The sequence below is a fragment of the Hippocampus guttulatus genome, chromosome 6 (assembly GCF_054856545.1).
Source record: "Hippocampus guttulatus isolate MCC_2025c chromosome 6, RoL_Hgut_1.0, whole genome shotgun sequence".
NCBI classification, from domain to species: domain Eukaryota; kingdom Metazoa; phylum Chordata; class Actinopteri; order Syngnathiformes; family Syngnathidae; genus Hippocampus; species Hippocampus guttulatus.
In genome coordinates, this window is record NC_141266.1 from 11,321,665 (window position 1) to 11,465,843 (window position 144,179).

At 41.1% G+C, this 144,179-nt stretch overlaps 3 protein-coding genes across 3 annotated transcripts; all 3 read right to left on the bottom strand.

Annotated features, from left to right (window-relative positions):
* Positions 1-11,687: 11,687 nt before the first annotated feature.
* LOC147203527 (terminal nucleotidyltransferase 4A-like) lies at positions 11,688-25,906 on the bottom strand. Its single transcript, XM_086114190.1, has 12 exons — positions 24,946-25,906; positions 20,635-20,758; positions 20,015-20,061; positions 19,554-19,674; positions 19,347-19,454; positions 19,151-19,279; positions 17,647-17,857; positions 16,999-17,125; positions 16,063-16,166; positions 15,468-15,667; positions 15,236-15,355; positions 11,688-13,786 (listed from the first exon to the last, which is right to left on the bottom strand). The coding sequence occupies exons 1-12, from the start codon at positions 25,692-25,694 to the stop codon at positions 13,397-13,399; spliced, it is 2,430 nt and encodes an 809-aa protein (XP_085970316.1). The 5' UTR covers positions 25,695-25,906; the 3' UTR covers positions 11,688-13,396.
* A 1,588-nt stretch (positions 25,907-27,494) lies between these two features.
* ice1 (KIAA0947-like (H. sapiens)) lies at positions 27,495-35,895 on the bottom strand. Its single transcript, XM_086114366.1, has 20 exons — positions 35,691-35,895; positions 35,552-35,610; positions 35,233-35,344; positions 34,609-34,685; positions 34,486-34,523; positions 34,314-34,396; positions 34,146-34,222; positions 34,033-34,070; positions 33,838-33,920; positions 33,711-33,747; positions 33,542-33,598; positions 33,365-33,448; positions 32,941-33,260; positions 30,502-32,817; positions 29,947-30,109; positions 29,482-29,642; positions 29,114-29,304; positions 28,676-28,776; positions 28,437-28,535; positions 27,495-28,326 (listed from the first exon to the last, which is right to left on the bottom strand). Exons 1-20 carry the CDS (start codon positions 35,778-35,780, stop codon positions 28,145-28,147), a joined length of 4,368 nt encoding a protein of 1,455 aa, XP_085970492.1. The 5' UTR covers positions 35,781-35,895; the 3' UTR covers positions 27,495-28,144.
* A 2,006-nt stretch (positions 35,896-37,901) lies between these two features.
* Positions 37,902-83,416, bottom strand: adamts16 (ADAM metallopeptidase with thrombospondin type 1 motif, 16). Its single transcript, XM_086114462.1, has 24 exons — positions 83,221-83,416; positions 82,965-83,052; positions 80,070-80,425; positions 72,851-73,253; positions 69,718-69,920; positions 65,283-65,366; positions 64,200-64,359; positions 63,150-63,255; positions 62,929-63,066; positions 59,486-59,639; positions 57,852-57,947; positions 55,495-55,643; positions 54,374-54,546; positions 54,076-54,206; positions 53,757-53,880; positions 52,905-53,149; positions 52,629-52,764; positions 49,975-50,101; positions 43,626-43,827; positions 42,258-42,452; positions 42,094-42,150; positions 41,782-41,979; positions 41,517-41,664; positions 37,902-41,133 (listed from the first exon to the last, which is right to left on the bottom strand). The coding sequence occupies exons 1-24, from the start codon at positions 83,278-83,280 to the stop codon at positions 41,018-41,020; spliced, it is 3,849 nt and encodes a 1,282-aa protein (XP_085970588.1). The 5' UTR covers positions 83,281-83,416; the 3' UTR covers positions 37,902-41,017.
* Positions 83,417-144,179: the final 60,763 nt, after the last annotated feature.

Here is a 144,179-nt window from a genome sequence, read left to right on the forward strand (position 1 = left end):
GCAACCTGCCTTGCCCCCACAATGGTGTATCTGTGTGTCCCCTGAGCTAGGCACCATTCCTTCATGCACCAGCTCTGTCTCATCTCTCCTTGCCTGCATGCCTGCATGGATGTGATTTGGTTCTATTAGTGTGATGTGCAACAGAAAATACATAAACAGCAAAGTGGATATTGAATTCCCCTTTAGGGATTAAAGTCAGTCTAATCATGCAAACGTAGAAGAGGAAACCCCTGCCTGAGCTGTCACCTTGTCAGGGTGGAGAAGCTTGTGTGTCCCAATGAACTGAGCTAAGTTCTCTGCGGCTTTATGCCCCTGGCAGGGTCACCTATGGCAAACAGGTCCTAGGTGAGATACCAGTTCATGCATTCCTCAAAGACTCGTTATGATGATGGCTGAAGACGGGGCAGTCCAATCCCCAGCTTCAGATACTGATTATTAGAACATGGATGGCCACTTCTTTGACAGGGAATGAGCCTGAGCTGGTGTGTGAAGTTGAGCAGCTCCGATTATATATAGTTGGCTCACCTCCATACACAACTTGGTTTCTGGTGCAAATCCTTTTGAGAGGGGTTTGACTCTCTTCCATTCTGGAGTTGCCCATGAAGGGAAGCACCAAGCAGGTGTGAGCATACTCATATCACCCTCAGCTCGGTGGCTGTACTTTGGAAGGATGGAAGGGTAGCCTCACTCTACCCACTCTTCTTGGAGTCGTTGGACTGTGGTGCTGTGGAGTGCTCCTGCGGGGAAACTTCAATGCTCATTTGGGCAATGACAGTGAGACCTGAAAGGGTGAGATTGTGGGGATTGACTACTATCTTAATTGTAAGCGTATACATGTTATCGTGTGTATAAACTAATTAATTAGTTTGCTGTAATTTGCTTAACTGTTAAATGACTATTAGGTATTGATGAGGTTTTCCCTAATTATTTTGGCATTTAATCATCCATCCATCCATTCCCAAATGACTGGTAAGAGGTGGGTGAACCCTGACCTGGCCGCTAGCCAATTGCAGGGCGTATTGAGACAAACAACCTTTCATGGTCACATTCACACCTCTAGACAATTAATTAATTAATGGATTAACTACCATGCATGTTTTTGGAATGTAGGAGGAAACAGGAGTAACCAGAGAAAACCCACACATGCACAGGTGAACATAAGGCTGGGGTGCGAACCAGTGGACCACTATGCCGCTGATTCACACTGGCGTCAGGCACAATAATTGTCCCTTCAAAATAATTACCTTTCAGAAGACAAAGAAAAAGATTAAATTAATCAAATTTTGACATGACATTTGATCTCAAACACTGCACATACTATGAAAACATAAAAGAATCTTCATTTACTGTATGTACTATGTAAGTGTCCAGTCCAGCTAAGATGCTCTTTTGTACAGCAAGTCTGTTACTACCAGAACTGACCACAATTGATTGTAATTGATTAGGGCTCGGGTGAAGGTTGTGCACATCACGGCCCCCCTAATTTCTCGGTTTGCCCACATGATGTTTGCAAGCCAAGCCGTTGGGCAATGTGATGTCATGACAAGGCAAAAGGGCAACCCCCTGAAATGGATTAAATGCCCCCTCACACACACACATACAGGAATTACGTTCTGAACTACAACAGCAATAAGTGAAATCCACGATATAGAAATAATCTGGCGAAATACTCCGGTCTGTGGGCCACTCCAGACCGTGCCGCACAGATATAGGCTACTTTAAAAAAAAAAAGTATTACAATGCGGAAGCAGTGTATATGTGCCCTAAATGTTGGTAATCACCATGGCAGGAATGGAATGGATGGTTTCTTCTCCATGAAATATCAGTCGGACAATGAAGTGGGCCGATGTCATCACATATCATCCTCTCGTGCGCGCGCACACACGCACGCACACACACACACACACACACACACACGCATCATCCCAACCACATTGCAGTCTTACTAATACTATTACTTGAGATCATAGTGGATGTATGAATATAAGATGGCGCCCGAGTAGGCAGCCTTCGGCAAGTGCTCTTCAAAAGCCCTGCTTTTTTGCTCTTTTTTTGTTGTTTTTGTCTTTTGTTTTGTCACATGTTGTTTGTTGTTTCATCGTGTGGACCTGATATGGACTGTTTTCAGCGTTTTTTTGGCCACGACATTCGTCAAAGGAGAAGTATCTGTGCTTGGTGGTTGCGCCTTCTCGGCAGCACGCCTGTACCAGCACAGATTTTGTTTGGGAGGAATCTCGGCGCCATTGACTGTCGGTGCTGGACAGACCTGGGGCGCTTGTGTTTTTTGCGCCTGTAAGGGGCAGCATTTGTCACAATCCCGTTTTGTAAAGTGGAGATGTCGGCACTGTTGGACAGTCGGTGTTGGTGCGGCTGGATGGATGGCTGCTGAAGTTGAGGATGAGGAGAGAGGAGCGTTGGCGCAGAGCGCCGGTGCGTATTTGGAACCGAGAGTCGCCGCTTGGAATTGAAATGGATTTCCATGGGACAGGAGAAGTGAACCAATCTCTTTTTTCGTCAATGGATGCTACAGCTTCTTGTTGACTTTGAAACTTAGCTTGTAGCCGACGTGTGCACATTTTGAGCATGACGTCTCTGATCCACTGGTTAAAGGACACTTTGATTCTCTCCTCTTTCATCTCAAACTGCTTCAAACAACAAAGCGTGTGACGGAAAAGTGGTTAGGACTGCACGACTGTCCGTGTTTTATGTAATGTGTTGTGTTTATTATTTCACTTTATGTTAACTGTTTTGTTAAGCGCTTTGTTACAGCTGCCGCTGTTGTGAAAGCGCTGTATAAATTAGCATGTATTGTATTGTATTGTAATATATATCCATCCATCCATTTTCCGAACCGCTTTATCCTCACAAGGGTAGTGGGGCATGCTGGAGCCTATGCCAGCTGTCCTCAGGCAGGGGACACCCTGAACTGGTTGATGAATATGTATGTATTAATAAATATTTCTTGAAAGAACAATGAACACTTTGAACACTACATCAAAAGCACAGCTCTTTCTGAGTCACGTTAACAGACCTCAAACTGCATTGCGCACTTTGTGTTCCGCACCTCTGGGAATTCTGTGTGCGTGGGTGCAGTGGCGGTACTAGCTTGGATGGATTCTTTTGTTTATAGAAAGTTAACAAAGCCCTACTTTGATATTAAGTGGGTTGCTGTTGTTGTCCAAAAACTTCACAGGGCCTTGAAGTACAGAGTGTGCTTTTTTTTTTGGTCAGCTTGCTTTCGTTTGTCTTGGCAAGTGCACAACCTCATTTTCCAATTAAAACACTGAGATGTTGATAATGAAGCAGTAAGAACTCCATGTTGTTGGCATTTTAGTTAATGTACCATTTAGCCAGAGAAGTCCAGGGAATGTGCTTAGTATCTTTTGTTTCCAAACACAAATTTTTACTTGTTTGGTAAGACGAACATGAAAGAAAAAATAGGGTTGTCATCAATTTTGGTACTTGAAAGCAAATGCATTATTTTGCTGAAAGGAGAAATGATCAGAAAAGGACTCACTTTTTGCAGCATGGTTAAAAACAGAACATAAATGTTTTGTGTAAACACATTAAAACTTTTTAGTGAATATGCTGTTTTGTCTCCTCCTGTGAGTCTGATGTGAAATGTGAGCGAGTAAAGTCTATTTTGTGATACATTGGACAAACTGGCAGCCCTCATTTTCTTAAGTAACATGTTAAACCCTTCCCACCACCTCTTGTTTTTCCCCCTTCTTTTTGTAATGGAGGGGGATTTCCTGTCATAATAATAATAATAACAATGCATTCAATCTATTTCTGTAAAGATTCATATAGACTGATGCCCAATGTTGTCATATTTATGAATGAAATATGATGTCTACCACACATACTGCATTCACGGATGTCCGAGTCTGCCTCCTTTTGATTACATTTAATCCAAATTACCGGTACATGACCTGGAACAATACTTCAAAGTGGTCCAATTCTGTAACGAGCACACAAAGCCTTGTGGATATGTCAGTTATTGCACTCCAGCGCAGGCACACTGTTTACAAATATAGAGCAGCAAGTGCCTGATTGCTTCTTCAAGATACTTCTGCGTTAAACACCCATCCATTATCCGATCTGCTTATCCTTACGAGGGTCACGCGCATGATTTTGTCACCCTTATTTTGTCAGACAAGATTGGTCATTGCCTTTCTGTCAGCGTTTAAGATTGAGTTGCTCAATAACACATCAGAATATCAAGCTTTCTTTCATGCCTTCTGCATCCAGCCCTGCTCACCATTCTGACTATTTTTGTTTTCTGCATCCAGCCTGGCTCCCTGTTGTTACTTTGTATACTTGTATTAGGGTTAACATCTTATAGCTTGATGTATGTATCTTTATGAAGCTATTGTTTTTAATATAGTACATCATGGTACTTTTTTTTTTTTTTTGATTCACCGGAAATATTTAGAGTGTTTGCACAAAGTACCGGAGGCAGATCGATCGCTACGCTTAAAACCAGCATGAATTATACTCTTTTACTGAGTCTCAGATTGGAAAGAAAATCGGTGGTCTCAAACATCTCAACATGGAACATCGCCTGATGCAATTGGAGTGCAAAGTCGCACTGGAACGTGACCAATATCCTATAAAGTCGAGTAAAGAACCTGATTCTTGTTTTGTGGACAAGGACATTGATTTCTCTAACTATGTTTATGCATTAAAGCGTGCTCTCCTAGTTTACTACGCAATAAAACTAATTCAAAAGCTGCACAAAGCGCATTGATTCACTCAGTTTAGCTGTCACGTAAGCGCTCTGTCAGAACTGCAAATAGGGAATTACTGTATTTGTCCAACAAAAGCCTTGGTAAAGTTTCGAAAGCCTTAACTTGGTATTACCCTCTGATGCATTTATTGTACAGTTCCACCTCACGTCATCAATGACAGGACAACGACTGTTTGATGAAACGCAAATATGCAACAATCCATCTACGGGCACTGTTAGGTGGTGCTTCAAGCAAATATTAAATTACCACTCTGTCAGCTGTTCATAATAGAAAAGTCTCATAGGGATATTATTGACTGTCGAGTTGAATTACTTTTTATATTATAATGGGGTTCTTTCCCCTTCAATTCTCAGGTGACAGGAACAGTGACAGAAATAGACTACAAGGATGGCGAAGAGTGCACCTTTATTCACACATGAAGACAAGCGCTAATGACTCGGCTGGAAAATATTGACCTGACCGGGGTTAAGCAAAGGGCAAGAAAACAAAACGCAGCTTCTCTCTTTTGGGCGTTTTAAGCACAAGCACATATGCATGTACACGCATGGTTTTTGAATTGTTCCCTTTGAAAATTATTTCAATTAATGATTCCGTTTTATAACAAGATAAGCGCGAACAAAAACCTTGATGGACAATTTATAAATCATGCTTATCTTTCATGATCCCCAATCATGTAAATTGACATTCGAATTCACTGTTGCATATGGAAAATAGTTCTTTGGTGAAATCCCTCCATACAAAAAAGTGTATTAACATCTCCATAATAATTCAGTAAATATTTTTTTTGTTCTGTTCTTAACTTACAGCGAATAGTTTGAGGCAAAATACTACTGCCCACAACAGTATTTTCCCATCCAAACAGCTTCCAATATTCTGTCTGTATGGTTCCAAAATTCTTGCAGCAATGGCAGTCCGATGATCCTGAAACAAGCCTTCAGTGTTTGTGTGTGTGCGTGGAATTTTTTTTTTTTCTTCTTCTAAGTGCTTTATAAATAAAATTTAGTTGAGGTCAGTAAAGACTGTGGAACCTTTGACGATGAAAACAATCAACTGCTAAGCTTCCAAATTCTCATTCATAGCAGTGAAAGGAACTTGAAATAATCAATTGCCGCATCAAACTGTCACCTTTGTAAAACCTTGTGGCAAGTGTGAAGTAGCTGAATGCAAACCATCACAGATCATTCAAATCCTTCTAGTCCTCCAAAAACTTGCTAATATCAGGTGAGAGATGCAGGAAGAAGAGGAACAAAGTAACCATAAATGCTGCTTCTTTTCCACAGAGGCGCAGCCAGAGAATTTTAAGAGGGGTAGCCAAGAGTGACACTTACAGCTCACTGAGAGGTGGCCATATGTGCTCACACATCACTCACATTCTTGTAACCCCCTCTGTAACCGAGAAGTCATTGTTACCATACCATCCACAGTCAAACTTTCATGAACATTCACCCATATAGAGAACCTTGTGTCACGTTTTGCATGGGTAGTAGTTTTTTGGACCCCAAAAAGCAGGGAGGCAGGGAGGAGTGACCAAGATGTATTTAACAAAAATACAAACAGGAGGACACTGGAAAAACACAAACTCGAAGTACTCAAAAAAGTCCTGGAAATCTCAAGGAAGTTAACTAACAAAAGAAACCTGTGACAGACAACAAAACGTGACGGGAGCGGCGCACACAGACACCCACATATCGCACAAAACTCACCATGACACAACAAAGACTGACAGGACTCAGGGAGATAAATACAAGCAAAATGACGAGACAACGAGGAACACCTGGACAGGACCCAAAGGGTTGTGGGAGCTGATTGGTTAAACACAAGGGCCATTGATGACGAGAACAGGTGGCGACAAAAAAGGGCACATGAGGAAACAAATCCAAACGTAACCAGACAGAAACATAACACCGTGCCCAACACACTCATAATAAAAGCAGAAAAGTCTAATTAAAAACGCTTTGCTGAGCTTCATTTATAAGAAAATACCATTTTCTTTGTCGGTGCTTACCTTTTCTGTCATATCACAGACTCTATCTCATGCACTGATTCGCTCGCTAGCAACCCAGCAGAACGATGAACTGCCTTCCATGGCCGAGTAAAAATCTAAAAATCACAATGATACCAAAATGTCTTCATTCTTCACGATTCTAAATGTTGCTTTTTACTTAGGTTTGTTACTACTTCAACCCCACAACATACAGAGCTTTTAAGAACTCCCTTGAGGATCTCATCCACTTTCTGGGGCTTTGTCACTCGGGAGCTACTTTGGTGACTTCAACCTCAGAGATAGGAGAACCTACCTCACAGTGAGTCAAGTGTAATAATAACATGTTCTTAATCTCCAGCCTGTAGTTAATGAGACAAAATACCTCGTTTTCATGAAACAGAAGACCAATAGTGTTAATTTCCAACCTGCATGTATCTTTATTTACAGGTATTCAAGCTTGAGAACGGTGATGCATCCCAGTTTATCATTCCACCTTAGACTTAAAGTACTATCTTACTATTATTTGTGATTTATTTCATAACCTGTATTTTCTGCATTTGACATATTCTCTCTAGTTTGATTTGATCGACCACACACCTTCTTCGAAGGCCTTATCAAATGATAGTTGTTTTTCATTAACAAAGTCCCACACTTATAACATTAATTCCAAAAGCATCGCAGGTAAAAACAAACGTTTTCTAAAATCAATTATACGCCAAAGGATATGTAGGCAGACGTAATTTAAATTAGTTCTGTGAGAATATTCAGGTCGCTGATGGTGTAGTGGCACACTCGCCTGCCTTGGGTGCTGGCACCGTGGGATCGGTTCTCAATGAATGACGGTGTGAATGGTTGTTTGTCTCTTTATGTGACCTGCGACTCACTGGCGACCAGTTCAAGGTGTCGTCAGCTTTCCGCCTGAAGTCAGCTGCGATAGGATCCAGCACACCCCGCAACTCTGTTCAAGATAAACGGTGTAGAAAATGGATGGATGGATGGAGAATATAAACTCAAATACTGCAATTGGTTTTTCCAATGATACCATGCAATATTATATGTGGGGAATATACAATAGTCTGGGCCTTTGCCAGCATTATCAGCAGTAAACAATGCACAGTCACTGTTGTTTATAACAACGATCCAACCTCACTGGCTTCCACAATGAGATTAAAGGCATGATTGTGTGAAATAAAGGCAGCTTGGGGACTGTATTTCACTCCGACAACTGGGCTAAACACAACCTCCGGCATTGGGACACTGGAGGAGAGAGTGACAGGTAAACTGACGTTGGCCGATTAATTTTCCTGGGCAAAGATTTAGATCCCTACCAAACATCCCTGCAAAGTGTTCATGACAGCGGTGACTTATTTTTAATTGTTTAATTTTCCAGCTGTGCTTTATTCGACCCGGAAACAGATGTGAAGATAAAATGATGTAAAGCGGCATCAAAGGGGCATGGAGAATCGCTGCAGAAGATTCATTCGTGATGTCAACATCTGATGTCACAGTGTATGAGATGTGATGTTGCCACACCGTGTAACTGTGATTCGTATTTTTGAATCATAACCAGTGGCCGAGATTCGGACACTCGTGAAATGTTGTGGAACCCTCGACACTGCAAGTGCATGTAAAGTATGATCATGTGAAGCTTGCACAGTTCAGTTGCTCTCGCCCAAGTCGATTGTTGCCTATTGTAATGGAGAAGCAACGAAGGCCAGGGCAGAGCAGGGGCCAGGACATTCTGTAACCTTTAATGGAAAAATGCCTTTCTAGCATTACGTGCCCCTCCAAAAACAAGGTGTCCATCAGTGCACCTGTTCAATCAATGTTTTTTTTTTTAAGGAAAGAATCATATCGTATATACGATGGAATAGTCAGATGCAATCATCCAACAACAAGCTGTTTTTTCTGTTGCTTGTTAAAGGCCATGCCTCAAAGCTGTGTCTCACCGTGCGATGTTTGTCAACACATGTATTAAAATAACTATCTGTGAGCGGCAGATGTAGTTGCTTGAGCGCTTCCATCCATCAAGCCACCAAATATGGAAGTAATTACAGATGTAACTAGGTTTGCACCACTTAGGTTTAATGGTCTGAAGTTAAATTGTTCACAAAATCCATTGGGCTACCGGGCCGCCAAGGTGGAATAAATGTAGAATCAATAGTAGTCATATAATGGGAACACTGGAGTTTTAATTTATGTGATATTTTTTTTTCTTTTGCATATTAATATACAGTTTTCAGCCAAACTCTGCCTTTAGACAACACATGTAAGCAAAATATTGCCACCCTCCTGAAACAAATACTGAATTCTGGTATATTATATTTATTGAGAATTTCATTTGAGCAACCGTTGCATGATCTGTTCAACTGAAGGAGTCGACCAATATAGCAGAGGTGGTCAAAGTTATGACGAGATATTCAAGAAAAAAAAGCACAATTTTTGTCCAAATAGGAGTTGGGCCATATATATATATATATATATATATAAAATATGCACACACACACACTTACACAACATGGAGAAAAATCACTCAGGAAACTTTCCAGCTGCAGTTGATGACTGACATTGCAAACAATTAGCAATACAATATTTCATTTGGAGCTATGAATCCATGTACTCGATATAAAGTCATTAAAAAAATCTGACTTCTTCCCCCATATTTCAAATAAGTACACTTAAACAATGTTTCGTCCATATGTATCATGTAGATCAGTGTTTCCCAAGCAAGGGCACGCGTACCCTATTGGGGTACATGAGCACAATAAAGGAGATACATGGAATCGTAATAAGTTATTTCCAAGTTCGATAGGTGATACAGTCGTGCCAAAATCAAAGCTGTGTGTCACTTTCAGTGTATCATGAAAGCTCAGATGACAGATGAAAAGAAAGTAAAAATGCTATTAGTGGGTCTGAATATTATTCTTGTTAAGTGTTTCGTTCCTTATGTTTCAAGTTTAAATAATTGTTAAAGGGGATATTCAAACAACTTGGCTCTGAGGATCACTGAGACAAAGTTCACGCGCATTCAGTCTTGGTTTTGGGCCTTGCCGCTCACTTGCGGTTATTTCTCCAGATTCCCTAAACCTTTTGATGATGTCATGGACTGTAGATCATGAAATCCCGAAATGCCTTGCAACTGCACATTGAGGAACATTGTCTTTAAACGCCAGCCCCAACCCCAAGACCAACCGAACCCACAACCCCTAATTTCAAATGAGGGTCTTTCTCCCCTCATTATAAATGTAATCCTGCCAAACAATCCCAACATTTTTAACAAACATCAAATTTGATTTCCACTGTAGGCATGTTAATCCATTTAAGATGTTTTTGTTTGTCTGTTTGTTTGTTTTTCACCTGATTAAGGGCCATATAAATAAATTTAACTTGGTGTGGTGTTTTTTTTCTGCAACTGAAAGTATTTATTTTTTTGTAAACCAGTTACATAAAGCCAGTACATAGATGCTGTTCTCCCCCAAGCATGTCTCATCATGAAAGTCTCCTAGTTGAGTGAAGTGAAGCTTTTTTGGGTTAATCCAGTCAGAAAACTCCTAAACTGCAACATATGTCAGCTAATGTTGGTCAGGGTAGTTAAATGGGCCTAGTGCAGGCATGTCCAGCTCCGGGCCTGGAGGGGCCAACTGTCCTGCCTGTTTTCCAGATCTCTCGGTGGCAACACACCTGATTCAGGTGATCAGCTCATCAGCCAGCTCTGAAGCAGCATTAGAACGACTCTGATTTGAATCAGGTGTGTTGCTCCGAAGAGAGCTGGAAAACAGGCAGGACATCGGCCTTTGAGGACCGACTTTGGACACCCCTGGCCTAGTGTGTATGACATTTTTCATTGAGATCAAAAACAATAAAATAAAGCCTTGGATTCCATTTGAATTGTTTTAAAATGTGATCGTCATGTGTTACATTTTATTGAAGACTTTAAACATTTACCAGTCCCTGTTCAGTGGTGACCGTTTCAAAATTATTCGACACAGCAAAGCAAAATAAAACAGTCTTGCAGCGCTCTCTTCTGTGTGCCACAGGAACTACAAGACATTTTAAATTCAAGTGCTTTTGTATTTATGCAGTACAGTATTCATTGTTTTTCTTCTAATCTCAAAGGTATTTAATGATTGATGGTTCAGGAAGCGTGTGAATTGTATTTCGGGAAACCCTGACTATGGATGGTCTGAGAAAGAATGGTGCATGCACAGCCAGCTCTCAGCGAGGTTTTGTGTCACCCTCTGCACCCCACTGAAATGTTTCTGACAATGCCCCTGCATCCCATCGTCAGATTTCATACTAAAAAGTAAACTGTGATTTACTTTTTTTCCCCCCTTCAAACTCAGCGACCTCCCTGTCTTGTATCTGTTTCGTTCTTGTTGGGGTCATTTGGATATCTTATCTTATCTTATTTACAGCTATTGCTCCTCATCATGCACATTGGCATGCGTGCGCGCGCGTCAAACAGTAATGTGATGTCTCGTGGTTGTATGACAAGACAAATTGTTGAGGTTGTTGACTGCAGGATGGAAAAGTTTTGCAGTCAACACTTGTATTCTGATTAAAAAGACAAGTTTCCATTTTTCTAATATTCCCCTTTTCTGTTAATAAGTAACATTTTCTTCCAATACTATAGGGGTGCTCATCAAAACATTTGAATATCATGAAAAAGTTGATTTATTTCAATATGATTCAAAAAGTAAATTGATTTAAAAAAATCATTTTAAGATATCAGTTAAATTAAAACGAATTAACACTGGAAATGTATCAGTCTGCGTGGAATGAATGTATGCATTACACAAGTTTTACTTTTTTTTTTAATAGTATGACTGAAATAAAACTTTTTCATGATATTCTCATTTTTTGATGAACATCTCTACTATAGAACAGCATACAAATCAGTTAGTTCATTGATTACCAATATGCAAAAGATGTAATACACAATATCACAAAAGTGGCATTTAAAATGTTTATTAAAAAAATAGAAAAACTTAAGACTTAAGGGGGGCATACATCAATAGGTCAGTCATTTACACATCTTTAATTACACAGATATAAGATGGGAATTGGTTTGGTGTATAAAGACGTAACCACTCATTGATTATCTTGGGACAGCTTAATGAAAATCTGTACTCAAAACAAACAAAAAAAATTCAGTACCAGGCTAATGGCATCAGTTTGGAAAGGATGCGGAAACGACATGGCTCAACATTGTTTTGTTCAAGGCTCTGTACCTCATACCCTCACCATCATATGGATTCTTAATAGGTTATGTGGGTTTGGACCTAGTAGTTGAGAGCAAAGAAAGTTAATAGGCCTCATACAATTTGTGATGCTTCTTGATGCCACGTTAATGAATGCATAGCAAACCTAACAGTACATTGAACTAAAGTTTTTGCTATGTATGGGGGAATTTGGTCGTCCAAAAAGGCAGTGGCCCTTTTAGGGTGACATCATTAAAGCACATCAAGGCAGAACAAAAGCACTTTGCTGGTAATAAGTAGCACCAAATATTTTTGAAAAGACAAAAGGAAACGAATGAACAAATGGTTAAAAAAAAAAAAAAAACTTTCCACAGTATCCCCTTTTGTGGAAATACACCTAAACTAACAAAAAAAACGGGGGGGGGGGGCGACATTAAAATAAGTTTTGGAGGTGTTGGGGAGGATATTTGGACAAACTGTTATGATGAAGATTAAACCGTAATTGTTATGAGATTTGTTTTGGCATGTTTCTCATTGTCGCTTTACCACCTCTCCCTTGAGTTGGAAAGCAGAACACATTCAATCAAGGCCCTTAAAAATCCAGATATTGCACAGGTCAATGAGGACTTGAGGGGAGAAAAAAAATGTTGCTGTGGGGGGGACAAAAAACTAAAATGTGAAATAAATTAAATAAAAGCAAACTACTATTGCACACGAATGCAACAAAATTAAAGTGACAATGTGAACAACAACAAAACATCCCTCAGTGACAAACACGAGTGAACTTAAGTTCCAACACACAAATACCACTCAGTACATTCAAACAAGTCATCACAGTTTCAGCACTTGAGAAGGTCAGTTTTTGTGCCATCACATCGAAAACAGAGTCAGCGTTGTGCTGCATAGCTAGAAAGGCCGTGCGCCACTTCGTTCAAAAGGACTGGAGCCCAAGCTGTAAGAGCGTTGCAAAGGGAACGATGCATTCAGAGTAAGAAATTTGTCAGGGGAGGGGGGGTCATCTAAAAGGCCCAATAAGAGGGTAAAACTGAGAGGGACTAAGGGTAAGGCTATATGAACCCGTTCACTACTATGGCACATGACTTCGCTTTCTGAGAGGTTTCATGAAAGTGACACTGGTGAGGACCAAGTCTGAGTTGTCAACTCAGCTCTGGTGCTGGTGCGCTTCCAATGTGGAGGGAGTGTTTCGAAAGGCCAAACCTTTGAGGCTCTCCAGTTCAGACTTAAGACCACTGTCCTTCACCAGCCACCGTCAAGTAATTGCTTCATGTTGGCAGAACAGAAGCAGAAATTGAGTACTGGTCACTTGAAACAATTGGAGACAATCTGAATTGACTTCCAGGACAAGCTTTAAAAAATGTCTTAGCTATGCAAGAGACATCTTGTGATGACCAGAGGGAGGTCTATAAAAGCAGTAGATCATATATCAGTGCTTCAATCCTTCATCTGCTCTGATTCAGCGCTGGGAGACTGTCCCTTTTCCTGTGTCGCCATGTATTGCAGTTATAGTGCTGCTGGTTCCTCAAACCTGGTTCCATATTGTGGCCCTGAGGAACAAACCGACGCTGGGGACTGAAACTACCGTGGGAGTGGATTTGACCACGGAGGCTACTGCTTTGGTTGTGCTTGAAGCCAAATCTGTGTGTCTCAAATGAGCCCTGGGACTCTGGCCGAACGATGAACGTGTGCTGGTGCTGCCCGCCTATCCGGTGGTGGTGGAGTTGGTGGAGGGGGCTGGGTAGAGGGCTTGTGGAGTTAGAGTGCTGGGAGACTGCAGTTTGTACCATATGCCGGTGTACCAGGTGGATGGATGGTAGATTCTCGCGGTAGAACTAGCAATCAGAGAGGGATTGAGAGGACAAGGTTAGGTTTTAAGGAAGAGACGTGTGGACCTGGAAATGTAAACTGATGAAAATTTTGGTTGCAAAACCAAAATGGCATGTGGTGTGAGGAGGTGGCACCAATGCATGGCAATGTGTTACATAACATGTCCACCGTATTTTCACGACCATCGGGCGCACCGTATTAAAAGGTGTAGTGTATTTCTTTTTACACATACACAAGACACATTCTATTATTGGACGCAGGCATGGTAAAAACCTACAGTAACTTAAAAAAAAAAAGGATAAAACCTGGTGCAAGCCTATGTTGCAAAGGCAGCGGGAGCAAAACTGAATTCGGTTGTACTTGGACGTATTTGACAATGTACTCACGCAATTTTTTTGATCAATCCTCATCCACAAATCCAACAAAGTCCTAATCTTCTTTATTTGAAATGAACAGCTGGGCAAGTTCGCAATCAAACATGGCAGGTTCCCTCGCGTCATTGTCAGTCTCGGTGCCGTGCGGCTCCTCGGAAATGATGCAGGCTTTTGCAAAATCCCGAACAACAGTGCAAGCAGACAAGCATTAAGGATCCATTCACAAATTGTGGCGCAACTCACACGGCGCTGCTTCCCAGTCTGAGTAAAGCTGTGTTCACCATCGCTCCCAACTTCACTCTGGACGTTTCTGTCCATTACCATGGCAACCAATCACAACAGTAAAGATTTCATTGGATTTAGTGATTTGGGGTGAAACTGATGGTTTGGTAAACTTGTTAGCATGCTCTTAATGCTAGAGTTATCTGAATAACTTTTAATATGTTACGTCGGTACTGACATTACCAGGCATGTCAGTCATGTAACGTTAGTATACGGTACACTTATTCAGCCTGTTTTTCTCTATTTTATTTTTATTTTAAATTGCCTTTCAAGATGACATGTATGTTTTTGGTGTTGGATTTTATCAAATACATTTCCCCCCAAAATGCGACTTATACTCCAGTGCGACTTATATGTTTTTTCCTTCTTAATTATGCATTTTTTGGCTGGTGCGACTTCTAATTGGGAGCTACGTATAATCCAAAAAATACGGTACATCTACTTAGTGGGGTTATGAGTGAGTGACACTTCCCACTTTAACATATACATGCTGTCCTCAGTTACATCTGCCTTTCCTCTATAAAAGCAATGTGCCGGCACAACATCAGTCAGTCAAGTGGACTCCTCATTGAATTCGCACAACAGCATTCACCGATTTTGGAACTCTGCGCATACACAAGGCGACAGGCATTATTAGGCGCTGCGTCATTTTGGAGAAAAATGAAGAGTTTTAAGTGCGGCTTTTGGTCGTGAAAATACACCAAGTCCCCTCAACTGATGAATAAAGTATACACTGCATCAATTTTTCATTACCGTTTGATACATTTTACAATACGATCATGCTTTGGTAAAACCAACCTGCGGTGTAGTGTGGATAAAGCCTGCTGGATGTGCAGCCATCTGCATTATAAAATGGACTGAGGCAAGGTTGAGGGACTGGGGCTGGACTCCATTCGTGCTGGGAGGAGGATCAGACTCCTGAAACACAGAAATTGCTCTGATCACATCATTCTGACATTTTGAAACTCTGGCACAGTCATGTTTAATTGGTATTGTCAGTGTTTGAGGACAAACTATCCTTTGGCCTTACAATGTCACTCCCGGAAGAGGAGGAGGAGGAGGAGGAGGAGCTTGAGCTGGGGGAGGAGGATGAAGAATGGTGCTGAGGGCTGTTGAGAAAGACTGGAGAGGACGAGGAGGAATCAGCACTGAGGGGGGAGGCCGTGTCTCGCTGATCCTCCACAGAAGCCAGCATCAGTCTGGCAAGGTCCTGCTCACAAGTCTCTACATCTGTAGGCCAACAAAACATCACTACTGTACTCAGATCACGTTTGCAAAATCAGAATCATCTTTATTGGCCAAGTATGTAGAACACACAAGGAATTTGTCTCCGGTATAACACGCTGCATTAGTATCATCGTAAACAAGGACATGACAAATAGGTATGGAAGGACATTTCTTTGTGGTGACCTTCACTGGGACCATACAACTACGAACAGAAGTGTTAGAATAAATGTAATTCTGTTATCCCATATTTCTTCTCTGTGTAACTTTAAAACCAGTTTCAGCCAAATAGAACCAAATATTTTGAGTACATTGTAAGGATAAATGTTTGCATTTCCAAGACTCAAAAGCACATTTTTTGCATATTAGGCAGTAATGAATTATTTGAAATAACACCGTACCATGATTCTCCTGGTTGGCATACTGCTTAGCTCCCCATGTTTTAATAGTCCAGTCCCTGTAGGCCACAACCTCCGGGCAAACTTTGATAATACGACCTAAAGTACTGCAAAAGATATACGGTGGCAATATTAATCTTAAGGGAAAGCATACTCTTTGGCCTTGCACTATATCAAGACACATATAGACATGGGTCGATTACAGGTTTGACGGTTTACCGTGGCTTTAAAAAGTCACGGTTTCAATAACCGCCAAAACTGCCGGTCACTGGCGATGAGCTTTTCTTTTGTTTTTTGCCGCAATATGATAGGCTGCTTGCAGACATCAGTAAACGAGCCACCCCTTTGAAGCTAATGACAAGAGACCAGCAGCGGCTATTCTTTTGTCCCTCTGTCTCGGCTAAGCAGAGAGAGGAAGGGTGAGCAGTTACGGGAACGACAGAGAGAGACAACAAAGGGCACTTGAGCAAACACCAGCATACTTGCTTGCCTTTTTGCTATGTTAATGACTCCTTTAAAAAAATAAAATAAAAAAGGTGCCAGCAGATTGCCACCCGCATGGACAACATGAAAAGTCTGCCGGTCTGTTCTAAAAATGGCTCACCAGTGATAGGACACAGTGACTTTCTTATAAGAATTAAAACGGAAGAAGAATCTTAATCTTAATATATAATACACAGGGTGACAGGCACTATTCATTAATTAATAAAGATTATTTAAATTTAAAATGGGACACATTTCTTAAAGAAATATCCTATAATCTGTTTAACAAATGAAACTGATTGTGTTCAATCAATGGAAAACCAAGCTGTTTATTTCACCCAAATATTTCCAAAAGGAACATTTTAGACACATTATGAACCTTTGCTTTCGGATATCATACCGTCAGACTCTAATATCGGCCCATACCTCAACACACACAGACGAAGGGATGCCTACCTTTCGTACTCTTTGTTGGGGTATGCCCGAGCAAGAGGAGACACACCATGACTCAGTACCATGTAAGCAAAGTCAAACACTTGCTTGACTTGCAAGACTCCATATGAGCTTCGGCCTACATCATTGCCTATCGGCAGGAAATCATCACATTTAGAACAAAATTAAAGTAGTCTCATAAACATACCTGTCAACTCATACGGTTTAGCCATAGTTCATACGGATTTTGTGGTGAATCTTACGTATATGGCCGTATCGCACAAATCATACGGATTCTGAAAATTTCCGGGTTTTTTTTCACCAACTCCAAATGATTTGGAGTTGGTGAAAAAAGTAACGCAGGAATACAACTCTGAACACAGTAATGCCACTAAGTAGAATGATGATTAGACATTAACCAGACATTGTATTATGGAGATCTACAATAAATATAATTGAAAATTTCGTGGGGGTTTTTCTGCCGTTATTTTGACATATAAAATGCTTTGGTAAGTTATAAGGATTTTTTGCTCTTTATAAGGATTTTTTTGGTAGTTTATACAGGTTGGCGCTCCGAAAAGTTGACAGGTATGCATAAAATGTATGAATAATATGGGACCAAAGTACAAAGTCAAATGAGTAGAATTCACAGTAGTTAAAAATAGTTCTGACCTGGCTGTATTGGATCCTCGATACAGAGCATAGATGGCCTGTTCCCATTGCCCATAGCTTTGAGCATCTCCTCTTTGGATAGGTAGGCCCCTCCATTCACCCGGATGCCCATCTTCATATAGTTGAAGTCACGGCCGTACAGCTCAAAGAATTCAATCAGCAGTATGCCCAGGTTGATGTTAGCACGCCGTGTGTCGATGCGGGGGTGCAACTGATCAGCAACATAGAGAAAACTAAATGACAGAGGTTGCTTGAAGAGACCAACATTTTACCACATTAGTCCTCAGGGGTGCACAAGCATTAAAATGTCCAATTGCACAATTTAATCCAATTGTGACGCCCGTCCCTCCATGAATATTTGGATGCCATCTGTCCCCATCATATAGACGCAATTTATTTCAGGCAAGAGTCGGCATACACCTTGGACCCTTTACCGGTTTATCATAAGGCAGATACAGAAAAACACCCATTCAGACATATTGTGGTGCTGTTTTTCTTTGCATTCTGTAAAAGTGTACTGATATTTAGATGACAAATTGCTGTAGCATTCTTTCATGAGGACTCTGACTCTCTATATACCTCATCTGAAAATGTTTGAGCCTAACAGAGACATATGTACAGTGCATCAGTTCTCGTCAATTTAGGAAGAGCAACTTTGGTGAAAGCTAGTCATTCGGAGGGGTTTGGCCTTGAGCAGCACTCCAGTATACCCTCAAAGATAGGACGTGGGTAAACACATGGACACTGTGTGTGTGTTTATATATAATAATACATTATATATATAATAATACATTATATATATATATATATATATATACACACTGTATATCTATATATATATATATATATATAGATATACAGTATATATATAATTTTTAGCGGGGGGGGGGTACATGGCATGTTCACTAGTTGCACATCTGTGAGTAGAAGATCAAAGTTACTCAAACTGTCATTTATGGTTCAGGGCAGTCAGCAGTCCTGTTGTGTATAGCCCCTTAACAAAATAGACAAATCACAGTAGGCAAATGAAAAAGGAGACATTCTCACTGGGGATCTCAACACTGATATTGAGTATCTCCATGACCACACTGAAGAGCACAAAATTGTATCGAGAGAAGTTCTTCTTGCGAGATTAACGCCAGCCTTTGACTTTGCGAATGAATAAAGCGCGTTGAACTCAACTTTGTAATACTCAATGCGCCACCCTCAAAGTTTTGAGATTCCACAGAAAAGACAGAATTTTAACAACAAAAAGCATAAGCTGAATAAGGGGAAATGTACTTGTCTTTGAGACCAAGTGAGAGTCAATAACTTTAAGTAGGCCCTTCAATGGGTATCGCCTGTCTTTTGTTGCATCACTATTCACAATTTGGGAATGCGATCGAAGCAAGAGAAAATCGATGCAAGCACAAAGAGACGAAAACTCCACAGCGATGTTCCAAACATCCTTCTGCATTTTTCGCCACTCAGGAAATGAAATGTTCATATAGGTGTAAAAGTGTACCTGCAGGAAACTAATAGCCATCAGTATGAGGCTGTAAGAGCTGATGCCTCCGGTAAAGACTTCATTTAGATCCCTCTGAAGTAGAAACTGCTTCAGTACGAAGATCAGGGGAGGCAGAACTGTGTATTTCTGCAAGAGCGACACAACAAACAATGACAAATTGGAATGGACACGGTTTGGAGGTATGAAATGTTACCTTTAGGTAGCTCTTAATGAAGTGTGCTGCTTTGACAGCAGTCTCCACATTAAAGCTGATATCAATTTTGACCGCCGTTTCATGGTCAGTGAGCTTGATGATGGGTACCTGGTGAGGGACAAAGAAACAGTTGGAATCAGTGTATCAGTATTCACAGCAATTATCCAAATGAAGCAACAAAATGGCTCAGAGATCGGAGTGACTCACAGAAGCTTTGTCCAGAACTTTAATGGGATACGGGCCCGAGATGTTGTGTCTCTTTAGTGCTTGCTCTAGTTCCTGCAATGGGGGGTGGTCCCACTTTCCAAACACCACCAGGTCAATGTCACTGGCAACCCAAGCAACATGTATAGGGGCTCATTTAACAATAACAACAACAAAAAAAAAAAGTTCCGCCGCCAAGCCAAAATCATTCACTGCATAGTTTTTGATGAGCATATTAGTTGAGGTTTGAATGAACAAGCAAACCTTAATCCAACTATTCTTTAACATACTTTGTAAACCATTGCACAGTCTAAACAGTAACAGATTGGATGGCAAGAAGCCGCTAATCTTGAACTAAAAGATAAAAACTCAATAGAAGCATGTCTTTCAACAATAACACAAAAATAGTGTCCTTTCTTCCAAAACACCAACATCATGGACAGAATTTCTAAAGTGAAAGCTACCTGGTTGGAAGATAGAGACCTGTGCTGAAGCTGCCAAATATCTCCACCTATAGGACACATTGAAAAAAAAATCCGAATTTGAGTTGTACATGATACAACTAGGCAATGTAATTGGGGGGGTTCCAAAGACTTAATATACATATCCTATTCAGCAACCAACACACATTTGAGTGCAGCAAGCCAAAAAGACAGGAGATATGTCCGCATTAATTGAGGAGTGGGAAGAAGCCAACTAAAACAGACGGGCACTGCACCTTTTTGCTCCAATTGACAATCAGAAAATCATTTGTGTTGCATTGAAGCCAGTCGTCATTTTGTATCCCTACTGTAACTTTCGTAAATAGTAATACTACTCTATTAGTAGGAGATTAAATGAATTTCTGTGAAACTGGGAAAAAAATACGAGCATCAATTGTACCAGGATAATTTCTGTCAAGATTTTTTTTAATGGCATCACTGCCTATCCTGCCAGTCGATTCTTAACTTAAATCAAAATTTAAGAAATAATATAGAATCAACATTTGTGTATGTCACAATATGGAAGTGAAGGATCACATCAAGTGTACTCTATAAAAAGAAAAAAGTTATTTGAAAAAAAAAAAAAGGCTCCCAACACTTACCTGAGCCGTGGGCCACAGTTCCTTGATGACGTTCTCAATCCTGTTCACGACATCTCTTCTCATGGCCTCCTCCTCTGGACGCGGTGACATGAAGTTGAAGAAGTCAACTATTTCTTCATGGAGGCTATGAAGGCAGGAAACAAACTGGTTTATTATTCAGTTCATTTAACTAAGCAAAGTTTTATTTTAAAAAAATAAATATATATATATATATATATATATATATATTATCAACATCAAAACTACAATAATACACTTAATTAGCTGTGTCTAAACCAGTGGTTCTTAACCTTGTTCGAGGTACCAAATCCAACCAGTTCAAATGAACTTTCACCAAACCCTTCATTAGTGAAAAATAATAATTAAATACAGAAAAAAAGTCAACAAAATTAGTAGAAGTATAAAGTATACGTTTTTTAATTGTGCACAAAATGAACCAGCCAGTGACGGACAATCAGGCGTGTCATAACTACCGGTAATTGACATGTTAAGTCCGTTGGTCTTAACCTCCACGACAGAGGCTCTGTCGAACCCCCTGAGACTGATTCACCGAACCCCTGGGGTACGATTGAACCCAGGTTAAGAACCACTGGTCTAAACTCTCTCCCCTGGGGGCCCCATACAGGAAATTGGAAGGATGCAAGTCGTTACTATACTGTTACTATTTAATATTTTTTAGAATCGATTAATCAGATAAAATTTTGTGTCTTGCCAAATAATTTCCTTAACCAAGTATTGGTGTTTATTGATTATTTCTTCGCCAGCACGATGTTACAAGATCGAGAGAGACAATTCCAGTGTACGTTAAACTCAACCGCACTGCAATTAAATTATTCCACGACACCATTTCGCAGTCTATTACCACCATCTAATGATGGAAAGTTGATACTTGAGTCAAGCAGTTATATTTTCCCTGGCCAACAGGCGATGATTTGCTTCAGTTTTTACACCAGATGCATTTCGTGAAGCAACCGACTCATTCATATACAGTTTTGGGACCAGAAGAAGTTGAGAACTGACATAAAGTGGCAAGGGTTTTGTCTAGGGACCCAGCCAAGATGTTTTGACAGGGATTTGAACGTCGGTCCCGTGTCCAAAGGCAGCAGTGCTCAGCCATTCATCACATCGCTTGACAAATGTGTGTTACAATATCACCCACCATAACTAGTTTGAACAGATACCGTTACCTTAGCATCACGAGTTAGACCATACTGTATGTTGTTTAAGACTAGATATAATGTTGATATGTGGAAATTTGGAAACGGTAAGTAATATGTGTTTAAAAATAATAATAAATGCAATAAAGTTAATCTTAGCATAGCCTGCTTTCGGCGAACAATGAGACACATCTGTTAACAACACATTACAAAGTTAGATTACGTGTGAGTGTAAGGAATGTGACTATTATGGCAAAATGTGTGCACCAAATAACACCTCCCTGGTTCCAGCAGGCGCTTGTCTCAGTCATGACAAATCCATTAGATTACTCGATCGATTATTTGATGGAAAAACGAACACCGCAAGTCATAAATCACTGAATGTTTTTCGATGTATGCATTAAACTATCACTGCGATTGGCTGGCAACCGTTTCAGGGTGTCCCCGCCTACTGCCTAAAGACGGCTGGGATAGGCTCCAGCCCCCCCCCCCCTCCCCAACCCTTGTGAGGATAAAGCAGTTCGGAAAATGGATGGATGGACGGATGCATCAAACTATCGTAGAACATCCGAGTGTGCACCCTCGGTTGCACGACTGAAACCATGTGCGCCGAGAGGGTGAGAGAATTGCGCAATTGCTCCCACGTGCAGCAAAGAGTAACTGAGCCCTAGTGAAAGGGCAAAAAAAATTGGGGGGGGGGGGGGGGTTGAACCACTCTAGACTGGATCCACCCCTGCACCGAGCAGATGTTAACATTCAGAACCAAAACAAGTGCATTCTATTATAAGGAAAATATTTCCAGCTGTGTTTTGCGTGAAGGTTATCAATATCATCGGTTCACAAATAAGACCTTGACACAGACCAGAAAACGGAGCAAATCATTTTTACTTGTGAAACTCAACCCGAAGATGGGCCAATCTATTTTAAAAATGTGTTTATTTATTTACTGTGCAGTCAACCCCCAGCTATTTGGGGGGTCAACCCATCCCATGAATAGTCAAATTTGCGTGTAATTGATGCCCATTGATTTGTACGCCACAAAATAATAATACAACCTAAAATTCTCCCCAAATCGCTGGTAAATACACAAAAACAGACACACACTTAAAATATTGGGGGGGGGGGGGGGATAATCGACTGCATTTACTGAGAAACCAGAGGATTCACGATGTTAGCATACAATGTCCCTGGAGAGAATGAGATTGTGTTTACTGTAACGTCTTATTTGCTGATCTGATAATCTGTCATTGATTGATCGGAAAATTCTGACATTGTAACAGAGCAATGATTTTGCAAAAAATATCTGCCGTTCCGATCAGACCTGTGTAAAGTAATATAAATCCATATGAAACTTATTGCATAGTGCACGGGCCATTCTCGTGAGGATATTTTTTCGATATATAAGGAAGTCTCAGTGATAATTTTACAGTTTACCACCAACGAGTCCCAGGGACTCGCTAATCAGAAAAGTACGAGTCCCATTATGCATTTCGAGAGTCCCAAATTTCGAATTCTGAAATGGTCTGCTTATTCAATTCATATCATGTGATAATAACACAAACAACAACACAGACATACAATTATAATTAAATGCTGCAAAATTTTAAATAATTCAGTAGCAGGCCTTTTCGGAAATTCACGGTAACCGTTTTTCGGTTCCGTAAACGTTCATCCTGGGAACCCATTTTTCTATTTTAACTGATATTCATAATCAAGAATTCTGAAACTCAAAAGTATAATGTTTCAAGGGTAAATGTTTGAGAACTCTGCATTAACAATGAACATTCCATCAGTAGCTGTGTACTCCAGGTTTATTCAACAAAATAAATGGATCAAAATATCTTGTACTCATATCCATCCATCCATTTTCCGAACCGCTTGATCCTCACTAGGGTCGCGGGGGGTGCTGGAGCCTATCCCAGCCATCTCCGGGCAGTAAGCGGGGGACACCCTGAATCAGTTGCCAGCCAATCGCAGGGCACACAGAGACGAACAACCATCCACGCCCACACTCACACCTAGGGACAATTTAGAGCGTCCAATCAGCCTGACATGCATGTTTTTGGAATGTGGGAGGAAACCGGAGCACCCGGAGAAAACCCACGCAGGCCCGGGGAGAACATGCAAACTCCACACAGGGAGGCCGGAGCTGGAATCGAACCCGGTACCTCTGCACTGTGAATCCGACGTGCTAACCACTGGACTACCGGGCCACCCTTGTACTCATATGTCATCATGAATACAACATACCACAAAATCCGAGTATTTTTTCCAATCTCACACTGCAAAGATTAATTTACTGGTAATCATTATTACAGGTAAGTATTGATGTGGCTTGACATCCTCTTCCCAAAACGATGCATGTGTAATCTACTATCAATTTGACGAAAGAATCTAATACACATCATCATTAGTTCTACCAACAGTTAACATTAGCATTGCTACACGTTGTGACTAATGTTTCATTCCTAAAGTTACCATGCTACAACCAGAAAATTATAGAATAACCAATACTGTTTCATAATATTTTTCATAGCGATTAGCCTATACAGTGATCCCTCGCTATTTCGCAGTTCGCTTACCGCGGCTTCAGTGCATCACGGATTTTTTTTCAAACATTCATAATTTCATCTTAATTGACTAATCATAAACTCGTCTGCTGACGGCAGCGCGATCGCTGGCCTGTGTGTGTGTGCGCGCGCGCGCGCGGTTGAGAGAGAGAGAGAGAGAGAGAGAGAGAGAGAGAGGCTTATTAGAACAAAGGCAAGTCTCTTCCATCCTTAATTGTCTAATCATCCTCAATTGACTAATCATAAACACGTCTGCTGCACGGCCGCGGGATCATTGGCTTGTGTGTGTGTGTGTGTGTGTGTGTGTGTGTCGTAGATTTTTTGACTGAGAAATTTCCTTGCGTCCCAAAAACGCACAATATTTGGAACTGTGCGTCTTGCGGGAAAATTGTGCGTCTAGGACGCGGGACTCAGAGGTAACGAGATGGCTGATGAAGAAAAGTGACAGGTTACGTTTGTAAAACATCACAAAGTTTAACTCCTCTCAGATTTGCTTTAAATAGAATAATCTCAGTAACTAAAAGAGGTCCACATCCACACTTTGAGGGACCTTGTGTTACCGTTGAACTATTTCTACTACCTACCCATTGACCCCGGGACTGTAGCGCCTCGTCTTCCAGAGGCTACAGGAGGCGTCGTGGGCCAGCAGCGGGTTGACGCCGTGGAGCGAGTTGGCTCGGCTCAGATACCTCCTGCGGGCCAACGTCTGATGGAAATGGCGCTGCTTGTTCCAGTGTTGGTTCTTCATCCTGGCGGGGGTGTGGCCGCCAGATTGTTGCGTGCTGCGACAATGTTGGGGAGCAGCATGGAGCGGCAGAGGGGAAGCAGTAGGAGGAGGAGGAGGAGGAGGAGGACGAGGCGGCGGAGGAGGAGGGTGGTGGTAGTGCTGCCGCTTCACGTCGTTCTCGTCCATCTCGTGTTCGCCGTAGTGTAAAAACCTGCTTGCCTCTTCCGCGACGTTTAAATTGTCTATTTGAAGAGAGGAGCCGGAGGGAGATGAGCTCTCGGCCTCCGAGTCCAGAGAGGAAGAAGACGGTGACAGGGAGCCCTTTCTCCGGCCGCTCGCCCTCTCTCCACCGCCGTCTTGCTTCGACAATTTCCCGATTACAGCACCGAGTAGCGGCGGCGGCGGCGGGGCAGTTACACTTTTAGAGTATTCGTTGTTGGAGTCCGGAGAGATTGTGTTGAACGTTACGTTGTCACGATGGTACTGAATGTGGTTGTCGGTGTCGGAATTCGTGCCAAATCCCTGAGACGTTTCCCAAATGTGCATCCATAACGAATTGGCAGGTCCCTTCTGCTCCGGCTGGATCCAAGCGGTCCTGGGATCCATATGGACTCGAGTTTGAGCGACCACCTCTCAATGGGAAAATTTCAAGCAAGTGGGCACATGTAACTCTTCGCACTCAAGCAAACAGATGGTTGCCTACCGCTCTGGTTTACTTGTTATCCTCGAAGTGCTTCATGTCAGGAAACTGGCGTGGTTGTTAAAAATCGGCTTGCCCAACTCCGCTCCCCATGTCAACCAGCAAAAATGGCGCACCCAGCAGCACTCTCCCGCATCTGCGCATGTGTAGGGATTTAAATCTTTGAACACACCTCTCCGCACAGCCACATAAAATCAAGCTAATGGAAAAACCAGCGGAAGTGTACGCAGTAACGGGGAAGTAGTTATCGGAGACTTTACATGGCCGTTGTTAAAACTTTACAAATACTATATTTGTTTTAATACCTAAATCACAATTGAATGTACCGCCGCATCCAAGATTTGTCGTAATATCCCTAAAAGTATTTATATGGCATTAAACAAATCGGCGTAAACATTTGCAATATTGTTAGAGAAAATGTGTTTTGTTTCCTTCAATGATCACCTTAATTGGAAATATTTTTCCATTCTCCACTCCAAACTCAAAGAATATATACATGTGTTGCACTAGACATTCTTAAACATTCATACAGTACATGTGTCTTGAACTCCTCCCATACCATTCTTCTGAAATTTGGGCGACGTTATATAGTCCGACTTTACGCAAAATAATTACAAATAAATTGCTTTGAATTGAATACAACTTTGTCAAATGTGCTGTACATACAACACAGATGGAATTTCTTCCCTCTCAACATAAAAAAATGCAAGCAGAATAATTTCCAATGTACAGAAAAATGAACTTGCAAATCTCCCTTCTTTAAGTCGTTTAAATAAATTGTAATACAGTATTATGATCACCACTATTAATAGTATTTCAATCTTCTTCACCCACCCATCCATTTACTCTAAAGTCTATCCTTATTTCATGGGCGTGGCGACAAATAAATTGCCACTTGTGGGATAAAATTGAATCTGAAAAAAAAGAGGAGTCAAAAATCATTTATAAATAAAATATTCATCTATTATCGGAACCGTTTTATCCTCACAAGGGTTGTGGGCATGCTACAGCCCATCCCAGCTGACTTCAGGCAGCATGCAGGGTACACCTTGAACCGGTTGCCAGCCAGTCACAGGTCACACATAGACGAACTACCATTCACACTCACAATGACACTTCAGGACAATTTAGAGTGAGCAATTAACCTGCTACGCATGTTTTTGGAATATAGGAGGAAATTCGAGTACCTGGAGAAAACGCATACGGGCATGGCGGGAACATGCAAACTCCACACAAGAAGGCCGGGACCCAGAATGGAACCCATGACCTTTGCACTGTGAGGCAGACATGCTAACCAGTCGACACCTTGCTGCCCTATATCAACATTATTTCAGGAAAATAAATTCCAAAGGAAAAATGTAATTGACTTCTGAGACAAATACTTTAATTTGAAATTTTCAATAAGAAATAGGTGCAGTGCAACTAGAGAATGCCTCTTAAGTATTTAGCCCCTCAAAATATTGTCATAACTCCACTTGCATGACTTTTGTGCACATAAGGATGAGGCTACTGTTAAATTTCTCGCAACCAGTGCAGGATAAAATAGTCAAATCATATGGTAAAAGGCTAAAACCCTCAAATGTGGTACTTTTTTTGTAGGCAATTTTTAAATGCATATTAATTCTAGTCCCACTGATACATGTTGAGAAACATAAGACAGTATCTTTACACATGAGTCTTGGGGTGAGGAAAGAATAGAAAATAGATTGTAATACATATGTATAACTTTAATAGCAAAAATAAATTATCTCTGAAACTGTACAGATATTTACTATTGGTGACTTTTCCACAGACATATTTACATGATACTTTTCCAAGCGCACTGCAGTCAGATGTAAACCCACATCAATATTATTACCATTGTCTAATGTTTTACCTCTGCACAACTTCACGAATGTGTGTCTTGTTACACAGGGTGTGAATAATTAAAATATTAAATCAGAAATAATACAGAATACAATGTTTGTTTCGCTTAATTTTCCTCATTCCTATATCAAAAGAAAAGCACAGTAAAAAGATAAAATCAAATTTATACAACGTGCAGATGATTGGAGAAGGGTGTCACAGTAAAGCTAATCAAAACAACTTGATGTTAGTAACTTTGCACAGTGTGGTTCAGGTCACAACATCACCTGAAGTTAGTGCTCTTTTCAAGCTCCTTCAAAAATAGCATTGAATAGTCCGTTGGTATCTGATGTGGCCTGCTTCAACATTACAGTATGAGTTCATGAAAGACTGAAAATTGTAAAGCGTGTCCTGGAGGTGTGCAAGATGACTGCACTCCCTTTATTATTAAAAACAAAATTACGTAGACTTTTGTGAGAACAACCAGAAGTCTTTGTGAAGCATGCATCACTCATTTATTGACCTGTCTGCAGATCGAGGCCAGCTGGAAAATGCAGCTTGTGACAGCAGAGGGAACACTTTGTGATGCTTCTCCTCGCCATCCTGCAAGTGCATCCAGGGCTTCTTTGGGGTTGCATGGTGACAAGTCGAAGATGCAGTACGCCGCTGCTAACTGCACTTCCCATGGTATAGCTGGCCATGAAAAACATTGAAATTACAATCCACATTATGCTTTATTTGGCTGCTGGGCCGCCAGATAATAATCTGGATAATTTTGCTTTTTTTGCTCTCATGATTCATACCTTCACTCTGGCTGTGCCTACCAAAGGTATTGATGATGCTGGCAACAGTTAACACGGAAGAAATGTTCTTCTCCCTGATTCCTAACTGACTTAGGATCCCTGGATATAAAAAAATATATATATATATATATATATATATATATATATATATATAAATAAATAAATCAAAGAAGAAATATCATTTACTTGCATCCTTGTTGATTGTGGAAAAAAAATGGTGAACATCAAACACAACTAACCAATTAGCCGCAGGACGGTTGCCACTGTCACATCAGAGATTGGTGCTTGCTGGTCTCGGGGCTGTGATACCCAGGAGTTCATCAGTGGCCACAACTTTTTACTGTCACAAACACATTATCGTCAACACACTGCTCCAGCATTAAACATTCATGGACTAACTATAAGTATAAATGCACACTGGGAAGCTACAAATAAATTAATTGCAACTTGTGGGATAAAATTGTCACAATCAATCCAAAATATTTTTCAAAATAAAAAAGGGGAGGAGTCAAAAACCACTCTTAAATTACAATATTTAAGGAAAATACATTCCAAAGGAGAAATTAAATGTATTTCTGAAACAAAGGAGTCAATGTGTGCAAATACTTTAGTTTCAAATCTTTAATTAGAAATAGAGGGATTCCAATTACAGAATGGCACATTTAAGCGTTTAGTACCTCAAGATATTGTCATAGTTCCACTTCCATGATTTCTGTGCACACAGGAGATGCAAAGTGAAGACCAGCTCCCAAGCCTCCGTTCCCAGGTCGGAACCATATCGATTGTGTTTCAAGAAAGACATTCTTGAACCTGACCGAATCTCTGACAGCGAGCGAGAGATCAGAAGGTCAATATCACAAGGTGGGCTCTGATGGGGCACAGACAGATTCGGTTTTAACAGGTGTGGTCAATTTGACACAAAAAGGAACTCAACAACAGAACTAGATACTGTAGCACTGTTTTGACAAGCAAAACACAAATTACAGTATTGTCTTTTGTAGTTTTATATATGTTTTCAAAAATTTGCTTCATGCCCCTCTTTTACCTTTTCCCATCCAAGGTATGCTGACAGACACTTAGCGAGATCTTGTGGTGCTTTCAGTTTAGTGACCGTGTGTACAGCCTGGCATAGAAGGCTGCTATGAGACAAAACACTGGGCCATGTTGTCACGATAAACAAAATCAGCTTGGCGACATTGGGAAAATCTGAAACAGGAAAGACAGGATATTTTTTAGGTGGCGCTGAACATGGTCAAATGTTTGGAATTGCCCATTTCAAAGAAACACAGCCTTTCTGTAAAACGCTTTGTTGCAGGTGCAACTGCTGTGAAAGCACGATATAAAGACCTGCCGTATATGTATTGTAATGTATTGATCAAAGCTTGTTATTTTGAAATGTAATTTCAACATATTAAATGACAATTCTGTACATATAGACAATGCATCCAGTCCAACATAGCACAATCACAATTGACTGGCAAGTTGTGTTTCATGAATTGAATCCTCTCACCTTCAATAAGCAAGCTGTAAGCCAAGGTGCGAGCCTTTTCAAAGTCTCCCTCCTGTCGACAGATGGCTGTGTAGACTCTGCAGAGGGCCTGCGCATATTTTTCGCACATGTCCCTCTTTTCTGCTTTGAGTTTGTTCTGGATGGCCAACTTCATGTGATCTGCCTTCAGGTGAAGGGGAAAAACAAACAAAACACTCGTTCAGATCCACACAGAACGGCCGTAGTTTATCATCACATAGAATATAATGTGCTGTACTTCAAATATGCAAAAAAAACTTTCCTTGTAAGAAACTAACCAAGCATAAAATGATCTTGAGATAAGACAGATCGATCGATAGATAGAAGCCCTGTTGAAATACTGATTGAAACATTTTGAGAAAGTTCACGAGTTGCATCACTAAAACAGTTACTCTTTGTATATTTTGTTGTATCAAATAGAATATATAGATCGTGCTAGAAACACAAGCATTGTCATCAAGTTGTAAAAATATGCATATAATGACAAGGATCAAATGGATGACAGTACAGTACCACCTCAATAAATAACATACTAACCAAGCTGCTCTGAGAAATCTCAGAAATGGCTTCTTTTTCCTCATCTCTCAGCACAGGTTTTTTGGCCAGGTTACCAACATGGATGTGGCTCTGGATCACAGGCAACAAATCGAAGGCTTGATGTTCAATACGCTTCAAAAGGCGGACGACAATGCTTTTTTCAACAGGTTCTTCCAACGCCACTGATAGATCAGTTTCCTTAATTGTGATCGGTTTGAGCTTTGGGGTTTGACGCGATGCTGAAACATAGCCACTGTTTGTCAAGGAGGCTGGCACTTGGCTGACACTTGGAGAGCTGCCATCTGTTCTGGGAGATTTGCTGTTTTTAAGCTGAGGCAACTCTGTGGCAGGTCGTTTTTCTCCTCTCATTTCAGTCTTGATGAAAGCAGTCGCGGTGGAAGTGACGGTTGTAAAACTGGACATCTGACTGTCAGTTGATGGTGGTGAGGCTACGCTTTCTGAAGAACTCATGCTAAGGTTGCCTCTGAGAATGCTCAATGTGCGGGCGCGTGCCGACAGTTCTGGGTACATGCTGTCCAGAATCCTCATAGAATTCTCTTGCGGTGGACAAGGGGCTGTGGACGGTGAGGAATTTAGCGCAGCAGGCAGGCGACCTGGGACGGGCACCGCATGCTTTGGGGTAGCAGAGCCAAACTGAAGAGGTGACAAGGGGACTCCGTTTGGAGGAAAGGTATTGCTGAGAGTTGAAGATGAACACACTGCCTGACAGTTTGGAGTCACAGGGGTCCGGACCTGAGCGGAAGGTGAGGCCAAACTATCCATTGGGGAGGGAAAGGAAAGCTTTCCAATGGCATGCCTTGGATTGATTGGTCTGCCTGCCTTTGGAGGTGTCTTCAGAGGAGTGAGGACAGGAGGGAGGGGTGGACCCATTTCAGTGCGAACTTCGCAGATGGACTCCTGCCGACTGGGTTCTGCAGTTGCGCTCATCACCGGAGCAGCTGTGGATGCACTACATATGATCATATTGAGCTTTTCTCCGTCAGGCATTTCAGCAGAGGTCCCTGATTGACCTTGTCCATTCACATGTAGAACAGTATGTTCAATAGCGGTGACTGTTTGACCATCACAAGGTTCGTTGTGAGGCAAACCTTTGACAACAATCCCTTCCACTTGTTTTGCGTGGTTTCCACACTCATTTGTTTTTACATTGGGTGAGAAACGAGACCGACTCAAATGATGGCACAACAAATGCACATTTTCCTTCAAAGGTTTAGTTTCAAGGTTAATAGTTGTGCCTGAAGGAGGTTGTTCTCTTTCGTCATCCTGATGATCGGTCAGTGGAGCAATTGTTACACAAGGTATTTGGTTGGCAATGGATTCATCTGCAGTATTAATCGTTGACACGGGTGGTGTGTTGCTCCTTGGACCTGACAGAGAAGGTGTTCCAACAGCTCTTACAGTTTGCTGAGCTTCCTGCACTTGTTTGTCTGCAAGACAGAATCCTTCATTTTCTACCAGGTCTTTGCTTTCTGCATTGGTGATGCTACAATTAATGTCACAGCGTGATATACATGGGTCACCATCTTGCATTTCAGAGTCCTCTCCGTGATGCTCTGCATTGTTTTGGGGATTTATGTCTCGAATATTTTGAGTTTCATGCAGCAAGTGACTTGTGTCTTGAATGTTTTCCTTTTCAGACACGTGTTCTTTATTGACATCATCTTTGCCCTGTACAGAGTTGATGCAAGTCGGGAAAGTAATTAGCTGCACATCTAATACTTCCATGTTGACTTCAGTGTTGACATTGTGGGATTCCCCACAAAAGGCGGTGTGGATTTTGCCATCAGAGACCCTGTTGACAATTTTCTCTGTAATTGCAGACTCATCTTTGATTGGCTGCCCTTCAGTTTGTTCCTGTGATTCTGTAGTGTTACAGTGATCCGTTTCTTGTACGTTACCGGCAGCACAACTAGTGTGAGGATCTGCACAGCACAGCTCATTATTAATCGTACTTGCTGGAGGATCCTCAACTGAAACGACTTTATCTGATGTAGTAAACGATACTAACTGCTTGACAGAAGCATCCTCAATCTGCATTTCCTCATCATTCGTGCTGGTTCTTTCATCCTTTAGCTCTGTTGTGACACTTGATTCACGTACGTTGGAGGTGCATTCCATTTCGTGTGTTGTTCCATTAAACAAACCTACACTTTCCTCAGTTGTTGTTGAATGCCGTTTTGGAGAAAGGCATGACTTTGCTAGAACGTGCTGGAACTCCTTTTCTTTAAGATAGTGACTGGGTGTGGCATGTTCTGTTTCTCTTTCCCCTTTCTTCATAAACTCTGTTCCGTTATCCTGCAAGGAATGAAAATACATGTTTCAATTCATGTGCGTGCGTGTGTGTGTGTGTGTGTGTGCGTATGTGCGCGCACGCGCGCAAAACTGCAATTGTAAATGAATACTTGTATAACGTCTTACAGGCAGTGGCGATAAGCAGGGAGGAAGAGGCTTGAACCATTCCAATATCTCTTCTGCGCTGGGCGTTTCACAAGCTTCACTCAGTCTGACTTGTTTGGACAGGTGATTGTTGTTTGTTGGAACGGGTTCTTGCTCTAGCTTTGTGCTCTTTGTTAGCGGAGGTGCTTGTTTCTTGGTTTTCTGTACACGTGGAGATGTTTTTGAATGTGTCCCAATGGATTTAGTCTCAGTGGAGGATCTTCGGATTTCACTAGTATTGTGGAAAGGAGTCTGGGATTGATCGCTCTGATGAATACATTTGCTCTGCTGAGAGGTGGGCTCTGAAATTACAAGAAACGTCAGGCTTTATGTGGAAAAAAACAGGAACATAACAACTATTAAACAGTTGGAAGCTCCAGTGGTCAGTGTACTCATGAGAGCTCACCATGGAAATGCAACAAGTTGGCTGATTGGTGATGTTGCGGTTCCACACAAGCCCATAGATGCTCTAGAAGTATTCGAACCTTTTCTGTAAAAATGGAATCCACAAGAAATATTTAAAACCTGTGGCAGGTTAGTGAAGGTTATACAGTTTGTAGAGTAATTGATATCATCAGCGCACCTTTGTCAACTTTATGTTCTGGAGCTGTTCTTGCCTGAGTTGATGTACTTCTGTATTCTGGGTCGAGAAAAATCAGACTAGTTTGCAACAAGTGTGCACTGTTCACTTGGTGTCAGTGCATGTAAATTACAGTGTTAAACATTTCGGAGTAAAATATCCTTATATTTACCTTTGTTTTTTTCTCGCTCCAGTTTTATAAGCCGTCCCTGTAAGTATAATGCGCATTTCAATTAACTAGGTTAAACTCTGCCTTCCTTCCGTTTAAACAGCCATAAACATTACTACTTATACTGCACCTGGAGGTCAAAAATGTCCCTCTCCAGCTGGACCTTCTCCTTATTCAGTAGTGATATCTGATTATTCCTTTGGGAAACTGATTCTGAAAGTGAGGGGGGGGGGGGTGAGAGAACATGTTGATGGACCAAATTCAAGGCATATTTATAATGTTGTTTTTACACAAATAAATTGAGGGTGGAACGCATTTTAGATACCTTCAAGCAGTGCAACGCTTTTTGCAAGTTTTTCTTTTCTGTTGATGGACAAAACAGCACGTTATCAGCAGCTTAAATGCACATAAATGAAAATGTGAAAAAAATGTTCTTACATGCTTGTTATCCTGTCTTGATTCTGTAACAATTGTTCAACTTTATCTGCATTTTCTTCTGTTTTCTTCAAAGATGTCTGCAGAGACAGGCTGATGTTGTATTTCACATGCCACATGCAGACTGACATCAGAAGGTTGTAAACACTTTCAGAGTGCACTTTTACTTACTTGGACATTCAGCAAATCAATTTCTAACATGGCCTTTTCCCGCTTCAGTTGTGCATTCTCAAGCGACTGAGTTTCTGTGAGTTCTAAATGTTTCAAAGAGACACTTGTAAATGACAACAACTGTTTAGAGTGACCTTAATAAATTAATCATAAAGGCAGTGTTTCAAAGTACCTTTAATGGCCTTCAGTTGGTTTTCAAGCTTCCCATTTCTCAGGTGCAGGAAACACAGTGAAAGATATTCATTAAAACCATTATCATATAAATGGTAAGGTTGTTGTTGGAATGACAACTTACTGAGCCAATGTAATACTGTTTTCTTGCTTTAACTTGTCAACCTCTTCAGACATCTGACCACAGTCCTGAAGAATCTTCTACAATAATTCAAGTTGGTAAAATTCACATTTGAAACAACACAGTTTCTAATTAAATTACAATACAAAAGTGAAATGAAATCAAATTCTAATAATTACAATTGAGCTTTTTTATGACACACAGGGATGTTACTGAAACTCACACTACCGCAGTTAGCCAAACAGACCACTGTCTACCAAACTTGAGGGACCACGTGTCAATTTACTTGTGCGGATAACAAGCCTGTTTAACTGAACACAATGATGATTTAGTTGCATTTTCTACTTGTCAGTATGCAACACTCACCTCGAGACTTAAAAAAAATCAGCAGTCACCTAACATTGCACCCAGGTAGCAACTAAGGACATTGTTAGTAGCAAACAGCTGAGGTAGACATGACCAGAAGTAAAAGTTTCCCACACAACCCACAGTCATGGATTCATGAAATAACACACACACACACACCAACAACAACACAGTCAGGACATATCTAAGTTACTCTAAAGGTTCGACACATTTAAGTTAAGCGAATCGTTTTTATGTTGATTGTTATTTTCCAACACATACCTTTTGTTCTTCCAACTCTGCTTGCACAGATTCGTAATCCGCTGTTTTTTTCTCCAAAGTAACCAATTGGCTCTGTAGCTCTTCGTGCTGTTGTTGTAGAGTGATCATGTCACTAAAAAAGACGTACCCAAATTAAAATGATTGTGCAGGGTGTGCAATTTACACCAAGGAGCTTGTTCTGTTGGTCCATGATCAAAATTGGTTTTATCCAATTTTTGTCGAAAAATTGTAATGTGTTCAGCGAATAGACTATCACTACTCTTCGTGTACCGATAGTCCAAGTGTGTGCTCCCGTCCAAGTGCATAAATCAATACTTACGCCGAAACCATAATCTTCTGTTTCAGTGACAAAAATGATGACACGTATTCCGTTAAGCTCTGCATAAAGTGACAAAGATTAATAAACAATGGCTTATATTAAATAAAAAGTGAAACTATATAACTTTGATGTGACAGACCTGGTGCAAAAGGGAGCAATTCTCACAATTCGCTGGCCTCGCGTCCGAGGCTATTGCTACAGTTTTGGGCTGGTTGTCCCCTGGCATCATGGTACTAATGTAACACACAAACAAACAAACAAAAATATTACAAATTGAGGTTAATCGAGTCTACAGCGAGTGGCCACGGGTTCAAAACAAAACACATTTTCACGTCTTCAACGTTGCCAAGGACCCACGGCAGGACCCAGCTGAGGAAACTTCCGGAAATGCCAGACTAATCATTCTTCTGCTTCAAGCATAATCTTCGACTAAATTTATGTCAAACGCACATGTGTTGATATGTTTTGATTTGCTATGAGTTACTTTGCTGGACATTGTTTGTTTTTATGTCTCCCGAACAGAAACAATTTTGTTCTGGCAGTCCGTTATGACCTATTGGGCGTGACAACACGTTCCCATGCCCTGCATGAAACACAGCCACCGATAATGTTATTTGTTTTAATTATGTGAAATTCTGTTGACTGACAGTAAAGATGGTATTAGTGACATAAATGCTAAAACCCTTTTTTGGGAGGAGGCGTCATCAGCACGCCCTACTGGTGATAATTTGGCGTTCAAATAAACTAAAATAAACGTGGGTAATTCATAAAATAAGAGTTTTTAATGATAATCAAGTACATGATATTTCAGATTCAAAATGACGAGTACACAGGACACCATCCACAAACTCAGTTTGTTGGTGTTGGAGCAAAGTAAATTCTTTCAACTCGCTCTGCATTAGAGATATCACCAGTAGATGGTGCTGTTGCACGGATTCTGGATCCCTGTGTCTCTCAAGCGAAACCCTCAGTCAGGTTGCTGTCACAGAGATCCATGACTACGTGCACAAAAATCGATGGGTAGGTGCTCAAGTCAAACCAATATTCACAAAATAGTCTCAAAGGGCTTCACAAGCCCACCGTCGATGAGTAATAACGACACTTCTTTCTTTCTTTCTTTCACTGCGTCAGTGCATAATAATCAACACAAGAGTAAACAGGGTAAATGAGCTGGATTTACCATAATTGCTAGTTTTCAGCCATAGTCCCCCGATTTTACCCGTAGAGGGCGAGGGAAAAACAAACAAACAAAAGAAGGGAAAACAAAGAAAGCGAAGCCAACATCGAAATCACAGTTCATTTTTGGTCAGTTGTCCAGCCCCTACTCTGAATAGCCTCTTCCCAACTTCACCATCTGTTGGGCTGCTTTGAGATTATCATACATGGTCGTCAGGCTGTTGTGTGTATCGGTTAAAATGTATTCTGTGATTCCATGTTGGGATTTTGAATTAAATTTAACCCAACTGCATTGTCTGTTGTCAATGACATGACCAAAGATTATTCATGGTAATAAATTAAACACATTTGAGTCTACCGGTTGCTTGCTATTTGTTTGAAAACAGGAGTTTACTAAGATACCTTCTCCAACTGTTTTTGTGACATGAAATGTGCAGTGCTCCAGTCCTTTCACCAGTGTGGGAAGATATCTTCAGTTGGTGTCATCCAACTAAAGTTGCTGTGATTGATGTGGGTGCATCCTGATGGAAGGATAACTGTGTCTTTCAGTGGACCACCTGCGTGTCTCTGAGGCGAAACGACTAATCTCTCTAAACAGATGTAGTCAGAGATAGCAAAGTTTTGACCAGAGGTAAGTAAGACCTGCTTTAAGTAATGCTTTGCTTTTTACCAGATCTATCTTGATCACAATGGACGTTTTACAGGAAGTTGCTGTCTGAAAGGCTTTGTTGCATCAACAAAAACAACTTATCCTGAGCCCGAGCTCTACTGCTCGTATTCTTAAATTACTTTTCACTACAAACACAAGTTGTTATCTTCTCTTGACATAAACAATTAAATCAAGTTTTGACTTGACTGGGTTGCAGGCAAAAAAATTCCTGAGACTTCAGTTTGACAATGTGTGTGGCTCATTTCTCATAAAATGGAATACATGAATAAAGCCTAACACTTTTTATCAGCATCATAAATTACATTACACAGCACCCACAGATGTTTGACGACAGAGCATTGGGTGAACGACCATGCCCACCAACGTACCGAGGACAAATTGTTTGCCATGTTTGTGAAAAGTCCCTCTAAATAAAACAGACATGCATTTGAATTTCCACAATTTGAGTCAGAATGAATGTGAACTGTAAATAAAATCTGCACTTTAGAAAGAAAAGAAAGTGGATGACACGTTTAATTATTTTATTGAGCTTGTAAACATTGCTGCAACATTGCACAAGCCATTTCCTGTCAGTTCGTCTACAGCCAAAATAAAACACAATAGTGAACATGAATCAATGCATTTACATAATACCCACACTGTCCTCACATTTTGCCATTTACTGTGGGATCAAAAGTAAAAAAAAATAATTAAAAAGGTTATCATCCAACCTAAAACTCCTACTTACCATCTATTATTGATCATTTGTCAAATCATGAATAGTTGTTTATAATCATTATGATCTCAGTTTTTTTATCGGAATCTAATTCATTTTAATATAAATTAGGGATGCATGATAATTAAGGAATCCGATAACATAAAAAAAAAAGCAAACAAGAACAAAGATGAAAATCTAATTGAGGCTGTGCTTTGCATTTGGTACATTTGGGTGAACAAATCATGCACTCCTGTCAAAAACTCACCTCTGAGCTCGCTCACCGTTGAGTAGCCCTGCAGAGTGCAATTTGAGGCAGGGCTCAATGTGGGGTGGACCAAAATGCTTGACTCCGCCCATGCGGACTCGAAGCTCCTCCGTTTTTAAACGTTTAAAACATAAAAAAAAATAAAAATTCTTACCACTCAGTCAGTCGGAGCGGAGCTAATTTAACTGACGGAAGTGGTCATTCAGTGTGTGTTCAGGGTACTGAATGTAAATGTGGCATGTGCAATGAGCGAATTTGACTTCTTCATTTGCAGTTGACTGAATATGGATAAGCATTCTGCAATTGCAGCTAGTGATCCCCTCTCCCTACCTAGTGGTTTCCTTTCTGAACTCTGACTGTAAATGTCCCCATTGCGAGACAAATAAAGGATATCTTAATCTTAATCTTAATCAGAGCTGTTGACATCTATTTTTTTTGTTTATTCTCATTCAACATTTGCTGGATCTGCAATTCATTGATGACATTGTCAAAGAATGAGAATCTGGAGTACCATGAGCAGCATTTTAAAATGGTACACGAGATAGTGATGTTTCTGCACTTAACACGCTATAAAAGTTCATCCCTAGTGCTGTTTGATTTCCTTTTTACAAATGCAGTCTTGTTGTATCTAGTTTATTTTTCTGTTTCGATCAGGTTCGGGTCCATTATGGCTATAGTTTTGGTGCAGTAGCAATAGAGGGCACAATCACTGCATGGTTGAGGTTAGTGTTTGGGTTTCCGTCAGTCAATATTATGTCATAGACGGCAAATCATTAAAGCCGCCATGGTTTAAAAAAAAAGGAGGCGCATAAAGGTTGAGAGTTCACATGGGCGGAGTCAAATATTTAGCCCCCCTCCTCCCTCACGTTGAGCAATTCCTTCAAATGCGCTCTGCAGTCAGTTCTCTCATAAACAAACAGAGCATTGTGTGTGGGACTGAGTGCGTAAATCAAGCTCTCCTTTCTACCGAAAATGCCCCGTCGTAAACAATACAGTGAGCACACATCAAACAAACAAACACGAGATTGATTGTGTGGGATTTCTTCACTGTTTTAGAGGAAGACATTTTGCATGCTCTTTGCACCAAATGTTCTACAAGTATTCCACAAGGAAAGGAAAAAACATTTTTTTGTGTTACTGACCCAAACATCAGAAAATAGAGAAAAGAACACTATGAATGAAATAAATACCACTATTTCCGAATAATAACCAATCAATTGTTCTCTTACATAATCTTGGGTGTGTCCAGGAATTTTTTATTTTATTTTATTTTTTAAGGGAGGGGGTTCAGACTGCAGAAGGGTGGAATAGAATGTTACATTCTATGCATGTATAAGTCTCAATCATGTGGCCAGACTGAAAAAAATGATGATGCATATCTCGTATTGTGTAGGGGGCCGGGCAAAATGTGGAAGTTGGCTATATCCGGCCCACGGGCCGTAGTTTGTGGACTGTTGATCTATGAGGTGATCAATGCTTTTGCACGTTTTCACTCATCTGCATGTTCAGTCGTAGGTCTTTTTCTTTGTGTACTTGTTTGTATGTATACACCATGTTACATGCGTTTACTGTATCTTTTTGGCATGCATTGAACTATGGCTAAAATTTACACGTGAGAAGCCATTAAATACAAAGCATCTGGTTTCAAAAATATAATAAATGTGCAATCCTAGAACAAAATCAGCTTTTGATTTTTGTTGTAATGGTGTTGTAATATTTGGAGACGACAAATCTTTGAGTATTTGATTCATCCATGTTTGTACAAACTATACTTAACTCAAAATGTTAAAAGGTTATCGGTTATCTGTCTTGAGAAATAGGAATTTATAGCTATCAGTATGAAAAAAAAGTGTGCATCCCTATTATAAATGGAGCAATTTTTCAGCCAGCCTCTTATGAAACAGGATACAAAATATTCAAGGACTAAGGGTAGAGTAATAAAAAGGTGAGTCATACTGCTTCCCAATGCAGTTCTCCTGCAACGGTGTATCATAAAGCCAATAAATAACAAACATACTGTACATGGGTCAACAGTTATTTTTGTTCATTCAGGAAACTTGAAGTCACATTGCAGTGGTGACAAACAACACTGTAGCACCGCTGAGTATACAGCTAGTATCACTAGTACCTCAATTATTCAAGGTTTTTTTTCACCTTAAGAATATGGAAAATCATATTTTTATCCAGCTAATCCAAGTTCACTTTGGACTTTTTCTTCAAGTAAAATGATTTTGCTATGTTCCTTTCCATTAGCTGTTATTCAGGAGGCCTTGTAGTGCCAACAAGAATGCATCAGATGTTTGAACTTGCCTTCTCCAGATGAGAGACATGACAAGAACATTTTCTGGGATTCCTTTTTTTTTTCGTCCGGGATACCAGTTTATTTCTCCGAAGACCTCAGTTCTTTTAGCACCGTTCTGATCACATTCCTGTGTAGCACTCTCAGCAAGACGTTTTTGTTTTCAGATGTCCAGCATCGCAAGGAAAAGACTCAGTTGTTGCAGCTCGCCAAAACTTCCATTGAATTGTCTTTAGAGTTTTAGTGCTTTGCACGAGCACACATCAGCACAACCTTTCAAGCATGGACATCAAGAATGGTCTTTTGATGATCTTAACTACCTTCCCGTCTGCATCACAAACAAAGTCACTCTTCCGTGATTACAGGTTTGAATTTGAACAGGAATGACAGCACTGCTTGCCATAAAACTTGTGGTTGCACACGCCGTGCTGTGGCACCAGATAACACCAGTGGAAGTAATCCCGACATGCCAAATCTGTCAAGAAAAAATGGGAAATTCTGTCGCTGAAATGCCTAAACACTATTGGGTTCACCCAATACAACCAATAAAAGAGCAAATTATTTTAATTGTGTGCTATGTCTGTGGTTAAAAATTTCAGTAGTGCACATAAAGGGAGGTGTTTGCAGTGATTTGTTGACATCGTTTACTTGTATGAGGGTGTCAAAATGCTCCACAATGCTTTAGTGTGTTGCAGAGAGCATAGGTCTAAACTTTAAAAATGATACTCCATATTGTGAGATTAATATCTCTCTGACTCTCTAATCCAAACTGAATATTATTAAATGTGCAATCCATCATGCAATTGTTATTATTTAGAAGTAAGTATATACATTGTGGTCATAGAGGAGATTCCATACCCTTTTGGTCAGGTTGTGGGCAGAAGTTGGTGTTACAGGCCTGAGCCATTGGTGGTTTCAGATGGAGGGCACAACCAGAAAAGGTTTTCCTCTGGGCCAGGCATTGGACTATCCTAGCCTGTACTCCACCTCCGCATGTCACTGTACACTGTTAGCACAAAGACAGATGACCACATAAGTGACATTAATCTGGTTTTACTAAATTTTGCATGGTTGATTGTGCAATGTTGGTAAAAGGGGTCAGTTTCCAAATGTTCTTCTATACCTCAGACCAAGGTGATGCATGCCATTCGGGTCTTGGGAGAGGTAAAGGTGGATGAGTATGTGCGTTCCACCACTGTAGTGACGGGGTTGTACGCACTGGACACTCTGCTAAGATGCAACGCCGGTGGAGAGCCACTTTGGGCCTTGGGATGTGGTGGCACTTTTTGGCTGCAAGTTCTCTGTATCTGCCGGCTGCATCCTTAAATCAGGGAACCAGAAATAAGAAAATCAACTAGAAGCTGCAATTGTAATAAGACTGTTTCCAGTAAAATCTATTGTTCAGTTTGTATCATGAACACATATTAAAGTATACCTTTTCAGCACACTTGATGAAACGTGCTTGATACCCGTGGTCACATGTTACTGAACACTGAATATACAAAAGGAACAGGGGGAAAAAACAAGTTTGCAATTACATAAAATAATACAATTCCTGTATATTTTAATATTAGGTCCAACAGCTCCTCCAAAAATCACCTCTTGCCACGTTGAGACAAACCACTGGACTTTGCGTTGTTTCTGGCAGCGTTTGATGAAGCAGGATTCTTGACCAGCAGGTTTCGTCAAGCCAACGCACAAACTATCTTGCAGCGTCTGTGACTGTCTACCTGTGTTGAGTCTTGTACACAACACTGTCCTCTTCCTCAAGCCATTACCGCATTTGTGAGAACACTGAAACAGAAAACAAGATTACCCATCATGTCACACAGACATCTCTTCTTGCATGTGTGTAATTCTCTGCGTGGGGTCCAAAAAATATATATACATCACGGTTGAAAGTTGATATTCCTTTAAGTGATTGAAATTAATGAAACATATTAAAAATACATTCTTTTTTTGTTTTTGTTCTCATATTTGTTGTTGTTGTTGTTGTTTTTTTAATCCTTGAAACCTAACTGTCCGAGACAACGGTATCACAGATGTTGTACTGCGTACATTAAAAGCAACATTCTGGATTGGATAGCTCCCTACAGTTCTTGCTTACTGGGCAACAATATTTCTGAACACTTCAACAATCAGTTGAACATTTACTGCTTTTTGCCTCAGCTATTGGTCATCTTGAATTGACTATCGTTCAAAATGCATAGGTCATTTCTTGAGCTGTATGCAAATAATAGATGCATGAACAGCATAATATGACAAACATAATGCTGGATAGGAGCTTGCCTGGACACAACAAATGTCGTGCGATTACTTTGTGCAGCCAGTGAGATAAATGAAACTTCACAACATTGTGACATCAGACTGTCAACAAGTCAACCAAGAAAAACATCTTGTGCTTCATCAAGATAAAAGGCCTGTAAAGACTTCACTAACACAGCTCTGTGAAGCACAATAAGTTCCACACCACGGGCAAGGTCAAAAAACAATTCACATTTTCCAAAGAGTGACCCATTATTTCCTCAATATATTCTTTGAAATAGAATGGCGCCAAGTACCGTTATCAACATCTTGAAAGAGTTTTGCCATATCCAAGTGAATGAGTCACCGTAGTGGCACAGCGCATCAGGGCGGAAGAACCCCACTTGTGTTAAGTAGTGCAGTTATTTGGGATTCCAAAACTTTGCGTAGGACTTGGACGGAGGCTGAAATAGAGTAGATCTCAATGGACCTGTTGAGAGTCTAAAGCTATTGAGATCATAGTCATAAAACACGGTGACTTCCCAGCCTGTTCGAGCTCTTTTAAGACCTGAATGTGCCGAGCCACTGCAGGGAGAGTTGTGGTGCTACATTGAGAAAAGTGTAGTTTTACTTTTATTTGTTCTTTACTTGTCTCACATCAGTTTGGCACACAGATACTATGGATGTCAAGGTGACTTTCACATATTAATGACACATGCTCACCTGTGACCACGGGCTTGTCGTCCAAGCCGGTGGACAACTGTGGGTGTTGCAGGCCTGCCTCCTGGCTGGGGTCAGTTGAGAACAGTGGGAGTCAGCAAGGATGTCATCTTTGGTTTGACTTCTTCGGACACACCGGACCTGCCGTGTCTGCTCCCCTCCTCCACAGCTATGACTGCATGTTCCCCATACCCCCACAGACCAGCTGGGAAAACACAACATTGCCTGCTGAGTCAACAAGGCCAGCCTCCCAATCCCTTATGCATATGGCCGGAATTCACAAATGACAGCATGATAAGGACAACGATTTTGTTTCAGTGATGACGGTACCCCTGTCAAACGCTGAGCAAAACCAGAACGTACTATTGCTCATGGAGTGATATTTTATGTAATGGTTGACTTTTGTGAAATTTGTTTGATAAGAAAATTATTGTCAACTGGGCGTTACGATTTATCTGAAATTTGGAGTGGGAGGTAGTGAACAATAAACAATTGAAAAAGATCAGCGTTTTAAAAACTGAACACTGTTAAAATGTTTGACACATTTCAAAATGGCAGAAAAATCGACCACAAAGTCAAGCAGGTGGTAAGCGTGCACGTGGTACTCATCTTCCATGCAAATTACACCATAGTTGTTTCTGCAACTCTGTGTGAAAGGAGATTACTTTGTCAGTGTTGTCATTTGCATGTATAACTTTTCAAAAGGAAAAAAAAAGTTGTTTAAAAAAACGTAGTTGCATAAACATGCAAAAGACAAAACTCACACAGCAAAGTTATAAAAAATAAATTCCTACCTCAAGCAATCTACATTGAAAAATGTATGTATTTGGAAAAATGACATTATTTATTATAATTTAATAAACTATTAAATTGTGACTTGTACAAAACAAAAGACCAGTTGAGGATTAGAATTTTTATAACAACTACCTTGGTCATCTCATGTCCATTATGATCCATCCATTCATTTCATTTGTATAATGCTTAACACAACACAGAAATGCCTGAGCCAAAATTCCTACCTGTAACTTGTTACCACAACAGTGAACAATAATCCTGTGAAAGTACAAAGGAAATCGGGAGGGCACTGACAAGAAAGATAATCCATTACTGTAATCATGAGATTTTTGGGGGTTTTTTTATGGTGTCTTTGACACCTGACACATTGCATATAATATGGCCCATAGGCTTAACTCGCCAAGCAGTTAGACATTTGTTCATGGCTGACTGGCTTTAGAGCAAGTCAAAACAATCCATTCTCAAAGCTTTTTGACTGGAACTGAAAGCCATGTGTTTTTAAACCCTGCTTTTCTTATCTCTCCGCTCATCCCTGCGAGAGGTAAACATTACCACATGTGGTTTTTATCAATCATATTTAGCTTAGCCTACTTAACAAAAGTGCTGCAATGCTTACCGTCTTTGACTCACAAATTTTAAAACCCATTGTTTGCCGATTGTGAAACAGCCATGTGCATAATTTTTACTTTTTTACTGCATACCTACTTCATCTTTGTTCCGAGACTAATTAAAAGCGAGCTGGCAATACATCTCGTGACCTCAAACTTAAAGTGCAAGTGTCTGAATCCGTCATCATAGGGGTTTGTCATGTTCTCCCACACCCCACCTTCGATATCCCCTGTCACCCTTGTAAAATCCACCCAACATGTCATCACTCAGTGCTATGATTCGGTATGCTGGTAAAACCTACAAGGTCAAATACAAGATCTTTAAAAAAAAAAAACAAGATCAAATATGGCACATGCAGAGCCTGTTAGAGAGCTCTGAATTCAATAGTATGTCTGCTACTCTATACAGTGACCCCTCGCTATTTCGCAGTTCGTTTATTGCGGCTTCGGTGCATCGCGGATTTTTTCAAACATATTCTTTTTTTTTTTTTTTAAGTCCGCAAAAAGTCCATAAAAGGTCCGCGAGAAGCAGCGAAAGTCAGCAAAACAACAGCGAGTCACATAGAGCAAGATATACAGTACTGTATTACATGTGTATGTTTACTGTATTTTGTTATTCATAAACTAACCTAATTTATACATCCTCTTGTTTTATGTTGAGAGGGAAGAAATTTCATCTGTGCTGTATACATACAGCACATTTGACAATAAAGTTGTCTCCAATCCAAGCTAATCCAATGTTTAAATCTATTAGTATAAAGCATTATGCCATGTTAATTATTTCAAAATTTACTTCTACATGCATGTATACCATAAAATTTGGCCTTATAAATACTATGTACATGTACCTATATGGGGGGAGGGGGGTCGCGGTTTATCGCAGGTGGTTTTGGTCCCCATTAACCGCGATAAACGAGGGATTACTGTATAACTGAACTACTGGTAATATTTCCTGAGGGAGAATGTTCTTGGCCATTTTCGTTTGTAACCTCAAACTGTAGTGCACTTGGATTCTGTAGCTTGGCAGTGATCTAAGACACACCAGCAAGTTAGCTAAAAATAAAAAAACAGGTTATCCCGAATTTTGAAAAAAAAATGCGATGACCTTTGCTTGATATTTTGACACTTCATGCTATAATGAAGTGTATGTTGTTGGACACAGTTCCTGATTAAATAGTTCATTTTCATTAAAATGTCTTATTACGTTCTCATGAGAAAACATAGCTGTATATGTAGCACACTAACTTGCCACATCAGAGGCCCATTGTTTTAATCTTGGTCATGTTCTTGATCAAGACTGTTTTTATGCAATATCTTGGTCACAACATGTCCAAAAACATTCAATATCAATTCATTTCAGACATCCACAGGCAAGATGAGGTCAGTGCCTGAGTTATAGTAAATCCTGTCACTTATAAAAGCACAGATTTTCAGCAACGCCCACTTTATTTTCAACTATTTGGCGAACATTTCAGACCCCAGCTAAGAGACTATGTAGGAGCACTTAGAGAAGCGCCCCAATGGAATTGAAGCTTCAACAGCAGCTGTCAAAGATTGATAAATGTTGTTGTTATTCTTTAGAGATTGGCGTCTAATATATCTGAGTTGAATGCCCCCACTGGAGTGAACAGCGATAGGTTGGCGTGTCTTTAGAGTGTTGTTACACTCTGCACGGTCGTGGTCACAAGTCCACATTTTGAAGGTCTAGTTCTTGTCTCGGACTCAACTCCAAAAAGTCTTGGTATTGTCTCTGACTGGATGAACTGTGAATGTATGCAGTACTCATCTGCTATTCTTTAACTACATTTATGTGAGAATAAGGAGAAACGCTTGGTCAAACAACAAATACCTTCAATTTATGTGTTATGAACTACCCAACAACACATGATGATGGCAAACTTGGCAGTGTTGTGACTGAGGGGTGAATCCAAAAAGAACGAACTACGGTCGCTAATAGCGCCTTGAATTGCATTTCATTTGCACCCGCTGTTTGCCCGTTCTTAACATCTTATTCACAAAGGATATTGATATTCAGAACATGTCTTGTACATGTCAGAGTGTTCCTTCACATTGGAAGAAATAAGATTTGAAATTTTTTGCATGTTGTGCTTCAAAAGAGTTGAAGAGACTGTTTTTGACTGTCAATTGTATGGGTATTTAAAAGACTAAAACATTGAAGCGAGAACACTGTGTTTATCTTTGTCTTGGTTTTTAAACTTTTTATGATCTCGGCCTTGCCATGACTCGGCTTGTTTCCGTCTTGGTCTTGACTCAGTCTCGATCTCCAAAAGTCTATGTCTTGTCTTGGTCTCAATGAGTTCTGGTCCTGGCAAGTCTTAGTTAGTGTAGAATTGAGCACAACACTAGGACTCCATGGAAGTTACACATGCACTACTTTTGCAGCAATAAGTCCACAATACTAACCTAAATTTCAATCAGTACTTTTATTTAAATATTGTGTAATTCCGTCTTAATCTATATCAATGTCTTGTACATCTGGATTTAAAGATATTTTCCAGAACACTTTCATCAATAAAACCACACGAACTAGTCTCATCCCAAGTGTGTCATCCATCAATTTTCTTTCTGCTCTGCACCTAACCTTTCATGACACAGTGCAGACCACAGCTGACAGATGAAAGGACATTTTCCAGTCATGATGCGCTTTTATGTGCAGGTGGGTTGTATGTACCTCAACTCTACTCCCTTGAATAAATGCAACCGCACCAGGAGATTCTACAGAAGCGCACTGCACTTTTTCGTCTTTTCTTTTGGTTTCATTAAAAAATACAGTGTTATATACTGTATGTATTATCCAAAACAATAAGCATGTTCAAATCTGGATCACATTTCCAGGTCATGTAAAAATCAAAACATGTAAAACAAACAAACAATGTTCACATTCTTACTATTTGCAGTGGATTTCTTTTCATATAAAATGCTACCAAAATATTGGGAAAAAAAAGAATATATTATTGTTGTATACAGAACATTAACAACCACATGAGATATAATGTAAGTGATTCGTCTTTAAATTTAAGACCATCTATTTAGTTTGTACAGAATAACATAAGGGCAGCACGGTGTGCCACTGGTGAGCACGTCAGTCTCACAGTGCAGAGGTACAGGGTTAAATCCCGGTTCTGGCCTTCCTGTATGGAGTTTGTATGTTCTCCCCGTGCCTGCATGGGTTTTCTCACACATTCCAAAAACATGCATGGCAGGTTAATAGAACACTCGAAATTGTCCCTAGGCGTGATTGTGAGTGTGAATGGTTGCTTGTCTATGTGTGCCCTGCGATTGGCTGGCAACTGGTTCAAGGTCTACCCCGCTTACTGTCCCGAAGTCGGATGGGATTGGCTCCAGCACACCCGCGACCCTTGTGAGGGTAAGCGGATTAAGAAATGGATGGATGGGTTAACAGAGGCTAATTGACAAATAACATTTGTATGGCTATTAAGAATGTTAACCTGTTACTCAAAAGTAAACTTCAAATTAAACATAACATTGTCCTGTATCGGATGACCATTACTGGGAAAAGTCATTTATGAATGCAAAAACATCAAAGGTCAATCCATGTACTACAATAGATAGAAAGACTCAAAGTTTGAATACTATGTTTTCTTTTTAATTACCTAATAAAGCTAGCAGTGCATTATCATGCTACTCAAATACCAATATCAAAATAAAGTCTCTTAGGATATTCATTGGGTTAATGTTATGTTTATCCGCTTGGATCCACATGTGAAATGGTGCTTCCTCTGTTCCAAACAAACACAGAAGCTAATCAGTACTGACAGTTTGTGAGGTTTCATCGAAAATTGGATAAAGGATGTAGAAAATAAACATAACATCCAAGTGGAACTTCCCTTCTCTCATACATCAAATGTGTTAGCCAAAATACAAATCATTTTCACATGACATGCATATGAAAGGAAAGAAAGGCGTCATTATTCAACAGGTGTTTTACTGGGCTGGGAAAGGGTGGGAAAAGCAGTCTCTGCTTGACACTGTTTCTTTATTTTATTATTCTTATTAGAGCAGATGTGTGGCAATTGGAGAGGCCACATGCACATAGCAGTGAGGAAATGTGAGAGAGCAGGAAGGAAAAATGGACAGGTTAGTAGCCCCGTATCAATGTGTTAAGGCCTTTTCACACTGCAATTAGCACTGAGCAGTGTGCCATCACCTATTCCATCGTGTATGTGCTGCTTAACGACACAGCGCTGTGCTGCAGCAGCGGGTGGTGCATGCACAAGGGGTGCACCTGTCACCATGGCTGTTGTGACAGTATGATGTAGCTTTTTTATTTTTAATTTGGGCACACGATGAAACCATTCAAATTTTGGCGGAGTTGTACGTTAAAAACGGCATGGAGAAAATGGAGGAAAACGTTATTCATGGGGCGTCTGTTCAAGCGTCCCAAGCTCTGGAACTCAAGACAAATGGCATAGAAGGTTGTTTGAAAAGTCATAGAAACGTGAGGTTTTGCTATTATTAAAGTTAAAAATACAAATGTCAGGACACTGCACTGTGTTGTTACTGTCAGTGTCCTAATACTTTTTGTAATGTGCCTCATGGCCATGGCTCGTTGAAGTGTCGCTCATGGTGATTGAAAATTTGAATCCTGATTTATTTTAAACATGTCCTCACATAAAAATGGCTAGTGGCACTAAAACATTTGGGGACTGCTGCCCTTGTCTGTGTGCATTTCTGTGTGTGCAATGTGTATTGTGAAAAAAAACATGGCATAATTTTGTGATTGGTTTTTTTGTTCTTTTTTTTTTTTGACGCATTGATATTAATTTGTGCAATCGCAATGCATTTATTTTTGTACACAGTCACAGCCAATAATTTAGTGCGGTAGAGATAAAAACAAATAGGTTGGCAGCTTGTGAAGTGAATCACTTAAAACTTAGCCGCACCACCCTTGTCTGCGAAGGAGTCACCTGGCAGGGCATGGTTGGGTGTTGCAAGGCATCATTCCAGTAGTTGGCCTCGATCTAGGATTACAGTATGATGTATTCACTTGCACTCGCATGTCTTTGTAACATGCTGGCTTGGTGTTCATTTGGCCTGCATGGGAACATTTATGCCATAGTTAGCATTCAAAGTACCATAAATGAGTACAAAACATACAATACAAAAAGACACAAAAATACCTAATTACCTTTCATTAAATATGCAACATGACAATTAAGCCCCATTTTGCATGTAGTATATTCAAACTTATTTAATAAAACAAAGGCCCCGACCTAGTGGTCTACACACAGAGGTGGAGGTTGATATTATGGACTGGAACAGACCAGGGCGAGGATGAATTCATAAAAACGCTACACTGCGTGGGGGCTTTGTTCACATTCTTCAAAACCAGCAAGTGCATGGACACAAATGCAAGTTTTATAGTGACATGTAAACTTTGCACACTGACCTCCGAACTTTCAGGCAAGCTCAGTGATTTGAGCAGGTGTGAAAATGTGTGGCATTTAGTAGGCCACTGGGAGACAAAAGCCACCGGTCAGAGTCATGCATGTGAATGCTTGCTTCTTTGTGTTTATGCGTGTAAAGTCGACCACATTGTCCCATCAAGGAACAGCTAATGTCCCTTAGATAATGATGGGAGCGGTGACCTCTCCAATTAACCTACAAGGCCTTATTAGAGATCACAAGGGTGTGAGCCACGTGAGTTTGTTCCTTCAATTACAAACTGCCCTTTTCATCATTGGGTTGGCAAACATTGCTTGGCTCAAATGGAAGATTAAAGGCGGTGTTAGGGATGTGCTGGGACCAAAATTCGGCCTGGGAATACCGTATTTTTCGGATTAAACATCGCTCCGGATTATAAATCGCACCAGCCAAAAATGCATTAAGAAGGAAAAAAACACATATAAGTCGCATTGAAGTATAAATCGCATTTTGGGGGGACATTTATTTGATAAAATCCAACACCAAGAACATACATGCCATCTGGAAAGGGAATTTAAAATAAAAATAAAATAGAAAACAACACAGTGAATGAGTGTACGATATGCTAACGCTACATGACGCATAGACGACGAACTGAGAACGTACCTGGTATGTTCAAGTAACATATTAAGAGTTATTCATATAACTATAGCATAAAGAACATGCTGACAAGTTCACCAAACCATCAATGTCACTCCAAATCACTTAATCCAATGGAATCTTCATCGTCTGTGTCACTTTAAAGCAACTCCACCAACACCGGAGGTAGAAGATGCAGTACTTCCTCTTTTACGTCGCTTACGTCAGACTCATCGTGGTTTTATCAATACAGGTCTAGAGCGGCCTCTTGTGGTTTAATGTGAAAATAACATGTGAAATGATATACCGGCAATAATGTGTTAATAATTTCACCCATAAATCGCTCCAGAGTCGCACCCCCAGCCAAACTATGAAAAAAACTGTGACTTATAGTCCGGAAAATAGGGTAGTCGTCGATGGTGGCCTTCGCTTACCAAAAAATAATTGTCAATGGGGTTAGGTGGAGAATGGGGTGGAAGGAGTAGTGAGGGACAGTGTGTCGGTCACGCGGTGCAGTTTTCGTTGATGGGCCGATCATGCACCGAAAATATAGTCGGCTACGGGATGCAACAGTCGCATGCTCAAACATGATTGTTGATGGGAGAGTCAGTCACACACGGTCGCACGATCGAGCGGTGCAAGGCCTTCTCAAATTGAACGTCACACATATGGCCGACTCCGTCATCCGGAAGGGGAGATATTGCAGTTTATGTGCCAATGTCATGCACGAACTCCAGCGAGTGTAATTTTGGTATACTCATGTCAAGCACAACATACTCGGGCGTACGCTCTGTACTCCCTTGGTTTTGATGCAAATGAGGGATGCTGCGAGGACTGGCCCTGAAAAAACTACATTTCATCCCACAAGAGCGCTCAAAAGCACAAATGCTCGGTTACACACATTTTTACCGAGGCAAAGTCTAGCAAAATACCAAACTAAAGAAAATTTCACCCATGCGCTCAGTCAGACTGCACTAGACTTACATACATTTTCAATATTTTAAATAAATATATTTCTTTTAAGGGGTGTTTTGGGGTCAGGGGAAACCCCGTTTTTCATGGAAAATATATGTTAGAGGTTTATCACAATATTTTTGGGAGGATACAATTAAATTATAGCAATAATGTTTTTCAATACATTTCAGTTGGGGTCAACCCAATATGGATTTTTGCTATTCGCGGGCCAGCCGGTCCCTTGCACCCACGAATAGCGTGTTTCCATAGAATAGTTTTAAGTTGTGCTATCACCATTCACCACTTAATGGCAGAAATGGCAAGGCTCAATTTTTCATACATGCATTGAGAAATGTATTGTGAAAAAGGAAATACATTAAAATACTAAAATGTATATTGGGTCAGTAAAAACAGACATATGTACAAATGTTGTCCATATTTAAAATGGCATTTTTTGTCATACATCTGGTTAGGACGTACGTGGTCCTTCCTATGTGGCCACGGAGTATTGCTGATGAAAAATTGTGGCCCCTTCCATCATTTAGTTTTCCCATCCCTGGATTACAGTTTTGACGTTTGTCATGTAAAAAGTAAATAAATGTACCTCCAGCACATGATGCCGAGCACTTGGAGCGTATGATGGCCCATGTGTAATTGTGTTTGATTTGATTCCTTGCTTCATCAGTTTTCATCAGAGTGTATTCCCAATGTACACCTGGGTTCAAGCCTTGCAACAATATCTGAAAAAAATGTAACGCATTCTAGTGCAATGTAAGTGAAGAAAAACTAAACAAAACCAAAAATAGCTGAAATTTGCTGCACAAAAACTTATATCTAAACAATAGATCTACGGTTCGACCATAGAGAACCAATTAATTACCTCAATAACCAGAGTCTCATTAATGGGTCCAGCTGATATGAGGCTCTCTGGTCTGTTGTAAGGTCTTTTATATTCGAAAATGGCTCCCGCGATGGGATGTCTGCCTGGCCAGTCCACCGTCCAATGTCCATTCAGGTAGTAACGCCTCTGGGCGTCCCTCATTGCCAAGTAGGAGCTTGATGTATTCAATTCTACAACACGAATAGAGCGAGCCCCTGCTGGAAGGGTGACCAAACCATAGTACTCTGTCAGAAAGCACAGCAAAATATAAGTCAGGATGGTGCAGACAAAAAAAGGATAATCGAAATTGACTTTACTAAGTATAAACTTAGTAAAGCTGTAAGCCCAAAGTCAAACAATGGCTGGTGTGTTTTGAAATTATACCTACTGTATACTGTACCTTTTAAAAAGTATTATTCAATTAAATTAAGGAAGGCACTTTTTAATAAACATGAAAACTGTTTCTCTTTTATGTTCTTACTTTTTTTTTAAATGTTATTAAAATGTATCAAAAATATAATATAATAGTATAAAATGAATAACATGTATTTCTTTGGATTTTTGAAGATTCAGTAAAACTACAGTGTCCTATTACAATATTGTTATTTTTCCCAAATATGCAAATATCTCACCTGCTGAGATAAACTCCGGTAACGTAATACTACGTAAAATAAGAAAAACATAAAATGCACTGGCAAAGAACCCTCCAAACTAAAAGGTACCTGTATCGTACAAATTGCTTCTGCGTTAGCCACCAAATAATAAAATGTTGGTCGATGAAATTTGAGTATGAAGAGTTTTGAAAAGTTTCCACCTAAAAAATAAATAAAATCAAATCAAAAAATGACCTACGGTTTGTATGATGCTGCTTTGTGTACTGTCCTTTGTAGGTCTTACAGGTGGAGTTGTCTCCTTTACACACTCCACAAACATCAAGTGCAGCTGAGGACCCCAACACACGGTCACATCCCACTCTCTGTTGAACAAAACTCTGTTGTCATATTCATCCCTCATTATGTACAGTATTCACTTATTCAGGGTGTTTAAATCATTTGTGAAAAAAGGAGAAATGTCTTGAGTGCAGTTCCCTTCCATTGTTGTCTTCAAAACACGGCAACACGTGATGACTATGTTTGAAAAATGACATACCAGGAAGAAGGAAAACGATTACCTCACACAGGCCATCGATGCAGACGTTAGAGCTGTCTTGTGAGCAAAGTGTACCATCTTTGACTTTGCTGGCCAGGGCAAAGAAGAAGTCATAACCTTCAGCAAAGCAGTAAAGCTTGCATACATCTTGATCTGGTTGGGGAGAATACACAGTTTCACAGAACAAGCCTCCATCACGAGGTCCAAAATTTCTTGTTCATGATACGGGGACACTAAGTTGGCTAATGAAAATGCAATTCTTGAACTGATTTTGAGGTGACTTTTGTCCCCTTTGATGTGAAAAGAGAATATCATCTTACCGTCCACTCTAGTGTATGGTCTCCAGGTGTAGTGCCATCCTCTGAACTGTTTGCTGTTGAACTCAGCACATTGCTGTGCTCTGTAATCAACAGCATTTTGGGGGCAATCGTGAGTGTTGCACAGCTTATATGACCGAGAGGAGCCTTCACAGAACTTTCCTCCATAAGCCGGTCTGTAACAGGAATCCAAACTCAGATCATGAATACTTTCAAATCATCTGATGTCAATGTCTAAATTCGTGTTTGACAGGTAGAGTAATAATAATAATAATAATAATAATAGATTTTATTTATAAGCGCCTTTCAAGACACCCAAGGACACTTTACAATAACAAAAAACACAAAACAATACGGGTTGAGCAGCGGCAGCCAAAACGCGCCAGCGTTCACTCAAGTACTATTGTACTCTGGCTCACACGTGTCTATGCCCAGCCAAATGATCCTTCAGTTACATCCTCTATAAGGTCACAGGCACTTAGGCGTTTTCTTTCATTTTTGACACCCTTCTTTTGTTTCCTGCTTTGGATCGCCACATTTCATCACCTGAATCCATTTTCTCACCCACTAAGCCTTTCTATCTTCACCTATCTCTGTCTTCTCTCCAACATATGCTCCCCCTTCACCTCCTGTCTCCGTCAACTTTAACCCGTCATTTGTCAGAACCTTGGCAAGACCTGATAAAGAGGAGGCCTCAGGTTTTGATAGAAGAGTCAATGGCTATGCAAATATTCCCAAGTGATTTATTAGCAAGCGAGTAAGTGAGCAGATAAGAGCATATGCAAAAAGTCACGTAACTCATACAGTAGCAAATAGTATACAGTACAGGCATCCAATTTCACGTATCTTCACAATTATATCTTTTTTTATCTACTGTATTCAAGTGATCAATAATGAAATGAACAACAATTAAATGCTCGTTCATCAGATGGCAAAAGGTAAAATAAACTAGTGTACACTCTTGTTGCCATTCATATACCAGAATTAGTAATGGCTTTCTTCAGCTCTGTGTTTCACTCAGCATGCCCTGAGTACATTTGTGAGGAAACTAAAATGGTACTGCAGGATTCGCTCACTGTTGTACATGAAAGTAAGGTTGTGTTGTGTATTGTGCAATCACTTACCTGGGTTTATTGCAGTGCCGATCCCGATAGGTGACACCACTTTGGCAAGTTCGCGAGCAGACAGACCAAGCCGACCACTCTGACCACTGGCCGTGCTGGGGCCTTGGGCCCTCATCACCGTGTTTCACACACTGACCCCTTCGACACCACTGGGAAAGATGATAAATGCATTTTGACGATGCATTAGGTCAGGGGTAGGGAACTCCGGTTCCTGGAGAGCCATATCCTGCCTGTTTTAGATCCCTCCCCTATTCCAACACACCTGATTCCAATGATCAGCTCATCAGAAAGCGCTGTTAAGGCCTGAAACGATCATGAGCAATTGAATCAGGTGTGTTGGAATAGGGAAAGATCTAATATAGGCAGGATATGGCTCTCCAGGAACCGGAGTTCCCTCCTCCTGCATTAGGTTGTCTACATATCATCACCATAGGCAAGGCAAGGAAAGGCAGTTGATATAGCACATTTCATACACAAAGCAACTCAATGGGATTCTCACAAGCAAAGACACAGCAGTTACCAACATTCAAAAGCAAAGCAAAGCAAAGCAAAGCAAACAATAGTAGCCCACAAAAATTACTACAATGTACAAGTGCATAGTTTTAGAAGCAAATGTCAACTCAAGGGTGGTGAAACATATTTTGGGCTCCTTATTCACTGTCTCTAACAGCTGTTTTATTACCAGACAAGATATTCTTCAGATGTACCTGTAATTTCCCATTAGAATTTATTTTAATCGTGACTGATACTGAGTGATTCGAAATGATGCTTGGAACCACATATTAATCAATCAAAGCATGCTTAATAATTTCTTTTTAGAGTAAACATGCAATATTGAGTGCTACTTTGGGCGTCTTTTGTCTTCTGAACTGAAAAGCCAGAGCTCTGTTTTATTTCAACAGTTGTCACAAATGCATTTAGTCTTGTGTTTTAAATGATCAAGTAGACAAGAGGTCAGGTCTCACAGAGGTTCACAATTACCACCACTCTGCATTATCACATGCGATCCATTCAGCCAGCCCAAGCATGGATGGTAGGTTGGATGTCATGTGGATGCTTTGTCAGAGACCAATGGACGTGTTTAGAATTTATAGATGAAAAAGTCAAATCACAAAGCAGTTACATTTTTCGAAAGTCCCTGCATGTTATGTTCGAACACATTCTGAAATTTAGACTCCTGTCACAGCCTGTTTCGATCATGAACTGAATCTCTTTGCGTAAAGATGGCATCAGACGTCGCAGGAAACTGCCCTTTGGGATGATCCATGTTGTTAGAGGTGGGGCTGTTCCCTTTCGCACTGGGTTTTCATTGCAGCACACAGATCCCATTAGCATATTTTTGAAAACATCAGTGGCAAAGCAGTTGCAGCTACTCCCTGAACATTAGAATAAACAACATATTGCTTTGTTTTTTTAATTTGTGAATATTACACAAGTGGTCATGGAATCATAGCTGTTTCTGTATGTCAAAATGATCCAACCATGCTTTGATAGAACTTGACCTTTTGCATAAAATTGGGCCAATTTTGGGGGGATAGTATGTCCTGTTTAGTGTTTATTTTACATAGCATTTTGTCCCTGAGTAATATCCCTTCAAAAAAGAATGTATGTTCGGCACCCTTAGTTCCATAAAAGAAAAATCACCACTAAAATTAAAAAAACTAAAACCTTTTCACCTGCAATATAAATCTGAAGGACACCATTTTCAAATATCCAGTTGTCTTTTGTGTCATTTTTTCCCCCCACCTAAGTTAGATTTCTTTGTTGAGATGGTGCCATTCAACCACACGCTTGTATTAACCAACCAGAGATGTACTTAGAAACAACTTTTGTTGTTCTTATTTTCTACCTATAACGACATGTCGGTTTGAGTGGTCACAATTGTTGTTAATTCAATCGGAAGAGTTGAAAAATAATTTTCCAATTATTGTATTCTGTTTTTGTCTTACACATCACAACGTCATTTGGGTTTGTACATTTCCCCTCTAAAACATGATGATGCCATATGATGCTGTGCTTTAGTTGATGGATATTATCAGAATGTAGTATCACCCACAGAGTTTCAATTCTAACAAGGGCTGCCCAATATTATTGTGATATTTAAAATGTGTACCTAAGGAAAAATAAGCAATGTGTTATGAGCAAATTAATTGTAATGCCCCTAGATATTGTTCAATTATTGGATGGTAATGTGCATTTGAGGTTGCATCTGATTGGTTGAAGTCTGACAAAAGCATACAATTTCATATAAAAATGATTGCACGCCTTTGTGATATGGATATTATATAGGGCAGTATCGCACCAACGATATTTGTCAATATATTGTGCAGCCATAATGTAAACAAATTTTTAGTCACCATATCAGGTCCACAGGAAGAGCCTTCAGCTGCGGGCATGAACTTGGTCTCACACTTCCTCCCGATGCGGTGGCACCAAAGAGCCTTGCAGATGTCCTGGAAGAAAAACAAAAGACACTTCTGCTGTTTTAGTCTCATCTCCAAATGTTAGAAGTATCATGACTACCACCCTGAGTTAAAAACTTCATTATACAGAAGCAATGGGAATGGCATGACATCCTGCAGCACATCCCACACACACCTTCTTCCATTCTCTCCAATTCAGGCAAGAGGCGAGGTAAATGGGGCCGGCTATCCACTTATCATTGTCCACCTACCAGAAAGCAGCCTACTAACTGACAAGTGGATGCACAACTACAAATATGACACTGGTCTTGGTTTAGTGGAAGTCTGCACTCAACTGAGGAGTGACGTTTGAGACATCTGATAAGGATATAATTCTTTCGCACAATCCTGTATATGCAAGGAGAAAACAATACTGAGTGAAGAGGGTCACTTTCAATGAAGATTCATTTGAATTGCTGGCTACAGATACAGAGAGAAACAAATAAATAATAATGTGCAATCACAAGAATAATAAAACATTCAATTCACATGATCTACTGGTTGTGTTTCTCAGCAGTGGTCTGGAAGAGAGCACTGTATGGTGTCCCAGATCATGTTGCCAGAAAAACATAGTCTGCTACTTTTCAGCAATTCCACTCCCTTACTATCTGAATGACTGCATCGGAGTTTGACAAAGCAGCACAGATGCTGACAGGCACCTCGTAGTCAGCACCTTTCCCCTTAAGAGCCACCCTGGGGTCCATCATAAGGTCTATTTGTCCAGCTGTTTAGCTTGTTTAAGTCTAAAAAAATGCAAAAGTGGAAGAGATCAAGTGAGACATAGTGGGAGTGAACAAATCGTGAATGGCAGTTTATGAGCTGAGATATTCACTCCCCATGTCAGTATGCCCTTTCTGGTGATTATTTCATAAATCCCATGTGGGATCTCAAGTATTGTATTTCCTACCATATCATGTGTATATGTGTGTTGGACAATAAAATTCCTTGTGTCATTGAGTTGATCATGAGATTAAAATATAGGAAAAGCACACCTTGACAACACAGTGCAGTATCGAATCTATGGTGTTTTCCAGAGCCTACCATTTTTTTTGCTTCATAGTCTCTTCGCAAAGAGACCATTTTCAATTGCCTTCCAAAAATGGCAATACATGATCTCATCGGGCAATAAACTGCAGCTGGGAGGCTGATTCTTGTCCTTTTGTTTCATGAGTGACAAATATCGGGATAGGCCAAGACTGCAGGTGTTGCTTAGAAACTCTGGGCTCAAGCACCTCGGTGCTACCAGGTGCATGAGCGGAGAACGTGCATTCAGACACTGAAGATCATACAATAACAAAACCATGAGAAACCAAAAAAATAGTTCATTGCTGAAATAAGGCTGAGGCATTGTAATGTTTAGGTGTTTAGACAAGCATGTTCAGGAGGATGACATGTGTTTATAAAACACATAAAGCCCCAGACAACTTAGCTCCTGGTCTCATTGGGACACACAAACCCCTCCACCATGGTAAGGTGACAGTTCACAGAGGGGATGCAAAGACGATATGATGTATTAAAAAAAAAAGTACCTTTTTAAAATCAAGGGTGCACAGCTTGGCCTTTTCACCAAACTGCCATTTGCACTGTGTGTCTGCATCATACAGCTCGCCTGGCAGCTTCTCAGGATAACGATACTCCTTGACTCCGCTGGGTTCATCTGATAGGCACAAAGCCTGGGCCGAGCTGGCAAAAAGTAGACGAGGGCAGAATAAATCAGTGTCTGTCCTTGTTCTTTCCCAGTCAGTAGTTTGCATTTGATATACAGGTTATCCTGATTTGATTGTGAAATTCAAATTGATACAGTATGTATAAATCAGCGCTGTACACTGAAGGCCTTCAGCTTCCTCTGCTACACTATCAAAAGCACTCACCTCCATTTACAATTTGCGTGAAAATTTATTAACTTCTTTTCAACAGTCTTTTTCTTACTGTCACAATGTGTGCCTTTGTTGCACAGCTTCCAGTTGTTTGTGGGTTGTTTTTCCATTTACTTTTTTGACCAAGCTCAGACTCAAGTACGCTAGCCACCACTGATATAGATAAGCAAAGACTGTGAGCATGACTGATATACATACCTGTCAACTTTTCGGAGCGTCAACCTGTATAAACTACCAAAAAAATTCTTATAAAGAGCAAAAAATCCTTATAACATAGCAAAGCATTTTATATGTCAAAATAACGGCAGAAAAAAACCCACGAAATTTTCAATGATATTTATTGTAGATCTCCATAATACAATGTCTGGTTAATGTCTAATCATCATTCTACTTAGTGGCATTACTTATGTTACCGGAAATGAAAGCATTCGAGTAGACTAGCACCATTCTGGGCAAAAGCAAACGGAACTACCTGTTAGGGGGAAAAAAAAAAAAGAAAAACGGAAATTTTCAGAATCCGTATGATTTGTGCGATACGGCCATATACGTAAGATTCACCACAACATCCGTATGAACTATGGCTAAACCGTATGAGTTGACAGGTATGGATATACTTCACATTTGGAGGTGCTTGGGATTTAAATAAAAAAAAGAAAGATGAAAAGTACTTCATAAAATATGCCTTGCAACAAACATGGCCAACCATGATACAGCAGGGAAAATTCCAGGAAGAGTGAGCAATTCCATTGTTCAATGTTAATGCAACTATTTGCGTTTTAAATTGTTTTCATCAATCAAGTTTTAGAACATAGTACTTTTTATAATCTAACATATAATTACAATACCACAATATCATATTTTATCCATGTTTGGAAGGGAAAAAAAATGCAGACAAGACACACCCATCTATTCACTTTCAACACCACGTATCCTGAACAGGGTCACGGTGGGTGCCGGAGACTATCCCAGCCTCTCCCACACCATCACTGAATAGATCCAACGCTGCCCACAAGATACAGTATTGTCCTTTTTATTTTTTCTGTAAGATAAACTACCTAACCTTAGTGTTTAATGTTTGACGATTTATTTTTTTAAAATACAAAATATTTCAGTGTTAAAAGTTATGCAGAAGAAAAACAGGTGAGTAAGCGCAAAACAACAGCAGCATCATTATTTATATAGAGTAGCACTTTCACAACAGGTGTAACTAACAAAGTGCTTCACAGAACATTTAACCTAAGATAGATTTACCGTATTTTCCGCACGACAAGGCGTACATAAAAGCATTTGATTTTCTCAAAAGCCGACAGAGCGCCATATTATTCAATGTGCCTTATATATGGATCAATATTCTGATTTCTTGGACGCAGTATTTAAAAGGTTCTGGAAAGCGCTTTGTTACAGCTGCAGCGGTTGTGAACGCTCTATATAAATAAAGCTGTCTTGTATGGTATTGTATTATATTCCCTTTAGCATAGCTCTATCTAGTGGATGCGTAATGCAACTGCAGCCTCTATTGTAGCTTTGATTCTATGCACCTTATAATGCGGTCTGCCCTATATATGAAAACAGTTTCAAAGTAAGCCATTCATTAAAGGTGTGCCTTATACTCCGAAGCACCTTATAGTGCGGAAAATACGGTATGTCTATTTAAATAACTTATTCAGTATATTTTATTTTCTGTGACAATTCAAATAAATACAATTTTCATGTAAATATGCCAGATTCGAGCCATTGGTGGGTTTCCATCAACAGTCCCTTGGCACCTTGATGTAACAATAAAACACACCGAGCAAACTTATGAATTGTTCCTGCAATTTTTAATGCAATGGTCAATTCACCAAAATGATTTTCCAAAAATAACTCACCAGTGATGGGACATAATGATTCTCTCAAAAAAATGTTGCAGTGATCATTTGAAAATGTAAACAGTGGCAGAGACTTATAGAAATAAAGTTTTACAGATTGATATTCATTTGTTTCCTAAATATCTTGAGAACTCTTGAACATGATCAGTTTCTTCACAAAATATTAATAATCACATATAAGAGTACCATTAATAAATAATAAGAGGTAATTTTTGCGAATTTGTTATTTCAGAAGTGTGTATCAAATTGGTAGCCTTTCGCATGAATGAGTATCCAAGAAGTACCAGTAACCCTTAGTTTCCAAAAGGTTGGTCACCGCAGATATAAAGGTTGATCCAGGCCTTTGAAGTAATAGCATGCAAAGAAAGAAAGAAATTTGTTCTTGTATGACAGTATATTGCAATAGTGTCATCATGTTGAATAGTTTTTGTGATCAGCTGAACTACTGTCACGTGCATAGGACAAATATTCTCCATTATATAAAGATACGAACAAGAAATTCTTGCCATGTCAGGCTGTAAAGTATCATAATGTAAAACGTCTAACTCTGCATTTATTCATAAACTTGGTTGTCCCCGGAAGACTGGAATGACATCCTAACCTAGAGCCACATTATGCTTCACGGTTGATGGTCTATGTGTTGCCAAGGGAACACGACATTCTGCCAAACGCAATCAATTTTTAAATGTATGAGCACTGAATTTGGAGAGGAAAAAGCTAGGTCACCTGGATTCAGACAAGTCGGGGATTTCCAGTAAGTGATATCATTGACTCTCACACGGAAAACTTAAACACAGCAGCAGTCTGACAAAATATTTTAGAAAGGATTATTGCAGTGACCATACCGCTTTAGCATGGAAGATGAGTTTATGCGTGCACGCGTGCTTGTCTGTGTGTGTGCGTGTGTGTGAATGTCTGCATGGATGCTTGCATTTTTGTGTATGTGCATGTGTGTGCACTTTTTGAATGTGTCTTGCTATCCTTCATTGTTCACATGACAGTTTTTCTGAAAAAGACACCACACCATATCTATACACATAAGCAAGCAAGGCCTGTTGGCCTTTTCTCTCCGTATCAGTACCCAACAAGGCATGTGTGAAAAAGTTACAGCACAAACGTACAGCAGCCAAAAAACTGCAGCCTACATACTGTATATCTATCTATCTGTGTGTGTGTGTGTATATATATATATATATATCAGTAATCGTAATAAATGTCTTTTCTTACTTGAGAAAGCGGCTGAGGTACTGGCGGCTGCATGCAGACCATGAGAAGATACCATTGTGCCCCGCTAATGTGGGAGACATTATGTTGCCTTCTGACTTCTTACAAATGTTTCCTTCACCATCATGGACCATTCCAAAACTAAAGAATGAACACAAAAGGTATTCGTAGTCAAAGAAAACAAAGCAATTTGTCAATTTGTCATCATGGCAGAGAGTCCTTACTTATGTCCAGATTCATGGGCAATGGTGAATGCCAATCCTAGACCTGTGTCCTCATTAATGGTGCAGCTCCGGTACTTGCTGCACATCCCACTTATGGGGGCAAAACCTGAAAAAAAAAGTGTGACAATTTGCTAATACAAATAGAAATAGCAATTTCCTGAAATATGTGGATGAAAATTATTGCACAATACCTGACCAGACATTGAACAAGTCACACATTATATTTTGACATGGTTAAACTCCATGACAATTAACAGTGCTATCAAGCGCCTCAGAACAACTTGAAGATCAACAAAAATACTGTACATACTCTACACTTGTTTGCAAGAACTGCCCCCCACACACACGCACACACATTTTTGTTGTGTGTGTGTTTCTCTCTGCGTTTTTTTTTTCTCATGAAGGCAAATACTGTCGTTTGATTGTCATCACTGCAAATAAGCTGTTTTGTTCGATACTACTCACTCAAACTCATTGTGTTACATTGAGTGTCTCTGTGTTAGTGTGTGGCTGTGCGTGCACATATTCAATTTATAATACACGAAACAATGCTCGATGGTCTAAGTAAAAACAGCAATCACCTAAATGAATTCAAGACTGATGATTTTATCGAACGGGTATGTTATGTTATGCAAAATCTGGCAGTAATTATGTTTCTAAAAGAGAGAAATTCAGATGATTGTTTGTTTTGTGTGAGCCTATTTCTGTTTTATTGAATTAGAAAACATTTATATATTTAATATTTCCAACATCTGTTGTTGTGTGTAAACACCATGTGACAAAGGACAGGGGCATCTTCCCAGACAGAGGGAAATATAAGTTTGTGGCTTATGAACGTTGAAATAAATGATGAGGAGAGTTAACATTGTTGAGACATGAAAACAAGCTACCCTGCCGTATTTTCAGTTTCACTCTATGATATGTGATTGATGTTTTTTTTGTTTTTTTTGTCTGCCCTTTACGTTTTTGAGAGAATGCCCCTCATTATTTATTTTTAAATCAGTTAAATATATAGTTTTAAGGAGTGCAATAACAGTGATGAAGATGTACCCAGAGTGTCACAGGGTTCATTCTTCCATGAGCAGATGTCAAGTCCAGTGAGTAGAATGGCGTGGTCATGGCGCTGACCCTCCTGGCCTCCAAGAGTGGACTGCCACTGGCAGAAACTGTTCAGTGTGTGGTCTGCATGGTGACTGATCACCAATCCATCCTGGGACATAAGGGTAGTAATGAGAGGGATGACGATTACAGTTGGTCTTCATAAAGACATGAAGAGAAAACATTTTGAATTGTAGAAATTATGATTGAATCGTAAGTACATACAGTAAACCAGACTTCGTTATGTACACTGGCCTGCTCCATCTCCAGTGATCAATTTCCCGAGCTTATAAAAAGCTTCCTGTCCAGTTTTGATTCACACCACTATTCATGTGGGATAGGAATTGATTGAAAAGTGAAAATCCGTGTCTAATTGTCGCCCTTTGAAATGCTTCAAAAAATGTTTTTAAAAAAACGCCGAAGAAGATTCAATATGTGCCTTCCATGAAAAACGGTGGTAAATTGAGGTGAAAAGAAAAACAAGCGCCAAAAAAAAAGCAATGATCTTTTGTTTTAAAATATTGAACAAACTAATCAGTGACTATGGGAGTCCTCAGGCGCTGAGACACTAGTAGGCGGGGTCCACTGTACTGTATATGAAACACATCATATATTATTATATGGATGTAGTTCTACACTATAAACTACAGCCAATAAAAAAATAAAATATCAAACATATACCAGATACCAGGCACAGCATGAGGATTTTTTCTTTCCTGGGGCTAAATTGAATTGAATTGAATACAAAGGAGGTGGAGCTTGACTCATATGTAGGAGGGCTGAGAAATAAAAACAATTTTCATGATTTCACTAACTTGAGAGGTTCTTTTTTTCTTTTCTTTTTTTTTTATTAGAGTCTAATCCACACCAGGGGTGTGTGGTTTTCCCCTGTTCTTATTGGGAAATGCTAAATTGTTGCACACTATTTTATAGCTATGAGCTGCGGCTGTTGCTCCTTCGTCTTTGTTATGTTTTTAGTCGAAGAGCCTTGTCGTGTCATTTGAAAGGAAACATATACTCTCCACATATCCTCACCTGCTCTTCATCAAGAAGCACAAGTCCCACTATAACGATATTGATGCTCCCTCCTATGGTTCCATCTTTGAAGAGGCTTGACACCTAGACACAGCGACATAAAACATTATAAGCAGTGACTCTGGCACCTCCCTTATGAATTGTCAGACTGACGTAAATGACTAAGCAAGCACAAACATTCATTCAATCAGAAGGCAGGCCTAACATGGAAAAAAAAGACCCCAGATGTCAATTAGAAATGAGACTTTCTGGGCATGAGCCTGTGCAGGTGTTCCTAATGTTATGGCATTCATGTTAAAGCTTGAATCGTCTCTTGATCTTGGGACCTCACTCACCCATATCATTTAATCAGGTCAAGTAAATACCACAGGTACTTGTCATTCTGCATTTATCTAATCCTGAAATTCACATTCCTTCCTTATGTTCCTGATGTTTGGGCTTTTTCCTGCACTGACACATGTCTCGACTCAGGACTGTGTTTTGTTTCCAAATTTAAGTGAAAACTCAGAGGTCAAAAAGACAATCAAAACTACTCACTAAAACTTGAGATCTCCCGAAACACATAACAGATTGTCAAATCCTAAAACAGCTACAGTGAATCACTTTTTCATTTTCAGATAGTAGTTGCATGCATTATGAGACTAATAAAGGATTTCTTTATATCGATGATTACCAAAAATCATGTTGGGGCAGAAACAAAATACATTCATTATTATCATTATGATTGCATTACATTGTATTTGTTTGTATTATATGCTTATATATATATATATATTTTTTTTAAATCCTCGTCTCACCCCCCCTCGGGTGGTGTCCGTCCCTCATTCAGCTCGGGTCCTCTACCAGAGGCCAGGAAGCTTGAGGGTTCTGCGCAGTATCCTTGCTGTTCCCAGCACTGCACATTTCTGGACTGAGATGTCCGATGTTGTTCCCGGGATCTGTTGCAACCACTCATCTAGTTTGGGGGTCACTGCCCCGAGTGCTCCGACCACCACAGGCACGACTGTCACCTTTACCTTCCAGGCTCTCTCCAGCCCCTCTCTGAGCCCTTGGTATTTCTCGAGTTTCTCGTGTTCCTTCTTTCTGATGTTTCCATCACTTGGGACCGCTACATCCACTACAACGGCTTTCCTCTGCCCTTTATCTATGATCACGATATCTGGTTGGTTCGCCATTACCATCTTGTCAGTCTGGATCTGGAAGTCCCACAGGATCTTCGCTCTGTCATTCTCCACCACCTTCGGAGGTGTTTCCCATTTTGACTTTGGGGTTTCCAGTCCATACTCCGCACAGATGTTTCGGTAGACTATGCCAGCCACCTGGTTATGGCGTTCCATGTAGGCTTTCCCTGCCAGCATCTTACGCCCTGCAGTTATGTCTTGGATCGTCTCAGGTGCCTCTTTGCACAACCTACACCTTGGGTCTTGTCTGGTGTGGTATATCTGGGCCTCAATGGCTCTGGTGCTCAGGGCCTTCTCCTGAGCAGCTAGGATGAGTGCCTCTGTGCTGTCCTTCAGGCCAGCCCTCTCGAGCCACTGATAGGACTTCTTGAGATCGGCCACTTCAGTTATGGTCCGGTGGTACATCCCGTGTAGGGGCTTGTCCTCCCATGATGGTCCCTCTTCCAGCGCCTCATCTTCTGTTCCCCATTGTCTGAGACATTCTCTGAGTACGTCATCCGTTGGAGCCTTCTCCTTGATGTATTCATGGAGCTTGGATGTTTCATCCTGGACAGTGGCTCTCACACTCACTAGTCCCCGGCCTCCTTCCTTTCGGCTTGCGTACAGTCTCAGGGTGCTGGATTTGGGATGGAACCCTCCATGCATGGTTAGGAGCTTTCAGGTCTTAACGTCCGTGGTCTGAATCTCTTCCTTTGGCCACCTTATTATTCCTGCAGGGTATCTGATCACTGGCAGGGCATAGCTGTTTTTTGCCCGGGTCTTGTTCTTGCCATTGAGCTGGCTTCTTAGGACTGGCCTCACTCGCTGGAGGTATTTGGCCGTAGCCGCTTTCCTTGTTGCCAGTTCGAGGTTGCCATTGGCTTGTGGTATACCGAGGTACTTGTAGCTGTCCTCAATGTCTGCTATTGTTCCTTCAGGGAGTGAGACCCCTTCAGTGCGGACTACCTTTCCTCTCTTAGTCACCATCCGACTACATTTCTCAAGCCCGAATGACATCCCGATGTCGCTGCTGTAGATCCTGGTTGTGTGGATCAGGGAGTCTATGTCCCTTTCGCTCTTAGCATACAGCTTTATGTCATCCATGTAGAGGAGGTGACTGATCGTAGCTCCATTTCTGAGGCGGTATCCATAGCCTGTCTTGGTGATTACTTGGCTGAGGGGGTTCAGTCCTATGCAGAACAGCAGTGGGGAGAGTGCATCACCTTGGTATATGCCACATTTGATGGACACTTGGGTAAGTGGCTTGCCATTGGCTTCAAGTGTGGTTTTCCACATCCTCATCGAGTTCGCAACGAAGGCTCTTAGGGTCCTGTTCACCTTATACAACTCCAATCATTCAGTGATCCGTGTATGTGGCATCGAGTCATAGGCTTTCTTGTAATCAATCCAGGCTGTGCACAGGTTGGTACGTCGGGACCTGCAGTCTTGTGCGACAGTTCTGTCAACCAGGAGCTGATGTTTGGCTCCTCTGGTATCTCTACCAATGCCCTTCTGTGCTTCGCCCATGTATTGATCCATGTGTCCACTTATCTTAGCCGCAATGATGCCTGACATGAGCTTCCATGTTGTGGATAGACAGGTTATTGGCCGATAGTTGGATGGGACTGCACCCTTTGAGGGATCCTTCATGATCAGGATCGTTCGCCCTTCGGTTAGCCATCCTGGGTGAGTCCCATCCCTCAGCAGCTGGTTCATTTGTGCTGCTAGGCGCTCATGGAGTGCTGTGAGTTTCTTTAGCCAGTAGGTGTGGACCATGTCCGGGCCTGGTGCTGTCCAGTTCTTCATATCTGAGACTCTTTCCTGTATGTCTGCCACTGTTATGGTAACTGGGTTCTGTTCAGGGAGGTAGCTGTGCTCCTCTCTCAGGGTCACCAGCCATTGTGCACTGCTGTTATGTGCAACCTCCTTCTCCCATATGCCTTTCCAGTACCTTTCAGTTTCCAGTCTTGGTGGGTCAGCTCTGTTGTTAGGACCCTGCCACTGAGCGTACACTTTCGCAGGTTGTGTTGCGAACAGCCTGTTTATTCGTCTGGCCTCATTCTCTTTCGTGTACCGCTTTAGGCGGCTGGACAAGGCTTGGAGCCTTTGTTTGGCAGTTTCGAGTGCTTCAGGTATGGTCATCCGGATGTAACTCTTGGGTATCGGCCTTTTCATCACACCTCTCTGGGCCTCCGTCAATTGACTCACATCTTTCCGAGCCGCCTTGATCTTAGCCTCCAACCGTCTTTTCCATGGTGGGTAACGTATCTCATGGCTTCCATGGTTGCTCTTATAGCCAAGCATCTCAAGGATCACTGATGATGAAGCGTATATCAGCTCATTGGTTTCCGTGATCGTTACGGTCGGGATCGCCCTCAGTGCTGCATTCACACTTTCCATGAGACTTTCAGGTGGTACTTCACATAGCCGTTGTAATCGGTTTCTAGGTTGCCCAGCTTTCATTCTCGCCATGATCTTAGCTTTCAGGTCAGTTGCTCCCTCGCTCAGCATTTCGTTCATTGGGGCTGGCCTCCCAATCTCATCATCTGCATTCATTGGGGCTTGCCTCCCAATCTCTGGTATGACTCTGATCTGGCAGCCTGGGGCCCTTCACCATGGAACCTGCGTTGTACCTCATCAATCTCAAGTTGTGACAGCAGTTGCCGTTTGTGGATGTTGGAACACTGAGCTACTAGTTGTTTTGTGGTCAACCGTGACTGTGGGTTTCGAAGTAACCATTTAGCCCCCATTCTCTGCATGTAACCCCTCTGACTAGGGTTGCTTGAGTAGTAGCATTCCAACAGAGCCATGTTATCACATCTCGCCCATCTCCGCTTTGTTCCAGTAGCCCATTTTTCATCAAGGTGCTCTGGTTCCCCAGCACCTGACGCAGACCTTGTTTGGCCGGGCGACGTCTGAGCATGTCATTCATTTTATTGTCTCTTATCATTGTATGAGGTAGGCATTAGCGTGAAGGATCTTGCCCAAGGACCCACACTGGATGGTGTTATGTGCTCATTATTTTTTGCCCCAAGCGGGATTCGAACCACCGTCTCCCGTATGCCAAACCAATGCCTTACCAACTGAGCTATCCAGCCGCGCATATATATATATATATATATATACACACACACACACACACACACACACACACGCACACATAGTATACTGTAATAACAGTTCAATTTTTTTTAAGGGGTTATGTGGGTATCTGAATAGCAAGTTTGCAACTGAATCAGTGTGTGACACAACTGTATACCAAAATCTCTTCTCACCATATTGAGCACAGTGAGAACATATGTAGTAATATTCTCATGGCCATGGTTGTCCATCATCTTTCTGTCCACTACAACCAGTGTCTCAACATTTAGATTTGGATTATTTTGGTCCTTTACAATAATCGCCCTCTTGTTCCTGGGGAAGAACTTGTACTCATCTGGAAGCTGGGAGAGATGCTCCCTTGGAGGTTTCGGCATGTCTGGGGGGGAAACAACCAAATATTGAAATGATGCAACTAAATCATGAGCAAATTAAAGCAATTGGAACTTCAACTTTAACAAAAAACAGCTGGAAATGGGAGTTGCAAGCTATACAACTCTTACCACACATTGCTTCCCTCTTATCTGCTCCAAAATTCAGTACCCCAACAACATTGAAAGCCCTCCTGTGGACTGTATGCATGCAGCACTGACATGATGCCTTTATAAAGAAAATTATATTCAATTTAAATTTCATATGAAAAGGTATTTATTTTACCATGTTGTATGTTTAATATTAGTGGTAGTTTGCAGTGATGTGGCACTGCGCTACATCAAACTGAGAGGAGTTTATATTTTGATGGTCTTATTTCGCGATTATAGGCTGCAGTGCAGTTGATATAGCTTGTGTGTGCATTTGTGTGTGTGTGTGTGTACCATATACGATAGCTCTGTTGACTCTGGCAGCCACAATGTTCTGCTACGATTAGTTATAGTCAAGTCAAGTCAAGTCAACTGTATTTATAGAGCACTTTCAAACAGCCATCGCTGCATACAACGTGCTGTACATGGAGCAATTTAACATGCACAATAAACAGTAAAACAAATCGGTTATAGTTTAAACCTGCACTATACATGTTGGTGTTTGTTACTTGATGAGATCATAATAATGGAAAATCTACCTGTGCGACAAAGGACAGATGTGCTATAATGATAAAGATTTAGGGCCTTGTTTTCGTGCCCAACCAAAGTCCAGCACAAACGCAGCCTAATTGTGCACATTGGTGACTTTTCCTTTCTTTAAGTATTTTTCTAGAGCGGTGCAGGTGGACACGCACAAACGCGAAATACAAGACTTGCCCCGTCCCGAAAATGGAGATACGCCCGTTTATACGGTGAGCGCAGTCTACTTTCTGTCACCAAATTGTCAACCCCTGGGGCACCAGCTCTGTCCCCAAGAGCACCCAGGGCGTTGCAACGCCCTCTACCAAATTCCAAAACATGGTAAACTTGACTTGCCCCAGCAAGAATATGAGGATGCACCCATTTTTACGACAAGCATATGGGCACCTGTGTATGACAAAAGGGCCTTAACCGACCATCTAATTTCATTTTTGTTTGTCATCACATACAATGAATACAACTAAATCTATTTCTTTAAAGTCATGTCGTAGGTTCAATCATTTTAAACATTTGAATCTTAAACATTTGTGTCTTCCTTGATTCCAGTTATTACAATGAACAACTTCCACTTTCTGTCTTGAATGTTTGCTTATATAGACGGTAAGCTGGTGATCCATCAATGTGGGTTTGTGACTAAAACACAGCACAGGTGTTCACTGATGTCATCCTCAGGGAATGACAACACACAGTTTATTTCCACTTGGGACATACAGCTGGAGCTCTGCAGGTTAATGGTGGTGGTACCACTTCAGACCTCAGGGATCAGATTATGTTAAATGATCTTGAAGTCATGGATCGAGCCTAAACATTTATCATGGTGCAAAGCGACTATTCAACTACTGCACAGGTTTCCCATAACCTTTCACAGGTCATGTCAGTCAGAGTATAAAGTGACATATGGTACTTGGTACAATGTGTCGTCACATGCGAGTTTGGTGATCATTTTCCCATGAGTTACCTCGAACACAGCAGGGTAACAGATGCACTTTTGAAGAAGAATGTTGCATTGACCAATATATGTTTTCTGCGAGGGGAAGTCAATACAAACATTTTCTTTAAAATAATGTTTTATGCAGCCCCATTAGTCTAAACACGGCGTTTTGATTCGTCTTGAATTTGTGGAATAAGAATAAAGCATAAATGCATCCATTTTTATCCACCTCAGGGAGTGGGCATTTTGCCACTTGTTGACTGAAAATGACATCACAGTTACTCGGGATTCAGGTCACGACCAGTCACTGCTCACCCTGGTTTCTGAAGCTCAGCCCTGATTGGTTGTTACCTGAGCCCTGAGCAACTCTGGTGGCAGTTTCAGTTGATCACAAGTGGCAAAATGGCCGGCCCCTGAGATGGATAAAAATGTGTGGATTTTGCTCCTTAACTCATATTCCGCCAACACACTACTAATCAGAATGCCGTGTTTAAAGTTGTTTAGACTTCAGAATGTTGTTCAAACGAGTGGGGACACATACATCATATTATTGTAAAGAGCATTTGTAGACTGACTTCCCCTTTAAGAACGATGCAAAGGATGCATACACACATTTAAGCGTCATGACTGCACAAAATAACGGGCTGAGATTATTATCTGTGATTCTACAGTTTCATGCTACGATAGGATTTAATTCTGTCACAAAGACTCACAACTTGTGTCATGTTATGCTGCGAGTGTCAATTGTGTGTAGCGCAGACTTGCACAGTCCAGTTCCTCCCACCCCCAGCTCATGCCGCGCCTCTTGTATAGGAAAGGAAAGTGGCGAATGGAGAAGCGGCATAACCTGATATCTTCAATAGTGTAGTGAAGTAGTCATTAGCACAGCCGACTCAAGGTTTTGCAAGCTTCGAATCTGGCCCTTCTCTTCCTCCCACATTTCAAAGCCATTGATGTCAGGTTAATTGAAGCACTAAAATAGTTGACAGATACAAATGTGCGTATGAATGTTTGTTTGTCAATCTGTGCCCTGTGATTGACTGGCAACGAGGCCAAGGTGTACGCCATGTCACGCCCAACGGCAGCTGGAAAAAGCACTGACTCACCCGCGAACCGAGTGAGAAAAAGCGGTATAGAAAATGAATGGGAGGAGAGGGGGAGTTTAAAACCTTGTGAATGTCACTTCAACTTTTTCACATCCGTTGTTCCTTCAACTCTTAACGAGGCTCTTTGTGTTTCTGCATGGCCCTGGTATCAATAACAGAGTACTTTTTCATTAGTATGTAAACAATACAATGAAAAGTTTCCCTTACATACATTTCTTCCGACTTCCGCAGAAGTGTTGCCTCTGATTCTCTTCGTACATGTCGTCATCGTCTTGCCGACGGTTGCTGTCGTAATTTCCTCTTCTGTGATGCTCCTGCTGGTCAACATGTCTGTTACTGTTGCTGGGATGATCACTTTGCTGCCATCCTTGGTTCTGTTCATCAGTCTTTAATTTGGTTTGCTTTCTCGTGGCAAAACTCCTGTTTGATTTGTTAGGAGCTGAATCTGGTGATCTCTTCTGAAACACCCGAGGGTGATGTCCTCTCTCCCTGGCACTCTTGTAGAGGATGTGTGGCTGGTGATGAGATGGTGCTGAGAAGTTCTCTTTCAGAGCCAAGTGGTGGGGCACCGGCCTCAAGAAGTAGTCTGCATCTTGAGTGCGAATCAAACCTGACTAGAGACAAGATGCAAAGTTCAGTTATCTGAAAAGAGGTGGCTCTCACCAATGAAACAGAGGTCATGTTTATTTCTTCATAATTAAAGCCATGCATTCATCAGCAAAATATCAGGGCTGATCTACTGTATCTATCTATCTATCTATCTATCTATCTATATTTATATATATATATACTTTTTTTTCTGACTGCTTCGACTCCAACAGTGATTCTTACAGCACAATTTCTAAAACTATTGTTGTCTATTGCAAAACCACTCACAAATTCTCAAAACCAAAAGCACAAACAGTGCTCAGTACTAAGTTTGAACTTTTGTAACACACAACATGAGTGCCCAGCACTCATTTTACAGAACTGTAAACACAACTCACTCCTTTACGCTGTATTTCCAAATGATCAACACACTCGTTGCAAAACTTTTCACAATTATTAATTACTCTACTCAGCCAACTATCACAGGAGAAAACAGCCTGAGCACTAGAAATAAGCCACAGGTAAGCTGTCGGCAAGGGTGTGGGGGCCATCGGGAATTTCGTGAGGTTCCCAAAAAGCTGGTCTATTTCTGAGTCTGGCCGAACAGCCCCCACATCCCCCGTCTAGGAATAGGTTTCGGCGCATGATGGCCGCCGTCACCAAGCAACACCCCACGCCCCCATCTGATATCCACCATCCGCACAACCCCCCCCCCCCCCCCCCCAAACGGCTGCCCCCAGGTTGATGAACATTCCTGGGATGAATTTTGGTCCCAGTGAGTCCCGAGCTGTCAGTGTAAAATAACATACAATGGAGGGAGCAAGAAGAGTGAGAATTCGAGGAAACAGAGGTTTGTTCTATCTTGTGGAGAGTGGCTGCCTTTACAGCAGCTCCTATATTTTGTTCTTCTACTTCTTCCTTTCATATCTTTGCTGCTGTGAATTGGGAATTTCTCCATTGTGAGACAAATAAAGGTTTTCTTATCTTATTTCTGAAATTACTGCGGGTTTTTTTTTTTTTTGGTTGTTGTTTTTGTTTTTGGTGTGTGAATCTTAACACTGTTTTGTGTTTGTTTTGAATACAGTAAATACAGCAAATAGGCGCTGCTATGGAGATTTCCTCATTGACCAACCGGGCCAGGTTTTGTGAGGACCCACTTCTACAAAGGCATCTTCCTGCAGCGCTTCATCTTATGGAATCGACTCTTATTTTATTCTAACTAACATTGTATTTTACTCCAATTCAAACAACTGCCATACTTTCAATTAAAGCTGATCATTGTTATCTTTGTAAAGGCTGGTCGATGTAGAACAGGGATGGGCAACTTAAATGATGCAAGGGAGGGTCACAATTTTTCATGAGCACTGCTGGGGGAGCATACAGGACCACACACTGTGATTACGGGCTATATCAATAAATTTGAATTGACTCCGAACCAGATTTATGACAACAACTAAAAAAAAAAAAAAATAGTGAGGACAAACATGTACAGACCTGCGAAGAGTGGAACTCTGTGTATAATTGACAGCCATTGAAATGCATTGGGAAAATGGTGAAAAATAAATCCCTGAAGAAAAAATATTGAGAACCCTGAAAAATCTTCAAAACATGCTTATAAACTTCCAGTGTGCATTTGGCACAAAATGGTCATTGCAACCCCCCCCCCCCCCAAAAAAAAAAAAAAAACAATACAAAACTTGAGTATGGGGTCCACTGTTGGAGAGGAAAAATGTTCATAATTTCTCCCCATAAATCTTTTTAAAATTAAAACTTTTTTTTTTTAATCCAGGGGCCAGTATGGTTGCCAGTTGCCCATCCCTGGTGTACAACCACAATAACAAACACGTTGTTATCAAAATGTTAGGGGCAATTTAGATTTGCAATATTCTAACAAGGACATTAAAATTTTACCTCAATCAAAATGTTTTTTCCAGCCTTTTTCCAACATTAAGTGTACAAGAAGAGTGACCAAAAAAAATCCCTTTCAAGTAATATTGTCCGACTTATCCAAGGAAACGTCGAAAGTATTGTAAAGGGTTGTAGTTGTATTCCAATCTTGTCCTTCTCCTCTAACCTTTCTATCTGTCTCTGTCAGCAATTAGTCAAGAGTCAACTTGGCGCACCTCAATCACGGGCTGTTTCTTCATGTTCAACATCTGTTTTCCTGCTCAGGGTGAGATCTTATCACAAAATCTGTACAAGGCTGTCAGATAAAAAGAAAAAAAATATGTGAGAATGGGTGGTTGATATATCTACAATATATCTGGAGCAACTTGACTACTTCAAAGAACCTCTAACCAAAGCACAGTTGAAAGTAAAAATGATAAAGTCAATAAATAATCGTTTATCATCTTGGATTTTGGGGTCTGCTCAGATGAGTTGCAAAGAAGAGGAAGTCTCTCCAAACATCGCATATATAATTGGTTGCAAATGCCTTTTATAATTGCAGTCTGTGGGTGACGAGTGGATTTCTTTGTCGTAAAACAGTAACGGCATTCCATAGCAGCATCAAGGAGATCGTTAGCTGTATATTGTTGGAGGTCAGCAGAAACTATAGTATGCATAGTATGCATGTTACTATGAGTGGATACATACAGCAAGTGTTTGTAGGTGTCACCCGCCAGTTATGCCAGCACATAGCTACTGTATATTTGGACAGTGACTCTTCTCATTAAATGCGTATTGACTGACTCTCACCGTCTGGCTCTGGCTGTATAAAAATAATGGTCTAATAATACAGGCCAGCACAGTTGTATAGGGTTTCCCGCTGACAGTTTACAATACATGATATTACCGTTGACATACTAAACATGTATATGTCATTCGTCCCAAATGGATCATTGCCCATGTCATATGAAACAGTAATACGAAACAAGAAAAGGACCATCAACAATGCACGTTTCAAATGAAAACTATGCTTGTTTACAGGTGTTTACACCTCAGATGAGAAACATTTGCCAGTGCACAATAAGCAGTGTTTCACAGGCAAATGATAACAGAAAAAACAAATATATTTAGGCACATTTTTACAGCTAGTGCCATGCTTTTCGAGCCCAGTACTTACACTTTTTAGGTCCTGTAAAATGACCAAACACATACATGGTAGGCAATTTGTCACTATATTGAGTGAATTTTCTAACCACTCTACTATCACTCACAAATCTGACAACTTTTGACTGAAGGCCTCTTAATTTATGCCATAGCAATTATTAAAATGCTCCCAGTTATGCTTTTTGGTGTGACAAAAACATCCATCAAATGCACAATGAACAGACGTACCATCAAACAAAAATGAAACTCCGATGACAGCTTTTTACAGCAAGTACCACAAAAACATATTTTGCACACCAAGTAACAAAAACAATCAAGTTGATCGGTTTGAACATTAAATATCTTGTCTTTGTCGTGTATTAATTTCTAGGTTGAAATGGCTTTGCAAATAATTGTATTCTGTTTTTCATTTATGTTTTACACAACTTGAGGTTCGCAGCTACATCCACTACCGTCACATCCTTATGTTAAGAGATTAGGTCACTCCATTGAGTAGCCGAAGAAGCAAAGTCATCAGATTACACGCTGTACTCCATGAGGTGCAAATAGCAGTCATAAAATGCCCGAAACACTACTTGGGACGGCGCAAACAGCTGGCTTCAATGGAGTCAGACACATCCAGACAAGCAGCAACAGGAAGCGGTGGGAGTGTCGCTGAAAACGGAACGAAGAAGGGGAAGCGTTCAGTGCATTGAAAGGTGCACCTGACCATGGGGGGGGGGGGGGGTTGCCTTTCCTCCTGGGATAGAGGCCAAAAAGACCTTTGAACTATAGGATTTATTTGGAGTAATACAGCAGTTGTCCGTAACTTATTTGTTGCCAAACAATGAGCACAATAATTTAGGTGAAAAATGCAGCGCTGTGCTAGATGCGGCACAGATGCCCTATCCAAGAAATGCTAATCCGGCAAGGTTATGTAGACCATTTATTTGAACTCATTCACTCCCAAAGACGTTTTTAAACGTCTTTTCAGACTTGGTCCAGAATTGGCTGGTACTGAATGAGTTAATAGTGCTTGTGAGTGCAAGAGCCTCAATGAAGCCATAGGAGTCACGGTGATGTCAGTGCAATCCATACCTCAGTCATGTGTCGGCTCACGGTAGAAAACACATTTGAACACATTGAGACCGAGGAATGCATTTTCCAACTGACTTGCAAGTCATCCTTGAAGAACACTTGCCTGATGTTACATGTTTTCAAAAGTGACGGTCGCACCCAGTCCTGCACTTTTCAAAGCCAAGTGAAGCATCACTCATTGTAAACTTTCTTGGAAATCCCAGAGGTCGGATGAATGCGTACCATTCTGTCATTATTACCACAACAAGCCCTCAAGCAAGAAACGTGCCTTTTACAAGTGGAAAGCACAAGCACCTCCGAGTGATTGGTGAATGACATTTAGCCTTTTCCTCTTGGCACAAAATAGTGTTCTGCCATCAAAATCAGATGGGAATGCCACTTGGCCATTATTTCTGTGACTTTTATGTAGATTCTGAGAAAAAACTATAATGGATGCCTTTCCAGAAATAAAGAAATGTCTTTGAAAATACAAGCTTAGCATCAAAGCCAATGTGTTGGCCGACATGACCTCAAATACTCCACCGCTGACAACTTTCAATGCATAAAATTATTCAACTCTCATGTATACATTCTGCCCTATTCCGTTCTTGGTCTCACAGTCAGAGCTCCATGATTCTCTCTCCTTTGAAATACAGAATTGTCAAACAACACTTGAGACTCTCATCATTAAATAACACCAAAGACCAAAGTGATTTATAATAAAGAACTACAGAAAGGCATGAGCTTTCAAAGTCTAATGTCAGTAGTTCAGAGTGAAATGGAGGCTACCATGTGTGGAACACTTGATCACATGATATTCAGGACAAGACTGACATTATGGTATCGACGTTGTTTTTTTTTTTTCTCCTGTCTCCTGCCTCTCACTGCTCCTCTTCTTTGAGGAATCTCGTTTGGGGGAAAAAACACCCCCATAAAAGAAAGATTAATGTATTATCTGGCAAACCAAAAAAAAAAATCATCATAAATTAGGTGATAGACTCCGTGTCAGTTGCGGCATGGTTGGACACTATTGGCAGGTGACCATTTGATCTGCTTCGTTCTTTTATTTCAACCATCATTCACTTTTAACAGTGAGAATTTTTGTGGTTTAACACTTCACTCTAAGCTAAGCAAAATGCAAATGCACTCTCTGGGCGTCCAGGGCACAAGACAATGTTTGCATTGACTTTACAAAGTAGCACCCTTTAAAAGGGTGTTACTACATTTCAAAATGTCTCATGGTGACCAAGCTCACCTGTATTAGCATCCCTCTGTTCTCTCAAGTCAACTTCTTTCTCAATCTGCGAGCCTGTGCTAACAATACCCAGGCAAACAAAAAACAGTCTGTGAATTCCTATTTTCTTCAACCCAGTTATCTCCATTTAGTACGATGGTAAATACTTTTAGAGCCGGCTGCAATATAAAAAAAATGGATGGAAAAATGGCATATATTTCATGACGAACAGCAAAGAAACAGTTTTAGCTTTAGCTTTTCAAACGAGTAAAAAAAAAAAATGACGGTGCTGTCACTTTTTTTACTTATTAAGAACCAAACAGAGTCAGTCAGCCCAAGTATGAAAAACATATTTTCACAGTGCCTGCCTTTTGACTGGATCTTTTACTCTGTTCTGTAATGCTGCCACACAAAAATAAGGATCCCTTGGGTGGTTTTCTCTTGTGGTTGAAGAAAGACATTCACATACTAACAATCCCAACTACCAAATACCAGTATGGAATCGATTGAAATTCATTCAAAACAAATCAATAACAAGAAACAATATACCCTGTTCTGACTTGCTCGCACAACCTTGAAATAATTGGAATGACATGTCTTCTGCTTTGTACTTGAACTCGAACTTGGGGGGAAAAAAAACAATGTGGAATTGATCTGCCTACTGTGAATGTCAGTTCAACGCTGAGCGGATTACATGTGTATTAATGTAGTCCTTTGTTCTCCTGACTGCCAAGGGGACTAGCATAGCAACTTGTGGTCTTATGTTGGAGCTGCTTCACTTAAGCTCAATTATTGTCATTCCCGCCTTTATTTTTATGCAGCAAATAGGACCACCAAGTAGAATGAAATTCTTCCAAAACAGGCGTACAGAAGCAAAGATTCGTAATTGTCGCTAAAACCTACCAATGTGCCATCTGACCACACACGCGCGCGCGCACACACACACACACACACATATATACATTTATCTGCCATCAAAGGGCATTTTCGCAATATCTCTGTTGACTCTAAAGACGATGGATGCATTTATTTTTTTTCCTACACAAGCAAAACACACTTTCTTGTTTCCTTCTAGTAATTGCATCCGCCTTCAGGCTTTTCATCAGATCCATATTTTGTTCATAATTTGGTTTGATACAAAGTATCTTCAAAACCTCAAATGTAATTTGTTTCATTTGTTGTCTGCCGAGGAATGCAGCACTTTCATCAATGTGTCGAAATGCTAGAAGGATCATTCCCCTTCTTTTTATCTCAATTGTCAATGGTTTAACGTTAAGTTTAACACAATGTTTATACTATTAGTGGCCCCAGGAGAGGACAAATTGAACAAATATGGCTCTTAGGCTCAATTATAAATTATTTGCTATACCAGTTTAAATGATAGCAAATACGGCACATTATCTTTTTGACAACACAGCTACCCACACAGACCTGATTTATCGACTCCTACCTTCTCATTCAGAACCTTGCGTAATCTGACTCCAGGCATGTTCAGACTCACCATCCCCATGCATGTGGACAGCGCCACTGACGAGTTGACCTTTAGCCTCAGTGACCCCTGGTAAAAGCAGAGGTGGTCCTGCTGGTAAGCCCTTAGGCTCTTGGTGCCGTTGTTTCCCAGGACCTGGATGGTGAAGCCAGGTGCAATCAGGGTCTCTGAAGTCTCCCGTAGCTCCATGTGGAAGTCCTGCCCCAAGCCGCTCACCCGGAAGTGAGTTTTTTCAATGCTGCCTTTCGCGTTTGAAGTGGATGCATCTGGAGAAGAGGATCGTCGTCGTCTGCGCTGATGGTGGGCAATCTCGTGGGAGATGTACGCTCCTTGGTGGTTGACCTCGTATGGAGATACAATCTCATATTCTGCTCAGGGTTAGAAAAGGAGATTTTAAATTGGAGGGTAAGAAATACTGATACACGGACAGTGCTTGATTCAACGAAACTGCGCTGAGAATATGAGAGAACTCTCGTCGAACAACCGAAGTAAAAATAAAAAAAATATACAGTATATTCTACAAAATCAGAAGCAATTCAATTTTTGTATGCATATATTGTACCTGTAGATCATTGGGAATACGTTGCAAAAAGCAAACCAACTACCATTTTACTTGAAAACCAGTTCATTTCAAATTACAATACACTAACGCTGAGGCCAGGTGCACCATCAGAGCAAATGCCATCTGGTCAATAATAACGTGACGTGCTTGACTAGTTCAGAATAGTAATGCCCTGGTGAACAGAGCCTCTGTTTCTGCTATATTTGTGTGAATTAGCGGCTGAGTCAGCGAGCTGGTCCAGGTTGCTGTTTGTTTAGTGCTTCTCTGTCGTATTTTATGTTTTCACCCCCCCAACAACACTGCATTCAGTTTATGCGCTGTGTTTATCTGTTTAAACAAAAATGTTTTCCCATGTTTTTATATCCTTAGTACACTTTTCAGGCTCCATGAATTTCTCGTCATGCCTTGTCTAATCTTGCTGGAAGGTTCTAAAACAAGTAAGAGTTACAAGAAAAAGGGTATGAGACAGTTTGCGATCCAGGCAGTTTAGCGGCAAGTGAATCATGTTTGACCTCGTGCTTTATTATAAGTTGTTGTAGTTTTGTTTTAAATCCTTGCTGAAGTCAAGTAACTGCAGGTCATACTGGCAGATGGTCACAGACATGATCTCTTAGGCCAGTAATGTCTCTAATGGCCCATGGTAATTGAACCAAAAGTGAAGTTAACCTTTTGGGCCACAACACCAATTACTTTTCCAAATGGAGACACTGATCCATTCCTTTCCACATTTTCTTAGCTTTATGCTGACCGGCAATTAACCAGCCTGTAACGGAATTCATGTTTTTTTACTTGCTTTCATGCAAATATCTATGTTTGAGGACACATGTTGTCGATCATCCTTGGGTGTTAATGGTGAAAGTGGGTGCCTTGTCCTAGAAACTATTGAAATGTTAATGCACTTGATGAACTCTGAGTCACCAGCAAGCAAACATATTCAATTTCACTATTGCCTTTGGTATACCGGTCCTCTTGTACAGGGGGTTGCAGGTGTCATGCCAAACGAAAGTGATACCCAGTAGAATTATCAGCTAATAGCCAACATAAGTATCGCACCAACCTTGAACTCGCGGTCAATAAAAGCCAGTCTCAGTTACCACATATTCTGACCGGACCAAATAATGAGTAAATATAGCACAGAGACCAAAACATACACAGTGGCAGACACTATGTCATCGGTATGAAATATCAGTGATTTGAAGCTGTGATGCATCTTGATGCTGACACGAAGCACATCTTCTCAAAATGACTTATGCTTATTAATGGGCGCAGTTATTTAAAACCACGTGCACTACGACTGCTTATTTTGAACATGAGTGCTCAATGACGAGAGCTCATTTCCAGACCTTGAAGTGTTTTATTTGTGTGATCTTACCACAAAGACCCCAAAGGAGCCCTCAAGTCTGAAGAGTCTACTTTGCAGCCATGAGGGCACTTAGGCAAAATGCAAAATGTCTCTTGCTATCTTGATGAGCCTTCCCCCTCCACACACACAGACACTAAACCCACTCCTGTTTGTCCCCCACACCCCTGAACTAAAAAAACATCTGCAGCGACCCATGTCTGACAGTATACAAACAAAGAGTCCACGGGAACTGAGCACACAAGCACACACATATATCTTGTCTGATGGAACGTGACGAGATCCTGCAGTGGTTAGTTTGCTGGTTTAGTGGCTCCTGAGTGCCATTAGTAGGCTGACTGATAAAGAGGTCTCACCAGTGGGTACTTGGCTTAGTTTTGGCAACACCTCCTTGGCCAAAAGACCTCTGACAACCTCATGCAAGAGAATCGAACGCTTCCAACATTCAGAGCTCGTATTCATACACAATCACTAGAGTTTTGGAGGATTTATTTGTCCCAGTCGCTATTTATCATGCCAACTGGAAGAAAAACAAGCTAATAATCTGCATGGCTGTGTGGTCAAAACTGTTGCTGATGCAGCAAACCACAACGATTTTTGCACTGAGAAAACAAAAAAAAACAGATTAGTTTCCTTCAATAACCAGTTGCTCATTCATGAAATCGCCTTGGCACAAACGTTTGGCAGTGGATCAAAATAAAATAATAGTAAGAGCTGTTCTCTCGATTTAATGGAGAATTTATGATTGGTCATGCTATGCCTTCTTAATTCCGACATCAATCGCGCTGTGATCGAAGCAATTTGCGACAGTTTCTCACGGTGACGGTCGTAAAATAACCGTGCAAGATGTCCCACAGCGGTGAAGAGAGGAACTGCGTGTGTGAGCAAAGTCAGATTCTGCAGACTGACAAGAGAACTAGACGTAAAAATATGGGCAATCTGCTCAAATAAAAGAACAGTCAAAACTTTCTTCATGTCAATATACCTGTGTGCTGAGGTAAACCAAGAGAACGAAGTAGAGACGATGCGCCAGTAGATTCAACATTTGCAGCCCCATCATTTACAAGAAAAACCTGGAAAGAAGCATTAATACATATGTCGAATCTGTAGGAGTAACATTTTAGCATACAGCACTTAATTCCTAGAACGACGCGCTGTCACTTGTGTACTTTAACAACTTTATAAACTCTCACGCTTCTGCACGTACCCTGAGCGATGCCGGGATCACATTAGTGACTTACGTGAGTGAATGCGAGACTGCAAGCCAAATGGAAAAATAACACCATCCAGAACCGATCCATCCTCTCAGCGCAGGTCCGTAACACGGCCGCCGTATCTCCAGGTGACGCTCCTTTCCCCAGTAACTTTTGTGAATGCAGCGGTCTTTTGTATTCAATTAGTGTTGTAAAAGAGTGACTTGCAGTGATGAATTTTAGCTATTTTCATATGCAGAGTAGAGTTCCCCCTTTCATTTATGTGGCCCGATTCCACTTCTCTCTCTCTCTCTCTCTCTCTCTCTCTCTCTCTCTCTCTCTCTCTCTCTCTCTCTCTCTTTCGCTCTCTCTCTTCCCAGCTGTCCTTGCGGATCCTTTTGACTCCCACTGTAATCACGTAACGGTCTTAAATAGGTCGTCTTTAGAAAATAGAAATTGACAATACCACATCTGAAACAAGTGGTCTCGGTAGGACTGTTTGTGAGACATAAATTTTAGTGCTTCTGCAGTCAACTCATTCGTTGCGAACACCATTGGTTTACGCTTGCACAATCTACTCACGAGAACCTAACAGATGACAGAAAGAGCTAGTTTAACGCAGTGGTCCCCAACCGCTGGTCCGCGCTCCGGTGCCAGTCCGCAGGGCATTTGGTACCGGGCCGCACAGAAAGAACTTGCCTTAAATCCGGTTTATTTATTTCGGAATCGGAAAGATGTTTTATTTTGAAAAATTACCGGATTCTCCGTTACATTCGTCTGTGTCACGCTTGACACACGTCAAGTTACGCTTCTCAGTCACGTGACCGATTACGCTAAAAACAAAACGCCGGAGCTCGCAAAATGAGTAAAAACACTGCTGGAGATCGCAAATGACGGGGGCCTTAAAAGTACGTTCGAGACAACTGGATTAAAGTTATGGCTGAATACTCTGAGATCGCAACAATAGCACTGTTGCTATTTCCGACACCCTACCTGTGTGAGGTGGGGGTTTTCTGCAGCAACGGCGACTAAAATAAAATTACTAAGTAGACTGGACATAAACCACACACTTGAGGTGTCATTGTCTCCTATTACCCCGAGATGGGACCGTCTGGTTGCAGAAATTCAAGCTCGGGGCTGTGGTGAGTCGTCAGTTTCATGCACTTTGAATTTGCGTTGTATCTATTTTGAAGGCATTAAACATTACCATAGCGATCAGAGTGTTGCAGCCAGATTAGACGCTCCTTGTGTTTGTTATTATATTTCGAAAACACCACAGTTTTCATGCAGCTCATACCATATTATCTTGTTGTATTATTTCCATCACACCTTAAATGCCAGTCCCTGAAAATATTGGCTGACATAAACCGGTCCATGGGGCAAAAAAGGTTGGGGACCCCGAGTTTAACAGGTCTAAGCCAAGAAATGCAAACCAGCATTTTAACCAGACCTTATGACAACATGCCACGACTAAAGGCGCAAGCACGTAAGCGACAGATAAGTGTTTGTCATCAGCACACAATCACATCGAAATACTCTCTCTTGTCTCTTTCGTAAATGAGAAGTCATTGTTTCTCATACGATCCGTTGCCATAGTTTGCTCAAACCACTCATAATACAAGCAGGATCAAGGTAAGTAAAATTTAGTGGTTGGGTCATTCCAGAATTGGAGGAAATTTTACATCCCACCCATTCAATTTGAAATAATCCACATACACAATACTAAAACACAAGTAAATTTACTTGTCCTGAGATCAAATCTAAAAAAGAGAGAGAATAATGCTTGAAAAATGTTCTTACAATAACATATATATATATACTGTATATATATGTATATATATATACACACACACACACAGTATATATTAACCTGCCATGCATGTTTTTGGAATGTGGGAGGAAACCGGAGTACCCGGAGAAAATTCACGCAGGCAAGGGAAGAACATGCAAACCCCACGCAGGAAGGCCGGAGCCGAAATCAAATCCTGCACCTCTGAGGCGGACGTGCCTACCAGTCTACCACCGTGCTGCTGTATTAACAGTCAATTTTCCTGTATTTCCTTTGAAAATGTAGGGGAAAAAATGTTCACGTTTATTATACAGATACTGTATCAGAACTTACTGTCCTAGGCAGATGGTGTGTATTTATTCCACGTAATTTCCTCTTATTCAAGTCATGGACTGCATGGTGTGGTTCACATTGGTATGTACACATGAAGGTAAATGTTCAGTCATGAAAATCTCGTCACAGAAATCCAAAATTAAGCTCTGTAAGTCCACCCTGCAGAAGGTAATGGATCATTTGTGATTTATTTAAGAAATTAAACTTCTGACCCTCTTCGTCATTCTCCCGTCTCACTTATATTCAGCAGCTGCTCTGATAGGCAACTTGCCAACACGCATCAACTCACCACGGGTGCTCACAGAAGTACTCAAGGGTGCGAGAGCCAGAGAATTGGGAGTGCTTGTTTCATATTACTGGAGCAATTCCTCCTCCCCAAAGAAAACCATGAGATTGCAGAATCACAGCAGGACATGTGTGATTGTGTATGGCTCAGGATGTGTTTGAGAGAGAATGGGATATCTCAAATGCTTGTCAGTGGTTTGGAAAGTCAGCCAAATATCCACTCGCTGGTCACAACATTAAATGCACCTGCAGTATCTGGTTCGATTTTAAAAAGTGTTACCAAAAATTCTTTACAATTTAAATTATGAATGCAAATTGGAATCACAATCACATTGTTAAACAAATACCGCTCAGTCATCAAAACTGAGCATTCTATTTGTAAGGGTAGACTTTTTTTTTTCCATAAAACGTCTTGTCACTGAGTCACTGATGGTCTAGTGTTACACTTGCCTGACTTGTGAGCGGGCCGCATGGGATAGGTTCCCACTCGGTGACGATAGGGATATGTTTTCCAAGAAAAACGGGAGTTGGTGCCCCTCAACTTTTTTTTTCAAAATATTGAAAAAAAATCCACAAACGTGAATCTGTGGGTGCCGAATTGTGAGTATGCTGGAGTTCCCTGGAGGAAAGCAAACATGTTTCTTATTTTCCCACCCTCCTCCAAAACCTTGAGGAAAAACAATTACAAAAAAATAAAATAATTGAGGGGCCACTCAGAGTGCTGTCACAGGCCAGATGAGGTCTATGGGCTGCCCGTGTTCAATCCCTGGCTTAATATAATATCTTGGTCCAGTGTTATTCTTCAGTTTGACAATCTTGGGCAGACCAAAGATAAAATGTTAATTCTTACCATGGGCTCAGAGTGGCAGCTATTGCGTGCACCATCCTTCTCTCCTCGTGTCCCTTCACAGGATGGCTCCAGAAGGAGGATTCATTTCCCCATTGTGGGCTTGATCCAAATTGTAACCACGCCGTAGTCCTTAGGCAAGAAACTGAGACAAAATTTGCTCATGACACTGTCTTCAGTAGGCGAATGAGGAGACAGTGTTAAAACACTTTAAGTTGGGTGGAAAAGTGCTATATATTCCAGTGAAAATAAAAATTGTCAAGCCCCCTTTAAACAAAATACAATCATGGGCAAGGCAGAGAGATTTTGAAATATCCTATGATTGTTGAAGTCATGGTGCTATCGTTGGGCTGTGGTTAGTGTGAGTGTTAACATATGGGAGGTCTTGTTTTAACCCAGATTTATCACATGAGCGGTGATAGTTCACACTGAGACACATGCGCTGGGAAAAGCTGAAATGCTCAAGATTCCTCTGATTTTCAAGACAATTATGTTTCACCTCTAGTTTAAATGTTATTATTGCTGCGTTTTACAGATACAGATGAATTTTACCTTTTGGAGTTGGATTTAGCTCATTTAAATCAGAAATACAAATTTCATGTCATGTGAGGGTAAAGTCTCTGGTCATCGATCAGTGCTCATGTATCTGTGCATGCAACAATACACTGTAAGCAGTAACAAAAATCATGTTAAGTTACCAACTTGAAACTGTGAAATTGTCCCCTTTTCATCTTTATTGCACCGCTCCAGATATTTGTTGTTGTTGTTGTTGTTGTTGTTTTTTACTTTAAATGAAACAATTTACTGACTTTATGCAAAACTTAGAACAAATAAATATTTGAGTTTCATAAAAAATATTCCTATACTGTATCTCTTTGGAGTACTATGGGCCCAATTACCAGAGAGCACAACATGTGGTTTGTAAGCCCAAGTTGAAAATGAAGAGCTGAAAATCTGTGCTAATTATTGGTCATCAAGTTTATGTGATCACTGGAGCAGAAAAAGCATCTCTGGAGGGGTGTAACCTAAAACCAAAGTGGCCAGTCTTATGACACTCTGCAGGAGTAAGAGCCTGCTAAGGTTCATCACCTCTGTATTGTGTAAGCAGCCCAGTTATTATACCCCCCTTCATCATTGCCTCAATAGAGTAACTGCTTCTCAGAGATGATGAATTTTAATTAGACAAGTGGTTAAGAATGCGACCTGTGAAGAAAGGCTCAGGTGGCCCCCAACAAAGTAGCCAGGGGCCCTGTAAAGCTGGCCACTGTATTTATGTTGACTCTTGTACTAGGTGAAACTAAAGGAAACGTTCATGCAGGCCATGTACAAATGTATTCAAGACAATAACATGTTATTGGTAGCCATCTGTATATGGGTGTATACAGATGAGAGATCACACAAATGTACTTCATAGTATTCTGTGAAGTATATCTGTTTGACATATCCACAGGAAAGTGTTTCTTTAGCTGCACCCAAACTTTTGCATGTCTGAATACTAGTGACAGGATGTTGACTGCTTGTCTGGCCAATTTTCTCAGACTCACACACTCGGCCACTGTCCACGCAAGGTTTTTGAGCTTGAAATGATGCCACAGGCATGGGGGGGAGGGACAGAGTAACTCATCTCATGTACGGTAATTATGTAGTTGCAGGCGATCTGCAAAAGTGTGTGCGGGCGTGCACCCACAGACACACAAACACAGACACACACACATATACTGTACACACACAAAGTATATAAAATAGAGTAATGAACATACTCGTGTACCTGTGCTTCAATTCATGCAGACTACATTTATTTTAGCCGTAGTGCAGGATCAAAGTGCTGTGCCACATTCACTTCACAGCTGAGAATTTCCCCCATTGGTGCATTGGTGACAAACTCGGTCAGTCAAAATGACCAACAACGTCCTTACCTCCCAGGAAAGTCATAGTATGAAAACATGACAGACCACCCAAGTATTTAGGCACAAATATAGCATGGTGCAGACAGTCACTCTGACTGTGTAATTGTAATTTTTCCACACACTCTTGAAGAAATTAGTAATCTCAAGACTACAGCACCTGAGGCAAATGTTGTTTTACATGCTCATACTGTGTTTCATGGGTTTCAAATTCCAGGCCTGGGGGCCGCATTGCATCACATTTGAGATTTTTCCCTCCTCCAACACACCTGATTCAAAAGATCCGGATCGTTATCAGGCTCCTGCAGAGCTCTCTGTCCAGAGTTTCCTATACATATACAGTGACACGCATGGTCACTTCAGAGAGTGCTCAAACTTTGGGTTTGGCCTAGACTGTTCGCCTTTCAATCATTGATCACATTGATGATAGAAATGCTCTTTAAAAACACCCTTAACATAAATAGAGTGGAAAAGGCTTTGTTTTGACCTGGCCTTAAAAGCATTCAAACTCAAGCAAGCAAAAGACAATTTGACCTGCATCTTATTGACTGTGAGGCGAGGAGCTCATGCCACGTACTGCCCGTCATATAAATAACATTCAAGAAACTGACAAAAGGGAGGGCTCCACCACCTTCGGGTGGTTGATTCAGCCCTCTAACAATAACCTTCTTTGGGTCATTTATCAAACAGAAACGCACATAGAAGACAATCATAAGAAATACACAACCGTCATAGGTCACCACCTCCATCAGTTTAAGTCATCATCACAGATTGACGGGGTTCTGTATATGACAGGAACAAAGCTCTATTTTGGTTTTGAGGTTCAAAGGTCTGAGGGTGCTAGTTTACAGAAGGTGTCATGGTTGCCTTAGCGTTTGTGTCAGTGAACCTGAAAATATTGGTTTGCAAGCATCAAAGAGAGAGAGAGCAACAAACTGTGGGAAATTCTCTGGGGAAAGAAAGCTACCGAAAGTAAGCCCACAAAACAAAACAAGATGTCATGTTATGGTTGAAAATATGTTGCGAGAAGAAAAAAAAAATAACACTGCTCAAGCAGCTGAGGAAAGAGAAGCAATCGATGCACAAGTGAACGTCAACGTTTCGCTGAATTACTATTTGACTTAGCATTGAACCACAATTGAAATTCCAGCCTATAGGTGAATACTTTCTAATTTTCATGATGTGCACTCTGGTGTCTGAAAAGTGCAGTTTGATTAAAAAAAAAATCATTCAAGAAGGCTTTGGCCATGATTGGACCTCACCTTGATTTTATTCCTAGTGAGGATAAGCGGCTCAGATGATGGATGGATGAATTGACATTCAACAATAAGTAAATATATGCTTAATATTCAAAACAACTTTATTGGATACATTTTTTTGGGTTGTTTTTAGTTTGTTTTTAAATTGTTTGAATAATTATGGTGAACCACAAATCAAATGCAATGTCTGATTTTCAATGGTTAGTTTTCAGTACAATTTTATTTATTGTTACTGTTTCTTTTATTCATTCATTCATTTTCCGAACCGCTTAATCCTCACTAGGGTCGCGTTTTTTTTATTTTAATTAAATTAACGATCTTGTAGCGGATTATAGAGAAGAAGATGAGTGACATCCGACTTTTTGGTCCCCCTCATTAGTGCAAAATACTGTGATTAAATGTGGAAGCAAGCAGATTGAATCTTGGCTCGTGAAATAAATCACCCGTTTTTTTTTCCCACATAATTTGATGGTGGTGGAAAGCACCACAACATTGACAGAGACCTTGAATGGATTTCAGGGTCACCTGACAATGAGTGTCAACTGTCACTGAACTCCACATAACCTTCCATCGAGTGGAAAAATATGACAAAGGCGAGTCAAACCCTTTTCTCTTCTCAAATTCTTTAACACTTTAATGATCATTCAGGGAATGGTTGGGATTCCAGTTTTCCTGGAAGTGTTTGGGTATCAGACAAGGCTAAATAATCACACAGCAGGTGACCATATTATGAAGCTCACTTGTTCAATTTATACTAAAAACAGTCGAATAACACTGTGGGCTGTATAGAGGGGGCTGTGAGGTACATCATTTAGGATCAGTACACACTTACTTCTGAAACGCTGTGTAACGCAATGATGATTCCCGACATATCATCCACTACACTACTGAAATGTTCTCATACACACTACTGATTTATTTTTTTTGCGCTCAAAACTAAAATCCTTTCATAGACCATACTAAAATCCATTCACACGTCATCCATTCATCCATTCACACCAAAAGTGCTCATACTGAACTAAATGCTCTTTACACACAATCCATTCTTCCATCCATCCATCCATTCATTTTCTAATCCGCTTATATCACAAGGGTTACGGGCGTGCTGGAGCCCAGGTGACTTCGGGCAGTTGGCGGGTACACCCTGAACTTGTTATCAGCCAATCGCAGGGCACAAAGAGAGAACCAACTATTCATGCTCACAACCACACCAAGGGACAATTTAGAGTGTTCCATCACCCTGCCATGCATGTTTTTCAAATGTGTGAGGAAACCAGCGTGGGGAGAACATGCAAACTCCACATAGGAAGGCTGAAGCTGGATGGATGTATTTTGTTTGTATTTGCCAAAGCTATGGTAGCAGCTATCTACATATGTAGGTATCCACACACACACACACACACACACACACACACACACACACACACACACACACATACACTTACCTACCTATCTATCTATCTATCTATCTATCTATCTATCTATCTATCTATCTATCTATCTATCTATCTATCTATCTATCTATCGGTATAACTGTGAGTGTGGGTGTGTGTGTGTGTATATATATATACACACTGTATATGTAACTGTATATGTAAAGCTTGGGTCCCCCAGGAGGAATCACAATTTCATTGATGGCCTTGATCTAAAAAATTGAAAAAACACTCTCATCGTCCCAAACAGCTTCACAGTGTCCCTTTTCATGGTACACTTTTACCCTCTAGTGGACATTTTCTGGTACTGGTTTTGGAAACCATTGAAAGCATATAACCGTATCCTGTAACCTCACTGAATTATTCTATTTAGTTGATGTGTGTGTCCACAATTAGTGTTGGTTTTGAACACCAAGCATGATGAGGTATACAGTTATACAAGAGGAATGGCTCATCCTGAAATCATTAAAATGAGGCAATGAAAATTTCAACGTATTCATGGTAATTCATGAAACAAATATAAAACACAAATTATTGTGTATTGAGTGAAAATCAAATGCATTGACCCTCTGATTATACTAAATGCTTTCATATGATCAAATGTAAATGTGTAAAGCTAAACGTATTCACGTCATCAATGTGCAAGGCTCGTTTCTCAGTTGAAAACCCCCAAAACAAAATGAGTCTTCTTCCTACATTATTTTGTTTGACAATGACATCATGCAAGAAGTCACATGGGATTCCTTCTTCTTACACCGTGCTCCAGTCCTCAATCAATTCCCTCGCCCTTTTGCAGCTCAATATTCATCATTAGAGGCGATGGAAATTACCAAGAACCCTTTTCTCCCACACACACACACAGGCAAGGCCTGCTTTTTAGCACCAAAAATATTGCAAAAAGAAGATAGCAATTTCGAGAAAAAAAAACATTTTTGATTTACAGGACTGTGACATTCATCGTAACACAAACAAGGGCATACTCATTCTCCTTTTTGCTGTTTCTTGACACTCCAACTTCCCAACAAATCTATTTCTTCTTTTCTAAGTGCCCGTTTCAATAACAAACATGAAATCATTACTTTTTGCACGACATGAATATTTAATGACGGGAACACCTTCTATAATATGAAAAATGAAAACAGCTGGACAAGCAGAGGCAGAGCTTTGTAAAAGGGGGTATACAAAGCATTTAAGCCCTTTCGTCATTACGATGGCCCCTGGTACTCAGGGCTACAAAGGAATCCTTTAATTCCTCTCGCATTATGCGCTTCAGACACTTTCATGTCCTCCATATGGGAGCTGGTGAATGGGGACGAGATGGGGGATTTGCAAGAAAATTCTAATATGTCTCTTGCTATGAAAAAATATGCACATACATTTTGCATTTAGATTCTCCAAGGGCAGAGGAGATGAGATGGGCACATGTCGTCGACCAATGCCATGCATGTGTGTACTATATGTGTGTGTTTGTTTGTGCATGAGTGTAGATGTCAGTTTATGTTTATGCGAGGAAACTTATAATGGTTTTTATTCCTTCCTCTTTGTTAATAATGAATTGCCACTTCCGACGTGAAGTTGAGAAAGGTCATGTGTGCTATTCAAAGCTACTTATACAGTATAAACTATGCTGAACTGTGAGGATGGGCGGTGGTGAAACTGAATGGGAGATTCAGTGACAAAGGTTAACTGGTTTGCTGTCTGGCTGACAGAGTGGCTGACTGGTTTTGAAGTGGCTGCTGGTTGTGCTGTTTTTAGGGAGGAAATTAAATGGCAGGTGGCTGTCTGACCAAATGGCTGACTGACAAAAAGATTTCATGCTGTCTTTCTGACTTGTAAGTGTGTGCCTAATTACTGCAATCTGTCATGATTGGTTGGTATTTGTCCAGACAACTGGGCTAAAAAGTTTGGTACTGTTCACCATGCACGCGTGTCATTAACTGATCAATTGAAAATTACACTTGGCTCCTTGATAATGAGATTTCAATATTTTGGACAATTGAATTGAGTGGCTCGCACTGAGCCCTTATCTGCCGAAGAGCAGCAGCTGTCATTTAAACAAAGTGAATGAGCGCAAGATATTTTCTGGAAAAATGACACTGCACTACTTGCATAGACGTTTGTTGGTGAGAATGTCCATTGTATGGCTTTTGTAGATGAAAACATGAAATCGGAGAAAGAAAATGGTATTGTATGTGAAATGTTTCTGTCCACAATCGTTGTCAAGTGCATTTCTTAGTTTTGTTCATTTTGTGCGGTTAAATGTTGGAATATACGTTTTCTTTGCAGGAGAGAATATTTTAGAACGCCATATAATTTTATTCCTCCAATTCTATGGACTTTTATGGATTCTCTTTTTCATTTAAAGTGAGGAACTGTGCAAAGGAGGTTAATTAAATTCAGTAGGACTGCAATTAAGCCACATCGTCACAAGGCTATATTCACAGCTGTGGCCACAGGAGGGCACAGCAGGCTCATCATCCCCCTGTTGGTTTTAGGAGATGAGTGCAACTCAAATCATGTGATACTTAGTCGACCGTCTTTTCAATTTCTCTTGCAGTGTATTCTCATTCTATATGTATTGCAAGTCTTTTATGAAATACCTTATCCACACACACACACACACACACATACACACTTAAATGGGTACAGTACATGCTATGCAAAATGAAAGTGTTATTCCTGTTACTTGTTATTAGGAATGAACAGCATGAAGCACTTTCTCTGGAGCAGAAATGTGATCCAACGAGAGAAAATTGCAACATTTTTAGACACGATCATTTTAAGCCCAAATATGTAACAGTTAGGGAATTAATTTACCCCACAGACATTCCCAATCTTTACTTTTAATCTACTTTTAATTATACAAAAAAAATTCGATTAATTTTGTTTTCGTTCTTTCTTTTCTGTTTTTTCCTTTAAACCAGCTTCTACCTAATTTTCTAGCTCAACCAAAGTCTTACTCATTTATGCAGTCATATTTACACTCTATCCACAAAAAAACCCACATTTTTCATTGGTTTATTAATGACTGTTTATTTGATTAAACATTTGATTGGAACTAAAAGTAAAAATAGGATAAAACGTCTGCCTCACAGCACAGAGGTGCAGCGTTCAATTCCAGCTCCGGCCTTCCTGTGTGGGGTTTGCATTTTCTCCCCGTGCCTGCGTGGGTTTTCTCCGGGTTCTCCGGTGTTCCATTGGCAGGTTAATGGAACACTCTAAATCAGGCATGTCCAGCTCCGGGCCTGGAGCGCCACCGTCCTGCCTGTTTTCCATTTCTCTCGGCTGCAACACACCTGATACAGATAGATGATCAGCTCATCAGCCACCTCTGAAGCAGCATTAGGGCATTCCTAATTATTTGAATCAGGTGTGTTGCTCCTGGGAGAGCTGGAAAACAGGCAGGACAGCGGCCCTCGAGGACCAACTTTGGACACCCCTGCTCTAAATTGTCCCCAGGTGTGAGTTTGAGTGTGGATGGTTGTTCATCATGTGTGCCCTGCGAGTGGCTGGCAACCAATTCAGGGTGTCCCTCGCCTACTGCTCGAAGACGTCTGGGATAGGCTACGGCACGCCCGCGACCCTGGGATCCTCTTCTCAGTGTGTTTCTGACAAAGGAGAAAAAAAACTCAAAATGTCATGCTTCAAACTTATCTCAACTCAGCTCAACTTTATAGAGTATCATGGCTCACAGGGGCAAATGTGCTGCAAACACAGGAATCTTGCAAACAAATAAAAAGATGCAAACAAAAAAAGATAAACTCACAAATGCAAACTAAAAAAAAAACAAAAAAACACAAAAACGACCGCAAAACAAAAACGCTGCAAGTGAGAAATGCTGCAAACGCCCAAACACTGCAAACAAAGCAAGGATGCAAGCAAAAAATCGCTTCTCGCGATTAGTGGACCCCCCGCGAAAGAGGAAAATCCGGGAAGTAGGTTACCCCCCTCGTACAGGTATATGTACATGTATATGAGTATACACAGTAATCCCTCATTTATCGCGGTTAATGGGGACCAAAACCACCCGCGATAAACGAAAATCCGCGAAGTAGCGTCCAATTAACATAAACGGGTACAATTTATTTATTTTTAAGTCCGCAAACGGTCCGCGAGAAGCTGCATAAAAACAGCGAGTCACATAGAGCAACATATACAGTACTGTACTCCATGTATATGTAAAAAAAAATAAAAATAATAATAATAATTTTTTTTAATATGTTTGAAAAAATCCGCGATGCACTGAACCCTCGATAAACGAACCGCGAAGTAGCGAGGGATCACTGTACAGTATAATATTTATAAGGCCAAATTTAATGCATGTAGAAGTAAATGTTTGTAGTAATTAACATTACCTAATGTTATATACTATACATTCATTCATTCATTCATCTTCCGAACCGCTTTATCCTCACTAGGGTCGCGGGGGGTGCCGGAGCCTAACCCAGCTGACCTCGGGCAGTAGGCGGGAGACACCATGAATTGGTTGCCAGCCAATCGCAGGGCACACAGAGACAAACAACCACGCACGCCCACACTCACACCTAGGGACAATTTAGAGCGTCCAATCAGCCTGCCATGCATGATTTTGGAACGTGGGAGGAAACCGGAGTACCCGGAGAAAACCCACGCAGGCCCGGGGAGAACATGCAAACTCCACACAGGGAGGCCGGAGCTGGAATCGAACTGTGAAGTCGATGTGCTAACCACTGGACCACCGGGCCGCCCATATACTATACAGTATATATATAAAAAGATGTAAATAGATATATATAAGATGTATAAGTTAGGTTAGGTTAGTGTACAAATAACAAAATATGGTAAACATAAACATGAAAAATACATGTAGTACTGTATATGTTGCTCCATGTGACTCATTGTTGTTTTGCTGACTTCCACTGTTTTTTGCGGAACTTTTGCGGCATTTTCGCAATTTTTTTTTCTTGTTTGGAATGAATATTTTTGAAAAATCCGCGATGCACTGAATCCGAAATAAGTGAACCACGAAGTAGCGAGGCATCACTGTAAACATAAATGCAAAATAAACCACACCGATGAAAGAAATGCTGCAGTCACGGCACAAAGGTAGAAGCCACAAAACAAATCCAAAAAACAAAACACCCCCCCCCCCAAAAAAAAACACCAACTAAAATAAGATGCATGTTCACGCCACGAAATGGAAGTTTGCTAGGCCACGAGGGGAAAACTCAGGACCAGTCCTGTGAAACTGGATCCTCTGGAAAGACTTGAGCGGGACTGCCTGATTCGTAGGTACTGTAATTGGCCGTCTTTTGGAGAATATAAAAGCTGAAAGGTCCGTATTACTTCATGCTTTTTTAAACACATGGACGTTGTATTTATTTAATACTGTACATTATAATAGAGCAGCTTAGTTACATGGGTGGAACTGTGTTTATAAAAGCTTGTACGATATCTAATTCACGCAAGACATCCGATAAGTACAAATACGGAATCGACAAAGGACGCTAGTAGATAAAAGTTCAGATGAGACCAAAAAATGAGGAGGATCTGATCTCAGTGCCCTCTAGTGGCATGGCAAATTTTGTTAAGTGACGTGTGAACGTGCATCATTTTGAGTTGATCTGTTTTGGATTTCCGCAGTTTTTATTTCCTGATGTTTTGCATTTATTTGGTGGTTTGTAATGTTTGTCTACTTTGTTGCTGTGATTGTATTTCTTTCTTGCCTTTGTGTTTTATTTCTGTTGTTTTTTGGATACATCATTCCTGCTGTTATAGCGTTTGGCCGTTTGCAGCGTGTATAACCCTGTTGGCCACCATAAATAAAGAACTGAAAAGACAGTTCAGCTGGAACAAAGTACTGTACATAGGTTGGAATGTAAACCACTACACAACAAAAACAACAATAGAATAATGATAATATTAACGATGATAATGATTAAATGTACATGATCATTTATAATCAAACACAATTCAAGAAGTTATTTTCATTATAAAATGCAAAATATCAGAAGAAAGGTTTATTACCGAACACAATGAATTTCAGGATGTCAAAAAACTAAACATAACATATATTTTGAATGGCATGAATACAAGTATGACTGACACTCCGTCTCCTGAAAATCGGGTTGAAAGACACGACCACCTCAACCATACCTCTCATACATATTTACCGGCCATACTGAAGTTTGTGAGATGACTGAGATAATGCAAACACTGCAGGAAAACGGTGCAGATGTATCTCATTGAATAAACATATGCATAACCATCCCATTGACCTGGATCTGTTTTTGAAAATCAGGCTTTCTGGGATTGGGGTGCAAAACTTGAGAGTGCAGGTATGATGGGGCACCAGAAACCTTTTCCATGCATACTTTAATGAACTAACCTCATAAAGCCTCATTGTAGGGAGTTTTAGTCCTCATCTAGGTGCACAGGTTTTATTTATGGGTCTGAATAATTAACTATCTATTAAAATATCCCTCATATCCCATGCGTTGATGGAGGTACACATGAATATTTCAATATATTAGTGAGACCTGGCCTTACAAGTATTCTGTCTATATCATTTAAAGTCCATTTTTCTTGACAGGTCAGCCTCATGTCTCTTTAAAACATGCATCTGAATGACCAAGAACATGAGTGAAATGTAGCTTTACATGACATCCACTTCATTTCCACGCCATCCCTTTCATTTATTGCGTTTTGCTGACCTCGGGGATGTGAGTCAACGACTCAACTTTCTGAGCCACTTGGTGCTACATCCAAAATTAGTCCAACATGTCGACTTTGGGATGACAAAATGTTGCAGAATATACAAATTGGGTTAAAAAAAAACAATCTTTTTGGCAAAATATTTTCAAAATACAGTTTTTACTTTGTCGATTTCAATATTGATTGGGTATTTCATTTGTTTATATTTAGAAATTGTAACTGGCCTTCACGTCGCACACAAACGTGCGTTGCTTACGTGTGTTACGTCACGGACTCGACCAAAGCTTTTTCGCATTATTCACACATTGGTTCATGTCGTGGATATGTCAAGATGACCGATGATGGGCAGATGGTGGTTAGCCGCACAACAACGTTCTGCGAGGCCTTCCTGCGAGCTCATGTTCTCTCATCGTAAGTAGCCGGTGAAGTATTTTGCAAGTCTGCACAAGTTTCTTCATCTCATCTCCGACCAACATGGAAATATTACTGACGATTGTTTTTACAAATATTAAAATGTATCAAATGTTCAAGTAGCCTACTATTGAGAAGCCATGTCCTCTCTTCTTAACCATCACGAGCAGGCGTACTCTTCCCCTATTTCCCAAGACGCCGATCCGCTTCTATTATTTATTTTCGTTTTCACATCTCCACAAGAAACAAGGTAATATATGGAGGAAAAAAAAAAACCATCTTTCATTACCGCTATATATGAATCTACTGTTTATGTCAGAGTTGTTTTGATGTGTTGTCTATACTGACTGCGTGTATTTACACTTGCCACAAAGTGCATAATTAGTCGTCGAAGTAGGTGAAGTACAATTTGAATTCTTTGTGTAAGTGTGACGCTTGTGTTGAATCTGTAAGAAAATGTGTTTGTCTTCCGTCTTGTGCGTGTGATGGCAGCTGCTGTCACCCAAGAGAGCTGACAGTAGTTAAAGACAGTAAAGATGTGTGTAACAATCTTGCTGTCACTTCCTTTTCTCTTAATTCATTTCTCCCTAATGGGCTTGACTTTGTTGTCTCCAAGTGAGTCGACTACCTTGCTATTTTTGCTTTCTTTTTCCTCCCACTTTTCCCTCCATCCTCATTTTCTCCCTCTCGACACATTACAGGTTGCCTTTGGAGAGTTCCCGCCATCATAATTTGGTAAAACAAGCAGGCAGGTATAATGCGGATTTATTTGCGAGCTTCATGTGTGTATCCAATTCTTTTTGCACACACCACACTTGGTTTTTGTCTTCATCTTTTGTGGCTACTTTACTCACCTGGAAAACAAAGTCTTCCCCATTAAAAAGCCTTTTGCGGCACATTATTAGCCCCTGTTACAAGGGCAATCTATCTCGGCTCAAACTAAAGGCAAAGAAGACGACAGGGAGGGTTGCGCTTTGGGGTGGTGGGGGATACTCCTGTCAGCTCAGTGAACATTTGCTGTCCCAGAGTGCTTGTAGCCTCAGCAGGTGAGCTGACCCACCAAGACCCGTCAACCCCATGTTCTCTCTCTCCCTTTTTCTCTCTGAACTAAAAGAGCACACGCACGCACACGCTCACACACATACACAATGTATCTAAATGAATGCATGAATCTCTGTTCTCAGTGGAAAAAAAATATCGTTGTGACAAAAGCTCTTTAAACGACATCATTTGGGGTTCTATAGCTGCTGTAGTAAATACGAGTACACTGTAACAGGACGGCCACCTTTTTAGAGGGCTACTCTTTTTTTCTGAGACTATTTTGTTTAATTGTAGAAGTTGACCTGACGCGTACAATACACAATGGATAAATAGCTATAACAATGGTGAATCCTGATTCCAGACACTCATCACCCGGTTGTTGTATGTGGAGTTCAGCATTTCTTATCACTTGATATCAACATGCACCAAAGACATTGACAAATGTACACATCCCATTCACCTGGACTGCACCTGATGAATGTTATTCTTCTTGAACTGCCTTTATTTGTTCCAAGAAGCCAAGATATGCACGTCAATCAAAATACCGGGGCCTCAATCGGAAACTCCTTCCTATTTAACCCCCCCCCCCCCCCCCCCCCCCGCAGTTTTATGAGGACAGTCTTTACTGTCCCCGATCAAAAGGAGATTTGGAGCGAACGGCAGCGAGAACAAGATAGGATGGGGTGGGGTGAGCCGAGTCAGAGAAAGAGGTGGGGGTGAGAGATGGATGTAAATGCAGAATAATGTTCACGGAGTGAATTTGCACGGTCAAATGTCAAAAAAATGAAGCTTTCCCCTGAGTCTTGTCAGGAGAAAAAACATAAGTGGTGCGCTCCAGCATGGGCATGCCATTAGTGGTTAGTTCTGCCTGTCATCAGTCACTGAAGAGAAGAAATTGCTGTCATTATCTCCAAAAAATGGACTGGGAATGATGGATACACCCCCTCCTCTCAAACAGTGACAAGACATACACACCTATGCGCGCGTGTGTGTGTGTGTGTGTGTGTGTGTGTGTGTGTGTGTGTGTGTGTGTGTGTGTGTGTGTGTGTGTGTGTGTGTGCTCGCGCATCAAGCATGTATGTAGAATAAGCAAAAGTGGTATTGTCAGTCAAAGGATACATACGGTTTATGGTACTTTTGATTGAAGATTTGGGTGGATTGTTAATGTTTTTAGTTTATTATTTATACTGAGCCGATTAGTTGAAGACGCTTATGACTTTCTGGAAGAAAACCAAATAATAATAATAATAATAACAATAATAATAATGACAAACACGCTATGGACAGATGCTGACAGTAAGAGGACTTTCACCTACCCGAATAATTTTATATGCTTCATGACAAATCACTGGAAAAATACAGTTTATGACTTTAGTGGTGAATGTGGATCGTGATAAATTTCTTTTGATATGCATACTCATGCAAAACAGTTCATCCCCTGACAGGAAAGAGGCTCTGGCAAGCAATTATATAATGTGCTTAAAGACCATAAAATCTGTAGGAGTAAGGACAATTAGCTATTACATTCCGTGGTTCTGATACCCAGACATTGTTTCTTGAAGATGAGGGGGGGGGGGGGTCCTCACTGTTACACTGCAATTCAACATGCACCATTTTCGGAAGACACAGTTCTATTATTCCTGAAATGATGTGCATATACTTACAACCCCTGGCATGCATTTAAAAGTAAACTTTTTCCTGCGCAGTAATTTTATTCAACCACTTTAATTCCTCATTGAAACTATTGCTCCTGCCATTCAAGAATGCAATTTCCATGTGGTAGTGATACAGGATGGGTAGCAATAGCCTAAAACTGGGTTATGTATTGAGCAGAGAAGTCCATGAATTTTAACATAGGGCACATTTCGAGAATCCTGGCACCAGACAATGAGTAGCATAGATAGAAGAGAGAGAGAGGACCGGCGAGCGAGGGATCAGAATGGCAGCTAATGTCATGAATAATATCTCAAGTGTAAATCCAGCCAATTGAACCCAGGGCTGCCTTCTCCCTCTAGCTAGGCTAAATGAGTTTCCATGGGAATGTGGATGAAAGGAGTGCAGACGTCTAGGTCAGACATATTGCAGAGGAATAGGCAGAGAGACTGTGAGTATATGAAATAGAGTCCTCAGGGCCTGGTTGGGAGAGATTTGCACTTGTGCTAAGCCACATCAGATGTGAGTGGAGGGTCTAACAACCTAAGACTTGAGCGTCAAGGTGTGCGTGTAGGTCTGTTGTTGAGCTGTGTAAGCACTGGGGGCAGAATGTGAACCAGAAGAGGAGATGGAATTTCATCCAAGTCATGCCCAATGCAACATATTGTTGGTATCGTGGGGCGGAGTATCGTATGTGATTTCTCTCAAAGGAAAGACATGCTTTCCAACACAACAAAATTCACCACCACAGAGAGCTGCCGTATCTGACCCGCGTGCAATTATTCACTTTCAGTATTGCCATAACTCAAATCACACAAAGCTATCCAAAATACTTTGAAAGCTCTTGCGACTAAGTTCACGGTGACACATTTAGGGCGTCGGGGCCGCACATTACCTTGCCACAGTCAGGGTGTAGAAATTAGCCGCTGTCTAAATTATTAAAATAACAAGGGACATTTCATGCGGTTGGTCATAACAATACTCTCCCAATCCCACAGTTGTAATTGTCCATTTTAACTAGTTCCTTCGAGCCTTCAACATCAGTCAATGTAAAATAGTAGTTTGCAGATTTCTTTTCTCCCATTAGGGATGAGGAACGAGGCGTAGCTGTCCACTGAGGCCAGCTCATTTATTATAATGACCTGCCAGGCCCAAGCATGAACATGTTAAAGGTATAGGAGAGCAGGACCTGACAGGTGCACACAACCTTGTCAGATCACTGTTGGTCTAGTTAGAACATACAGTTCCTCTTGTCTGAAATGACCGACAGGCTGATTGGTTGTCACAGTGTGTCTCCCTGTATGTCAAATTGCCAATAACAAAAATATGGGTACACACAAGTTGTGCAAATTAATTGCATTTCGAGTTGAATATATATTTTTTCTATTCGGGTATTATACTTGAAAAAATATTATTGCTTTTATACTGTAAGAGCTGATGGTCCAGTTTTACGCTAAGCATCGATTTTTTTTTGAAAAATGTGTTTGATGACAATAGCATTAGATGCGGTGCAGTTATGTAATTATTATTTATATAACTCTCGATAATGTAACTTCACAAAAAAATCCTGCATGGCTATGCTCTGCGTGACAGTCTTATCATTTAAAGACCCTGGAAAGTGAATTCAGAGATGTGTTACCAAATATATTATGCATGTTTGAAACTAATTCCTGAAAACATGCAGAGACTGAGAGCAAGTCGTTCCGCGTGGCTAATGTAAAGAGCACTCTAATTTTGCATACATGTGCAGTTTTCCTTTTTCTTGATATTTTGTTGGGTAGAATTGGGCGAAATGGAACATTTGCACCTCTGTGCGCTGTTGCAGGATGGAAGTAAACTTTTCCCGGCAGTCCCTCATATGCTTCAAAATCAGGGGCGTCGAAGTGCATACCGGAGTACGACATGCCTTACATTGCGGAAACAAAACACACCCGGCTTGGGGATCATACCCGGGTCATCGCCTTTGAAGCGCAGAGGACAAACCGCTGAGCAGAATCTCTGGGCCCCTGGCCCACCAAATCACATTATAGCCACAATGGAAGTACAACTGAGGTTGGAATTTGTTATTTTCATATTCGAGACCTTCCTTGAAGTATAGGTCCTCTCCATCAACTTAACGCCCCTTCAACATGCCGATCAACGTGCACCTAATACATTTACGTCGACCGGGGAAACCGGGGGTGATGGGTGCTTGGGGTGGGCACTGTGGGTGTGGATGGAGTTGTCTTTCATTTGGTATTCTGCTAAACTTTGCAGCTGTAGAATTGGGCATAACAGGGTGTTTGCACCTTCCTGTGTCGTTGTGGGATGGAAATAGTCTTTTACTGCCCAATCCTAGATGAATGTGTTCCGTTATGAACTGTTGTGTTATATTTAATTTCATATTGTACTTGAAATCATGACTGTGATTTGTGTGCGAAATAGTTAAATACCCCTTAGTTCCATTGGTGCTGTGGCAAAGTGCTGGAGTTCTTAGAAAGCCACTAACTGACACGTGGACTATTAATGTGCCGGTTTTAATGGGTATTTTTCCCGTTTACAATTCATATTGTGAATATTAAACATCAGTAACATGGATCAATTAAAAGTATATTCATCGTAAAATCTTATGGATCAGAACGTATTTCATCAAAGAATTCTCCATGAGAGACAATGTCACAGTTTAATAACGAAGCAGTTATACCAAAGTTCTGCACATTCACAGAAGTCACGACAAACTCTTCTGTCGTGCCTCGAACATCCATCTATTCAACAACCCAACCATCTATTTTCTACCACTTATCCTGTTCAGGGTCATGGGCGTGTTGATTCTATCCCATCTGATGATGAGAGACGAGGTACACTCTGGACTGTGCGTCACCTAATCACAAGGCCCCTATAACGTCTAAGCAGACACACGCCTGCATGATGTGCCATTGCTTTTACAGACACCATTCATCTCAAGATACTCTTTTTAGCATTAGCCATGTAAAATATACTCTCGTATATGAGACCGCTTTGATTTTATTTATTTAATTTTTCACCCCTTAAACTAGCCCCACACTGGACTCTGTAATCCACTGCCAGACACAGAGAGAGCAATATCTATTTTCATCTGCTCCTGATAGGATCTCTTTAGGATTTAAAGAGGGGCCCTAGCATGCTGTGCCCAACAGCTCAGCTCTGATCTTGGGCGTTGGGGAGTTCCCATTATGCGTTAGCATCCCCTAGATCGAAGAAACCCAGTTCTGGATAGTGGATTTTTAATCCTCCTATGGCCTGTGTTGGGAGATGGAGTTATTTAGGACTCTTTGATTAGCCTTCCAGCTGCACTCTGGTTAAGAGAACTTCAAGATCAAGATGCTAGGATGCAATTTTGAAAAGGTTGGAAGGGTATGAATGTGCTATGAAAATGTGGACAAATCTGAAGATAGCCTGAACCAAAATTAAAAACTATTACTGAGGGGCGAACAACTGTCCAGTATCATGTTTGTGTTTCACAGGTTCAAATAATGGTTCACTCATTTCTGAAGCTGAGCCATGATTGGCTGTTACCTGAGCCCTGAGCAACTGTGATGTCATTTTCAGTTGACAGCAAGTGACACAATGGCAGCTACCTGATATGGATAAAAACGGGCGAATTTTACTGCTAAAGTCATATTCCGCAAACACCATATTAATCAGAATACCGTGGTAAGACTGGTGGGGCTTCATAGAACATATTGTGAAGAACTTTTTCGAGGCCGGTGAGGCCAAGCAGTATGGTGTGGCCAGTCCAGCTTTGATTCCTGATAACTAAGGTGTTGGCACTCTGCCCTCAGAGATATATTTCTGCTCTCTTTGCTGAGTTAGACTCACCGATACAAGATTAATGTATTATTGTACCATTTTGTGCCTAGCTGGCACCCTCATTCACTTCTTGACTGCAGTTCAGTCAGTCGGAAATATCTTGATCAAACATATTCACTTAAGCAATTTTCTGGATGCTTGTGCAAAAAACCCTAAAGAAACGACAACTTTACAATAATGTAGAAACTTTGAGGCGGTGCAACAGGGTACGGAAGGCAGGTAATTGCTTAGAGCTGAAGCTGGCCCCAGGGGTTGGCTGACATTGGCTCGCATCACGAAAAAAAGCATCAGTTTGAAAGTGCAACACCATGTGTATGTCAGCAAGACCTGGAAAGGGCCGTCTTACTTGTGGTGCTGGCTGGTGCGCCCCATCTCCGACAGATGGCTGACATTGGTACTGATCACTGACATAATTCTGAGTAGACATTGCGAAGACACATTGGCTGTCAGAGAACTCACTCGGAACCCCTATTGGGCTTTTTGGAAAAATGATCAGGGCACGCAAAAGGAATAAAAAACACAAGGATGAAAAAACAACAAGCTAGTGGTTAGTGTGAATGTGAATGTGTATGCCTATCTGTCACATGAGAAAAGTAGTGATGCCAGTTTGTCCCAGTCTCATTGAGCGTCACAAAGGTTTACTGCACTGTCAGCAAATAGTAGTACACTGTATCGATATGGCCAACTTTAGATCATCCATCTGCGTAGGTCTGTTTGCAATCCCTTCTAGACGTACTTTGATGACTCTGGTTTTCTACATGGACTCCAGTGAGTCTATTTCTGCTTCTGCAATGTCAAGGACTGCATTTATCGCATGCTGATTTTAAACGGAATGAGGGGAGCTGCTTCCTTTGGCTGACTAATCAGTCGACTGTTCACACCCACAACGACACAAACGTTTTTTTCTTATTTTGCCTAGCTGTGAAAAAAAGAAAAGAAAAGAAAGAAAACTCCAACAATGCACACAATGAGACTGCACTTTGCTGTAGACTTTCGCTGGGCATGAAAATGGAGCTCATGTCATGTATTTAGAAATAAATCTCTGAATTCACTTTACAGCAGGGGTCTCAAACTCTGTTCCTGGAGGGCCGCTGTCCTGCATGTTTCCAAGTCTCCCTGTTGCAACACAGCTGATTCAAATGATCAGATCATCAGCAAGCTCTGCGCAAGCCTGACATTGAACCTGTTCATTTGAATCAGGTCTGTTGCAACAGGGAGACTTGGAAAACATGCAGGACAGCGGCCCTCCAGGAACTGATTTTGAGACCCCTGCTTTACAGGGTCTTAGAGTTGTTTTAACCTGCAGCACCGTGAATACCACGCAAACACACACAGTTGGGGGACTTTATTTATCTTTGCCAAAAAATCAAATCCACTCAGACTAGCCATTCGAGAGACAGACTGTATTGCAATGATGTATTCGTGTTTTTTTTTTGATTATCGCTCAACACACCTGCAGCTCGGAGATACATTTGTTGGTCTGTACAAGCACCCGAGCGCATCATACCACTTCACTATGTCTAAGCATTTTGTAACCTTTGATTCACTTACTCTCAGGAGTTTGTCATCTATATTTTTCACAAGTTCCTCAGTGAAGAGTGATCAGCATGTTTGTACATTAGTAAAGTTTGTCCGAAATGAGAAACATGTCAGAGCCAATTAAAAGGATGTGCTGGCGTCGCCTGACTCAAAGTGACAGAATCCAGACAGAGTCAAGAAAAATAAGAGCATCCAAACATCCCAAAGTAGCACAGGCTTAATGTGCTATTTTTTTTTTCACCACTCACATTTTGTGTCTTCTTGCCCCTGTGTTACTTTGATATATGTGGTTAACTCTCTGGAGTGATGACGAGCCTTTGATACTAGAAGGGCACAAAATAATATCTTTGCTTTGAAAAACAATTTCAGGGAGATGGGATCAGTATAAATAGGCCTTTTATGTGCACCAGGGGCAGATGTGAATCTGATGGGAACTTTTGATAGGCTTCTTTAAATGGCAATGCAAAATTGATGAGTGGAGGGGCTCAGGCACTTGTCGCGTGGATGGAGATGTGACTGCATAAGGACATCAAGGCCTGACACACACAAACACGTGTACACACACACACGCACGCATGCACACACGCACGCATGCACACACAGACGACTTTGCAGATGCATGCAAATGTGGACAGCGCACAAAATCATTCACAGACAGCCATATGTGTGTGCATAAGTACACAGCCACATACAAAAACATGCATGCACAAAGGCACACAGCCTTTATTACACTCCCCCCAGTCGGGGCTGAAGACGTAATCGCGATATGACTGTAGATGGTCTGCTTCCTTTCTCTCTCCACCTCATCCCTCCATCCGTCCTTCAACAAGAGCATGCTATCCTTGCTATCTGTTATCAGCAGACTGTGCTGCTCTCCACCTTGTCCCCTCCCGAATCCACCGCCACCTCATCCAATCTTGATGGGTATTGGGGAATGGAAGAGAAGAATTTCCCGATAAAGCTGTCTAATGAACATACAAGAACTTTGGTAAGTTAAGCATCAAAACATCGAAGGCTGTTTGAACTTTGACTCCTCCTGCATTAGCGCCGAGTCCTTATCAGGCCACTCGAGTGGAGAGATTAGCCACTTCCTAATGAAGTGGTGAAATCGTAAAGGTCTTACTCCAAGGCAGAGTGGATTGCTTCCAACACTTTTCATTCTGTTATCTCTCATACCCAGATTGCCGTAGCTCTTGGAAAAAAAAAAAGGTGATGGCTTTCTGCTCTTAGATTTCCGGTCACACACAAAAATATGACATCGGATCCTGCGCAAACTTAAACAAACTGCATCTATTGCATAGAAGCATCTTGTAAAGCTGGACTTTCAATCGTTTAAACTGCCAAATCAAAGTATGTTTGTCTTTTTTGAGCTGAACGCTATTGTTAGCAGCATTGACGCTTTATATACCGTAAATGATCCCTTGTGCTTTCGTCAATCAGGAGACGACTTATAAATCATACATGTCACCTCTTCCAAACCCGACGAGGTCAGACGCACATTGCATATTCAAAACATCCATTAAGACCCCATCACTTATTCCCTTGTTCTTTTGCTACCCGTATCAATACATAAAGAGTTGTCATTCGATGCCGTCATACAAACAGAAGCGATTGTGATTATGCAAATTGGCAGATTACAGGGGTGATGATCTGGCTGCATAATGAGTGTGTTTTTTTGCTGAACGGTCATCAGGTTTACCACTGCTTACATATGTACCATTGTTGAGTGCTTTGATGATATCCTTGACTGACTGATGTACTTGCCTCATGAATACTGGCATGAGTTCGTCCAATTTTAACCTTACTAAGCGGATGTATTTGATGATTATTTCGTGCGGGTGTGGGGTGGAAATTTGGGAACATTTTGTTCTTTACAATAACATGACCAATACATCTGGTTTCAATCTTGAGGAACTTTTATTCTTCTCTTCTTCTTTTTTTTCCCCCCCAAAACACTTTTCTTTTCATTGCAAACCTAGTTCTAGTCTTCAAAGAAAGCGGTGAAGCAAGCATGTAGAGATGAAACCCCTTTTAATGTACCATCCTACCTCCTCATCCTTTTTAATATAATGTGGAATGCATCTGATGCATTATTTACAAATTAAGAGGCAGAAATTCCAGTTTCTACCTAAAATCGAGCTTTTCAAACAGACGGCAGTGCGAGACTACAAGAAGTGTTGTCAGTTTTGGCCAGTGTACAACATGCATCTCAATCCCTGTAATAGCACTCCTTATGCTGACACATGTTAATAATTGATTGTTAAGTGATAAGTCTCACTCAAGCATGAGGAAAAAGCCTGGGCCCAGAAATAAATCACAGAGTAATTCATAAGGTTGTGTTAGATTGGTGTGGTCGTCTCTCAGACTTCTACATTATTCATCCGACAGCCTGATATTCTCGAGTCTTTAATGATATCTTTTCTTTGTTGATTTTATTGGGATTTTTGGTTCTCGTGCCATGTCATTTCAGTGCTATACAGTGTATTGAAATTTCCCAAAGACGTACTACCTCCCCACGACTCCTCACATTATCCAATATCATGATTCTTTTCGAGCTTTCTCATATTCATAAGCTTTTTATGAGTGACGAGGTGGTATGGAACTTACTCATAAAACCCTCATTTGCCTCAAGAGGACAGTGTGAGAGAAAAACAGGATTTTTTTTTCTCTATGGCAACAGTCTCTCTCTCTCTCTCTAGAGACCTTAACAGATAGCCCCGCAAGAGGCTCCCATAAGGCAGAAACCGAGGACCCTTAAGTGTTTTATACAAATTCAATACGGCGGTTAAAAATACCAGAGGGAATATCACATTCATATCTCTGTCGCTCGCCTCACTTAATACTGCGACGGTTGGTTGGGAGTGTGGAAAGGAGAGGACTAGGAGAGAGAGCCGGCTCATTTGGACTTCCCTCAGCCTTTGCTTTGGGGGGGTTGATGGTTAATTCCTGATGGAACAGTCACCAGCTGTTGGCGAACTCCTTTTGACAGTGGCTCTCTCCATAATGAAAGCAAACACAATTACATTAGCACCAGTTTAAGTCAGCAACTTGCATGATGTGTTCGCAGTAGTTGGCGTATCACATCAATCACTGTTTAAGTACATGGAACAGTTCCATATTGTATTACTGTGGTGGCTACTTGATAAGATTACCAGGATATGGGCCAGAATCATGATAAATAACCTGCCTCAGGTTTTGGGATCATCAATGGTGGACAAATCTATGGCAAAAATGTTTTTTTATTCAAAACAAAAAGTAAGAATGAATGTATATTTGAGTTTTAAATTATTTTATCTATTGCTTAGTTTTAATGTTTTAAGCTCTATGTCTGGCTGTTTTGCTCGGGAACAAATCATTCTTCTTCTACTGTATCCCTAGATGTCCGCTATACAGCACAGTATTGGAACACAAGCCGGGCACCAAGCACTTTGATTCATGTACCCCAGTAAATCTTAAAGGTGCAGTTATCACAGTGGTATGGGCTTTCATTTCATACCTAAATGATGCACTCAAAGTAAAATTTTCTGTTAACCTCCAATAATCAAATGAGTCACTGCTCAATCCTACTACGACAACTACTACTACTACGAATATAACAGTTCAAATAGGTGGATGCCAAGTCCTTGAATGAACAGAATTGGCATGTTACAAAAAATACGCCAAATATTTTTTTGTGTTATAAACTGGAAAAATGGTATGCAGTGTGTGTGTTGATGTTGTGGCACTGCAACTTTTTCACTTTTTAAAATACCACAATTGCACAAACTTAAGTTATGCTTGTCGTGCTCTTGTTGAGAAAGTTCAGCTGAATATAGTCACGTCTTTAATTACCCATTTGGGAAAGTATTCCCGATCTATCTTCCCGGCATTTGATTTAGTTTGGCATACAGACAAGTGCTTATGTGTGTATTTTATCATGTATCTGCACCCTCAATGGCAATCAAACACAAAAAGAAATGTAATTGCTCTGCAAGCATTGTACCATTATTTGGCTGAATCAATTCTATTAACCATCATCCCAAATCCGTCCATTGTGCAAGCAGAGTAATTGTTATCAGCAACTGGATCCTGACATTGAAGAGAAAATGAGCATTGCCATCTCCTCTTCAACAATCTCATCATGAAACAAAAGATGCTCTGCTTTTCTCCTTTCTTTCACACACTTGCATCTTTTTTTTCTTCCAGCGAGTCTTCTCCCCGTCGCCTTCTTCTCCCTCTTCTCCTCAGCTGCTTTTGGCTGCTCTCCAGTCTCACTTAAGCCCATTAGCTCTATTACTGAAATTATTTTCCTCCGCGGCTATGTCTTTGTGCACAGGGAGTGAATTTCACAGTTATCAGAAGCTGTGGAGAATAAGGGGGATTACTGTGAGTCGCTCCAGTGTGTGTGTGTGTGTGTGTGTGTGTGTGTGTGTGTGTGTGTGTGCGCGCGCGTGTGTGTCTGTGTGAGAACGTATGAGTGAGTGAATGAGTTTAGTGTGTGCATTATTGGCTGCTCATGGTGGCTCCTTAATTAATGTTTCTCTATATGCTGGAGGACCTATGAAGGCAGGATGAGAGGCTCGTGCATTGACCTGAATGCGCCATTTGAGGGCAGTGCAGTCACAATATTCATAGTGCCCTGTACTGTATTCCAGCGCATTCCTTTCTTTGATTGAATCCTGTGGAAGATTCAACGAAAGAATCTATTTGCATTAGTGACCTCTTCAATTTAATATTTAAAAATTGGATACTGTAGCCCATGCTTCAACGAATATTGAGATGATCGTACCCTTGCACATGTTAAAATTAATCATCTGAACATCAATTTATTTTACATAGTTGCATTCTGAACAGGCACAATACATCGACATAATCAGCATTTTTAAAGATGACAATTTTATAATGAGAAAAAAACAACAAAAGCACACATATATTAAACTGAAACTGGTGTAAATTGTGACCCTGTGCATCCAGGTCTGTTGCTCCGGTGAAGATCGAATAGGTTTGTGCATTTATAAAATTGTTCAGAAATACTGATATGTCATATTTTATCAATGTCTATATGTCTAAAACAAGATAGGCCAGTTTATCTGACATTAATTTGAAGTTACTTGCCTTTTGCTTAGGAGTGACATACATTTGAGTTTGTTTTTTTGTCCCACCGCTCTGGGCTTAGCGCTAGCTTTGCCCCACTTTAACTTGAGTGAAACGAAGACCTGGGACAAAGGGAGGCACCATGTTATGCAACAATATCAAATATCGACGGGATTAAAAAGAACATGCTCACAAAATAGATCTTTATAACTCTTGCCACGTCTGTATGTGTCTAGGCCTGGCCACACAAAGGACCATTTTTTGCTGTGGCAGCATGCACACGCACAGGCTTCTTGATAATAGTTATTTCACTTTTATGCATCCACATTCAAGCTCTTTTTTGAATAAAGAGATGACAGCGTCGCCTCACTAAATAGTGTCTTGCTAACCACTAAGAGAATCTGTGGTTTTGTGGATGTAGCCATCCCACAAAGGCTTTTTTCCTCCTACAAAGTAGCCGCTCTGCGGTTGCACATTTGACACTCAATGCCCTAGTACTTGTAAAATTCACTGGTAGACAATTTTCCTCAGCTTTCGGAGTCGTTATCTCATTCTTGGAACAGTATGTATGCACCATATATACAGGCATGTCGTGTGATGTGATCAGTGTGGCTCTTAAGTACCGGCAATGACTAAATGCTTACTTGACCATGTCAACCTCTCCCTGAGGCGGTATGAGTGTGTGTACTGAGATAGGACTTGAGTGTATAATTGCATTTTCGTAACTCCAATGAATCAGTCTTCCGACAGCAGTGAAAAAATGACCAGTTAGGTGAAAGCATACATGTTTAACTTGCTGATGTGAAACCCTTTCAACCAGTTTACCATCACCCTGCGCCGCCCTGTGCGCATGTGTGAGTGTGAGAGAGTGTTTGTGTGTGTCTACCTGGATTCCAGGCTCCTCCGTGTCATTGTATTTGTTTTGAATATTACCTCCCACCACCCCGCCACCTTCTCTCCCCTTTCACGGATCCACTGCTTGTTTCCTGTGACAGGGGAAGTGGCAGCTCTTGGTAACCCTTGACCCCTCGCTGGTCACTTAGGCAGATATGCAGGACATTGAGGACTTTGTCAGAGGCCAACAAGGACTCCAGCAAGGTCAGTGCTCATCAGACGGAGGAGAAAAACAAAGAAGGAAGAAGCAAATGTTTGTTTTTGTTACTTGAGATGGTAATGGCTTTGTTCATGTCCGAGTTTTATTCAATCAGGGTCGGAATTAACACTAAACTTAAGTCAAACATTGGTGGTTGTCTTGGACTAACAACACCTGATTAGAGGATTGAACATTTATTCCCCATTGGACATTTTTTTTTCATCCACAAAAGTCCTTAAGGAAAAGGAAATCATACACATAGCAAACTAATAAATAGAGCCATGGAACAAATGCAGTATTTAAGCCCGAGAATAAATAATGCCTCCAAAAGAACAGCAGGATTCAAAAAAATATTTTACTTTTTTTTTTTACCTGGAATGTACAGTTTCAGAAATACAACATTGTTATTATTCATTAATACTTTCACGCACCTTTATTCTCAAGTGAATCTAAACAAATATTATGCCTTTTTAAAGGGATAATGAAACAGGTCTATGTTATCAGTAAAGCTCATTGAATGAATTCAGCACAATTAGTCGAAAGGAAATTTATTGAAAGCAACAAGCAAGGCTGCACTCCCGCCAGGCAGCATGACTCTCTTGATCCAGAGTGTTTTGAGCACATGCTATTGAGCCGCGTGGCTTGCTTGACAGAGAGGGCCTGGTTCAATTACATCAATTGCTTGATGACGGAGGAGAGAGCAGCAGGGCCACGAATGCTAGTTTGTGATAAGTGCAGTACCGTCGCCATCATTATGCAAGGCTGACAGCAACCTAAAAAAACAGGGACAATTGCGTACAATACAACACATATGTTTCTTGTTTCTTTTGGGGATGAAGACTGAGTCCAAGAAAGTAATGATGAACACAATGTGAGGTTGACCAAAGCCCCGTGACACACGCCACTGCACTGTCGTGGAGTGGGTGGTGTGGTTATGCCAGTGGATGTTTCTTTCTTCCTATGTCAGCCGCACAGTTTAATTCTGTCCGAGGAGGATAAAAATGGAACCATGTGCAGCAAGTGATGCGAATAATGACTACTTTTGGGGTTTTATTGTTTTCAATCCATATGATTTCAGATCAACTTGTTGACACACTGTCATAACTTAGATAAGGGCTATTATGGACGCATTTTTAGCTGTTTCAGATATAGTACCCAACCAAATCTTTAATCAAATGTATTTTGGAATGAAACTTTTGAAATGTGAAAGTCAACCTTGTTTGATGTTCTTATTTTATTTGAGTGGACCGGGTATCAATATGAGATTATGAGATGCACATCTTCTGAACGTATTTTACCGATTCCACATATTGTGAAAAGTATCGATTTTTTTTTTTGTCCAAGAACCACATGTATTTTTCTTCTATTCTTTCATTGCCAGACAAAGATGCTGCACTGTGACACTTAGCATTATTTATGGTATGCTTTGAATTGACTCCCCCGTCCAATGAAGTGCAGTTGGCTAGTTAGCTGGGAGCATTCTGTTTGCGTCAACAGCTCCCTTTGTGTATCGGGAGTGATTTATTATGTAAAAGAGGGCTGGACGGGGGGGGGGGGAGCAGGGAGGGTGACACTGACCTTCCTTTAATTAACACTGATGGAGACCAAGGTGAGTGGCAAGATGATGAAGATGGATCTTCCCACATAAATCATCCTTCCTTCAGGCTTGTGTGTGCGTGCACTTTGGTGTAGAATGTGTGTTAGCGATATCGGCAGGAAAAATAACCTTGTGGTGCGCAGGTTAAATGAACATTTGCGTAGGTGCAGGACCTCCATTATTTACCCCTGTTGGCATTGCTTTTATAGTTTGTTACTCAAAGGCTTATTGATTAATCTTTCCAAATTCAATTTTTAAATGTTGGAATATCTGCTTTACAGGTTCCGTTAATGTAAAAAGAAAAAACTAATGGACATTTGTTGAACATTGCAATCAAACAGCTTGAAGCAAAATGCAACATCAAGACGGTCTTGGATGATTTGTTGCGATTGCTCGCACCGCAGGCCTTCATATGGGAGGAACGATCATGACTTCAATTATTTACTAATAGACTATTGTAACCACCATTAAGTGGTTGGAGGGAGGCTGCGGGGTGGGGGGGGGGGGTCATGCAAATGAAATGTTGAAGTTGGGCATTAGTCATGTCAGAACTTGGAACAAAATTTGCTCAGGTATTTTTGGACATTAATAATGTCCCATGTTTTATCAAACGACACTTCAGACGTTCTGATTAAGATAAGCCAATGTGTAATTTATTCAAAGAATATTTGCAGTCCTTGCTGCTCGGAATCCTGCATAACATCAAAGACTAATTCTGGCCTTGTGTTGTGCTACTGTGCAGCTGTATGTCATATTTAACATTTGTTGTTAGTTTGTCTTAGTACTATGGCCTGACTAGCTACCAGTGCCCTTCAATCCGTGACGAATTGACATATACCCCAAACTATAGCTGAACATACTAGTGTACTTGTCTTGGCAAAAACAGCAGTAAAATACATTCCAACCGAGAGACTTCATCTCGTATCGACTGTGTAAATAGAATTTATGTTTGTCCGAATGGCATATTCAATTCAACATTAAAATGTGGGGATATTGTGACAGTTTGTTGTTGTACAGAAATGTGACAAGTGCTGCACAGTTGATCAAAAATGTTGTTTTGTTTTGTTTCCATTTCCATAAATTCCAGGGAGCAACTCGTCTGTATGCTGGTTTCAGAAATTGTCTGTGTAATTTTCAGAAATTCAGTAATTGAGACGTTTCCATCATCATCGTTTCCATCAACATATTTCCAGACCTTTTTGACATGCGTCAAGTGTGGTGTAATATTCTGATTGAGACTTTGTTGAAGCAAATGAACACAACTTATGCTCCAATGTAAATATGCTAATTAGTTTGTTTATCAGTCAGGCAGTTGGTCGGCAGGCAGCACTTTGTGTGTCATTCTGCATCTCCTGACATTTCCCCATCTTAAAATGTTTCATGCATTTTTTGGGGGGTGGGGGGTTGCTTTCATATTTTCCCCCTGTTCTTCATCATCTTCTACCACTACAACCACATCTTCATAAATTATGTATTTATTTATCATGAAAATCTGTTTTGGAATTAGAGTCTACCCCCACTTCAAAGACAGGAAACCTTTGATATGTTTGATTCTTGCCGAGTATCTGTTGGATTTATTCAATTTATGCAAAGCACCTCGGGGGTAATAAAGGTGGCATTTGAATACATTTGACTGGACTAAATCATATAATCAGGACAATTTCTGCCCCATATTATAGCAGAAAGACACCTAATCCCTCAATTTTAATGGATAATTTGGGGAAAATGTTTTGTAGGGCAAACTGACAACAGTGGGCAGACGTGATTTTATGTCTACATGGGTTATGATGTATTGCTTAAATTGACTGGGAAGAAGTGAGCACAGTCGGTGTCGGTGGTCCTTTTGTCCTGGTGCCTGCATGTAGAAATGGTATGTCTTGAGGGAATATCTTGAGTCCTTATAACGACTGCCTTCAAAACATGGCTACAATAAATGAGACATGACCTAATAATATGTGGTGCGTGGGTCGCTCCACTTTAGAGGCGGTCTTTCTCCATATGAGCAAGGGTTAGATGTCAAGACAGTGGCCCTTGATGACCATAATGGGGATTAGAAATGTGAGAGCCAATGATGCTTTGTTATTTGAAGTAAAAAAAACAATTATATCTACCGTATTTTTCGGATTATTCGTCGCTCCGGATTATAAATCGCACCAGCCAAAAAATGCAGAATTAAGAAGGAAAAAACATATATAAGTTGCATTGGAGCAGAAGTCACATTTTTGGGGGAAATTTATTTGATAAAATCCAACACCAAAAACATACATGTCATCTTGAAAGGCAATTTAAAATAAAAATAAAACTAGAGAACAACAGGCTGAATAAATGTACGATATGCTAACATTACATGACGCTTAAACAACGAACTGTGAATGTGCCTGGTATGTTCATGTAAAATATTAAGAGTTATTTAGACAGCTATAGCACAAAGAACATGCTAACAAATTTACCAAACCATCAGTGTCACTCCAAATTACGAAATCCAATGAAATCTTCATGCTCGGTGTCACTTTTAAATAACTCCGCCAACTCCGGAGGTAGAAGATGCAGCGCTTCCTCTTCTACGTCGCTTACGTCAGAGTCATCGTCAGTTGTTTTGCTCAGTTACCACCAACGTGGAAAGTATCAACACAGGCCGAGAGCACCCTCTTGCAGTTTAATGTGAAAATATCATGTGATGTGTACAATGTGTTAACCATTTCACACATAAGTCGCTCCAGAGTATAAATCGCACCCCCGGCCAAACTATGAAAAAAACTGTGACTTATACGCCGGAAAATACAGTATATAGATAGATCTCTCTCTCTCTCTCAATATATATATATATATATATATCCATCCATTTTATAATCCGGTTTTCCTCATGAGGGTCTGGGGCATGCTGGAGCCTATCCCAGCTGTCTTCGGGCAGTCGGCGGGCTACACCCTGAAATGGCTCCCAGCTAATCGCAGGTCACACATAGACGAACAACCCTTCACGCTCAGACTGACATCGAGGGACAAATTTGAGTGCCCCATTAACCTGTATTGCATTGTGTTGTTTACACAGAATCATTAAAGGTTTCACATTCGGATATCTAATTTCAATATGAAAATGCAAGTTAGATCTTCGTCCTTAATTTGGACGAAAGCACCTGATGCTAATAATTTTGTTCACTGCAGACTTTCACTGAGAATCAGCCTATTAGGGCCATGTTAAGTGGTGCCCCTTCTGCCCCTTCCCTGCGGAAGAGTGACGTTTGGACCGTGGACCACTAATTATCCAGGTCTGACCTCAGCTGTCAACATGCTGGATCCTATTCAGTGGGCAGAAATCAATCCCTTTCAATGGTGTTCCGTTGAATATTTTTATTTCTTCTCAGTGCCTGCTTCTGAATATGAAGAATAGATTTTTACATTTGTATTTTTGCAACTGGGGATGGGATTGATGATAGCTTGTGGCAGAAGGGGGAGGAGGGCGCGAGGGGGAGGATGATGGGTGAATGGCGGCACTGGAAATGACGAGCGGGCCGACTGAATGCTTGTCTATCACTCGCCATTCTCTTGGTTACAGGTGGTCTCTCATTTTCTCAACCAGCGCATAACTGACTGCCTTTATATGACAGCCCAGGCTCGCCAATTTGCATGTTCGACAGACAACAAACGGGCCTGTGCATGTCAAAATAGGTGGCGGTGCGTGACAGTTTCTACACAATGCTGTCTCCTTTTGGCTTGACCCTCGACCTCACGCCATGTCTCCTTTCATAATCAGGGAAAGGGGAAGACAGGGCGAAGAAATCATCCGGCCCTTCTTCCTGCCTCCTTCTGCTGCCAACTCTTAGGAATAAATCTGATAGCAATGTCATTAGCTATGCCATTTCAAGCTCACTCTCTAAGTCCCTTTTGTTGCAACTTGCTGACTGTCTATCCACCCCCTTATCTTGTCTTTTTGTTTGTGCTTTCGCATAAACCCTCACATTTCAAGAGTGGCTCATCCCAGTTTGTCTGTTGTTTGAGATAAAGTTTCAGCAGTTCTCCCAGCCAGAGATAATGAGGCATGTCTACTTGAGTGACTACGCTCGAGCCAAAAAGGGATATTATTATTTTTGGATGTGTATTTCCTTATGCTTGCAATATAAATATTCATATGTGGGTTTAACTGACTTGGAAAAAAAACATGGAACACAGTAACCATCAATTAAAATAAAAAGGTACCACTTTAGAGCAGAATGTAGATGCATATCATTGGGTTCAGCTTATCAAAACGGTCCAGTGTTCATCCAAAGTCTTCCCTGCAAAGCAGTCACAGGTTTTCTCATTATTCTTGTCTGATCTTTCATGAAAGCAATATCAACGCTCGGACATATAATAATGAGTTTCATACCATCATTCTCATCACGCTGACTAATGCTCTGATAGCACCGAACAGCTAATTGCCTTTTAACCCCTGTGACATTCCCCTCATGTTTTGAGATCTCAACATTTAAAAAAAAAAAAAAAACAGAAACTGTGACCAAGAGCACTCCACTACTTCAAAACTTCCATGGCACTGATTTGTGTAATTTCCACGTGAACTTTTTTCCCCTTGTTCCGGTGGATAAGAGAAAAGATTTAAAATGGATCACCGTGTAGCACTGCATATCCAGGAGTTCAGTGTTAAGACATAATCACACTGCTGGGTTTTATTAAGTCTGATACTTTACATATTTAAGGAGACTGTTACATCATTATCTGCTGTTGAACGCGGCATTCCTAAAAGTCAGTGTGGTATCAGGGAGAGGTTAACAGCAAAGGAGGCAATGGGTATCAAGCTCCAGTCAAATAATCCTGACTTATATGATAATCAGAAGGACAGAAATGCAACGTCTTAGCCTTGGAACTTGTGTTTAAGCGGTTTTTGTCAAGCGTATTGCCGCTACCTTAAGTACCTGACACTTGTTTTCTTTACTACTCTGTCCCCTTTTTAAAACCTATAGTTCTATTTTTCATGTTATTTATGTGTTTTACAGACAAATAAAAAACTTACAATAATAATTCAGTTATGCACAATGTGTGTTGCATTGGCATTGTCATCCCTCAATATGTCACAAAATTCCTGATGCTGCATTGTTATAATGCTTTTCATTTCATTTTTTTTCAAAACACACCATGATTTCTGTGGGATGTAAGTCGTCTTTGTAGTGATAATTATTACTCTTGTCATCACAAGTGTCAACCTATCTAATATGTAAACACTCCATGCTTCCGATATGCACAGGGATGATCAGTCCCTTGATAAATGCAGACATCGCCTCTTTGTTCTGTTTGTTTGGCAAAGCAGCAGTGGCTTACTCTGGGGGGTTATTATTAATGTGTGTTAAATCCATCTCAGCGCAGTGCATTCTGCCGTCACAAAGATCAGTCTTTGATATGAACTGTAAGAGAGAAACTCTAAAACCAAAATCCACTGCAGAATTCCCTAGTGCAATGTATTTCCACACTAATAGAATCTTGATGTTGAAAAGACTTAAGAAGTGTTCCGAATGCATACACCCAGTGTAAAGTACAACACGTCTATTGTGAATTTTCATGTTTCCAACGGGTTCAATCGAAACTGAGCTTGACTGTCTTTGTAAAAGTAGAATGTTATGAACCTGTTGGACAGCGATGCATCTGCTTTTCAGGACCATTAGCATATTTGTAGGTGCCAATACAGCTGATCACAAAGACTCAAGTCTTGGGGCATTGGTCAGTATGTACTGTGGATATATATGGTCTCATTTTTTTCCTTCACAAAAACCTGACATTTGAACAGGGGCGTGCAGACTTTTCCTTTCCGCTCGATGCATACGCACGTGTGTTTATATAAAGTATGTATGCATGGATATGAATGTGCACATCTTTCTATGCGTGTGTGTGGTGTCGGTGTGCTTTCAGTAATTGTCATTAAAAAAACTGCATAAGTTGCAAAGAAAGGAAAAACTTCATTTCAAATGATATGGTATAATACTGCAATGATGGTCAGAGTGTTAAAAGCAGATCCATGGAATTCTCTGGCTCCATGCTCTCTTTGTACTTTTATATATAGACTGTGGTTGAATGTGTCCACTAAAACGCCTGTATTGTTTCTATCACGCAAGTAAAAATGAGATATTGGTCGCACTGGCCGAAAGAATGCCGATGCACAATAGACCAGTACTTTAGATTTGACAAAGAAGGAGAGCTTCAGCTTTCCACAGCTCACAAGAAAAAGTATGATAATCACATTTCACAGTGCATAATTCAGCATCTACTTGTAGGAATCCTTGGTACAGGATATGTAATCATATCATCTTGTGTTTCCATCAACAAGCTTATGTATTTACATCACAGACGCTCCTCATTAGCTATGACAGCTAGACGAGCATTCCTTTACATCTGCTGTTTTTGTGTGCATATAACCATGAGTGAATTTTGACTCTTCTATTTGTTCTATGCCTCATCTTCAGTGTCTGTTCACCGCCCTCTCTTCGTTCATTTATTCCCTCGTTGGCCTGTTTCTTTCTATTAACGTCCACCTTTTCATGCCAGTATTTTCTTCTGGCAGAGCAGAGAGACCGATGCTCTTCTTGGCGAGAGAAGTCCACCATCCGATTCTGTTAAGTAGAGTTGAAACAATTCTCCCTGGAAACCCCCACTGATAGCCATCGCCATCTTTTTTCGGATCCAACAGACTCCTTTGACCAAGGTATGTATCTGAGATGAACTTGAGTATAAAAGTGAGAACTTGATCATAAGATTCCATTATCTGTGAACTGACGTTCATGTTGCTCCCCTTTAATTCTACCCTTCAAGATAACACACCAAAATAACCCCCCGACCAATGTACAGGAATTTTCCGAGCCGAAAGACAACACACAAAGCCGCGTCTATTTGCAGTCCTTCCCTTATTAACTTGTTTGAACAGAGTACATCAAAAGTCGGCAAAACATAATTGCTGGCATTAATGGAAGTAGCTCTTGGAGATAATCCACTCTTCCAAGATCCCACCCACCATCTCCTGTACTTGGAGGTGATGAATGAAGCGAATAGCAAAGAGAAGGTGGTGCACCACTTCAATTAAATGAGCTGTTCAACAAACGTGAACAACCATATTTAGTCAATAATTAGTAGATTCTTTTTGCAGGTATGTCTCGCGGGGACCACTAAAAGCAGTGTTAAGGCTAATTGCAGGGGGACAGTAAAAGGAGGCTTGCGGGATGACTAATATGACCTGTGGTTTTGAGAGACTTTAAAATGTGGAAGGAACACACACAAACACACACTGTGTACTTTCCTCCCCTTTATACAAACCTCAATCTTTGCTCCATCTTTCACTTTCCTGCCTTCCCCCGTCTTGCTCGTTCCCCTCACTCTCAGAGGAGCTCTGATGTTTGTGTATGATGAGCTCCTTGGGGGCTCCAGCATTTGGCAGCAGGCTTTTGTCTCTCATACGAGATGAAAAGGAGAAGATGGAATGAAAAGAAAGAGACAGAGGAGGTGGGTGAAAACTTTGAGACCCCTGGGGGCACCTCTCCACATTTTGAGGATTTGCCTAACAGCTTCACAAGCTGGTGTATTACATCTTCCACGGAACACAAGGGGTATAATCACAGATCAAAACAAATTACCTATCTGTAGTCAACAGAGGTGTGCGTCTGTCAAAAGCCCAGAGTTACATAAGATTCATGTCAGCGCTAACTGAGCCTCTGATTTGGCACGTGAGGTGAATTCTTTGAAACCAAGGCCTACCAAACAAACTCACTGAGAAGAATAAAGTTTGCCCAAGTCCACCACTTGCACCGGGAAATGCAGTCCAGAGTCAATTCTCTCTTTGCCCACTGGAGAAATTGCAACTGCTTATTAAGTGTAGACATTGTTTTGGGGAACATTAAACATTATTCTTGTCCTATGGTTATTACCGCATTTAAAGCATTTCAATATAATACATCAAGAGCAAACAAAACTCAACATAACAATATGAGCATTAACTGTCATTCCTGTACAATATGACATCAACCATGAATGTAAAATATTTGTGTAACCTAACACACAAATATTTGTCAATGTGCAAACCGTACGAACGCCACTGTTTCATACACAAATAAGGACGACAACAAATGCCGACATGAAAACCGTGCAAGAGCCTGTTTTTCATGCACCAAAACTATTTTGTCGACAGGGGAGACAAGGACGATGGGGCTCAATGCAGAGCGTGTACATCTGCAGCATTATGGATGAGATGGTCACGAGTACGACTGTTCTGTACTGTAATAGTCGTATCGAAATAAAAATAATTATTTTGCGAATAAGTCTCTGGTTGGGATCTGCCTTTCGGTGTGAACGTATTCAGGGTTATCTTCCCAAAAATTGTTCCGAGTGAAAGTTGTCACCACAAGCTTAAAGTCTATTTGGAAAATAAATTAATAAATAAAAATCTTGGAAAATGATGTCACAGTTACTGTAAAAAAAAACACTTGGCTTGTGTTTACTTGTAAAAAAAAAAAATATTTTCCCATTATGTCTTCATATTATGCCCGGTGTGCGTCATAGCCCATATTTTTTTGTCCACCCTATCTAAGATCCTGACACCACTGGGGGTGGAAGGGGTGATTTATCTGCAAACTGTTATTTATGTACACTGCTGACCCTATGGCCAAGAGGTTGGCTCTAGTTCACACAAGTTATTAGGCCTCTGGATAGAAACAAGCTAAGAGGAAAACACATTTCTTTTCTAAATGGTGCCATCAGCTTTTTATGGCTAAAAGTTTTTCTTTTAGAAGACATTTTTTTATATTGGATACCTTCAACCTCTGTCATGATGTCACAAAGGAAGCATATAGCCACGGGGTCTGCAGGTTAGAGCAAAACCTAAACGGTTGCTCATGAGCCTTACTTAAAACATGTCCAAACCCCGAACAAAGTAAGCCAGACTGTCTGACACACAATACAATGTGAGAAGTCATTACTAAAGGCTGCATACAGCTTTTTCAATTGCTGTTTCCAGAAGGGAATTTGTGGAATTGCGTTTGTCGAGTTGTTCACGAGTAACGATGCAGGAAATGAGAGCAATCGCAACTGTTATGTTTCTGTTTTTATCACAACCTGTTCTCGTCATCAGTGACCCTTGTGTTTAACCAATCAGCTCCCTCAACCCTTCGCGTCTTGTATAGGTGTTTCTCGTTGTCTTTGCTTGTATTTCATTCACTGAGTTCTGTCAGTCTTGGGTGGGTCATTGTGAGTTGTATGCGAGTGTCTGTGCGTGCCGCTCCTGTCACGTTTTGTTTTCTGCTTCATGTTTCTTTTGCTACTTTGGCTCCTTGTGATTTCCAGGACTTTGTTTGAGCACTTGTAGTTCGTAATTTTCCAGTGTACTCCTGTTTGTATTTTTGTTAATTACATCTTAATCAATTCCACCCTGCTCCTCCATGTCTCCTTGCTTTTTTGGGGTTCTCCAACTACTCCATCACCAAGCAAAACGTGACAGGAACCCCTTAAATAAACTAGCTTTCTTTTGGAACTCAAACTGCACAAAATCCTAGCTTAATTGATGACATAGTCCTCAACGCTAGTGAAAACAGCCCCGTCTTGCGATGACTCACTTGTTGATTTGACTTGAATGAAAACCTCATTAGTTTTATCTGTAAGCCGGAATCAGGTGCTGCCTGGCAAGGAGTCCCAGCAGTCAAAACAGAAAACAAGAGCTCACAGTGTGCTCTTTGAGACATCAAGGTGTCTGATCTGAATTTCTTTAGCTTGGAGGGAGAATGGCCTTTTCCCTCCCTGTGAAACCGATCCGTGATGTGGATTAGAGACGGTTCTTCTTTCACTCACAAAACCACAGCTTGAAGACTTGAGGTGGAGTTTGTGTTTCCTAAAGCAGTCTTACACAATACCCATCGATGTATTTTTGCGAGAAACGTTGAATGCTGATACAAAGCAATGTTTCTGTTACGTTGTAAATGACAATACAGTAATCCCTCGTTTATCGCGGTTAATTGGGGACCAAAACCATCCGCGATAAATGAAAATCCGCGAAGTAGTAACCGATTAACATATACAGGTTAAAAAAAAAAATAATTAATCCGCAAACAGTCCATGAGAAGCTGCAAAACAACAACGAGTCACATAGAGCAACATATACAGTACTGCACTCCATGTATATGAAAAAAAAATATGAATATGTTTGAAAAAATCCGCGAATGTGAGCAATGGGCTCAATCAATGGGCTCAATGTGCTTAACTGTCTTTGTAAAAGCATAATTCAATGGTTTGATTCATCTAATGGCGTGGAATTTATTTAATTTTTCATTATTGGAGTATTTGTAAAGGCCAATTTGGCTGATCATTAACTTCAGTCTTAGGGCATTTGTCAACATATACACATGCACACACATTCCCACCATTGTCCTTGGCCTGGCATCTCTTTTGGCAAGGTTACTTTATGGCTCCATAACAAATGAGGGACGATCTGTGCCAGTAGTCTGTGTCCCTTGGCAGACTCCACAAAAATCATCTTTACTTCCCAGGAGTTGTGACTCTGGAGAGTGGATCATTAGTCAGGAATTACAGCGCCAAAGACACACTCTCATCAAATGAAAAGCAGGTCACAACAAATTGTGACGAAGGTGGCCCAGAATTGCGCTGCATTTGGATTGAAAGCGTTTTCCCCATGTCTACCATGGTTACTTTCTCTGTTAAATATAATTACTTCTATAAATGAAAGGGTCTTTCCAAAACATGATGAATGCAAAAAAAAATAAAAAATAAAAAAATGCCCTGCCATTCTATCATGCACAGACTCTATTACCTGCACTGCCAATATGCTGTGTCAAGCAGCAGTCAGTGGTGACAGTAGACCTCAGACTTTACACTATGTACTGTATACGTAGGCGCCATCCAGAATATGTCGGTGCCACAGAATTACTGGACCTAGCGGAGTGCAGCTATTTGTCAAGATACCTCGTTGACTCGCTCCTTGGAGATGTATGATCAAGCCGCTCATCAGAAGCTAATGCTGTTTGCCAATGGTAATCTATGGATAAGATAAGTTATATTTACCCCAAATGGGAAATTTGACTTTGGCTCATTGCCCACAATTGCTTATACGGGACAACACATGAACATACACAAAGACTCAAATCAATGGGCTGAAAATTGCACGTTCCTCGGTAAAAAATAAAAAGGCATGGCCATAACACATAACCAATGCCATAAAACCACCAATGATATGTGTCTGAAAAAGACTGCACTTGATTGACTGCACCAAGATCCAAAAAATACAAAATAAATACAAACAAGACACGGGTAAAGTATTAAAATGATTCGAGTGAACCTGATGAATATAAAGTTGATTTATCATTTTAACTCAATCAGAGTTAAAATGATAAATTCAAAACATTAAATATAATGATAAATCAGAACTAAGTTGATAAATAGAGAAAGGTATATAAATATCCATTATGAATACAAGAGAAAATTGACACAAGAGTGTCAGGGTGTGGAAGTATATAATCCCGATACAAACCAAAAGTTGTAAAAATATCACGGTTAAGGGTAAAGTATGAGCCTTAATGGAGACTTCTTTCTTCTTACTTTTTTCTTTTCTGATTGATATAAAAATGATTTATTAGATACAATCACATAACGGGGTAGGACTAGATAAGTTTTTTACTTCTTCCTACTCCCTTGAACATAATAACTGTGTTGTATGAAGATTGATTTCTTTCTTTTTTTATCTACCTTATTTTCTGTCAAATTATTACTGTATATATGTTTTATGTTCAATAAACAAACCAGAATTTGTTCAAGAAAAGAAAGCTTGTGTCTGTTGCTTTTGTATTTGGGGACTCTAGCGTCTGGCTTAAGTGCCCCCTATTCACAATAAAACAAACGGAAGGGTTCACTGAAAATTATTTTAGTTTCTGGACCTTGACAGAATTCTTGCAAAGAAGGCAGTTATTTTCTTCCAATCACTTTCACTACAGTGCCAACAAGTCTTTCAATTTTTTTCAATTTTACATTTGACAGTTAATGGACCAAACCAGGCGGACACACCATACCTACTTAAACTCTCTGAGATGGAATTTTAAAAAGAAGTCATAATTTCTGTGCTCACACTAAACAGTATAAATCGTCTGAGGAAGTGAAGCCTCTGAGAATGTACCACCAGGCATTTCAAATATTCAACCTGTTTTATTTCCCTTCCTTCAATGATCACGAGGTCATGTGACTGTTGTCTTCTGGGATCAAACACCATCTCTTTTGTTTTAACCACATTACGAGTCCAATGTTGTTCTTTGCACCAGGACAGAAAGAGGGCTATCTCTTTGTGGTAGGCGAATGGGCAGTCACCAGATTGAAGTAGGCTCATAATAATGATGTCTTCTTAGAATCTGATGACTTTATTGTTTGGGAGGCTTCAACAAAACTCAATGAATCTCAGCTTACCTTTTGGTGTTGATTTACGACTGTGGAATCGATTTCTTGAAAGGGGCTCTGGATCACCACCCAGTCTCGCTGTTGAGTCATTTTCAATTATTATTATTATTATTATTATTATTATTTTTATGTCAGGCAGAAAAGGAGAGTGTTCAGTACCCTGTTCTGTCCGGGCCAATTTTAATCACGACAGTGACGTTTACATCAATAAATCATGCTTTTAGCATTTTCATAAATGAACACATACCCATGCGGTGATGGTGGTCCACACTTCATCCAATATATGGTAATACGTAATGTTGTTCAGTTAAATTAAACAAAGAGAGAAATAACCTGTTTGGTAATAAAATCAGGGTGCTAGTCTGCAATCTACCTAAAGGGGGGGGGGGTGAATGTATGCTGAAATAACAGTGGGGGAGTGTCATGTGTAGGCTGGCACGCCAGGCGTTAAATTTCAGAGGTGAATTGAAACACACACAGCGATGATGCACCTTGGGCACTGACACATTCATTAGCACATAGGCAGATTTGACACTGCCGGAAGATGTAGCGAGGAGCTGCTGTCAAGGTCTCGGGATGCTGCAAGACTGGCACAAACTATGGGCCGGGCGTTCATCGAGTGTCATCGGAGACCTGGCATTGTCTTGTATCCTTTAAAAAAAAAAAAAGATATAGATGATTTATTTTTCTCCATCCTTGTGCTGTAGCAACACCCCGAGTGTCATCATTTGCATGGATTTGACATCCTGATGTCTGGCTTCTTTGTCCTCTCTCCAACTTGTTTTCCCCTTTCCCTCCCTCTCTGTTGATTCCAGTCAACCCCGTTCTCTGTGTGTGCCGCTCCTCTTTCTGCTGATGGTGGCGGTGCCATCCATGCCAATTATGGCAGTCGGGCAGGTGGCTCTTTGCAGGTGGTGGAGGATTAATCCCTGTAAAGACCTCACTTCATTAGGAAATCCGTTTAATGTGGCCAGTTGATTGATAAATCTCCCAGACCTCTCAGAGTCCACAGATTACTGCCAAGTTTGTCTATTATATGCTAGATTGACCTCCATGTCAGACACAGAGAGAGGGAGCAAGAGGGAAGGAGGTATTTTTTTTCTCCGCGTTCAGTCATTCATGCTGAAGTTAGTTTCTTGGGCTCTTATAGCTTTAACTGAGTTGGAGTTGCGTTCATTATGATAAACACCAGCAGTGGTACTGCTCCCAATTTTGAATAGAAACTGACTTTGGATGCTTGTTCATCAAATAGTGTAAAATATATATTAGCAGTGTCTGGGGAAATCCTTGTACCTCCAAAATTGTCTCTTTTCTGGAGACCCTAAAGGCGCATTAAAATTGCATCATCAAAAAGAGCAAGCAATTATCAACCTTTTAGTTTGGTCACTACTTTATGACATCCACACGTATGGATTGATCAATACAATGGATTTGGCAAAAAAAATGAATTTGACTAAATTATGACATAGAAAGCCTGATCCCAGTATATATAAATATACATTATCTGGGTGTTGTCCTACTTTTGAAACATCGCAGTAAATCTGACAATGATCACAGTGATGAGATTGTCTAAGGACTCAGACCACTCACACTCTATAGACTGTGTCATGCCCATGCATTTAAGTTGAACTATTTATTTAAGTCATCACTCTATAATTTTCCATCCCAGTATTATCACAATTACCCCGTGAACTAGGACAGGAGGGAACTACCCCCGCCACTTGTTAGTCCTTCCCTGACCTCCGTGGGCCCGTCATCTGCTCGGATTTGTCAATCTCTAACACACGACCCCTTAATCAAGCCTGTCAAACACGGATGACAAATGCGTCTCCACATCTCCAAGATACCTACAATATTTAAAGCCCTGGGCGAATGACGAAGCAGGCAGAATACCCCCACGCTTCAACCCCAACGGCAGACTCAAAGTTCAAACCACATCAGGCCGTATCATTCTCAAATTTTGAAGCAGAATCTGAATTGGACCTGATGGCACTTTGACTTAATGATTGTGACAGAGAATACCCAGTGTCTTTCTCGGGCTTCTACAAGGCAGCGAAGAGAAGTCAAACTACATTTAATGACATGTTCATCAACTCCTGTTAATATTCAGACATCAGCATTACCCATGTAACCCACTACAGAGTATGTACACATCACTATTAGGTTTGTAAGGAGCTGAGAGTTGAAGCAATAACACAGTGACACAGGTTTAAACTTCCAAAATTGTGAACTTTTTATGTTAACAAAATACACAAACAATTTACAGCCTGCGCGCAATCCTGTGGGCCAAATAACCACTTACACAATCACAGAGAACTTTCTAGAACTAGCATACCAAGGAAGGAGATTTTTTTACCTGAAACATTAAGGTGATAGATGCTTCTTCGATTGCTCTGGGACTTCGAAAATGAGATTTACATGGGTTAACTTGAATGGATATTTCAATGTTAAGTGTCGGAACCATGTGTGTGTATCTTTTTTCCTTGGTTTTACATTCATATGGGAGAAATAAGAGGCCAGTGCATGATCGTATTAGTGATGTTAAGCTCTACTGAGATGCCATGGTATCGACTGGTTAGCACGTCCGCCTCACAGTGCAGAGGTGCAGGGTTCGATTCTGGCTCCAGCTTTGCTGTGTGGGGTTTGCATGTTCTCCCCGTGCCTGCGTGGGTTTTCTCCGAATACTCCAGTTTCCTCCTACATTCCAAAAACATGCACCGTAGGTTGATTGATCACGCTAAATTGTTCGAAGGTGTGAATGTGAGCACGAATGGTTGTTCGTCTATGTGTGCCCTGCGATTGGCTGGCAACCAATTCACGGTAGACACTGCCTACTGTCCAAAGACAGCTCTAGCACTCCCGCAACCCTTGTCAGGATAAACGGATTAGAAAATGGATGAAGCTCGACTGTGTATGACAGAGCACTACTTCTGGTTTCTTTATAAAATGAACTTACGGTTATTAAAAGAAAATAACTTTTTCTCAAAAGGTAAAATATGAACAGAATAATTACTGGAAATGAATAAAGATGATTAGTTAACCCCTTTATGGGTGGTTTACACCAATAGAGAGAAGTTAGGGATTTTGTTGCCTTTGGATTGTTTGCCGACAAAACGTTAAGGCCTATTTTCATGGAATTAAATGCAGGGTGGAGCATGACCGTATTATTTTTGTTTACATTAAAACACAAAAACAACTATGCGATTGACTATGAACTGTCGCACCCCTCAGTGTCAATCATGTTAATATATTGCCACCCAACATACAGTTTACAACTCGACCATTACACTGACATACTTCCATATATCATAGGTGCTCACACACAAATTTGATCACTCTCATCGAAAAAAAAAAGAGTAGCTTCAAGATACAATCTGGCTATCAGGCGATCAAACACGCAGTCATTCTTCTTCCTGCTGCCACCAAGCATGTAACTATATTGCTTTGTCTGATGCCCGGAGCCTTGTCAAAATATGACAGAAGATCGCACCTTTTTTTTTCCCAGGGTGAGTGCTTTAATTACAGTTTGGCTTCTGGCCTTACCACATCTGTACAAGTGTCAACCCAAAGTTCATCTGTTCATCAGCTTGTGTGTGTGTGTGTGTGTGGCCATGTTACTGGATGTGTGGATATGTTTTTGTGTATGTGGCTTTTGTGATTCTTCTTCAGACAGACCGGCTGTTGAGGTCACCCCCACCCTTTGTTTTTTTTCCCCCTCTCTAGATACATCAAGACATGTACTGTCATTACTCATGCTCACGATCACATTTCTTTCACAAAACCGTGCCATCATTCCTTTGATATTTAATATTTGCTGTTTGGGTCATATATCTTTATGTCCTATACAACAAGAAATGGGTCAGGGAACAAAAAGCAGAGGTTTGCGAGAGACTAATTTTCGAAATTAACCATTTATTTCTTTTGCTTTCTTGAACATTCATGCACAGACAGAATTGTCCAATAATACAATTCAGAAGAGGCCAATGGAAATAAGTTAGTTTACAAAAAATACATCATGTATTACATGATGGTGCAGTAATTTTGCCTCAGATTCACTGAATGCTAACTTCAGTTTTCTCTTTCAGCTCTTCTCCTGAAATTTTCATTTCCCTTCAACAACCATTGTTTCTTTGTTCATACCCAGAGCTGCAGGTGGCAGCATAGACTCAGAGGACATGAAAGGCCATCCTCCATCAAAGACACTCACACTCTGCTTTGGTGAGCTTTTCAGCAGCCCCCGAAGTACATACTTTTGACCTTTGGATATTTGTTCGCCAGATAAAGTGATACAGTGTGAAGGTCAGGCTCACACTTAGTTTGTCTGTCTCTCTTTTCAAGTGGGTGTCATAATTAGCAAGTGCCTGTGATTTTTTTAATGTCCCTAAGTGGCCTCGAACAGACTCCATGTTTGTGCTGTGTCACGCGCCACATTTCCGAGGTATGTTTGATGAAGAAGCGGCAGGTTTTGATAGTTTCGTACAATCTTTTTTTTTTTGGTGAGGAACAGTCAGCTGTTTATGGTGTCAAAACAGGGATGGAGGGTGAAGGTATTTTGGCCGCAGGGACATTTGTTTTTACACTGATTTACCAGCCGTAGAGCTTTGCATCTTATTATTTTAACTATTGTTTAACCAATTCTGGGAGATCTAGGTTGTGTCTGACTTTTCTTTTCAAGGTTTCCCAAGCATTTGTAATGTTATCAGTATGTGAATATGTGAATCTAAATAAAAGAAATGTAATATCTCTTTGAGTATATATTCTTCTGCACTGTTAGACCAAATATACTTTCAGAGGCTCGGCAACATATCTATATCCGGTATCTGCATTTGTCATACACAAATACACATCGATCACTGTTTGGTTATTAGTCTTTTGGTTGGATTGCTACGAGACTATTATATACAGTCGTTAAACCTCTCATTCAGCTCTCTGGAGCAGGAGCTGGGACACAGTAGCTGCTGCGTGAGAGCCATCATCCTGTTGAAAAGGCATGTTCAAAGATTCCCCTCCACTTTGTCGGAACAGGACAACAGACCTTGCGTGTTAAGCACGAAGGTGGCTTGGGAAACTGAAATGGACATATTAGTATGAAATTGAATATAGAACAAATTTAGATGATAGAATATAATATTAGAAATTAGTGTGCATGTGTGGCTAATGGTAAATGGAATTTAATAATATAGCACTTTTATCTACGCTATCAATCTTCACAGCTGCTTCCATGCAGGGAACCACCAGGGTGACTGGGAGCACATTAGGCTTCAGTGTCTTGCCCAAGGACACTTCAATAGCAGAAAGTTGTAGCGGGGATTTGAACTGGTCAACCTTTTGTCCCTGGAGGAACAATTCTGCCAGCTGAGTCACAGCCACCGGCCTTTTGTATTTAATTATTACTGTGAATATAATTTGTTTTTTCTTAGAAACGATTGTTACCATTATGAACTCGGAAATTCAGTTTCAAAAAATGCAGGAAATGCAGTGTGGTATGTCTTTGCCATTCTTACACGCGCACGCACACACACCATACCATTACAAACTCGAAAAATCAGTTAAAAAATGCAGGAAATGCAGTGTGGTATGTCTTTGCCATTCTTATATACACACACACACACGCAAACACATAGAAATGATCACATTATGAAATGCTCAGATACTTGCTGTATTTGTTCAAAAATGATTAATGATACAGAAAAAATAAAAGATTGTGTCTGAAAACTATTTTATCCCAACTTTATGGGCAATAGTGGAAATAAACTCTGTTAATGTGGGACAAGGTCAAAAATCCCTTCCTCTCTGTGTAAAACAGTTTGTTCCACTCCAATACAACCAAAAGACACTCATTAACTTCTTTTAACTCTTCTAAATTTGCATTGTGTGAACTAGTCAATCAGTATAACACATAAAACTTAAGAATGTAAGATTGCCAAATTTCAACAGTGAACGTGTATCTGTGCTGGAGGCAGAAAGAAATGAGTGTGGTAAAACAAAACCACCCAACTCCATTGTGTTTTTACATCTCATACAGACGCACGCACTCACACACACTTCCTCGAGATAAGCACAAGTTGACTAGTGAGCTTGAGATGGCTTCATCAATTACTTTTATGTCCTGCTTTTCACCTTAATGGCCTCTGCATATTCACCATGGGACCGAGAGTGCTCTTGGGGAGAGGACACACACGCACACATGCACACAAACACATGCACTGTCAAAGTTGACTGAGTTAGATTTATGGCCTGGGACCATCACCTGTGACTTAGCGTCTGTGAAATTAGTCACAAATAGCATATTAGGGCAGCTAATCAGGCACGTCTTGGCACTTGGCTTTCTTTATGTCCTCATAAACGAGAGAGCCTATGGGTGCCCTCAGGCCTTGGCGTGAATGATCATCTTGACCTCCAATGAACCACACACCACACAGAGAAAAGCAGGGGCTGGATGGAAGCAATATGTATGTGCACAGAATTGGGCTTCGATACAGTGAGGCAGATGACAATGTTCGATCAAGAAGCCATGACCTTATGTTTTATCGTAATCCATGATAATGCCAATAAACGTTCATAAAGAAGATGGTGATGTTAGGAACTGTCACAAATTAAGATGAAAAACTAAGTCTCCAGGCTACATTTTTGTCCTTAGGGTAAGTCTTGCAGGAAGCATGGTCTAAATCCACACAGAGGCAGGCTTAACCCAGATTTGGCATTTTTGCAGACCAATGTAAGTCGGCTCAGCATGGCACAATCAAAAAAGGAAGTTTTGTATCGTTGTGCTGTTACGGTTAGCCAACTTAATTCACCACCAGTTCGAAGCGTCACCACTCATTCTCTTTAAATGCCTGGTGTGAGTGGCAAAGAATGCCGTAATTTCCGGACGATCGAATACACCTGATTATAAGCCGCAACCACTACATTTTTAAAGGAAAAAACATTTTTTACACACAACAACAACGTCTTTTGGGAGGTTTTCTTTTGGCATATATAACCAGATGAACAATAATACTATGACTGTGGAAGTGAATGCTGCCTCGTGGGAAATCCCGTGAGACTTGGACCCCGAACTGGCAAGACGAACGCTGAACTGTGCTTATTCAGACCTGATGTTTCTGCAATCGGCATTGTAACCATGTAATATATCATAAATATCAAAAATAAATATATAAAAATGAATATATCATAAAATATAAAATATCATAACCCTGATGACTAAAATATAGTCGTTTGGTACTTTGAATGGTGTTGCAGGGTGGGTCGTGTGAACAGCCGTGAAGCAGGGGAGATGAGTTATTTTCCGCGTGTTTCGGCACATACAACATGCCGCAAAGTGCTCACAAGCCACTACTGTTGTCTATTTTTGGCTACTTTTCTGTTTGTTAGTCCCATTTGACAGATCCCAGTCTTTTATTTTATTAATGCTGTACATTTTCGATGTTCAGTCGGAGATAAAGCCTTCATAAAAAAATATTTTTGTGTTCGGTCAAGTCTATCATAGACGCCCAGGCACACAGCTTTCGGATTGCAGTCCACCTCAAAACACAGGTGAAGTGCGCCCTCTCATGGCTGGTTTCTTTCACTGTGACACATGATAGCGTCTCATTGTTACCTTTTCTGCTCGAGCGCCCCCTGGCGGCCGTTGGAAAAATCGTTAAACAGGCCGCATCATTAAATAAGCCGCAGGGTTGAAAGCGTGTGACAAAAGTCGCGTCTTATAGTCCGGAAATTACGGTAAAATCATTTGCGGCAAGTTGAGGCATGTAAGGTACATTCATATAGAACGGCAAGCAGAACCTCCAAGTGATAGCTGTGCTGTGGACAGTAGGATTACTTTAAAACATCCATCCATCCATTATCTGAGCTGTTTATCCTCGTGAGGGCCATGGGCATGCTGCAGCCTATCCCAGCTGTCTCCGGACAATAGGCGGTGTACACCGTCAATTGGTCGCCAGCCAATCGCAGGCTTTAAAAGTATATAAAGATGATAATGGTACTAATGCATTCAATGGACTGATTTCTTCAATGATTCACAGAGTTTGATGCTTGCTGTTGTCATATTTAGGAGCTTGGAATCTGTCTGCTTCGTTCAAATTCACCAAAATTGTGCTAAACCCCCCTTGCACAAATACTTAGACGTGGGCATAACATTTAGTCTACTTTCAACCACCAAATTGCGCTGAACGACATTGAGGCAAAAATCCAGATATGACATTTTTTACGTTCAGGCAGCGGCTGGGCTGTATACTAATATACTGTCAACTGTACTATACATTAATGTCAAATTGTTATTTAAAGCTATAAACTGAATCTAATTTGTTTCAAATGTGCATTTCCCCCATTTTTTTCATCCAAGTGGCACAAGTCCCATGGTATCTCCTGACGAGCAGGTGAACTGTTGGACACTGAAATCTCTGGCACCAGCAAGAAACCTCTCATAACCTCATGAAATAGTAAAGCAAGCTCTTGTTCCCAGTCGCAAGTCTGTCAAATGAACAGGAGAGGTCACAAGGGTTGATAAATGCATTAAAGGATAGAATGGTGGGAGGAAGGAGAGGAAATGTTGAGGGACTAGAGGAGGAACTCACACATCTCTCATATGCTTTGTGCCCTACTGAAGCAATAGCATGTTTTCATATCAGCAATCTGGTGTGATGATTTAGTCACTGCCTGAGGAGAGCTCAGCTATTTTGCCCTTCATTGACTTAGTACGGCCTCACTTAAATTAGTCTTTATTTAAAGTAGCTCTCTAAATCGCCTCCCAGCGCTGTCTCCTCCCCTCAATCTCTCGCTTTTGTGATTTTTCCATTGAGGAGATGAATTTGAAATTTCAATCAGAGAGTTATTAAATATTGATGGGTCTTCGAAGTCGTTAACGAGGTCTTGGCAAGGACAGGGGAATGGTCCCTTCTGTTCGTTGGTTGCCACTTTGCTGCGGCTCAGCCACCTTGAGGGATCCAGCCAGGTCAGAGGTCACTGTACCCAACCGTAATCTCCTGACTTCTATGAAATCCTTTAATGTCAGACCAATGCTATTCTCTTTGACATCAGCTTTTAACTGGCTCTCATCACACATACTATATGCACCCAAAAAAAAATCACAAAACTTTCAAATTATACATTATGTAGAGCAGCCTTTATCCTCCGTTTGAGTTGTGTCAGTTATAATGAGAGTACTTGTGTGTGATTTGATATGATAATAGACATCTTTAACTGGGTGGGTCTCCGTGGACCTCCTGTGTGTCACGACTGATCACTTCTAAAGGAATAAGTGCCTCCGGGCCACCATGGAGCACAGCAGTGCTCAGACGGTTCAATACACTTTACTATAAAACCAAGATGAGACACCTTTTTTCTATTACTGCTGCTGCTGCTGGAAAGAAACTACTGCCATCTAGTCAAATGTTATGTACTCGAGATGTGATCATACATACTATTCAAGTTTTAATTTGGTGAGAGGCACAGTCTCTGTTTTGCAGGTGAGACATATTACAACCGACCGCTGGCAATGAGAGTGAGAACGCAATCTCATGCAACTCAATATTTCCCATTGAAAGTAATGGAAATAGAAATGACCTATACCAGGTTCTACCATGAAAAGAAATTTATTGTCAAAGCAATGTTATTATTTTAAACATTATTTTGGGTACGCATAAACGTTAACCACTGTTACTCTTATATGTAATAAAAACAAAACAAACAAAACACTCTATCCAGATGACAAAGGTCAAAGGACCGGTACAAGAATGTGAGCACAAATGTGCCTTCTGCAACAATTTTTTTCTTGATTCTTTATCGACAATGTAAATGTTTTTTTTTTTGTCCACAAACTACATATCACGACAGACATAAACATGATTTCCAAACCACTCTCAGACAAGAAGAAGTGTACATAATTGTCCGACGGGGATAAATAAAGTTTTCTCAATCTGAATTATATGTCGTATTTAAACTGTATGTAAAACATGTGTTTGCCTCTGTCGGTCTTCAGGTAACTTGAGTTGGATATTTATTATTTTCCTCATAATTTTCTTCACCTATTCCCTTGTAGACGAGTCAGTCTTCTGGATTAAGTGTCAAGCCATGAAAACTGAAACAGCTGGTAATCCCTTAATGCTCGCTAAATACATGTATGACGATATTTCCAACTCTTGAGTGTATGACTTCAGGGATGTTAGACTAGAGACAGTGTTGCCTCGTAAAGGCATAGTTAGTAGTGGAATGTGCGAGGAAACGGGAATACCCGGACAAAACCCACACAGGCACTGTCATGATCCGTATTCGGCAGCAGGTGGCACGCGTTCACTTCTGTCGCCTGCACACCTGCTGCCTATTTGCCAGAGATTGCACCTGCTATATCTAGGCGCTCCGACAGTCAAATCACTGCCGGAGTATTGCATGCCGTGCCACTGCTGTTGCCTATGATTGCCATTCTTATTCGATACCATTCGCTGTTGGTTAAATCTTCGTCGTCCCAAAGGACTCATTATATTAGCGTACGTGAACTAGTACTTGTCTTAAACATATTTCCCTTGCCATTTTTTGCAAGCGTTTTCTGTTGTCGCGTTTCCTTATTTCCTGGTTCTCGTTTTCACCAGCGCTTTCTGTTGTTTATTTGACGGGGTTTTGTTTGTAATAAATATTTTTGTTTTGACGAAGTCCTTGTCGGTGTCTGCTCCTTCGGGGATCCACTTATTCTCTGTTACGTACGAAGCAGTTCCCTTTTCCTGCTTCGTGCGTAACGTGACAGAATACTCCGGCCACCATGGATCCCGCAGACATTGGGAAGGTTTTGTCGGCTCTGTCCCGTCAAGAGCAGCTTAGGAGTCAGCAGGACCGAGCCATTTCAGAGCTCCGCGGCGCGGTTTCCATGCTGGCTCACAAGTTCGATGATTACGAACCTCGCGTAGTCAAATTAGAAGGGCGGAAGTTCCAGTCCGGAGGAGAGACGGCGTCGGTTCGTGGACCAGGCGTGTTCCAACCGTGGTCTACAAGGACATCGAGCCGCATCCTGCCCATCGGAACCCCAACCGACTACGCCCGTCGAGTACTGTGAGTCACAACCCCGCGCCGAATCTCGAGAGCCTCAGAGAGTCGACTCTCGGCCGGGACACCCCAGAAGACTTGAACTCGAGGGGGAGATCTACGGGGCGTCTCGGGCGCGACAGATCAGGGCTCTGATAGACTCGGGTGCCGACGACTGCTTTCTGGACACCGACATTGCCTCAGAGATAGGCTGTTTGACCGAGGAATTAGCCGAAAAGAAACGGGTTCACGATCTCGATGGGCGCCTTCTGGCAGTGGTAACCCGGATCACAGAACCGCTTAAGCTCAGGTTGTCAGGGAATCATGTAGAGCACAGACGGTTTTATTTAATGCATTCCCGAGCCGTTCCGGTTATTCTCGGCTTGCCCTGGCTCAAGACACACGACCCAATTATATCATGGAACCGCCCGGCCATAGAAATATGGAGTCCGTTTTGTCACGAGCATTGTTTGCGGTCGGCCGTAGGGGGGCATACGCGTGTCTGTAACGATGCCCCTGAAGTCATCTGCCTTGACCGGGTGCCTAGTTACTATCACGATCTGAAACAGGTTTTTAGCAAGGATCGCGCCCGATCTTTGCCTCCGCACCGTCCGTACGACTGTGCCATAGACCTGCAGGTGGGCGTCCCGCTGCCGAGCTCCCGATTATATCAGGTGTCTCGTCCAGAACAAGAGGCATTGAGGGACTATATTAATAGCTCGCTCGCTGCAGGTCTCATCAGACCATCACGATCACCGTTAGGTGCCGGGTTCTTCTTCGTAGAGAAGAAGGACAAGTCGTTACGGCCGTGTGTGGATTATCGTGGGCTAAATGACATTACAATTAAGAATAAATACCCACTTCCGTTGTTAGATTCCGCCTTCGCTCCCTTACAATCTGCCACCATTTTCTCAAAATTAGACTTGCGTAGTGCGTACCATCTGGTTCGCGTGCGAGAAGGGGATGAGTGGAAGACGGCTTTTAAGACCCCATTAGGCCATTTTGAATATTTGGTCATGCCTTTCGGTTTGACTAATGCTCCCGCTATCTTCCAGAGTCTGGTCAACGACGTGTTGAGGGACATGCTGAATGTATTTTGTTTCGTTTACCTCGATGATATTTTGATTTTCTCCCGGTCAGTACAGGAGCACAAACAGCACGTCAGGCTCGTTTTACAACGGTTATTAGAGAACAGGCTCTTCGTCAAGGCAGAGAAGTGTGAGTTCCATGTACAAGCCATCTCGTTCCTGGGATTTGTCATTGAGCAGGGTAAGCTGAGAGCCGACCCCGTAAAGACCAGGGCGGTGGTGGAGTGGCCTACGCCCACCAGCCGCAAGGAACTACAACGCTTCTTGGGGTTTGCCAACTTTTACAGAAGATTCATCCGTAACTATAGCCAACAGGCTCTTCCGTTAACCAGGTTGACTTCTGTTAAGCTCCCGTTCAAATGGGACCCGGACGCAGACACAGCGTTCGCGAACCTAAAGAAAGCCTTCACCAATCCACCTGTACTGCAGCATCCTGATCCTGACCACCCGTTTGTCGTAGAGGTGGACGCCTCGGATTCAGGAGTGGGGGCAGTTTTGTCTCAACGTTCTCCGGTTGACCAGAAGCTGCACCCCTGCGCCTTTTTCTCTCGTCGTCTCAGCGCCGCCGAGGCGAATTACGACGTGGGAAACCGTGAACTTTTAGCTGTAGTTGCAGCACTACAGGAATGGAGACACTGGCTCGAGGGGACCAAAGAACCCTTCACTGTTTTTACGGACCATAAAAACCTGGAGTACATTCGGTCCGCTAAAAGACTAAATTCGCGACAGGCCCGGTGGGCGCTTCTGTTAACGCGATTTAATTTCACCCTCACATATTGTCCCGGATCCAAGAACACCAAGCCTGACGCCCTCTCCCGCCTCCACGATCCCGCGGAAAAGGATCCCACGCCAGGAGCAATCCTTTCGGACCATTGCATTCTGGGGGCTTTGAGGTGGGAGATCGAGCGGAGGATTCAGGAGGCTCAAGACGGGGCCCAAGTTCCGGCTGAATGTCCCGCAGGGAAGCTATTTGTGCCTCCATCACTGCGGTCGGAGGTGTTGCAGTGGGGGCACGTGTCCAAGGTGGCTTGCCACCCCGGAGTGACCCGGACATTACATCTCGTCTCCCAGCGGTTCTGGTGGCCTGAGCAACGGAAGGATGTCATGGAATACATCAACGCCTGTTCCGCCTGCGCCTGCGGCAAGGCCTCGCGTCGGCCTCCGGCTGGATTGCTCCAACCTCTACCCATTCCTCCTCGACCTTGGTCCCACATCGCCCTAGACTTCGTCACGGGTCTTCCTCCGTCCCGTGGGCGGTCCGTCATTCTAACCATTGTGGACCGCTTCTCTAAATCGGCCCACTTTATCCCGCTGTCCAAGTTGCCGTCGGCATTGGAGACCGCCGACCTCCTCGTGAAGCATGTTTTCCGTCTCCATGGCATCCCGCTGGACATTGTATCCGACCGGGGGCCCCAGTTCGTGTCCAAGGTGTGGAAGCGGTTCTGCCGGTCCCTGGGGGCCACGGCGAGTTTGACGTCGGGATACCACCCGCAGTCCAATGGACAGGCGGAGCGCGCTAACCAGGATCTGGGGGCGGCCCTCCGTTGCGTGTGTCTCCACCGTCCCTCGTCCTGGGCTGACCACTTACCTTGGGTGGAGTATGCGCACAACACCCTCGTCTCTTCAGCTACTGGGCGGTCCCCTTTCATGACGGCCTACGGATACCAACCACCGCTGTTCCCGTCCCAGGAGGGTCAGGTGGAGGTTCCGTCGGTGCAGTTCCACCTCAAACGGGCTCATCGCGTGTGGAAGGAGGCCAGGGCCGCATTGTCCCGCACCGCGTCCAGGAACCGGCAGATCGCGGACCGTCGGCGACGCCCGGCGCCGACCTATGTGGTGGGGCAGAAAGTGTGGCTGGCTACGAGGGACCTGCGCCTGGCCGGCACGTCTGCCAAGTTGGGGCCACGGTTCACCGGACCGTTTGTGGTGGACTCCGTCGTCGGCCCCGTCACAGTCAAGCTCCGGTTGCCGGCCTCAATGAAGGTTCACCCCGTGTTCCACGTCTCGCTGATCAAGCCGGTAGCGACCAGTCCCTTGGCTCCGTCTCCCACCCCGCCTCCTCCTCCGCGGGTTGTCGACGGTGACCCCGTGTACACTGTGCGGGCCATCCTGGACTCTCGGCGCAGGGGTAAGGGGTTCCAGTATCTGGTCGACTGGGAGGGCTATGGGCCAGAGGATCGGCAATGCGTCCCCCGCTCCTGGATCTTAGATCCGTCCCTGATTCGTGACTTCCACGCTTCTCACCCGTCCAAACCGGGTGGGCCGCCGGGAGGCGTCCGTTGAGGGGGGGGTACTGTCATGATCCGTATTCGGCAGCAGGTGGCACGCGTTCACTTCTGTCGCCTGCACACCTGCTGCCTATTTGCCAGAGATTGCACCTGCTATATCTAGCCGCTCCGACAGTCAAATCACTGCCGGAGTATTGCATGCCGTGCCACTGCTGTTGCCTATGATTGCCATTCTTATTCGATACCATTCGCTGTTGGTTAAATCTTCGTCGTCCCAAAGGACTCATTATATTAGCGTACGTGAACTAGTACTTGTCTTAAACATATTTCCCTTGCCATTTTTTGCAAGCGTTTTCTGTTGTCGCGTTTCCTTATTTCCTGGTTCTCGTTTTCACCAGCGCTTTCTGTTGTTTATTTGACGGGGTTTTGTTTGTAATAAATATTTTTGTTTTGACGAAGTCCTTGTCGGTGTCTGCTCCTTCGGGGATCCACTTATTCTCTGTTACGTACGAAGCAGTTCCCTTTTCCTGCTTCGTGCGTAACGTGACAGGCACAGGGAGAACATGCATACTCTACACGGGATGGCCGGATCTGGAATCGAATCCTGCACCTCTGCACTGTGAGGCGGGCGTGCTAAACAGTCGACCACCATCATTCCGCCCATTACGGAAAATTGTGTGATTAGTGAACTAAAGTATGTTGATCGCTTAACACCACTATGTATACACACACACAGAGTGAGAGCACTCTCTGTGTGTGTGTATCTATATATGTATATATATATATATATATATATATATATATATATATATACACAGTAATCCCTCGTTTATCGTGGGGTTACGTTCCAAAAAGAACCAGTGATAGGTGAAATCCGTGAAGTAGTGATCTTTATTTTTTACAGTTATTATACAAAACTGAACTATGTATACAATGACACCAAAGACCAAAACCAGTTTTCAGGCCCAAGCACAAAAAAAACAAACATTTTCAACAAATAACTATAATAGTTTTTGGAAATACCATACTGTAAAATAATATTGCTTGTGCTTGACCTCAGGTGCCTTTGCCGGTGCAGAACATGTCGTCGACATTGTGGGGTATGTACTGTATGTCCAAAGACGAGGTGCAGAGACTGTTCACGTTGGTCAGTGCCTAAGCCAATCAGGATGCAGAACGCAATTCACTGTTTAAAAGCATTAAAAAAACTGCAACAAAAAAATCCGTGAAACAGCAAAGCCACGGAAGATGAACCGTATTCGAGCGAGGGATCACGATATATATATATATATATATATATATATATATATATACACACATATATGTATATTTGGGGATTTGGATAGATATATAGAATTCTTAGAATTAATCATAATATTTCAACCACTGGTGATTCTCATCATTTGCTGTCTTCTAATTATATTAAGCTCTGTTGTACACTGGGAAATGGCAAAAACATCTCCTTTTCAAAGTGGTGCACTCTGTTATGTTGAACAGTGCATGTGAGTGTGTGTTTATTGATTCATTCATAAATATGCCTTGAGTACTAAAGCTTGGAACCGGGAGTGTCGTCGATGTCAGTAATGGTAATGCAATCAAAAGCATAACAGGGATAGCCTATTTCTGCACTTAGATTCTTGGCAGTGGTTTGATCAAGACAGAATAAGCTTGTGACTTTTCAATTCCAGCCATAATTTGTTTCAATATTACATCTCTAGAGTAGAGCAAGTGATGGAATTTTTCCTATCCTCTGCTGTAGCAGTGGGGAAGCTGACGATATACCATAATAGGTTATCACCAACCATATCTTTTGCAAAATAGAAACCCAACACATGTACATCTGTGGCCTGGTGTCACTGCCTTAAATATACATCAGAAATGCATTAAATTTGCTGATTGCTATTCTTTTCTTACAGCGTGTCAAGCCCAAAATTTATTTTTGCTTTGTGGCTGCCCGATTACTTGGAATTGCTCGCGGTCTCTCTGACATTGATGGATTTGAAAAACGTGACACCGTTACATTTATTCTCTGAGTGCATATGCAGTTCATGTTAGTGTGTGCGGGTTCATGTGACTGGGTGATGTAGCGTTGTTTTCTTTTAGATTGTCTTATTTTCCATCAGTGAGAGTTGACCTTTTTTTTTATACTCCATACAATTTACTGAACTGCCAACACTGCTCTAACACTGATCAGCTCACCATGTGCTCCTCTTTCTAACAAGCAATGCAGCAGACAGAGAGTAAGATGTCTGGGATTATTTTTCCATAGATTTTTCTTGGTGGATAAATTCCAGTCCTGGCTCATCCAAATTCATAAATTGCTGGTTTCAGCACAGAACTGATCTGATGCTGCACCGGATTTTATTAATTGGCCCGCTGTTTCTTACAGAGATTGATGAATAGAGAGGATGAGACAAATTTACCAGCTGAAAACAGGCTGTCCATTTATTATCTTGTACATCATTGTGATCAATACGTTTCTTTGGCAACCACAAGCTGTTGCAGCGGTTAAAAAAATGTCATACCTTCAATTGGAACACCTGACGTGGCAAGGGAAGGTTTTTACTTACCATAAATACCCCCAATTATCCAATTATTTGATATGCCACCTAGGATCACACACACAGGTTCTGCTCCTACACAGTGTTTGTACATTCAAGAAAATAAAGGAAAAGGGTTAGATGTGCATGGACAATCCAAAGTGCATGTCAATTTATCCTTGCTACAAATATTTTGTCACAGATAAGGTGATTTGAAGCAACATTTATCCTGCACGACGGAGTGAGAAATGTAATTGAATGAATTGTCTAAACAAGAATCCCATTTAGACAGAGGCATCAAGCTATTGACCTCTGTAGGATGGGATGAGGAGTGAGCACACACATGTTACTGTCTATAAATTTAAGTCATGGACATGCCCGTCCTCTTCCATCGGGGGCTCCGACATGCCCCTCGGATTGATGTCCTCCCTGCCCATTTGTCTGTTTTACACTCTTTAGTGTCTCCGCGCTCCGCTAGACCTGCAGCCCTTTGCCTTGATTGGGTATTGACAACAAATCAAATGGCTGTAATATATGGTGATGTGTGCCAGTGTCCCAGCAAGACAAGATAGTCGTACGGTTGGCTCCGTTGGTTTACATGTGTTCTCTGTGAATGTCAGAGAGGATCCATATTGATTCCACAGGACAAAGAGTCGTTCTTTTTTTGGTAGCCAATACATAGTTAGTCAAAGGTGTGCTACAATGAGTACGGTTAAGGAGTGTAGAATTAAGACACACTTGACATGTGGGGAAAGACATTGGGTGAAGAGGGATCTTAGACTGTGAATCTGGTTAATGTCTTGCCTTCTGATTGTTTGCTTTGAAAGTATTTTATTTTTATTTTTACTGACCCCGAGGCCTCCTCAGTAAATGAAGACAACAGCAAGCACCCCTTCGTCGCTCTCTCTCTCTGTCTCTCACACACACACACACATGCACACAC

Coding starts and splice junctions, on each gene's coding strand:
- adamts16 (XM_086114462.1), bottom strand. CDS start 83,280: ATGGATCGGTTCTGGATGGTGTTATTTTTCCATTTGGCTTGCAGTCTC. Junction 80,426..82,964: donor TGGTTTACCTCAGCACACAG/GTATATTGACAT, acceptor AACCCTGAGCAG/AATATGAGATTGTATCTCCA. Junction 53,881..54,075: donor GCATCGATGGCCTGTGTGAG/GTAATCGTTTTC, acceptor TTTGTTCAACAG/AGAGTGGGATGTGACCGTGT.
- ice1 (XM_086114366.1), bottom strand. CDS start 35,780: ATGATGCCAGGGGACAACCAGCCCAAAACTGTAGCAATAGCCTCGGAC. Junction 33,921..34,032: donor AAGCGTTGCACTGCTTGAAG/GTATCTAAAATG, acceptor CCTCACTTTCAG/AATCAGTTTCCCAAAGGAAT. Junction 28,536..28,675: donor AACCGTCCTGCGGCTAATTG/GTTAGTTGTGTT, acceptor TTTTATATCCAG/GGATCCTAAGTCAGTTAGGA.
- LOC147203527 (XM_086114190.1), bottom strand. CDS start 25,694: ATGGATCCCAGGACCGCTTGGATCCAGCCGGAGCAGAAGGGACCTGCC. Junction 16,167..16,998: donor CCCAACAAAGAGTACGAAAG/GTAGGCATCCCT, acceptor TATCTTTTGCAG/TACTTTAGGTCGTATTATCA. Junction 15,356..15,467: donor CCTCTTCCGGGAGTGACATT/GTAAGGCCAAAG, acceptor TCTGTGTTTCAG/GAGTCTGATCCTCCTCCCAG.